Raw genomic sequence first — 144179 nt, forward strand, 5'->3', positions numbered from 1 at the left:
AACGACAGTGGGAGCTGTTTCTGATGCCTGGTGGCTGCCATTCACCAGACTCACTAAACTTCCTTGGGTTGATAGCCCATTCCTCCAGTCCTCTGGCTTTAGGGTCTCAGGCAGCAGACCTGGTTCCAAGAAAACTAGCTGTGTGGTCCTGGGCTGTACTGTGTCTCCCACATGGGCGTGGTGCCAGGGTGAGGCAGAGGAACTGGCACTCGCGGCCTGGAATGCTGGCAGGCGGCCATCCAGCTCTTTGTCCTGTGGACACACACTTCTTTCATTCCGTACGAGGCGTAGTCTCCCTGCCCACTGCTTGGCAGACTCCCTGGCCTGTGTCTTAGCCTGTTTCCACCCCTGTCCAACAGCCTCCCTCCTGCCCCCTCTTCATTTCTGGTGGGGATGGGACTTGGAGCAGCTGAGGCTCATGGATTGAGACCCTCAGTGCCTCTGTTGCTGGAGTACCAGCACCAAGCTTCACACGATCTACTGAACAGGGAAGTGGCCAACTAGGCAGAACCAAACCATGAGAAGTAGAGGCTAGCCTGGTCTACAGAGTGAGTTCCAGTACAGCTGGGACTAGAAACCCTGTCTTGAAAAACCAGAAGACATGAACACCATTCCAAGTGTCCATGCTAGGGCTTGTAATTCTTCTGATCTTGCAATGTTCCTATGTAGGCTGCCACACCCAGTGTGACTCAAATACCCAAGGCAACAGCACACTGGTTTAACCAGCATTAAGTGCCACACACAGGGCTGTCACACCCTCTTGGCAGGGGAATGCCCCTAAGATAGACTTCTGAGCCCTGCTATGGTTAAAGGTTACTGTGCCACAAGTTGCTGCCATGCTTTCTGGCCATTTGTTACATCTAACAGGAGCCCTGGCTTCTGCACCAGCCTGCTCTTCAGTCCTCTCTTAGCAAGCATGTCTAGCTCTGCCACATGGGACCTGGGATCTTGTGCTACTCACAGTGAGGCAGAGTAGGTAGCGAGCTCAACATGGAGCTGCTGCGTGACTGTGTCTTTGTGTCTAGGGTTGGCTACCTCTCCCATCCTGACTGCAGGGTAAAGGGACTAGGACGTTAATTTTGTGTAAATACCCAGTGCCTGTGCCAGTAGTGACATACAACTCAATGTCTTACAAGGACAGAAAGGACCTTGGGTTCTCAGGGAGAAGAGGAGGGACTTTTAAGGAGGCTGAATGCAAACCCAGGCAAGTCTGAGTTCCCACTTCCCAAGAGCAGCCGGACTGTAGGCATTAGCTCCAAGTTTCAGCTGACTGCTTTTGTCTCCTGCTCAAAGACATTGGGGCCACCATTCCAAAGGTAATCTCACTGTCATGGGTGCCGAAGAAATGGGCAGTGGTGAGGCGGAGCGGCGAGCCATGGAGAGCGAGTGTGCATACTACTGGCTTCTTTATCAACATCTTTAAGAGGTGGAGAGATGGTCCTGCAAAGGAGCTGGGTTTGGTTCTCAGCACCCACACGGCAGCTTGCAAACACTTCTGATTCCAGTTCCTGGGGAGCACACACACATGCAGGGGAAACACCCATATCCACCCTTTAGAGAAGGGGGTGCTTGCAGGGCACTCATTGGTTTCTGGCATCCACAAGACAGTTCACAACTACCTGTAGCTGCGGTTTCAGGGGAGCCGAAACCTTCTTCTGGCCTCCATGGACATCAGACAAGCACTTAAGACCTACAGATAAAACAAAAAGAATAAAAACCCATTTTATTCCCCGGCTCTGAAAACGCGTGTTTCCTAAAATGCAGTATCTCCACAAGGGCTGACCGGGTGACCCGTACGGAGTGCTCCACAAACCCCAGGTTCTACTTTTAATACTAGTGACAAGACCAAATCCCTTTCCCACTGCCCTTTTTTCTCGTGGGTACAGTAGCCAACCCAGGTAGCAGAGGCCTATGCTGGCCTGCTGGAAGACATCAAGCTTTTGTCCCCACGGCTCCAGCTGTCCCATACACCTCACTGGAAGATGGCCTATCCCATGGCAGCATGCTTTGGGTGAAATGTTTACCAGCTCACCCGTGAGTGGGTGTGAATGCAGCATGCAGGTTTGGGGAACAAATCTGAGAATGATGAAGACCCTGCCTAACAGACAACTGAGAACACATCGAACCATGAAGGAGCAGGACAAGGGTGTAGCAGGCACAGGGAGGGGACAGCATCTTCCCAGGCCCCACTTCCCTCTGATAGCCTTCCAGCAAGGGAAGACATTCTGGTATCTGCCAAGGCTTCTGGGACGTGCTTCTAAGCTCTGAAGACAGGCTTGTGAATGTGTGCTGTAGTCAAAGTGGCATGCAAGATTTTCCCCACAAACTCATACCATAGTGAGACAGAGTCCCATTCCTTAGTCTGGGACTGAAATGACCAACTGCTGGGCATTCTTGGCCCTTACAGGCACTTCCTACGGAGTTTCCTCCCCACCAGCACTGAATGCAAGGGCCTATTTCAGTGGTCACCAATGCCACACGTAGTCTGAGCTTTGTAGACAATGGGAGCTTCCATATTGTGACATTGCCAGAATGGAGCCAGAGCTGCAGCTGACATCTGGGGACAGGGTTTTCTCATCAGTGTCTGGCACAGTGCAAGTTATAGGAGCTCAGCACCAATCAGCAAAGTGAAGTCAGGACAAGAGCTAGAAAAGGAGTCATTTATTAGAGACAAAACCCCAAACCCTTCAGCAGAATTTGAAGATGACAGAGGAACCCAACACCATGATGGCATCCTGCTCTGGTGACAAGACAGGCCACAACTGTGACCTCTGCCAGAGGACAGCAGTCTTGGGGTGGACAGCACCAACTTACTGCACAGGCAGGCCATGCTGGCGGTGACCCCAGGCAGTTTACCAGCCAGAGATGCTGAAATAAAGGTGAGCAGACACTGTGCTAGTCACTGGGTGCCCAGCCCTGTGGAGGCCAGACAGCATGGGGCCAGATCTGAAGTCATGATACAGCTTTCTCTGGCCCCAGCTTGTGGACTTCAGTTCCATTTTCAGAGAGGCAACTGACATCTGTCCCCAGATGTCACCACAGGTGAACCATGACTGTAATCACAACAGCAAGGACAGGATTGTGTTGCTTTTTTCCTTTTTTTTTTTTTCTTAAAGGAGTGAGGGCATGGAAAATACAGCGCACCAATGAAACGAAATGTCAAAAAAAATACAAAAAAATATAAAATAGAAAACTGTATTTACAGGTAGTACATTACTATGATCGGAAAGCACAAAGACACCTGGCTGCTATAATACATGCACTGGTTCAAGAGGCGATTACTAAAAACTGCGAGAATCCTGTAAAAAGAAAAGGGTCAAAAAGTTGAAACTTTTCATCCCTAATTTGCTACACTGATCAAAAGAAGTAGGGGTCCCCAGAGCCCAGGAGCCACCAGTTCACCTGTGACTCCTGAGGGAGAGGCAGCTTATGCAAGGAAGCCAGTCAACTGCTCTACATGCTCAAACCACAGCAAGCCGTCTGCTACACGGCATGATCTTAGCAGGGTTAGTCGCTGTTTACTCATAGATATCTATGTGCGCGTATATATATATGTACGTATGTATAAAACCGTGTCCTTGCTTACTGCCAACACGGTTGGACACAGTCATCACAACAAATTCTCATGTGTGTGTTGTGAGAAGTCATTCAATGTCTGTGGATTTAATAAGTCACTTCACACCACAGAAAATATTTAATAAATCCAAAAGGAAAAAAAAAGAATAGAAGGACAGAACTTCTGTCCCAGGTCTCTGAAATGGAGTCCCCCATAGGAAACTGGTCCCAAAGTTTTGGAGGGTTCACTGAAGAAACTTCTGTTTGCTATTTTTTCCCATCCTTTTAGTGTTCAACGTTCTAGAACAGGTCCTTGCTGTCTGGAGTTGTTAAGTCAGCTCTGCCGCTCCCTGCAAGGAAACAGTCTGGTGCAGATCCATAAAACCTGGGGAGGGAGTGCTGGGGAGAGCAGTCACTTCTGGAAGGTCCACTCTCCTAGCGTGCACTAAGCGAAGGGCTTGCAGGCTCCAGCACCCTCTGGCACTCCCTTCACAAGCAAATCCCAGTCACGCTGCAGCTCCTCTGAGTACCAGGCCAGCTTTTAGAGGAAACAAAACCGCGAGGTGAGAGATAGGGCGATGATAACATCCTGGTCATTCCCCACGTGATCCATCATACTTCCAGGAACCGGGAGCTGCTGGACTTGGAGTGGAACGGCTCAGACCACATCCTTCTTAAGTCACCCTGGGGACACAAGGGACAGTGATGAGTTCAGGGTCAAACAAGAGGCACCTCTTTTCTCCTGTTGGAATGCTCTGTGGTGGTCAGAGAGCATCAGCCTTACTCACTACAGGTGCCCAGGCCTCTGGGGACTTGGCGCACCCACCCTGAGCCTTTCCTGAGGGAAGGTCTACCTCCCTGGCATGTTCATGAACATCTATCTGTTTCTTATCTGTAAAACGAGAGGCTAAAAACCTGGTAAATAAATCACTCTTACAGCTGACACAGATATACACATGTGTACATGTGTGTTGTGCATGGTGGTATGTCCAGTATATATAGGAAGCAGAGGCAGGTGGTGTATCCTTGTAAATAGGCCAGCCTGGACTACATAGCCAGTTCCAGACCAAGCAGGGCTACACTGTGAGACTGTGCCTCAAAAACAACAAAAATCTTTAAAAAGAAAAAAAAATACTTCAAAATAGGGATTTGGGGGACTGAAATCATATATTGTCTTAATAGTAAATATTAATTTATATTTATTTTTATGTGTGCATGTACAGCGTGTGTGTCTGGTGCCCATGGAGTCCTAAAGAAGGTGTTGGATCTCCTGGAACTAGAGTAATACACAGATGGTTGTGGGCTGCCATGCAAGTGCTGGGGACTGAAGCTGGGCCCTCTCCAAGAACAGCAAGGACTCTGAACCACTGATCCATCTTTCTAGCCTCAATATTAAATAATTTATCCCAAACAAAGCTAACGAAGTCAACAGGATGACTCTTGAGACTTCAGTTATTCAATCACCTGTGAAGATGCAGTGACTTAGTCACTAGCCCTTCCTGTCGACAGCTCTAAACAAAACCTACTAAAACCAAGAGGGCACACTGCTGCTTCCCTGCTGGTGGCTGCAGCTCTCTCACCTTTAAGTAGGCCATGGTGAGGAGTGGCAATAAGGTAAATGGCACCAAGTAGAGGAGGGCAGGTTGGGCAGCTCGGTGGATTCGAGATGCCACAGTTGCAGTGAGCAGTCCTAGGAGAGAAGACATTGTTGAGTGGCTCTGAGTGGCCAGAAGAGAAGAGAACAGAGACCCTTTGCCACCTGGCTGTGACACAGGTAACAGGTAGAATTGTCCCCATGACTGGCTCACGGCCTACTATGCGGATGGTGCTGGCATTAAGCCTGGTCTCTTGAGGTGACGACAGACTTAAGATACTTGACAACTTGCCTGAGCATTCCCCTTTCAGCCTTCTTACCTGCTAGATGCGGTAATACTAGCCTGACTCCTCAGGGTTTACAGACTGACAGGACCTCAGGTGTATGCCAGGTCAGTAAAGGCAGATGCTTTCTTATACTTACCCTGCAGCATCCGGAGAGTGGGGGGAGGGGGGGAGGGGGGAAGGAGGGAGGGAGGGAGAGACAGAGAGAGAGAGAGAGAGAGAGAGAGAGGGAGGGAGGGAGGGAGGGAGAGAGAGGAGAGAGAGGGAGGGAGGGAGAGAGGGAGAGAGAGAGAGAGAGAGAGAGAGAGAGAGAAGAGAGGGAGGGAGGGAAGGAGGGAGAGAGAGAGAAAGAGAGGGAGGGAGGGAGTCAGGGGAAGGAGCTTGTGTATTGTTTCTGTTTCCTCCTGTGTGTTTGTGTGCTGGCTAGAGAAACAGTAGGATGGAAGAGTCAGGCGATGCAGGCACTGGAACCAATGGAGGTAAACAATGAAGAAATTGGCTAGACCCTTAGCACCTGGTGTGTGCTGGACTGAGAACTGGCCGTGCTCTTCCTACATGTTTCTCAGACAGGGGCACGGGGCACATGGAGCACACACCTTCATGGGTCTCCTTGGTTATAAGCAGCAGAGTCACTGCTCTTCTGGGCAGCAGCTGAAGGTGTGGTCTAACTGCAAGTGCTGGGGAAGGAGGGAGGGACTGGCTGCTTTCCTGCTGGCCTTTCTTACCTACGAAGTACCCGATGAGGGTGCAGTGGAAGTAGGAGACCTTCTGCATGCGCCCAGAGATATTAGCCGGACCAGGGGCACCACACGAGTCGCCACTGGCTTGTTTCTTGTAGTTGTCATAGCGAAGGACGAAGCATAACAGGAGTCCAGGCATCACAATGTCCCCGATGCCCAACATAGAAAAGTGACTGCCAGTGGAGCTGAAACACAGGATCACTTGTTAGGGAAAGCGCACGCCACAACCTCCATGCTTCTGTTTGAAGTCCGTTAGCTTTTTAAGACATAAAAGGATCTCTACTTGTTTGTTTCTTTTGGTTTGAGACAGGGTCTCATTGTAGCCCTGGCTTGCCTGGAACTCACTATATAGACCAGGTCACCTTGCCTCTTCCCCAAATGCTGGGATTAAAGGCACGTGCCACCATGCCTGGTCCTGTCTGTTTCTTTTTGATATAGGGTCTTGCTATGGTCCAAGGCTGGCCTCACTCAAACTTACATCATTCATCAGCCCCTGAATTCTGGGATTATCATGATGCACCACTATGGCAGGCTCAACACTAGTTTTAAGAAGTGCAAAGACCTCAGAGCACTGGCCTTGGTGGTCTCCAAGGTAGCTGCTGCTTCCAGGAGACAGTGAGTTGAGTACTGGGTGACCTCTTATGGGAATGTCACCGTCTGTGACACATTCACTCTTGGAACACATGAGACCTATCCACATGTTACAGAAATCATTCCACACATTTGGGGAAGGAGAAATCTCTTCACTGAGAGAATGAAAAAGCATGAGGAAGGTTGTGGCTAATGTCCTAAGAGGAGCCGACAGAATAGAAGATGTTCCTAACTTATATACATCTTAGGTTTGTGCCTCCATATGCTGTCACGCTTAAATCTCTTTTGGTTCCCAGGTCCAGGTTACACTTTGAACAATTTAAACAGACAGGAGGTTAAGTCTGGTCTGTTAGGCAAATGGGGGATTAACACAGCAAAGCCAGAATCATTTTAAGTACATCAGCATTGGTTTTTGAATAGCTGTCACCCAGGGTCTCTTGCCCACCTAACTGAATTATGCTTTTCTTGGTAAGAGCATAGGGGACCTGGTGGTAGGGATCCTGCACACATAAGGGAGTTGCTCCATCAGGTATGTCTTCTGTTACAGGATTGGGCTAAGTCAGGGCTGTCTCCTTTGTCACAGCTAACAGCTGGTGAGCCCTGGTGAACAGATGTTTACACCCAGCACCCTACATTCTCGAGCAGGCCTTGCAGAAACTCCTTGCTTCTGACACTCTGCAAGCAGCTCCTTTAGCTAGATTCTACCTGGGCAGAATCGGGAGTCCTTCACAGGGCCTCTTCCCCATCAGACAGAAACTGAAGCAGCACATTGGTTGCCAAGGCTGCTTCATCAAGACTGTGACCATGAGCCAGGTGGTGGTGGCGCAGGCCTTTAATCCCAGCACTCAGGAGGCAGAGGCGGGCGGATCTCTGTGAGTTCAAGGCCAGCCTTGTCTACAAGAGCTAGTTCCAGGTCAGGCTCCAAAGCTGAGAAACCCTGTCTTGGAGAGAAAAAGAAAAAAAAAAAAAAGACTGTGACCATGAGAATATAGTTTTACAAATGTCTCAGAAAAACGAAGATTCTGTTCATTTCAGCCAACTGTAGTGATATGCCACGGTGTGGCAATATTAAGCAGTACTTGTTCCAAGGTGGAGGATGGCAATCTAAACAATGTCTCTATGATGCTGCAAATGAGAAGAGTCAGGGTGACAATGAAGGAGCTGCATCAGAAATCACATCAGATGCCAGGACAGCTGAAAAGCACAGAACAACAGAAAGGCTATAAGCAGAGAGAAACAGGAAGGAGGGGAGCCAGGGTCTCGTCTACAGGGTCAGTTAAGTGGCTGGGTGTGGCAGGACAGACAGCATTCTGCACTCTTCCAGGTGTCACCTTGAGAGATAGTTGGAGTTGAGAATGAGCTACTCTGAAACCTTGAAAACTAGGACTAGGCATACAGTCTGGGGATGGTTGGATGAAGTGGTCTGGCTTTAGACACGCTGATGGTGTAAGCCGTAAGTGCACAGGGGACAGCAGGCCTGCACCTCTGGTGAGATCTGTCACCCGAGGGAGCACTGGATGCTGCAACCTCTCCCTCCCACTTCCCATAGGAGGGTCACCGCTGGTGGGATGTGAAAGTGCTGACCTTGGTCCCAGCACAGAGCTCTGGTGGCTTGCTTCCTCAGTCTCCAAAACTAGTGAGATTACTTTTTTTTTTCTTTTTGAGACAGGGTTTTCCTGTGTAGCTTTGGAGCCTGTCCTGGAGCTTGTTCTGTAGACCAGGCTGGCCTTGAACTCACAGGAGAGACTACTCATGACTGGAAAAAACTGGAGAAACTCTAGCACGGTGGTTCTCATCCTTTAATACAGTTCCTTGTATTGTAGCGGCCCCAAGCATAAAATTATTATGCTACTCCATAACTGTAATTTTGCTGTCATAAATCATAATGTAAATATCTAATCTGCGACCTCTGTGAAAGGGTTATTCTACCCTGACGGGTTGTGACCCACAAATTAATAACCACTAATCTAAATGTAGGTGATTTAGATTAAAAAAAGAAAACTTAGATGTCTACAGACTATTTCAATAGCTGTGGAGCACACATTCTTCACAGCAGCCTATCGAACTTTAAAAACACATCACATTTTAGGCAATAAAGCAAGTCTTAAACCTGAGACAATTTTATGAATCTTATCAGAGCATACAGGAATAGAACTAGAAGTGAATAAGCAAGAAAACTATAGAATCTGAGTCCTGGCTTGAAAACAAAATACCCCACAGGCTTGTCTTTTGATACTTGGCCCCAGGTGGTGGTTCTGTTTTCCACGATTGTAAAAACCATTAGGAAGTAAGGCCTAGAAGGAGGAAGGGGTCCCTCTGGAGCAAAGGAGGTGGCATACCGAGGGACTCTTTGCCTCCTGATCCTTGGAGAGAACAAGTTATGCCCTAAGCTTCTACCATGAGAGGTGAAGCCACAGCCACACATATACCTCCCTGCCAGGATGGACAGGGTCCTTTAGATCATGAGCAGGATAGCTCTGTTCTCTCTTGGGGATCTCTGTGGTATTTTGTTATTGGGATTACCGAAGACAGACGGATGCCCATGGTGGGGAAGACACACAGAAGGCAGGATGTTCATTGCAGGATGGGGACCCAGAGGCCAGTCCTACCTTGGGAAGACCAATTTTCCAGGCAAAGACAGGCGAGGAACATCACGCCCAACATTGGGACCCAGGTGGAGTTTCCGTGATAGGACATCAAGGGGATTGTCAGCAGGCTGTGTGGCCACTTTCACCATGACATTGCTGTTGAAGATGTAGGCTGAGAAAAATACCTGCCAAAATGAACACACAACTGTAACAGAAGTTGCACGCCACCCACGTTAGTCAGTTGTCCCAACAGCTCAGAACCAGAAGGCCCTGGTCAAGGCTTTGGCTGAAGAATCTTTACTTCCTGTGCTGGCCTGCAGGTCGCTCTGTCTTTCCACTCACATTTCCCTTTCCAGTGGAAATTCTACGTAAGAATTCTCGACAGCCTGTTGTACCCGTCACACACACTACCTACTGTATCCCAGAGGCCACCAACAAAGGGACAGACAAATGCTTGTACAAGGTCAGCACCTGCAGTCCCAGAGTAGCAGGACTCACCTGGGATGATCAGCATGCCAGGCTTTGCATATTTAGCAGCAGACAGCTTTAAGCACCAACTGCTTCAGTTAAACTCATAGGAGCACAGGGCTTCTACTGAAACAGACACTCACCCAGAAGACATCGTAGATGAGAAGCCCTGAGAGAAGCAGGCAGGAGACCTTGAGGCTTGGCAGGCGGACGAAGGCGATCATGGCAACACAGAGACCCATGGCCAGAGCTGGGGGTGGGGTGAGCATGGGGATTAGTCAGTATGTGGATGGCAGGTCTCTTTGCACAAGTCTGTGACTACCCAGCTCTCTAGTCTGTAGTAGTGCTCGGAACTCTCATTTCAGACAACTGTCCCTACTGCAGCAGCCCACCTGGACCTGCTGGGATTTCAGGTAGGTGACAGCTCTCTTTATGCTACCACACCAAGCTGGGCTGTCTGGAAACCCAGGATCTCTGTCATCTTGAGCTACCTAGCCACAAGCTAGGGGATACATCCTCACTTCTATTTCTCAATACCCTGTGGGTAGAGTATATTATTCTTGCTAAGAACTAGAACGGCACACATCTTTAATCCCAGCACTCAGGAGGCAGAGGCAGGCAGATCTCTGTGAGTTCAAGGCCAACCTGGTCTACACAGTGAGACCCTTTCTCCAAAAGAGGGTCACGCCCTGAGTCACGTCCCCTTACTCCATTTAGAAACAACATTCATTTCAGTAATTCACTCTTCTCTCTATTGCATTTCCTCCATTAATCCATCAATGTAATATTTGCAACATTTTAGTCTTAAACAACATAATATTTGCCAATATCCCTCTCTCTAGCTGCCTTCCTTCCATTTCTCTGACCCAATTTATACAAAAGTCCTTTAAAGCCAGTTTCTTAAGCTGTGTTTAGCAAAAACCTTAGTAAAAGTGAAGGTTTGTAAATACACAAGTCAAAAATTAATGAGAAAACCTAAACAAGAAAGTTGGGACATCTTCCAACAGCGTTCCCCCATGTGACAGCACAACACCTTATGGAAGCATTGGTCATGTGACTGCTCATGTGACAGGACATGTGGTGAAAACCACTGCTGCACACAGCAGATCCCAGCATTTTTGTGCACATGAAGTTTTCTTTCTATGCTACTGATTTTTATTGAGACTCTCTACATGTCCTTGTGGCACAATTTTCTGAGAAATCGCCACTCTTATATCCAAAGGGGCCGTACCAGCTTGCACTCCCACCAGCAATGCAGAAGTGTTCCCTTTTCCCCACAACCTCTCCAGCATAAGTTGTCATAACCTTGGCCAAGCTTACAGGTATAAGATGGAAGCTCAGAGTTGTTTTGATTTGCATTTCTCTGATGGCTAAGAATGTTGAGCATTTCCTTAAGTGTCTTTCAGCCATTTTAGATTCCTGTTAAGATTCTGTTGAGAGTTCTCTGTTTAGGTCTTTACTCCATTTTTTTTTTTATTGGATCATTTGTTCTTTTGATGACCAATTTCTTGAGTTCTTTGTATATTTTGGAGATCAGACCCCTGTCTGATGTGGGGTTGGTGAAGATCTTTTTCCATTCTGTAGGCTGACGTTTTGTCTTGTTGACCATGTCCTTTGCTTTACAGAAGCTTCTCAGTTTTAGGAGGTCCCATTTATTAATTGTTTGTCTCAATGTCTGTGCTGCTGGGGTTACTATTTAGGAAGTGGTTCCCTGTGCCAATGTGTTCAAGTGTACTTCCCACTTTCTCTTCTATAAGGTTCAGTGTGGCTGGCTTTATGTTGAGGTCTCTGATCCATTTGGACCTGAGTTTTATGCATGGTGATAGATATGGATCTATTTTGATTCTTCTACATGTTGATATCCAGTTATGCCAGCACCATTTGTTAAATATGCTTTCTTTTAGCCATTTGGTATTTTTTGCTTCTTTGTCAAAAATCAGGTGTTCGAAAGCGTGTGAATTAATATCCGGGTCTTCTATTCAGTTCCATTGGTCCTCCTGTCTGTTTTTATGCCAATACGAGGTTGTTTTCAGTACTCTGTGGTAGAGTTTGAAGTCAGGGATTGTGATACCTCCAGAAGTTCTTTTATTGCCTAGGATTGTTTTGGCTATCCTGGGTTTTTGCTTTTCCATATGAAGTTGAGTACCGTTCTTTCGAGGTCTGTGAAGAATTTTGCTGGGCACTGCATTGAATGTGTAGATTGCTTTTAGTAAGATTGCCATTTTTACTATGTTAATTCTACCTACCCAAGAGCATGGGAGATCTTTCTACTTTCTGGTTTCTTCTTCAATTCCTTTCTTCAAAGATTTAAAGTTCTTGTCATACAAGTCTTCCACTTGTTTGGTTAGTGTTACTCCAAGATATTTCATGCTATTTATGGCTATTGTGAAGGGTGATGTTTCTCTGATTTCTTTCTCAGTCCTTTTATAATTTTTATAATCTGTCTACAGAAGGGCTGCTGATTTTTTTTTTTTGAGTTAATCTTGTATCCTGCTACATTGCTGAAAGTGTTTATGAGTTGTAGAAGTTCCTTGGTACAATTTTTGGGATCACTTATGTAAACTATCGTATCATCAGCAAATAGTAAGAGTTTGACTCCTTCTTTTTCAATTTGTATCCTCTTGATCACCTTCTGTTATCATATTGCTCTAGTTAGGACCTCAAGAACTATATTGAATAGATATGGAGAGAGTGGACAACCTTGTCTTGTTCCTGACTTCAGTGGGATCACTGTGAGTTTCTCTCCATTTAGTTTGGTGTTGGCTTGCTGTATATTGCCTTTATTATGTTTAGGTATGTTCCTTGCTGATGTGGGAGAGTCTTCTGTTTGTGTTGATTTCATTGGTTAATAAAGAAACTGCCTTGGCCCAGTTGATAGGCCAACCCTTAGGTGGGTGGAGTAGACAGAGCAGAATGCTGGGAAGAAGGGAAGTAAGCCAGACGCCATGGAACAAGCCACCAGGTCAGACATGCTGAATCTTTCTTGGTGCTACACAGATTATTAGAAATGAGTTAACCAAGATGTGAGAATTAGCCATTAAGAGGCTGAAACTAATGGGCCAGGCAGTGTTTAAATGAATACAGTTTGTGTATTGTTATTTCTGGGGCTAAGCTAGCCGAGCGGGAGCCGGGTGGGACGAAAAGCAGGCCTGCCCGAAGCCCCTACTACACCTTGTATCCCTGCTCTATCCAAGACCTTTATCATGAAGGGATGTTGTATTTTGTCGAAAGCTTTTTCAGCACCTAATGGGATAATCATGTGGTTTTTATTTTTCAGTTTGTTTATATGGTGGATTATGTTGACAGATTTTTCATATGTTGATCCCTGCATCTCTGGGATGAAGCCGACTTTATCATGGTGGATGATGGTTCTGATGTGTTCTTGGATTCTATTTGCCAGTATTTTATTTAGTATTTTTGCATCAATGTTCATGAGTGAGATTGGTCTGTAATTCTCTTTCTTAGTATTGTCTTTATATGGTTTGCTCAATAAATGTTTATGTGACCCTGGATAGTAGGCATATAAAACTGATATACAAAGCAAACATTCACTGATAGTAAATTATAAACTTATAGAAATCCTTTGGTTTACATATAATTTTACCATTAGAAACAAAAAAATCTGCATACTAATGAAGACTGTGCCTGACAACTGTTACATAAATAAATCTTGGCTGAATGACACTCTCTACAAAGATGTCTCACTATTTCCTAAACTTGATTGCTATCTTGATCAGTGTCAATGCAAGAATGTTGCTCTGCATAAATATGTAATACAAAACACTAGGAAGTATCCTGGGTACCATTTTAGAAACTGTTGGAAATTCTGTCCTAATTCCAAGCCAAAATTTACTAGATTATTTTTTAAAAATGAAAATTAGTTCAGCAACTTAAAACACCAATTTTATTGATTTATTAGATTTTGAGAGCGTCTCACTGGGTGGCCCTGACTCCTGGTATTTGCTCTGTAGACCAGCTGACCTTAAGTTTATAGAGATCCTGAGTGCTGGAATTAAAAGCACATGCCACCTGGTCTACAGAAGGAGTTCTAGGACAGCTGGGACTACATTTGGAAAATAATACATACAAAAAAAAAAAAAAAGGCATGTGCCACCATGTCTGGCTCAAACAGCAATTGTAAAACTCAATATTCTAACACAACCCACTCCAAAGCTATGCTAATTCAGTATTTACATGCTGAGAAATGACAGTAGGAAAATACTAAATGTTTCCGTTTTCTATTACACCACTGTGTTTCTGTGAGACAAGACTTTGAAGTGAAGCAAAAACACTACAATTATAACATGTAATAGGTGTCATTATAAGCTAAAGTGTTTTGGGCAGAGGGTGTTGTGCTTTCTGGACAAAGTCTGGTGAAAGGACATAAGGCTCCAACACAGGTGACACTGTGAGAACCGTGGATCCATTATGTGTCTAGTTCTGAACCTCTAGTCACAGCACAGTTAGTAACCTTCATTATGTGTCTAGTTCTGAACCTCTAGTCACAGCACGGTTAGTAACCTTCATTATGTGTCTAGTTCTGAACCTCTAGTCACAGCACGGTTAGTAACCTTCATTATGTGTCTAGTTCTGAACCTCTAGTCACAGCATAGTAACCTTCATTATGTGTCTAGTTCTGAACCTCTAGTCACAGCACGGTTAGTAACCTTCATTATGTGTCTAGTTCTGAACCTCTAGTCACAGCATGGTTAGTAACCTTCATTATGTGTCTAGTTCTGAACCTCTAGTCACAGCATAGTAACCTTCATTATGTGTCTAGTTCTGAACCTCTAGTCACAGCACGGTTAGTAACCTTCATTATGTGTCTAGTTCTGAACCTCTAGTCACAGCATAGTAACCTTCATTATGTGTCTAGTTCTGAACCTCTAGTCACAGCACGGTTAGTAACCTTCATTATGTGTCTAGTTCTGAACCTCTAGTCACAGCATAGTAACCTTCATTATGTGTCTAGTTCTGAACCTCTAGTCACAGCACGGTTAGTAACCTTCATGATGTGTCTAGTTCTGAACCTCTAGTCACAGCATGGTTAGTAACCTTCTACTGGTGACGTTCTTGTTTTTGTTTTTATTGCAATTCACACAGGTTCCCGGCCCACAGTTGAAGCCATGACCCGTTATAAAAGCATGCTAGCTACAATTACAACCTGTCACGTTACTCACCATCCATAAGAAGCCAGTGGCCAGTGAGAACCCAGATGAGGACAAGCATGACAGACAGAGAGAATGACAGTAACTCAGCAGCAGTGAAACGCCCACAGCAACCGAAGGAAATCCTGGAAGACACATTTATTGGACTTAGGGATGTGTTTCAGTTAATAACCAAATGCTCCTGCGGTTCTTCGTGATCAGAGCTCATAATGGCTAACCAGAGCTGTAGGAAACACCTAATTATCTGGGAAAGTAAAAGACCCAAGCCTCGTTGGAGGTATCTTTAGCTCCCATTTGGCAATGCATTTCATTTTTAAAATTTACATTTTTTATTACTATTATTGAGTGTGTGTGTGTGGGGGCGGGGTACATGTAGAGGACAGGTGACAACTTCATGGAGTCTGTCCTTCCACTGCGGATCCTAAGGATCAAGCTCAAGCCATCAGGCTAGCTCAATGAGCACTTTAACACACTGAACCTTTGCACTGTCTGACAGTGTGTTTTTGTACTGAATTATTGAAATGGATTTCAGTCTAGAGGAGAACTGAACTTAGGGAAAGCCTTCTCTTAAGAGAAAATAAAATGAAGAGAAGGAACAGATTTCATTCATTTAGCAATGATGAAATAACATTTGTAAGATGGGAGGAAAATCTACATGGTCAACACTAATTTCTGGAAAATCAGCTGCCACATGGATTAGCTTTGACACCACCATGCTGCATGGTTTTCATGGAGCAATGGCTTCTGGAGGGAAGGTGCAGACAATGTATTGACAAGACAGCAGAATAATAAGAAATTCTGAGTTCAATCATTATTCTCACTGCCTGTCCTTCCTAATCTAGCTAAGCAGAAAGCAGATTACACCAGTTCCCATTTGGGAAGATTTGCCTGTACTTTCTGTCATGAAAAGGTGCAAAGGGGACATTATCTCCCAGTTTTAACAAGTGCGGCTAAACATGTCCATTCCCCACCCCTGGCTGTTTGTGTACTCCAGCCAATCCATCACTCTTAATTTAGAGGAAAGCCTTAAGAACTTACTTGTTCTGAGGCGAACAGGGTCTTGTTAAATACTGGCACATCGGGAGAAGAAGAAAAGCAAAAGCTATTGTTGCAAGAACTAGGAAAAGAAAACGGTTCATTAAAAACCTTTTTCTTTACTAATTACAGGAAAAAATGGCATAACTTATGCAAAACAGATTTCCAAAACATCTTTCTTGACAATTGGGAAAGTTACGTAAAGATTTTTCTTATTCTCTTAACTCAGCAGGAAAGAACAAGCAGCAGGCAGAGGTGAACTGCTAAAGTCAACTAACTTTTGTTTATTTTTTTTCTGTACTTCCACCATGGCTTAGCTTGAAAGTTAATGACTTTGGCTGGCTGTAGGCTCAGTGCTGGAGAATGCACTGGCCACTATGCTGAACGGGCCTTTGGGCTGCCTGGCAGAAAGAGGCCACAGACATCTACTGTCATTGAAGTTCTTCACTTTTCCAATGCCCACCTTCTTTCAGACGGTGTTAACAGAATGAAGAAGATTTGACTTTCATGGCACAGAAGATAATATTTACATCATAATATTTGAACAATGATTAAAAATATAACCTTTTCCTTTTAGTATACTTGAAGCTAATTTACCTGCTGTACATATTGTGAAAACTACTTGAACTGAGTCAAAGAAGAAGAACATTACTAGGAGAGAGACGGACGCTCCAATGGGCAGGAACAGAGCTTGGGTGGAGTCAATGGTCTGGATACCTGAAAGAGAGAACAAGACACACTGACCACTTACTTCATAACAGGCAAGATGGTCACATGCCCTCCCCCTTCACAATTTACTGTACAAACTGAGTCTTACACAATGAGCCAACATCACCTATGCTAGGCTTAAAAGAAGAGCTCAGGCATTTTAGAATCCATTTATGTAGTTTTCACAGCTTAAGGATTTTTAAGACCTTAACTGGAAAGTAACAGAGCAACAAAGAAATACCTCAGTACGTGGCCAGGACTGAATCCATTCTACTCAAGAGAATATAAAAAGTACCGGGCTTGGTGGTGGTGACACCTTTAATCTCAGTACTCGGGAAGCAGAGGCAGCTAGTTAGTTCTCTGTGAATTCGAGGCCTGATTTGTCTACAGAGTGAGTACCAGGACAGGCTCCAAAGCTACACAGAGAAACCCTGTTTCGGCATACCAAAACTTCAGTGTATTCTTTAAATTTTTGGGAGATTTGCCCACATGTATTCAGTGCCCACAGGAGCCAGAAGAGGACATGAGATTGCTCAGAACTGAAGTTACAGACAGTTGTGAAGCACCATGTGGGTGCTGGGACTCAAACAGAAGAGCCAGTGCTCTTAACTGCTGAGCTCTCTTTCCAGCTCTCTGAAATATTTCTTAACATCAGTGAGCTGGAACTAGCCATCCGTCTCTAGACCTACCATTATTTCAATTTTGGTCCAAACTCCATATCCTATAGCTGCCATCTCTTGTCCTTCAAGGAATCTAGTTTCCCACTCAGCCTGGGCAGAACATGTCCACATACTTAATGCAATAACCCATGAAATGCAGGTGGCTTTTAGGATTACTGTGTGACGTGTGGGTTCTAGGCCTGATGACTTCCTCTCAATGAGACTGCGAGCTTCTTGCTGCCCTGGGTGCTTTCACTACTACAGTGACCACAAACACTTCATCTGAGCTGGGTGGTGGTGGTGCAGGACTTTAACCCTAGCACTCAGGAACCAGAGGAGTCAGGTGTGGTGGTACAGGACTTTAACCCAGCACTTGGGAGACAGAGACAGGCGGATCTCTGTGAGTTTGAGGGCAGCCTGGTCTAAGGCTTCTTAGTGAGACCCTGTCTTGAAGGGGGGTAAAAAACCCCAAGAATAATTTCCTGGTGCTAGGGGATAGCTCAGTAGGTAAACATTAGTTTTGGAAGCCCAAGTACCTGAGTTTAATTCTCAAAACCATATGTAAAAAAACCAAACCAAAACTGCTGGGTGTGGTGTGTACATGTGAGGCCGGCACTAGGCAAGAACAGACAGGAGGGTCTCTGGGGCTAGATAACCAGTCAGTAGAGCAAAACTGTTCAACACCAGGCCAATGAGAGACTGTCCTAAAGGAGGTGGATGGCATTGTCGAAGTGACAACTGAGGTTGTCCTACAGCTTCATACACATGTACACACATGCTTATGTATTATTAAAAAAATAATCTTGGGCTGGAAAGATGGCTCAATAGTTTTAGAATATTTGTTGTTTTTGCAGAGGACCCAAGTTTCAGTTCTCAGAACCCATATGGCAGCTCCCAATAGTCTGTAACTCCAGTTTCAGGAGGACCTGACATCCTCTTTTGGCTTCCTTGGACATGTGGCATGCTCATGATACACACGCACACACACATACACACACCCTCATAGGCATCATTTCTCTCAGTAAATTGATTCACTGTCATTCTGGTAGGGAAGTGTAGGAAAGGCAGCTTCAAACAGCCAATCAGAGAAGGTATTGAGTGTGAGCTTTCAAAGACACCAGAATAGGAGAGTAATAGAGAATAAATCCTGGATACAACAGGATGTAGCTCATTGGTTGTTGTTTTTTCCCTTTTTAAAATATTTTATTTATTTATTTATATTTTCTGTACATACTTGTCTGTGTGAGGGTGTCCTCTGGAACTGGAGTTACAGACAGTTGTGAGCTGCCATGTGGGTGCTGGGAATTGAATCTGGGTCCTCTGGGACAGCAGTCAGTGCCCTTGACTGCTAAGCTATTTTTTCCAGGCCCCTGTTCTTTGGTCTTTCTTTCTTTCTTTCTTTCTTTCTTTCTTTCTTTCTTTCTTTCTTTCTTTCTTTCTCTCTCTCTCTCTCTTTATTTATTTTTTAAAACAATCTTTTCTCATTTTACATACCTATCCCAGTTTCCACTCCATCCCCTCCCCCACCTCCCTCCCTCCCTCCATCCACTCTTCAGAGAGGGTAAGACTTCCCATGGGGAGTCAACAAAGTCTGACACATCACTTTGAGGCAGGACCAAGTCCTCCTCCCTATATCTAGGCTGAGCAAAGAAGTCCTTCAAAATGAATGGGCTCCAAAAAGTCAGTTCAAGCACTAGGGATAAACCCTAGTCCCACTGTCAGTTGTCCCCACAGCCTGCCCCAGACACACAACTGTCACCCACATTCAAAGGGCCTAGTTTGGTCCTATGCTGGTTCCCCCGCTGTCAGGCCTGAGTCAGTGAGCTCCCATTAACTCAAGTCAGCTGTTTTTGTAAGTATCCCCATGGTCTTGACATCTGTGCTCATATTATTGCTCCTCCCTCTCTTTGGTCTCCAGAAGCTCGGCCCAGTGTTAACTGCCTCCATCAGTTGCTGGATGAAGGTTCTATGATGACAATTAAGGTAGCTATCAATCTGATTACAGGGAAGGCCAGTTCAGGTACCCTATCCACTTTTGTTTAGGTTCTTAGCTGGGGTCCTTCTTGTAGATTCCTGAGAATTTCCCTGGTGCCAGGTTTCACACTAGTCCCACAATGGCTGCCACAATCAAGATATCTCTTTCCTTACTCTTCCTCTCTCCTCCTACCTGGACCATCCCATTCCCTCACGTACCCCTACCCTCCACATTCCCAATTCACTCAGGAGATCCTGTCTATTTCTCCATTCCTAGGAAGATCCATGTATGTCTCTTTTAGGGTTATTCTTGTTACCTAGCTTCTCTGGGGTCGTGGACTATAGGCTTGCTATCCTTTGTTTTATGTCCAGTATACCATGTCTGTCTTTCTGGGTCTGGGTTACCTGACTCAGAATGTGCTTTTTTTCCCTAGTGCCATCCATTTGCCTGCAAATTTCAAGGTGTCATTGTTTTTTTTTTTTTTTTTTTTTTTTTACCACTGAGTAGTACTCAACTGTGTAAATGTGCCGCATTTTCTTTATCTATTCTTCAGTTGAGTGGGCATCCAGGTAGTTTCCAGGTTCTAGCTACTAAGATAATGCTATGAACATGATTGAGCAAATGTCCCTGTGGTATGAGTGTGCATCCTTTGAGCATATGCCCAAGAGTGGTATTGCTGGTTCTTGAGGGAGGTTGACTCCCAAGTTTCTGAGAAACTGCCATGCTGATTTCCAAAGTGGCTGTATGAGTTTGCACTTCCACCAGCAATGGAGGAATATTCCCCTTATTCTACATCCTAGCCAGTCACCATTAGGCTCCACGTCACTCATTTGGGTATAGAATTTCCATGCAGCGGCCCTGAGTAGCCACGGTCCTTCATATTTTTTCATTAAATATCTCAGCTGACTTCTGGGCCCAGTTTTTTCCTACACTGTGGAAACTCAGGCGGGATGTGGGCTTCCCCGGTGCCTCTATTTGACATTGCTACCTTGCTATTCTTGTGCTTGTATGACTGCTGACCAATCAGGGACCTCTGCGGAGCACATAGTCTGTGATTTACACTAAATAACTGTTTTTAATTTGAGCCTATCTTTCAGCATTTAACGCTTAAATCAGATTCAAACTGACCACATGACTACAAGTGTGCCATGACACCTACTGGCAGATAACGGTTATTGCCCTACTCCAGCCACAGGTAAGATTTACAATTTAAAATATAAATTTATAATTTAAAAGGGCAAGATTACAGACAATTCAGCATTCCAGTTCAATGGCTTTTTTACTTATACCATGTACAATGTTATGCAAGGTTTATATGATTTCCTTCCTACATCCCTCTATTTGATTCTGGGGATTAGCTTTGTCCTTCGTATTTTCTCCTTAAAAACATGGTTTGATAATAGGGCCAAGAATGATGCACTTTGAAAAATGATACAGTCTTTACAGACTGATACTAACCAACTAAAAGGTAAATTCAGCATTCTGGAAAAGGATACAACCAATTTGACAAAACTCAATGACAGAGGGTGCTGAGACATTGAGAGAATTCATACTGCTGAATGTATTAATCAGACTCTGTCAAATGGTTATGATAGATTGAATGATAGAATGTCCCTCCAGGAAGGTAATATGCATATTATAAAAATTATGTCCAAGGATGAGACATTATCTTTAACTGGACAGACTTCACACCTTGGAATCCTCAGTGAGGGCATTAGAACAGAACACTGGACAGGAGATCCAGACTTTACAAAAGGCAGTGGTAATTTGAAAAGTTTGAGGAATTTATCGAATTTGACAACCAGGGACAAAAGGTACAAAGACAAAATGTAGCCTTATCAGTATGTACTGGTATTCTGGGATAGCTTACCCAGAGTTATACCTGTTTTTCCAGTGATATCAGAAAGAGCATCTGGAACCAAACACCCTACGGTAGTTGAAGAATATACATGGGAGTCCATATGTATGACTGATCTAAAGGAAATTAAACAAGCAATTGTATTTTATGGAATACATTCGTCCTCATTAAGAAAATGGTCAAAACGTGGGCTTCAAGCAACAAAGCAACACCACGGACTGGATTCAGTTAATCTCAGCAGTCCAAAAAATGGACCTCAGTTGCTTTGGAATTATTACTGGAGAGAAGAAGCAAAAATTTTAGAGAAACAGGGAAAAGCAAAAGGACTTAAGATTTCCCAAGATCAAATTCTAGGCAAGGGTCTTTACTCTGATCCTCAGGATCAGGCTCTTTACAATGAACACACCTTGTAGCACAGAAACTTTAAATGCTTGGGACAGGATTCAGGAACCAAGAAATAAAATTGAATGATATATTAGGGTTAAACAGGGTCAGAGAGAACCCTTTAGTGACATTTTACAAAGTCTAACTAAGGCTGTATAGATAGGGGCAACAGACCCAGAAGCTAGATGTGTCTAATTGAATCTTCGGCTTTTGAGAATGTCAACTTAGAATGCAAAAAGATCCTTGGGCCTTTAAAGGTCAGATCAGCACCAATGGATTAATGGATCTTCCAAATAATGAATATTGAGACACTTGACTATAGTACTGAAGCTTGGATAGAAGCAATTTCCAATGGTATGAGGAGACATCAAAATACCAAATGTTTTAATTGTGGTAGAATAGGACATCTGAGAAGGGATTGTAGACAAGGAATTCCTGGGAATAATATCTCCTCTGGGAATGGCAAGAATAGGAGGTATATATAGGAGGTGTGGCAAAGGCTGACACTGGACCAATAGAATGTAAGTCAACAAAGGACAGACAAGGCAACCAGATACCATCGGAAAACCCCTTGGGGGGCCTGAAATGTGGTCCAATCATTCCCAGTTACTGTGAAAAATGCGTCTCACCAGAAAAAATTAAAAAATCCAGTGCCGGGCTGGAGAGATGGCTCAGTGGTTAAGAGCATTGCCCGCTCTTCCAAAGGTCCTGAGTTCAATTCCCAGCAACCACATGGTGGCTCACAACCATCTGTAATGAGATCTGGCGCCCTCTTCTGGCATGTGGGCATACATGGAGGCAGAATGTTGCATACATAATAAATAAATAAATTAAAAAAAAATCCAGTGCCTACTGTAAAAAAACCATGCTGGTCTGGATGATGGGATAGATGTGGAGGATGAATTGAACACTCCAGTAGAACATAGGAAATGCATATTCTGGCAGACTTCTATAAATGATCAAAGACTAAAGCTAAGAGTGTGTATAAATGACATTTTTATTGAAGGCTTACTAGACACAGGTGCGAATATAAGTATCGTCACCCCAAAATCGTGGCGTCTGAATTGCCCCCTTCAAGAGGTAGATGTTCAGTTCCTCTAGAAATTGGAAACCTATCTTAATCAAAACAAAGCATGAGATGGGTCAAATGCATAGGGCCAAAAGGACAGAGAGGAAGGCTGTGGCTAATATTGCAGTGAATTTGTGGGGTCGAGACCTATTGCAGCAATGGAATACCCAGATTAATATTCCTGCAGCCCCAAAAACTTATGTTTCTGGGGAGGTCCCTGATTGTTCAGCAAAGCAAGATAGCAATGCCAAACAGAGGCACCCAGGGAAGCCTGTGTCCTACCTGAGTTTCCAGGGTGTAGAAAAAACTGGAGACAGACTGTATCACTTTGTAGCCCAGGCTGCTCTATAGACCAGGCTGACCTTAAAGTTGCAATTCTTCTTCCTTAGTTTCCCAAGAACGGTTACAGTTATCTTCATGTTACAGGTGATGTTTACTCTGATCTCAATCATGGCAGCAGTGCCAGCCCTTGTACTTTGCAAGGACGATTTATGGCTGGGTATTAAGAGCCACCAAAGGTTTGGTAGACAATAAAGGGAAAACAAAAGGACATCATTCAGAGTGACAGCAGTGAGCTGATCATAGGAAGGTTGCCTCTAGGACCTGGACCTCCAAGTCTGGCCTGCCGTTTCTCTTCCTCTTATCTACCATTGGTGTTCCTTCCTCCAAGAGGCAGATGCTTTCTAAAAGCCGTCCTTAGCCACACTGTAGTCTGCTACAAACAGCTGCACCAGACATAGGCGATCTCTCAAAGTTTACCAGGGGAAAGGGCAACAGGCAGCATGCCCCTCGGAGGGGGGTGGTGGTGTGGGACAATGGCCTGTATTCTGTCAATTATATTTTAAATAAATGCCGATTGGCCAGTAGCCAGGTAGGAAGTATAGGTGAGACAACCAGACAGGAAATAGAGGCAGGTCAATGAGAACAGGAGAACTCTGTAGTTCAGATCCAGCCACAGAGCAAGCAAGATGTGACTGCCTCGCTGAAAAAGGTACCAAGTGATATGGCTAACACAGACAAGAATAATGGGCTAACATACATTTTAAGAGTTAATAAGAAGCCTGAGCTAATGGGCCAATCAGTTTATAACTAATGTAGACTCTGTGTGATTTTCTTGGGACTAAACAGCTGGGGAACCAGGCAGGACAGAAACCCCTTGGGAGAGTGTACAGTGACAGTCACTATGAAACTGCTTGACATTATCTACAGAGGGTAAAAATCAACCCCCTCCCCAACCCAGTAGTCACAGGCATGTATAGGTGAAAGATTGTAGATAGCAATGTGCAAATTTTAGGGTCAAAGGGTGAGGCAGGAACCCTGAGGAAGGGCCTGCACCTGTGGTCTGAGACAAACTAACCAGATAGGAGAAATGAAATAGTTCTGGGAAGAACACTCTACAGCTGAGTGCTGGTTTTCTCTACAATGGCTTTTACTTTCTTGATACTTTCCCACATTAAATCAAAGAGAATTGCATTTTATCATAATCTTGGCATTTGGGTCTCAGTGTGTTACTGTGGAGGTACATGACTCTCTTTTGACCCTGATAAATAATAAGAAATAAAAACTAGTATTAGCAGGTACTTCCTTCCACTGTCTGTTGAATGAGATATTACTTGGGCACACTGCAGATTCCCCTAGATTCTGTGATGCAGTGTATCAGAGATTTTACTTGGGCACACTGCAGATTTCCCTTAGATTCTGTGATGCAGTGTATCAGAGATTAGAATCTTGTTTTAATTACACTATTTGTATATATGCTACACAATACAGGACATAAGAAATAAAATTAAAAGCTAGGAAGTGGTGGTGCACTCCTTTAAATCCAGCACTCAGGAGGCAGAGGCAGGCAGATCTTTGGGTTCTAGGCCAGTGTGGTCTACAGAGTGAGTTCCAGGACAGCTAGGGCTACACAGAGAAATGCTGTCTCGAAAAACAAAAACAAAAAGCCAAAACAAAAAGAAAAAAGTTACAGGATGTAAGTGATTTGACTTGAGGTACTAACAGAACATAACAGCTATGTAACACATCAATCTGAAATTCATATTTCACACTGTGTAGTTTTAGTGTGCTTTCTAGGAAATTATTGGTACTGACTTTATTTCACCCAAAGATTTTATCACCTTGTATAAGACTTTTTTTTTTTAAAGGCAGAGCCTCTCTATGAGCCCTGGTTGGCCTGAAACTCACTCTGTAGACATGGCTAACCTAAAGCTCACAGAAATCTACTTGCTCCTGCTTCTCAATGGCTGAGGTTTAAGGCCACCTAAGATTGCTCAAGATTTATTGTTTTTTTTTTAATTTTTTAAAATTATTTTTGTTTTATGTATTTTATGTTGATTTATTTTGTTCATAAGTGATCTGTCTACATGTATGTCTTAATGCCAGAAGAGGCCATCGGATCCCACTAGAGATGGTTGTGAGTTACCATGTGGTTGCTGGGAATTGAGTTCAGGTCCTCTGGAAGAGCAGCCATTGCTCTTAAACTCTAAGCCATCTCTTCAGGCCTAATCCATCCTTCCTTCCTTCCTTCCTTCCTTCCTTCCTTCCTTCCTTCCTTCCTTCCTTCCTTCCTTCCTTCCTTCCTTCCTTCCTTCCTTCCTTCCTTCATCAAAACAGGGTTTCTCTGTGTAGCCCTAACTGTCTTGGAAATCGCTCTGTAGATCAGGCTGGCTTCAGACATACAGAGAGAGATCTCACTGCCTCTGTCTCCAGAGTGCTGGGATAAAAGGTGTGCACCACGATTACCTGGCTGAGATTCATTCTATTTAAATGATTTTATTTTATTGTCTTTGTCATGTTCACTTCACACTTTGAGGTAAAAAAACTGGAGAAGTGCAATTTGGTATTAAGTATTAAGGAATAAAAATCAGCGGCATTAAGTGGTCTCTCTCCATCCTCGGTCACTGTTCTAAGACACAGCCCTCCCTATCCTAGTGTCGTGCTCATTTTCTCCACTCCCCTCTCCTGGAAGGCTGGTGTCGCTGCCAGTGTCAGCCCTATCATTCTCCAGAGAAAAGACCTGGTGACCCGCCATTGTGGTCAACTTTCTTTGCTCTCTTTCTGGGAGGTGAACAACTTGGTTTCTAGAGCTTATTCCCATCTTTCTGGTGCTGGGTGCTGGTACACCCTCATACCTAAACAGTCAGAAGGGAACAGCTCCACTGCGGGTCACACCCTCACATGCAGAAGGGAACAGCTCTGGCGCTTTTCTTCTTTAAAGCATGTAACAAACCATGTGTAAATCAAAGTACTCGGTATAAATGCTACTACTATGGGCAAGCCTTCTTTGTGGTGCTGCAGGGAATCTACTGCCAGATCAACCGGCTCTTCTTATTTCTCATCTCTTTCCATAACAAGCACTGCATTTTCTCTAACTCTACTGAGGTACAATTCACACACCATAAAAGCTAACCCATTTTAGATACAAAATTTTAATCAATTTCTCTGAAATCACTACACTCTAGTTTTTGCCTCCATTTGCAGTTAATCTTCCTACTTCTCTCCAGTCCCAGGCAACTACCTAATCCACTTCTTGTCTAGACATATGTGTTGTTTGGGGGATTTCATACACAGGAAGTAACTGTGCCTGGCTTCCTTTACTTAGTATAGTACGAGCTTCATCTGTATTGAAGCATGTACTAGAATTTCATTTTATGATCATGGTGTGTATATATATATATAGTATACAAACACGTTTTTATATGAAGTGCATAGACACATATGTGCAAGTCAGAAGTTAATTCTAGTGTCTTCTGTTTTCCAACTAATTTTTCGAGGCAGGGTCTCAGCCTAATTAGAACTAACGGAGTAGACCACGCTCCCCGGCCGGTAAACCCTGGAGATGCTCTTACCCCTGCCTCCCCAGCACTGGGGTTACACGTACATGCCACTAGCCTAGGTTATTACGTGGGTGCTGGGTCCCATGCTTGCAGGGTAAGCACTTTACTGAAAAGACCATCTCCTTGCCCCTCAGTACTTCATTATTAAATATGAAATAATATTCCACTGTATAGATAAACAATTTCTTTACACACTCACTTCTATTTTTTTAAAAATGTATATTCTTTTAAGATCTTTGAAATCAGAAGACATTCCTAATGCTTAGTTTTTCAAGTACTTGGATGTGTTCTCACTCTCTGAGTCACTGAATGAAACTGTCATCAATACAAAGTAACTAACCTCACAAAAGAGCCAAAGTCACAAGCAGGTGGACACCCACCCCACTTATCTTGATGGAAGCGAGCATTAGGCTTAAGCAGTCAGTGGGTACAGATTTAGAATATAACAGTGTAGCAGATGATAGACTACAGACTGGACTATCTGTATTAGACTACTTATTGGTCTATCAAACCAAAGCCCATCATATGATTAACTAGAAGTAGAGGGAGGCCAGCTGAGGTGAACACATGGGGGTGGGGATGACTGACAGGAGAGTCTTACTGTTATTGGTGCTGTTGCCATTGAAAGGCCCGGAAGAGCTGCTACTGTCTTTCTCCTTATCTTGGTTTTCAAAGTCCATATTAAGAGACCTGCAAAAAAAAATTGAACAGGTAAATTTCAGTTTTGCTTAAGAAAGAACTTATTTAACAAGGCCAGTCATTAGACAGTGTTCTAAAATGTTAATTTACTAGGGAAATGATGATCTCTCCTAACTATGGATACAGTCTACCAGTGTCAGTTCAAGAATTCTCCTGGTTACAAAATGCACTCCAGTGTAGCTGGATCTTTCAGTCAGTCTCTCTTAACACTCATCCTTCTTTATTTCCTTTCTTTTGCTTTTTCAAGACAGGGTTTCTCTGCATAACAGCTCTGGCTGTCCTGGAACTAGCTCTTGTAGAGCACGCTAGCCTCAAACTCACGGAGATCCACCTGCCTCTGACTCTGGAGTGCTGGGATTAAAGGTGGGCACCACTGTTGCCTGGCTTTATTTTCTTGTGATAAAAATCTGGACAGAGAAATGCTGGGTAAGAGCAAGCACATTTTGGGACTTTTGTACCAAGCAACAGTTTTTAGAGAGGGTACACTGAAAACTCTCTAAGGTGAAAACATCTGTGCTTCTAACAACGTTCTTAAAAATAAATATAATAAACAACTGGGCGGTAGTGGTGCTTGCCTTTAATCCTAGCACTCAGGAGGCAGAGGCAGGTGGACCTCTGAGTTCGAGGCCAGCCTGGTCTATAAGAGCTAGTTCCTGGACAGTTAGGGCAGTGACACTGAGAAACCCTGCCTCGAAAAACCATTAAATGAATAAATAAATAAAGATAAACAAAGGCCACTTACACCAAGATGGTAGAAAATACCTGCAATCATGTAACTGGTAAGAACTTGTAGAGAATGGCAAGAATCAAAAGCTAGATTAACAGTCCAAGTGTTGGGAAGGACAAGGCTGGGAACCTTACGCACTGAGATGCTGACGTTAATTGGGTCTGACAGTCTGGCCAACAGTCCAATCATGCATCTCATTTTGGAGTTCCAGCCTCCAGAACCATGAGAAAGTAAATTTCTGTTGTCTAAGCCATCTAGGTTATATGGTATTTTCTATGGTAGCATGAGTTAATAAGGAGTACAGATGATGTTTGTATTATTCCAGCTTGTTTCATACGTTTTAATATGTCCAATATTAGCAAATATCTTCCCGTATGGTAGGAACGTGGTTTTGTTTGGGGGCACTTCACAAATGCCAGCTAGAGTAACCCCACAGAGATTGCTCAGTCAAGACTGCAGCGCAGTCCTGAGTTTGGATCCCTAGAAACCATACCAGATGGTGGCACACATATGTAATCAAGTGCTGGGAGAAAGAACCAGGCAATCCATGAAGCTTACTCGTCAGCCAGTCTAGCCCAACTGAAGAGCTCAAAGTTTCATGAGAGACAGACTGAGGAAGAAGACACCAGCTATCTACCTCTGACCTGTACATGGCATGCACACATGACACAGACATATAAGAACATTAAATTTACTATACTGTTGTTCATTTTATTCCTACTTGTCTTGTTCAGTTATTGAATGAGGGACATTTATCTTTAGTTATATTTGTGGGCTTTGTTTTCTTCCCTGTCTACCAGTTTTAATTTGAAGATCCTTTATCATATATGAATAGGCATTTAGGAGGCCCAATGAGATGACTCTGCTGCAAGTCCATGATCCCATGTGGTGGAATGAGAGAACTGGTTACAGCAAGTTGTGTGTGTGTGCGTGCACATAGGAAAAGAAATATAAAATAAAGACACAGGGAAATATTGTTAATTATGAATACTTGGCCTTAGCTTAGGCTTGTCCCACCAAGCTCTTTTAACCTAATTTAACCTATTTCTAATCTTGTGTCTGTCTGTCTGTCTGACCCCTGGCGTCTCCCTGTTGTCTCCTTTTCGGTCTAAATTCCTCCTCCTACTTACTCTCCCTGCATAGAAATCCCACCTATACCTCCTCCCTTGCTATTGGACATTCAGTTTTTTATTAGACCAATCAGGTGCCTTAGGCAGGCAAGGTAAAACAGCAATACATCTTTACATAATTAAACAAATGTAACATATCTTTACATAGTTAAATATTCCATGACATGAACAAGTACAATATATCTTTACATAATTAAACAAATGCAACATAACTTTATATAGTTAAACATTCCACAACAATGTTCTCTTATAAAAGTTAACACTCAGGGCTATGTTCTTTGTCTGTAGAAATGCAGACAGAGAACTCTATCTCCCCATTGATGAGTATAAGCAACATGCATCTTTTCTGAGTCTTTTAAAGTCTTTATTTATTATTTGTCCCTCCCCCTGCCCCCCCAGGTCAGGGTTTCTCTGTATAGCTTTGGCTGTCCTGGGACTTGGTCTGTAGACCAAACTGGCCTCAAACTCAGGAGAGAGATCCATACCTTCCTCTACTGCCTGAGTACTGGGACTAAAAATGTGCAACCACTGCCTGGCTTGCCCTTTTAACTTTTTAAATTTTATATTTACAGCAATTATGTTTTGCTGTGTAAGGGTGCAGATGTGTGGAGGCTAGAGGTTAATATTAAATGTCTTCCTTTATTATTCTCCACTTCTATCTCGGATTAGGATGGACTGGCTGACTAGAGTTCCGGAAATCCAACTGTCTCTGTCTCCTAGTTGTGCTGCACCCAGTTTTTATGTGGGCTCTGGGGATTTGAACTCAGGTCTTCATGTTTGTGGAGAAGCCACTTTAGGGGTTGAGCAATATCCTGATCCAGGTTTTTCTTTTCTTTCTTTCTTTCTTTCTTTTTTTTTTTCCTTATAGGTTTTTGAGACAGGGTTTTTTCTCTGTGGCCCTGGCTGTCTTGGACCTCATTTGTAGAAGTCCATGGAGATCAGAAAGAGGTATCAGATCCCCTAAGACTGGAGTTACAGATGGCTCTAACTGAACCCAGGTCCTCTGGAAGAGCAGTCAGCGCTCTTAACCACCAAGCCACCTCTACAGACACAAACAGCTATTTTTTAAAATTTTTCTAAAGAAAGGGTCTTATTATGTAGCCCTAGGTGGCCTGGAACTTACCATGACGACCAGGCTGCCCTCAAACTTGCAGATATGGGTCTGCTTTGCCTCTTAGCCACACTCAGCTCAAGGGCTGCTACTTTGATTTGGTTTGAAGGATTTCCTTTAGAAAGTTTTTTTTTTAAAAGATTTATTTCTTTATAATGTATACAGTATTCTGCCTCCATGTATCCCTGCAGGCCAGAAGAGGGCACAAAATCTCATTACAGATGGCTGTGAGCCACGATGTGGCTGCTGGAAATTGAACTCAGGACCATCTCTCCAGCCCCTTTAAAATTTCTAAAAAGGAAATTGGAGACAAATTCTTTCAGGTTCTGTTATCTAAAAATATTTTTTCTTCATTCCTGAAAGATATATATATTTTTTGCCATAGAATCTTACAGTGATGAGCTTGTTTCTAATGTCTTGACATTGTGTTTTTCTTTTCTAATGATGAACTGAGTTGTCATCTTCGTCTTTCCATCTCTGTAGATAACTCCACCCATCTGCAGATGACCCTGCCTCTTGCCACTTTCTGGATCTCCTTTTCTAACTGGTTCTGAGCTATTACATGCAGGTTGTGCTGTACCTTGAGGCACTATAAATCCAGCTTCTTGTGTTTGGAGTTTACTGAGGCTCTTGGATCTGTGAATTCTGGTTTTCAACAACTCTAAAAATATATGGCAATGATCTCACCTTTATGTAGCTGGGGATGGGTGAGGCAGGGGTCTCAGTATGTGATCCTTTTGTGGCAGCTTCCTGAGGGAGTGGTGTGACAGGAGAGGCAATGACAGGTCTCTGCTTTTCAGTGATGCTCTTCCCTGCTTCTTTTTGGGCAGTCTCTATTTCTTCATTTTTAGGTCCACTATCTTCTCTGAAATGTCTAGTAGCTGATAGTGCCATACAATCCAATGTATTATTTAACTTCATTCTACAACTATATATTTGTCTAATTTCTCACTCGCTCAGTTGTTGTTCTGGTGCTTATGGAGTGATGTGAAGCAGCAGTTGGTCTCGGAGATTACTTTCTATCACTGAGTACTCTACATGTTTTTTATTTATTTATTTATTTATTTATTTATTTATTTATTTATTTATTATGTATACAATATTCTGTCTGTGTGTGTGCCTGCAGGCCAGAAGAGGGCATCAGACCCCATTACAGATGGTTGTGAGCCACCATGTGGTTGCTGGGAATTGAACTCAGGACCTTTGGAAGAGCAGACAATCATCTGAGCCATCTCTCCAGCCCACTCTACATGTTTTATAGACCTAATCAGATGACCATTTGATCAGACAATAATCAGATGCCATGTGAATCATAAACTGTTCCAAGCTGGCTACTGGGAACAGACATTTTCTTCAGATACTGTCACATAGTTTCCTCACATGCATGGATCCATACTCTCTCAAATCTCTCTTGACTCAGGGAATGCTTTTGCTGCATGGTATAGAAGCTTGAGCCAGGAAACAGGGATCACTCATTGTGAGTCAGAATTGCTTTCCTTTGCTGTCTGCAGAACACTATCTTGAAAACATCACTTTTTGTATTTTGTATGCAAACACACACACACTGAGAGACCAATAACAATAACAACAATAATAAACAAATCTAGACTATTCAGTTTTCTAATTCTAACATTCATCTGCTTATATACATTTGGGATCTTATATTTATTTTTAGATCTACCAAAAGATCTAAATGAAAGACTAATTTAACTATCCAACCCCATCGGTCCTAGAGGAATTGTTATAGTTGGATGTTATAGTGTATGTTGGACAAACTGTTACTTCTTGCTTCTAATTAGGTCTATAAAACAACAATAAAACATAAAAAAAACCCCAAGAAATCCTGTACATGACATTTTAAAATGAATTTCTTTTGCCACAACACCTATGGTAATTTTCAATGAACGGTTCCACCCCTCTGTACCTAACATTCATTAGGTCTCATGACAGCGCTAATCACCTGAAAGGCTGGGACGTCTAGACTGGTGATGCAGTGCATGGAGACATGTCTGCAGCCAGGGGAACACAGACTGCCTCTTCCCTGTGGGCATACTTTGGGAAGATGTGCAGTAATCTGAGTTTTCAAATCCACTTATGAATATAATAACAGTAAGTACATTTGTTATGTCCACACTGCTTCTCTGACTCTCGTGACAGCTGGGTAACTTTACAAGAATCTTTATTTACATCTCTGCCCTGGGGCCAGGCTTCCACTACTCTGGCACATCCTGACACTCTGGACTGGAAAGCTGCCAGTTGCCTTTCTGGTCTTACTGGAGGCACAGTCATTACACAGCCTCTCTACGAAGATGGGAGAATGAACCTGGGTGCTGAGGTCAGTGCTAGCCAGGTTAAGGGACTATTTAGCTCTTTCAATTTATTATTAGCTGAGAGCTACTAAGAACTCTACCTTTAGACCTCCCTCCTCTTCTCTTACAGCCATCCTTTCTACTTCATTTCTTATATATGTATTATGTAGATGTGTTGTGGGATATTTGTTTACATTGTGTTAAGATGTGTCTGTCTTGCCTTACCTGCCTAAGGCACCTGACTGGTTTAATAAAGAGCTGAATGGCTGGTAGGCAGTAATAGGTGGGACTTCTGGGCAGAGAGAGAACTCAGGGTTAGAATCTGCACAGCAGGAGACACTAGCAAGACACTGAAGAAGTTGGACATACATTATGGAGGATAGGTAACTAGCCATGTGACAGAACATAGAATAATACAAATAGTACGTTCTAAGAGCTAGTTGGGAACAAGCCTAAGCTAAAGGCCAAGCTTACATAATTAATAAGAGGTCTCTGTGTCATTATTGGGGAGCTGGCAGTCCAAAGAACGTCTGATAAGAAAGTCCAACAACATACATGTATATAAATCTAGATTCCACATATGAGGGAACAATATGATACTTGTCTTTCCTATTCCAGCTGATTATGATGAACTGTGTCTAAAGGCACAGCAAAGGAAGTCAACAAGAATATATACCAAGAAGGCAGAAAGGGTGTGTTTGTGGGAAAGAGAGGACTGGAGTGGAAGGTCACTGGTGACAGAGGACAAAGTAGAATGAGAATATACATAGGAAAGGTTACAAACTCACTTACTTGCATGTAATAAAAATAAAAACAGTATCAGAAAAAATAGGAGCTGGAGAGAGTTCAGCCATGAAGAGCGTGAACTGCTCTCGTAGAGGACTTGTGTTCACTCTCCTGGACTTTAGCAGCTCATGGCCACTGTAACTCCAGCTCCAGGGAGCCAATCAACACCTGCTTCTGGCCTCCTCAAGCACCTGTACTCATACGAACACACCCATAAACATAAATATATAGTGAAACTCTTGCAAAGAAGCAAACTGCCACACCCTGCTCCCTTAAAAAAACTCTCTACCTTGAAGACGGGCATGGCAGCACAGGTTTATAATCTCAGCATACAGGAGGCTGAGGCAGGAGATTTTACAAATTAGAGAATAGCCTGGACTACCTAGAGGTCTTACCAAAAAAAAAAAAAAAAAAAAGTAAAAATAAAAGCAAGTACCAGGGACATGGCTCAGCAGTAAGAGTGTGTACTCTGTTCTGAGAGGACCTGAATTTGGTTTTTAGTGCCCAATGTGGGTGATTAGTAACCTGTAACAACTCCAAGGAACTGGATGCTTCCTGGACTCAGCTGGGTACCTGTACTCACACAAACACATTCCCCAACAAATACACATCTGTACGTGTAATTTTTAAAGAGTATCTTACAGTAAAACTCCCGAACAAATCAACCAAGCAACCAAATGCATCTCTCACTGTCTTGCTGGCAGGTCCTGTTGCAGCACAAGGAGTTATGGAGACAACCACTTCTACCAGGTCTAATGTAAGTGACTGAGTTTCTCAGTTGCCTCAATACTGCTCAAAATCAAGCCTTGTCTGATCATTAAGGGTCACTGCTGCATACACAGAAATCTGTGTAAGTGAAGTGGAGGGCTCAAGCTGGGAAGTGTTAGGATTGCTGGCCTGGCTTGGGCAGGCCTCTGTGACTGGAATCCAGCAATAGCTTGGTATACTTACACAGCTGACAGCAGATTCCAACTGTTTAAATACTGCCTTTGCAGAAGACTTCTGCCTCAGAGCGCTGGGACTATTTTGAATTATGGGCTTTTATCCCCACTTACTTGGTAACTTATTAATGACGGACATCAAAGTGTTTGGCTAGACCTTGAACAGTCTGTTCTGTCTTCAAAGATGATTACTCTCATTTCCCCAGCCCTGTCCCACCACCACAATCTTATTACTGCTGTGCAATAACATAATATGATGCCCACGCACCAAAATGTTATTACTGTACACTCCATTCAAATTGCACCTGGCTATTTGCTTACTGAAATCAATGTTTTAATGATCACCGTGGGCTGCGAGACAGTTTAGCAGGTCAAGAGCTTGCTGTGCAAGCCTGATGATCTGAGATCGATTCACATAAACATGGAGGGAGAGGATCAGCTCCACAGAGTGGTCCCTCCACATGCATGTTGGGGCACAAATACACCACTCACACACAAATACATACACAATAAGAAAGTAAGAAAAAATGAGCAACAGAAGGAACTGGACATGGTGGCACAAGCCCAAAATGCCAGTAGTTGGGAGGCTGAGGCAAGAGGAGAGCAAGTTTGGATTAAAAATCTTAATCAGCCAGTGTTATACTGTGAAATCCTGTCTTAAAAAAAAAAAATAACCAAACCAATTATTTTTATTTCCACTTTATATAAACTATAACTGAACAGGAAGTAGTAGTAGCTCAAGTTATAGGAGGCAAATATCAGTTATTGATGCACACAGTCATCATTCAAGAGGAAGATAGAGGAGAACAGCAAGTTTGAGGCCAGCCTGGGCTATACAGCAAAGAAATCCTGTCTCTTGACCATCTGACCCACCATAGATGCATATTAGAGAAGAGGATGGTATTCTGATGAAGTAGCTGGAAATATTCTGGGGCCACAATAATGACAGCTGGGTTTTATTGGGGGTGGGCAAGTGAAGGACAGTGTGAGACTGGGTTGAAGTTACTATGTAACCAAACATGTCCTTGAACTTCTGATGTCCTGCCTCTATCTACTCACTGCAAGGATAACAGGAGTGTGCCAGCACACTCAGTTTATAACAGCTAGCCATAACTGACTCACTGGCCAGGCACTGTGCCAAGATGGTTCCTTCTTCAGTGCTGGGAATGAAACCTAAGTCTTCAGATGTGCCATGCAAACGTTCTACCACTGAACTGGAACTCTCCAGTCCAAGATATTTCTCTCTCTCTCTCTCTCTCTCTCTCTCTCTCTCTTTTGTTTCTGAGACAAGGTTTTTCTGTGTAACAGTCCTGGATATCCTGAAACTCACAGAGATACAGAGATTCGCCTATCTAGTCTTCCTGCTGGGATTAAAGAAGTGTGCCACACTGACCAAGGCACGATTTCCAGAGTAACCCTATAAGCAGGGGACTACAAATTCCTAGGCAATTATTAATTATATTTTCATAGCAAGATTAAAGTACCCCGCTTCAAAATCATTCAGAGTATTGTAGTCTGAGCAGTAATATGATCATTATTAAGTTAAGTTGGACTGAACAGTACACTCACAAGATTCTTATCTGTAGTTTTAACTACAGGACCTGAACATGTGACTGACTGAATGCAGACAGTTTTAAATATTACAGGTAAGATTGTTTTCTTTTTCTACCCCCCTTAGACAGAGTCTCACTGTGTAGTCTTAGGACTGGACTAGTAAGCTGAACTTTAATTCACAGAAATACACTTGTCTGTGTTCTCCAAGTGCTAGGATTAAAGGTGTGTGCTACCACACCTGGCTTAAAATGGTATCACAGAAAATGAGCATATGTGGTGAAGAGAAAGGGAGAGACAGATGGTTCTTCCAGACATCTGTGTAGTCAGGAGAGAAAAACGTATGAAGGCACCATCTATCTGTGAAGATCAAATCCATGATGCAAGGAGAGGTGTCAGGATGAAGGCCTCCTTGGTGGCATCTTATATGCTGGACTTTCAGCTTCTAGAACTAAAGTAAAGCTCTTTGCTGTCTAACCAGGAAGTCTGCGGCACTTTGTTAGGCGGTCCTAGCAAACCAGCACTAGTGCTACTGTGTTATCATCTCATGTCCCCTGCCTGACCTTTAGCTACTCACCAAACAAGACCTCTAGCCCCTCACCCCCAGAAAAATAACACAAAAGCCACAATATGAAACATGCAAAATAACAACAACAACAACAATAGTACAAAGCAAGAGAGCTCCAGAACATTTAGTATGTATTTACACTCTCTCCATGTGTGTGTGTTGTGTGCTGTACACAGGAACACATACCCATGTGAGCACCTGTGGAAGACAGAGGAAGTCTTCTGGCATCTTCCTCTATCATACTCCACCTCAGTTTTTGAGATGGTCTGTTACTGAACATGGCTGTTTGGGCTAAGCTTACTGGATCTGCCTGTGTCCATCCCCCAAAGCCAGGGTTACAGGTACACACTACCATGTGTGCTGGAGAGGCGAACAAAGATCATTCCACTTTCTTACCTACCGAGCCATCTCCCATCCACTTCTAGGACAGACACACCACTTTAGAGTCTTCCATGTACTAATGTGCTAAGGATAGCTTTCATATCACTGCATTATGCAGTTCCTCTGACCTGTGCGTGTGTACTGTCTCACTGCAGACAATGTCAGGTCAGCAACTTTCGACATGATGCTACGGTTTAATCCTGAGCTGAGTGGAATCCAAAGGTCAACTAATTAGTGTCAAATAGATCATGGTCACGACAAGAGTTTATCATAACATTATAGTAGGAAGTTGTTTAGCACACTGAATGTGAGTAAGACTTTAATAAGGCTGAGGTAGAGATCTAACTATAATTTTTCTTTGTTTAAAGGTAAGAATTAAATCATAAGAAATAAAATTTGAAAAAAGGAATAAAATTTGGGGAGATGCCTCAGTCAGTAAACCACACAAGCACGAGGACCTGAGTCCAGATCCCCAGGAGCAGAGTAAAGGCCAGGTGCAGTAGGGTTATCTATAGCCCCAGTGTTAGGGCTGGAGAGAGAAGGATTCATAGTGCTTACTGGCTACTTAGGCTACCGAATTGATGTGTTCCAGGTTCAGTGAGGGATGCTATCTTAAAAATAAGGTAGAGTGCTGTTGAGGACTCCACCACAATATACCCCACATAACATGTACAGGCTACACAAACACTAACAACTTAGTAATTTGTGCCGCTGCAGCTCAAAACCAGAGTGAACATGACAGGCAGGTCAAGTGTTCTACACTGAGCTACACTCTTACCCCACCAATGCTTGGAAATAAACTCATGCTTTAGACTCTAAAGGATTTTCTCAGCAAAGTCCTTGGCCTGTTGTGGAAAACCTACACTGTGTGCCTTAGGACAAGGAGAAACATGGTATGCACAAGGCTTTGCCAGGTCTGATACAATGCTGTGCAGGTGAGACAAGGAGGTCCGTATTCAGCTGGCAACAGCACACATCTGGATCACCACTGTATTTAAGAGCGCCATGGTCAGAAAGAACTGTGGGATCAATAGCCAGACAGCATGACAACCTCAGGCTATTCTCTAGAGTAAACCTGTCATCCAGACCACAGCCCCTGCTGTTGGTTGTATAGCCTCAATTTTGACTGAAATACTTCCCAAATGTTTCTATCAAAGAGTATTATGAATCATTTAACAAACATTTATTTATCTGAACGCCTCCAAGGAAGGCTATGAAATGATGCACTTGTATGTGCACACACCCTACATACACACATCACTAAAAATTAAATGTTAAAAAAAAGAATTTTGGGATTGATTCCCAAGGCTGTCATTTAAATCTGTCATTGTAGCTTGATTTTGATACATCTTTAACAAATTCTTGAAAATTGAAAAAAATTAAAAAACTTTGAGTGGGTATACTAACATCAGACTCAGTAAAATAGTAACAAAAATTGTTAGGAAGGTATAAACAGTGGTTCTCAACCTTCCTAACACTGCAACCCTTTAATATAGTTCCTCATGTTAAGGTGACTCCAACAATAAAAGTATTTTCATTGTTACTCCATAACTGTAATTTTGCAATTGTTGTGAATCATAATGCAAACATTTTGGAGACAGAAGTTTGTCAAAGGGATCTTGACCCACAAGTTGAGAACCACTGATACAGAGGGATAATTTACAAAGGTCAGTCCACCAGGAAATATACAACTACAATTATATAGAAAATGAAAAGAGAAACCCAGAGACTGGAAGAAAGAAAAAATGTTTTGCAAGTATGTAACCAGTAAAGACATCTTCACAGTATGTAAAGAACTCTTAAATTCAACACTAGGAAGATAAAAATGGGGAGAGGGACTCGGTGTAAGTAAGTATGGCATGCTTATGACCCTGGACTTGACCCTCACGGGGTGGGTGGGGGGCCACAAAAATCTACATGGATGACAAAACACATGAAAAAATGGGGGACACAGTAAGTCACTAAGGAAATGCAAGCCAAAGCTATAATGAGGTACCACTTTATACCCATAGGATCACAGAAGAATGACGACGATGGGTAACTGAAATGATGCTGAGGTTCCATCTTAACCCAGAGTGGCTACCATCAAGAAACAAACAACATATCTAAGCCCAGATGCTTGTAAGGACACAGGTAGGAAAAGGAATACATTATGTGCACCCAGATGGTGGGAATGTAAATTAGTTCCAATGCCATGGAAACCAGGATGCAGGTTCTTGGAAAAAAAAAACAAAAACAAAAACAACAACAACAAAAAAAACTGCAGTAAGATCCTGATAATCACTTCTAGTTACGGAGTCAAAGGAAGCTAAGTCAGCATGCAACAGAGATACCCCACACCAATGTGTGGTAATAGGCAAGTCATGCATTTCCTTTGATGTTTTTTAATGAACCAACGGAACACACACACACACACACACACACACACACACACACACACACACACACACACACAATTTAGCCATAAAGGAAATGAAAGTATACCATTTGCAGGAAAATAGGTAAAAGTGGAATTCATTATATTAAGTATAATTAACCTGGCTGGGAAAGATAAAAATCATATTTCCTTTTACATGCTGAGTCTAGACTGAACAGTAATAACAAAGAAGAAAACATGCAAGCAGAAAAGGACTATTTGGGAAAAAGAATAGAGTCAAAAGGAAGGGAATAAGAGAGTAATGTGCTTGCATGGATTAAGGGGAAAATACTGATATACAGGTATGGAAATCAGATAGTTGAAGTCTATGATATGTAATTAATACATGCTAGTAAAGATGAAGAAAACACTAACATTAGAGAACTGTTGGTGAAAATGTGAAGAAACTCGTACAATGCTGGTAAGAACGTAAAGTGAAACAGATGCCTTGGAAAACAGTGGCAATTCTTAAAATGTTAAATCAAAGAATTATCATATCATCTAGTATTTCTGCTACTGAAGAGAAATAAAAATGTACTCTCACACCAACACTTATACATAAGCATTCACAGCACTGTTATTCATAACAGCCAAAATAGCAGCAGCACAGACAGCCAGAAAAGCTACTCAGCAACAAAAAGAAGTGAAATACACTAACAGATATGGATGCTGTTAAAAACACAGCAATGAAAGCAGACAACGACAAGGGGTCACATCCTAAGAATCACGGCTGGGGTGTCCTGAGCAGGCACATCTAGGGAGATGAGTAGTTATTATGGATCGGGAAGTTGGAGCTTTGTGAGTTCAAGAGCAGTCTGGTGTACACAGCAAACTCCAGGACAGCCAGGGCACAGCATAGTGAGACCTTGCAAAACAAAGAAACAAAATGGGCAGGAGAGATATCTCAGATGTTAAAAGCACTTGTTGCTCTTGCACAGAACCCAAGTTCAGTTCCCAGCACCCATTTGAAGGCTCATATCTATCTGTAGCTCTGATGTCTTCTGATCTCCCAGGCACAAAAGCAGTGAGTGCTCCAGTCTTCTCACTGTAAACCAGGAAGTTCACCAAAGAGACCCTTAACACCTATACAACAATTCTGTTACTCTCTTTAATACAATGCTAAGATCTGCCCAATCTTGAACTGGTGCAATTTTCTGGAACTAATACAGCAACATGTAGTAGGAAGAGACAGTTCATATATTTCAACTTTTAAATGTTTATCTTTAAACAAATATATTTCACAGGCCGGGGGGGGGGGTTCTTTGCATAGTTGGTTCTCTCCTTCCTTTTACATGGATTCAAGGGATCTTGCTGTGGGATAATGCTTTTGTACACTGTAGGGGGAGGGCCTGCTTGTTTGACCCAGCCACCTGGCTAGCTTAGCCCCAAAATAACCACACAGAAATTGTATTCATTAAAACACTGCTTGGCCCATTAGCTCTAGCTGTTTACTGGCTAACTCTTATATTAATTTAACCCATTTCTATTAATCTGTATATCACCACATGGATGTGGCTTACCAGCAAAGATTCTAACCAGCGTCTGTCTCAGGTGGAGGATCCATGGCTTCTCCTCTGACTCTGCCTCCTCTCTCCCAGCTTGCCATTTAGTTTTCCCCGCCTACCTAAGTTCTGCCCTATCAACAGGCCAAGGCAATTTCTTTATTCATTAACCAATGAGAGCAACACACAGACAGAAGGACCTCCCACACCAGTACACTGTAAAGATATGTCACTTATATTGGTTTAATAAAACATTGACTGACTAGTAGTCAGGCAGGAAGTATACCTGGGACAACCAGACTAGGAAAATTCTGGAAAGAGGAAAGGCAGAGATGCAATCACGAGCCAGATGTAGAAGTAGTAAGATGAAAATGCCTTACTGAGAAAAGGTACCAAGCCACATGACTAAACATAGACAAGAATTATGGATTAATTTAAGTTGTAAGAGCTAGTTAATTGTATCGGCGTAAATAAATGCAAGGCAGATATTAAAGAATATATACAGCTTTAATGTTTAAATAAACTTACAGAATCGAGGTTCCCTCGTAGCCGTTTCACAGGAGGCAGGAAAAGGGCCGAGCCGCCTCCCGCACACCCGATTTATCCGTACCCATTCGCCAGAGGCAAACCCACCCCCTAAAGAGGCTGGCTTAACCCTACAGTTAATAATAAGCCTAAGCTAATAGGCCAAATGGTTTCTAATTAATATAAGCCTCTGTGTGTTTCTCTGGTACTGAAAGACTGTGGGACTAGAACCAGGTGGGACATAAACTTGTGTCTACAGGATCTGACTTGAATTTCTGAGCTGGTGTAACAAGTGCCTTTATTTGCTGAGCCACTTTAACTGGCCCTAAATGTTTATCTTAATAATAGAGTTCAACCAAAGGTGAAAAAAGGATACAAAATGTTAACAGCTCACATGTCCAACAAAAACAGCATGAAGAAATACTGAATTACTAAACACTAATATGATGACTACAGAAAATACTTGGGGTGTTGTGTGAAAACAATCAGTATATAAAGGAGCGTTCTAAATGTACACAACTCTGTGTATATGTGTGTGTGTATGAAAGAAAAGGTGATTTTCACTAATAAAAGTGGTATGAGTTGTAACTCTAAAGATGGCTCTTTTTGTTTTAAATTGTAAGTTTTTTTAAATGTTGATACATGGTATCAGTGGTAATAAAAGATAAAATAGGGGTAAAAACACAAAATATGGATAATATCGATCACTTTGGTAAGGTTCTAAATTGCCATGGCTTCCTAAAAGTGATTAAGAATTGTGTCCTAGCTGGGCGATGGTGGTCCACACCTTTAATCTCAGCACTCAGGAGGCAAGCTCAAGGACAGCATAGTCTTCAGAGGGAGTTCCAGGACAGTTCAGGGCTACACAGAAAAACCCTGTCTCAAATAACAAGCAGTCTTAAACTGGGCATGGTGACACATGTCTTTAGTTCCAGTACTTAAGGAGGCAAAGGCAGGCAGGCAGATCTCTGTGAGTTTGAGGCCATCCTGGTCTAAGAGGGAGTTCCAGGACAGCCAGGGTTATATAGAGAGACTCTGTCTCAAAGTAAATACATACATAAATAGAAATATGTCCTATTTTACTCTGCTGGAGAAACATCACACCTGAAAGCGATTTATCTGGCTCACAAATCCCCGATCACAGTCTATCACTGAATCAGGGTAGGGACTCTGAAGCAGAACCAGAGGAATGCTTCTCACTGGCTGGCCCTCCATGTTTGTCAGCTGTTTTCTTACACAACCCAGGACCACTTGTACTGCCTGTCCAGGGGTGGCACTGCCCTGGAAGGCTGTACCTTCCCACATCAATCATTAATCAGGAATATGCCCCACAGACTTGCTTAAAGGCCAATCTGATGGAGAAGTCATCTAACAGAGGCTCCCTGTTTCCCAGAGGAGTCTAGCTTGTGTTGACAAAACACCACCAACAACAACACCAAACAGAAAAGCCAACAAACCAGCAAAAGGGCTTAGGGCTTCTGTAGACATCTCTGTGGTTAAAACTTTAGTCAGTGTGTGTATATAGTGATACATCTTTCTTCTACAATGGCTATAATAAAGAACTGAAAGTCTGTGATTTCACAAAGTATCAACATCCAGAAACATTAGGTAGTTCAAAATCCTTTTGCTGATGTATTTATTATTCGTGCTGTTTCATGAAATTTTAACTTAAAATTTCCCAAGCAGCCTTTACTTTCATTTTCATATTTTGTGTGTATGTGTGTTGTGTCTGAGTGTATACCATACGTGTCCTGGTGCCCTCAGAGGCCAGAAGAGGGTGTTGGACCCCTTGGAGCTGGAGTTACAACGGGTTCTAGAAACCAAAGCATCAAGTGGAAGAGCAGGGAATGCTCTGGGCTGTTGAGCCATTCTCTCCAGGCCACTGCCTTCATTTTTGGTTGTGTCAGCCACACAATGATCTGAATTACACACCCACTATAGCTCCTTCAACGGAAGATTGTCTGAGAAGGGGACATCTGTCTGTCTTCTTTATGTTTTCTTCCTAGTCATATGACTGAGTGCTAGGATGAGTATGTAGTCATCAGGATCCAGTCTCAGCACTCCCAAAGGCAACAGGGAGAAAGAAGACTTGGTAATTTACCACACTCAACTAGAGTAACAGGGTGAATTACATGAAATGGTTTTCAAAGGTTTAAAAAAACTCTATTATTAGCAATTTGTAGGGATCAACCTATGCCAATGCTTTTGTAGTAAGGGAAAATTAACTTCTGTAAAGATGCTAGTCACGAAGCAGTTCTTCAGGACAAGGAGAACTTTACCAGCTCCGTGAGCACAGCTGCACTCTGGTTAACACTTTGATTTGGAGTTAGAGAAACAAACAAACAAACATAACAGTGACTATTATTCATTTTGCAGCATGTATTTTTTTTTTGTATTCTGAATTGTCTTTCTAATTTTTGATGCCCGTGGTATAGAAAATCACTGTCAGCTCCCCTTATAGCCTTCCCAATAAGCTCAATTTTTCTACAAGTCACTCACTATCTGCGGACCTAGTTTTAAGCAATTAGTTTTTCCACATTTGCATTAATATGCTAAAGTCCTAAGTTTAACGTGTTAAACATGATTAACAGCAGTCAACCAAAGAACAAATATTAGAATTACCCACTGGAACTCAAGTCCTTACAAAACCCTTTTCTCTCCACAGAGCAACGTTCCTTCTACCTGCAAATGAAAACAACCCCATGGAGAATATCTTACCTGAAACTACCATAGACTATCAGAAGAATGGAAATCAGAAATGTCGACACTTGACTGGAATCCACCAGGGAATAGGCCCTAGAGAAATAAAGAGGACAAATATTAACTCACAGGCTGCAGGTGCTCAAGGAGTTCACAGTCCCTGTATTTACTAAGTGAGATGTACGTTAGCATTAGCAACACAAACCACTAAAACAAGATATGCTAGCTTACCACACGGGACACACCGAGAGCTTCACAGCATTGCTAGCTAACATTCTTAGGATGTTAAAAGATAATGGTGTAAAAACTTCACCTCTGTATGATGATACATAACACATTTGTAACATCCACTATCAACTTAAACCTATTCCAATAAAAAAAACTCAGTGCTTATGCTTTTATGTGTTTACAATGAATAACCAATAGTCCTTTGTTGGTTTGAATTAATGATAAGGTAAAAACTACATCTCTCCTCGATTCCCTTTCTTGTTTTCTAATGTCTACTGATTATTGTCATTTGGATGTGGTAGGGAGGATCTAAAACTAACTACTATCTTATACTTTGTATTCAATTGTCTGAAAAAACTGACATCTTCCTGATGGCTGCTTCTCTTCTGACCCGGATGGATTGCAGCCCTGCAATTTCATACCCTTCACCTCCAGTCCCACCATCAATGCCTTAGCTCCCATGCTCAACTATGCAAACTCTTATTTTCAAGCATCTCCAGGAACTCACCATTCACACTACCCAGTCCTGGGCAGAACAGTATCTTTATCACCATTATTATTGTTTCTCTTTCTTATTCAGCAAAAAGAGTTCTCTCTATGTAGCCCTGACTGTCCTGGAACTCACTACTGTAGACCAGGCTGGCCTCAAACTCAGAGATCCTTCTGCTGTCTCTGAAGTGTTGGGACTAAAGGTGCGCACCACCAGATAAAGATTCTGTTGTGTTGAGGGCTGAACTCAATACATTGTAAGCATTTGAAATAAGTGCTCTATCACTCAACGACATTCCCAGCACACTAATTCTGACAATTTAATGATGCGTATGAGCCAGGTATTCTGAGAGTGAGCCACTTGGGGAATGAGACTTCTTCCCTTTTTCCCCTCAACCTAAGTGAATGTGATTGTGGGCAGTGCTGCAGAGGAGAAAGAACAGACACTGCATGTAAGGGTAGCAGGTGGACCCCCTCTAAGAATGGGGCGGAAAGAGGTGAATGAAACACATAATCTACAATAAACAGGATCTGGTTGAGTGTGGGAACCAAGAGAGGACAACCTGGGGATGATTCCCAGGTTTCTACTGACTATCTGAGTTGTACTACTCAGAAAAAGAGCAAAACAGAGGCGGGAGAGTCAGAGCGAAGTTTTGAGTACACTGACAGCAAGATGTACACGTGCAGAAGCTTATCGGCCTCCTCTAAATGAGTCCACAGGTGTGCACGAGTGTGTCTTAACAGCAGTGGGAAACGGCCAGAAATGACGATGGCCTGAGAACCCTTCAAATCTCAACATCAGTTAGGAGGACCACAGGAAAGAAAATCAAAATGGAGAAAGAGAAGGAGTAAAGGACAACTGTCACTTTAATGAGGGAGTAGGGTTGGATTATGCTGAGCTTTAATCCTGTGGTCATTGGAGGCTGGCTACCCAATCTCTTTACACATCATTTTTCCCATCTGCAACAGCAGCACTCTACAGAGCTATCACTGATTAAGATGAGCAGGTCACAGTATATAGCACATTTACTCAGTGTTGTCCGTGTCACATGGAGTGGTAACCTCAAAAAAGAGTGCTCTAACGAAGTGATGAATATCAAATAGGAACTGGTAAGAAATTCAAGTTAAGAAAAATAGAGCTAAGACTCCCTCCCTCCCTCTCTCTCTGTGTGTGTAATAGGAGAACAGAATACTTCCTAGTGAGGAGGAAAGGCTGAATGTCCTGACCTTTAGTTGGGTATGGAGGTACACACCTGCAATCCTAGTACTCACTTCAGATGTGGAAGTCCAAGAATCAGATGTTCAAGACCATCCTTGACTACAAAGTGAAGTCTGATCTACTGGAGATGCTCCCAATGCCATGCTCCCATTCAAAGCATACAATAAAAACTTCAGGCTGGGCGGTGGTGGCGCATGCCTTTAATCCCAGCACTTGGGAGGCAGAGGCAGGCGGATCTCTGTGAGTTCGAGGCCAGCCTGGTCTACAAGAGCTAGTTCCAGGACAGGCTCCAAAACCACAGAGAAACCCTGTCTCGAAAAAAACCAAAAAAAACCAAAAAACAAAAAAACCCCTTCATGTTAAGACATAAGGGTCCACAGGCAGTGTATCTTTAGAAATAATCATTACATTTATTTATTTACTTTTGTGTGTATGTGTACACATAGGTATGTGAGACCCTTAGGGTACAATTTTTCATTCCATTCTGTGGGTTCTGGAGATCATCTCTGGTCATTGCTTATCAGCAGCCAGTGCCTTTACCTGCTGAGTCATCTGGTCAACCCCTGCAGTCAGTTTCTGAGCAGCAGCTATTATAGATATATAAAGCACTTATGGGTATTTAAAACAAACAAAGTTTAGTCAGAAGTTCATAGCTTAGATGGCTCCAACCTTAAGTAAATCAAAACCTGATAGCATATTACCCAATCAGAAACTGTCAACTAATGTCTAAACTTTCACTTTAACCAATAAAAAACTTTTTTTTGTTTTGCTTTTGGAAACACCTTATTTAAACCAGATGTGGTGATTCATGCCTGTAGTCCCAGCACTTGGAAGGGGAGTCAGGAAAATCAGAAGTCTAAGGTCATTTTTAGTTACCTAGAGAGTTCAATGACAGCTTGGCTAGAAAATGTCTCAAAGATATTAGCTTGTTTTTGAGAGAAAGTCTGTGTATCCCTGGCTGCTCTGAACTTCCCGTGTAGACCCTCTTTGCCCACCTGAACTGTCATCAGTGGGGCTCCCAGAGTGAGACATTAAAAGACCTAAACCCATCCTTTGATAAGTAAAATATGCATTCTTAAAATATAAAATGCTTCAAGGGGAAAAAAAAAAAGGTAAGAGAGACCTAAACCAAAACAACAGCAACAACAAAACCAGGGGGAAATAGTTAAGTTAGAATAACAAGTACAGAGAATTTTATTATGGTCTTCCACTTTTTGCATATGTTTGAAAATTTCAATAATAAAATTTTGTTTTTAGAGTCATGACTGAGAAGATGGCTTGGTGAGTAAAGGTGTCTGCAGCCAAGCCTGTTAACATGAGTTCAATCCCCATGTCCCCTATGGCGGAAGGAGAACCTATGCCTACAAGCTGTCCTCTGACTGTCCACAAACACAGACTCACATAATAAAATTTAAAAAAGAAAAAAATCTAATTTGATTACTGCTAGTTCTCTCTTCTTTCTTATTGGGGACTGAACCCAGGACGCTATATATGCCAGGCGAGCACACAGAGCCACAGCCCTACTCTGGCAAAACCTAAGGCAAAGTCTTTGATTATAATTAGAAGTATGAGGATTGGCAAGACAGCTAAGCTGGTAAACTAGACCCAAATTCAGGTCCCTTGAAAGAACAGCCTGAGCTCTTAACTGCCAACTCACCTCACCGATCCTGGTTGTTCTCCCCACCTCTATCCCTTATGGACAAAAACTGGACCTGTTTCAAATTCTACTCCAGCTGATGGAGTGATGCCTCAGCACTTTAGAGTACTTGATACTCTCTAGAGGATCTGGGCTAGGTGCTTAGCACCTAAGGGGTGGCAGTGGGTCCAGCGGATCCGATATCCTCAGACCTCTGTGGGTACCAAGCACACGTGTGATGCACATACATAAAAGCAGACAAAACACTCATACACATACAATAAATAAAACTTTAAAACTTCTGCTAGAGCAAACTACTCTGTGTACAGACTCTTGAAAGCTGTACTCAGGCGTGTGCGATGTGGCAGGCTGTACCACACTGCCTACAGAGATGGCACACCATTTTGCACTCGCACCAGAAATGGATTCAAATTCCTGTTCCCTTAAACTCTGCCAAGGCTGCCGTGCTTGAAAACTGCTATGCTAGTATGATTTACATTTGCACTGAATTTCTGATGTAGTTACAATTTAAAATTTGGTTGAAAATGAGGTTAGGCAGTGGCTTGTATGGTTTTTGTAGGTGTTTTGGAAAGCAGTTTAAAATTGTTCCTTTTCCCTGACTAGAGATGTAACAAAGTTCTCCTCGGGGCCGGCTTTTTGATGGTGGTTTAAGGCAATGACTTGGCTTTTGTAGTCTTGCTTTTTTGAAGCATACTGTTATTATTTAAAGGTAATAATAACTCAGACAGGCAGACAGGAGAAAGGAGGTGGGAAGGAGACAGCTCTGTCAAGAAAATGGGTGGGTGGTTGGGGAATTCTAGGAAATTTTGCCCAGCAACCTTATTCCAGAGCCTCTTTCTGCCCTCCATCTCAGACTGTCAGAGAATTCTTGTACCTTGAGCCCTTTGGTGGGTCTGTTCCCAAAGACTTTGAATGAATATTAAAGAAAGAACTATGCTGTTTTCTGAAATAAATAAATCCTTATGAAATGTGAAGCAATTACATACATTTGAAACATGCTCAAATCAGGTTGGCCTATTATATTTTACACAGACGGGAAAACTTGGCCAGTGACGTCTTGATGCCTGTCTAATCCTATCCCACCAGGCCTTTGCTTTAATAGACAAAGCCAAGAAGTACTCTAATATCCAAGACGTTGTTGTGTATCCTAAGAACGTCAGGACCATGCTGGACTTTAGAAACTTGGGCAGTTAAAATCTATTTCGAGCTGCTTTACCAGCGAGTGTGTGTAACACTAAAAAGTTCTGCTAAGCCAAAATACAGAGAGCACTATTGAGTAATGTGTCCCACGCATCAGTACAATGAAAAGCATTCTTCTCCATCAACAAACCCAGTCCTCCTATTCCAGCTCTGAAGAGTGCTGCCTCAGATCAGCCACCCACTTTTCAGCTGTGTGACGAATTACACTCCTAAAACTGAGGACTCTGGAGTTAAGCTTTTATTTGGTAAGTAGGAGTTTATGATATTTACTCTATTAGAAATGGAATAACTTGATTATATATAAACCTGTAATTAGAGAACTTGGGATGTGGAGGCAGAAGTTCAGGAACCGTCTAGACCAACTGATACCATCTCAAAACAAAACAGAATACCCGAAGATATTGAAAAGTTTAAAATATTCGTTAATTTATTTAAAATAAAATTACTGTATGTGAACATAAATAACACCTTTTCTGAACAACACAAAACTAAAAAGGGCCTTCTTTCACACCTTTGTAAGCTTCCCCATGTCTGACCTGGAACACAGCTGGATACTCTGTGTGTATACTTCACATATTGCCACATGTTGTCAGGCTTGAACTCTATGGGGAATACCCATCCAAAAAAATCAGGCATGTATGTTCTGGAGAGAATTAACCAGAGGATCGAGGTCTGACTCCCAGTACTCACACAGTGGCATCTATAATCCCAGTTCCAGAGGATCCAGCACCCTCTGTCCTTAAAGACATAAGGCACACTCACGAAGCACAGACATACAGGTGAGCAAAACGTTCAGACACATCAACAAGGCCAAAAATAAATTTTAATGATTAAAAAGATTGTTGGGCACGTCAGTAAGCAACTTTATCTGGCGAGGGATTTTTCAGCCCAAGCATTTTGTTGTTGTTCTTTTTGCTTTTGTTGTTGTTGTTGTTGCTATTGCTGTTGTTTTGTTTTGAGACAGGGTTTTTCTGTGTGGCCCTGAAGGTTAGGCTGGTCTTGAACTCTGATATCTACCGGCCTCTGCCTCCCAAGTGCTGGGATTAAAGGTGTGGTGGCCTGGCTAGCCCAATCATTTTGACTTAAACAATCTGTCTAACATAATGCCCATAAAGGGAACCCTAACTGCTCTTCGAACTGGAGAGGGAGGGGGAAAGGAGTTGGGGGAAGAGGAGAGCAGTGGGGGAAGGGGGAGGGAAATGGGAGGCAGGGAGGAGGCGGAAATTTTTTCAATAATAATAATAATAAAACACATAATGCTCATAATTATTTTCCTTCTTTTTTCTTTTTAAGGGAAAAATCCCAATATGAACCATACTACATAGTGACATTTTGATCAAAAAAATCACGGACTGTTCGATTTTGTGCAAGTACAAGTAGTGATGTCAGCACAGTGGCAAACTTCCAGTGAGTACTTTTCAAAACAGTTACACAATGAGGGACTGACTGTATTCTAAGCTTGACAGAACCAGTATCTTATCAAATAAAAATTTAACAAATCAATCATTTATATGCAAAGTACAAAAAATGAGCAAGAGCCCAATCTTGCGAGGACACACGATACAAAGCAGCAGAATGAAGCTGAGGGAGAAAGAAATAGCTAAGGGATGGGTTACCACATTTTAGGAAATCAGCAAACTACAGGCAATTACTACATCCCAATAGACAAAGACAAGTCCAATTCTCTATTGAGGCTGCCACATCAGCACTTCAACCACTGAGTATTTGTGACAGACACCATATGGCTCACGAAGCTCCAAACGTTTACTATTTGAACAGACACTGCTATGTCCTCTTGTTTTCTCAACAAGGACACCTGGCTAAGACTGCCGCTAAGTTAAAGGACAACCTCTTCATTCTTCCCTGTGGGCTAATTTTTACAGTGAATACTATCTGTTAAGCAGAACCATATACTATTGCATGGTGCATTTAGCGGGAGAGATGAGTGGATTTTCTTTCACAAAGGTAGTATTGGTGTGTAAGCCTTAAACCCACATGGCCACTCTGTACACAAGAACTGTGTGTATGAACTAGCAGCAATCTGCAGCATCCTCGAGTCAGACCACGATAAGATGGTGTTGCTAAGTATCAAAATATCATCATTCCTTCACAAGTATCAAGCAATTTATTATTTTTCTTACGATTTTAAATATTATCTTATATTTTATATTATTTTATTATCAAGCAGGACTATCAGATACTAAATGGAAAGAACATATACAAAGTAAACCATATGTTAACAGCTGCATTTACCAGGACTAACATGGCAAAAAAAGATTACTTCCATCAATCATACCAATGACCAAGCAAATTCAGATGAAAAAAAAAAAAGTATAGTCTCCAAGGCAACAGAAATGAACTAGAATTGTTTTACACAAGTACTTTATGGGCAGCCTGCGGAAGGTGAGAATGAATCCACACCGCAGAAGACCGCACATGAAGGTCCACGTTACAACTTCAACCCTATGATGACCCTCTACCTCCTCAGGTCACAGATGCAAAAGCATGCACATTCTAATTGTGATTTGAGAAAATATCCAGTATTAAAGACTTTACTACATTTACTACAACAAACATATGGCAAAGAAACATTTAGGCCATCGATTTCCAAAAAAGTACAAACTGGAAGAAAATAGTGCACATATCACACTGTTCAAATGATCTATTCACAGGGGGGGAAAGCAGCTTTGTGCCTTATCCAAGACTGTTTTAGAACTTGACAAAAACTCACAGAAATTTCTATTAGTCTCTAGAGGAAAGAACTGTTAGAAAGAATCTATAACACATATAAAGGGGTTTATTAGAGTGACAGATGGGCTGTGGTCCAGCTAGTCCAACAATGGCTGTCCATAAATGCAAAGTCCAAGAATCCAGTAGTTCAGACTATGAGGCTGGATATCTCAGCTGGTCTGCAGTACATGAATCTTGAAGAAGTATGCTCTAATGCCAATGAAGAAATGGACTTGCCAAGAAGAGCTAGGGCAAGCAGGCAAAGAGAGCAAGATTCCTTCTTCCATGTCCTTTACAGAGGCTATCACCCAGAGTAAAGGTGGGTCCTTCCATTTCAAATGACTAATTAAAAAGACAAAATTCCCTCTCAGGTATACCCAGCCACTTGGATTTTGGTTAATTCCAGATGTCAACAACCAAGAATTGACATCATAGATCATGACCAAAATTGGCATTTTCAATGAAACTACTCCTAAATGTCTCAAACAACATAATATAATCTGAGTATGCATGCTCCCAAAGAACTGAAAGCAGGAACTCAGACACACCAATTTTTGTATTAATATCATGCACAGCACCTCAATGGCAGAAACCACCCACATGGCCAAAGATGGATAGATGGATGAACAAGGGTGACACAAATGTATCAGTCAGATGTAGCAAAGAAATTCTCATCACGTAACAATGTGCATGGATTTTGAAAACATGATGTTGATGAAATAACCATATGCAAAAGAACAAGATTGACTTCACTCACATAAGGGATCTAAAATAGTTCAAATTCATAGAAATAAAAAGGCTAGAATTTATGATGGCTGGAGCAAAGGAGATGGGGCAGTTACTGTTTGATGTGTGCAGTTTGGGGGGAGGATAGAAAAGCTGTGGCTATGGGCGATTGTGATACCCGTGGGCAGTTACATCAAACATGACTGAACATACTAGTGCCACTGAATTGTATACTGATCAATAGCTAATATGGTAAGGCTGAAGCTTTGGCTCTGTATATTGTAACACAATATTTTTCAATAAAAAATTAATGGATTTTTAAAAACACTTCCCTTATAACCAGTGGTATAATTGGCTTTTACCATTAAGTCTTGGTTTTTTATGTTGTTGTTTCCCCTGAGACCTGGTTTTTCTGAGAAGCTCTGGCTGTCCTGGAACTCAATCTGTAGACCAGACTGGCCTCAAACGCACAGAGCTGCCTGCCTCTGCCTCCTGAGTGCTGGGATTAAAGGTGTGCAACATCACCATTAAGTCTTACTTAAAAAAAAAATAGTCTGTACTAAACTAACCAAACGGCGGAGAAAGAATATCCAAATTAACGAAATCAGAAACGAAAAGGCGGACATAACACAGAGGAAATCCAGAGAATCATTAGGTCATATTTAGAAAACCTGTACTTCACAAAATTGGAAAACTTAAAAGAAATGGACAACTTTCTGAGTAAATATCACTTACCAAAATTAAATCAATCTTACCAAAAGTAATCTATAGATTCAATGTAATGCCCATCAAAATACTAGCAAAATTTTTCAAAGACCTCAAAAGAACAATACTCAACTTCATATGGAAAAGCAAAAAACCCAGGATAGCCAAAACAATCCTGGGCAATAAAAGAACTTCTGGAGGCATCACAATCGCTGACTTCAAACTCTACTACAGAGCTACAGTACTGAAAATAGCCTGGTATTGGCATAAAAACAGATAGGAGGAACAATGGAACCAAATCAAAGACCAGGATATCAATCCACACACCTTCGAACACCTGCTTTCTGACAAGGAAGTAAAAAAATTTCAAATGGAAAAAAGAAAGTATATTTAACAAATGGTGCTGGCATAACTGGATATTAACATGTAGAAGAATGAAAATAGACCCATATCTATCATCATGCACAAAACTCAAGTCCAAATGGATCAGAGACCTCAACGTAAAGCCAGCCACACTGAACCTTATAGAAGAGAAAGTGGGAAGTACACTTGAACACATTGGCACAGGGAACCACTTCCTAAATATAACCCCAGCAGCATAGACACTGAGAGAAACAATTAATAAATGGGACCTCCTGAAACTGAAAAGCTTCTGTAAAGCAAAGGACACGGTCAACAAGACAAAACAACAGCCTACAGAGTGGGAAAAGATCTTCACTAACCCCACATCAGACAGAGGTCTGATCCCCATAATATATAAAGAACTCAAGAAATTGGACACCAAAAGAACACATAATCCAATAAAAAATAGAGTACAGACCTAAACAGAGAACTCTCAACAGAGGAATCTAAAATGGCTGAAAGACACTTAAGGAAATGTTCAACATCCTTAGTAATCAGAGAAATGCAAATCAAAACAACTCTGATATTCCATCTTACACCTGTAAGAATGGCCAAGATCAAAAACACCGATGACAACTTATGCTGGAGAGGTTGTGGGGAAAGGGGAACACTTCTGCATTGCTGGTGGGAATGCAAGCTGGTACAACCGCTTTGGACGTCAGTGTGGTGATTTCTCAGAAAATTAGGAAACAACCTTCCTCAAGACCCAGCAATACCACTTTTGGGTATATTTTCAGAGGATGCACAATCGTGCCACAAGGACATGGATTCAACTATGTTCATAGCAGCTGTGTTTGTCATAGCCAGAACCTGGAAACAACCTAAATGCCCCTCAACCGAAGAATGGATAAGAAAAATGTGGTACATTTACACAATGGAATACTACACAGCAGAAAAAAATAATGACAGCTTGAATTTTGCAGGAAAATGGATGGAACTAGTAAACATTATTTTGAATGAGGTAACCCAGACACAGAAAGACAATTATCACATGTACTCATTCATAAGTGGTTTTTAAACATAAAGCAAATGAGAGAAACTTATTCAGTATTACAAAGCTAGCATTAAGAATCTGGACTCATACATCGAGATGAGCTCAGAACACCAAGCACTCCAAAGAACGAGTACTCAGCTATGCAGAGAAAACTGTTCTACATCCTTAGCAACAACAGGAACAACACTTGTTCTTTCAGAGGTTTAACAAAGGATCCGTGACAGGTGGTTGACTGGGATGAAACCACTTTATTTCTCTAAAGACTCAGATCAAGGGCTGGGGAGATGGTTTGGTGGGTAAGAGTGCTTGCTCTGCAAACACAAGGACTGAGACCAGGCTGGGACATATGAGAACTTGTTTTAGGATGTTCTAAACACACACACACACAGACATATACAGAGAGACACACACACAGAGATATATGCAGAGTTGACACACACAGACATAAACAGAGTGACACACACATATACAGAAAGACACAGAGACATATGCACAGTGACACACACAGACATATACAGAGAGGCACACACACAGACATATACAGAGAGGCACACACACACAGACATATTATACAGAGAGGCACACACACAGAGAGAGACATATACAGAGAGGCACACACACAGAGAGAGACATATACAGAGAGGCACACACACACACAGAGACATATACAGAGAGGCACACACACACAGAGAGACATATACAGAGAGGCACACACACACACAGAGACATATACAGAGAGGCACACACACACACACAGAGATATATACAGAGAGGCACACACACACAGAGAGACATATACAGAGAGGCACACACACACAGAGAGACATATACAGAGAGGCACACACACACAGAGACATATACAGAGAGGCACACACACACACAGAGACATATACAGAGAGGCACACACACAGAGACATATACAGAGAGGCACACACACACACAGAGACATATACAGAGAGGCACACACACACAGAGAGACATATACAGAGAGGCACACACACACACAGAGACATATACAGAGAGGCACACACACAGAGACATATACAGAGAGGCACACACACAGAGACATATACAGAGAGGCACACACACACAGAGAGACATATACAGAGAGGCACACACACCCAGAGAGACATATACAGAGAGGCACACACAGAGAGACATATACAGAGAGGCACACACAGAGAGACATATACAGAGAGGCACACACACAGAGACATATACAGAGAGGCACACACACACAGAGACATATACAGAGAGGCACACACAGAGAGAGACATATACAGAGAGGCACACACACAGAGACATATACAGAGAGGCACACACACAGAGACATATACAGAGAGGCACACACACACAGAGAGACATATACAGAGAGGCACACACACATATCTGCTAAAGAAGCTGACCTAAACCTTTGATCCCACTGTCATTTTCACAACAAACTTAAGTTTAACATTTCATAGAAAAATCTTGAGACAATGCTTTCCTGGTCTCAATTACTTGCCCAATAAAGTCTCTTTTCTTCTTTAACCTCTTAAAAGATATGTTCTGTGAAGCTAAAAGCATCCTAGAATACAGTATCCATACATTCCTTACCCAAAACACAGCACAATTTGTGTGGTCTCCCAATATTAATATCACAGAATCTGAAGCTATGTCTACTAGTCCCCTCTGTTTTAAGAGCACAAGAAACAGCTGGTCTAGGGAAATGATAGTGGTTGAGTCTTTCCTCACATCCTACCAGCCACCTGAAGTAACTGTCTGTCAAACCTTGGGGATCCTCAGCCTAGTTGATAATTTAACTCAGGCAACTTGCCTTGCAGGAGAACTGTTTTATGTGAAGCGGCTGTTTGCAGAAGGAAGCTAAGCAATCATCACATTCTATTTCTTACTTTTTATGGGGTTTCAAACATCCACATTACAAAAACGAAGAAGACAGCATTTGTATTTAACCACACAGCTCTCGATGGCATGTAATAATTATCTGTTTGATTAGCTAGAGAGAAATGGGAGACAAAAGCTGATCACGGAAAAAGTGAATATTGATAAAGACACACTTGCTCCACATTTTAGCAACTTTGAAGCTGAAGTACATTATAAAATTGAGCAGATTTTTTTTTAGTGGCATAAAAAGAATGGTTCATTTAAAATTAATTCCTCAATTAATTGAAACAAATGATGTTCAAATCATTCTTTTGAGTTCAAATTAGCTGCATTTTAAATAGTGTCTTAATTTTTCCCTTTATAATCAATGAACTTGAGAATTAGCACATCTGTCCTCACACTTTACTTATATGGTAACTTTACATTCACTATGAAAAGGAGGTGAGATCCCTACAAGGCAACAGATTAACTTCTACCAAGACAATTTAGCAGGCAGCCACCTATACCCCATCCCCAAATACCCACTGTATAACTGCATCTCTTTGATTAACAAAGGAAAAGACAAAAAGCAAAAGAAACAACAAAGCTACAACAGGACAGAGTCTGAAGGCTTCACTCCCATCTATGTTCTCTCCCTTCTTGGTCAGAATCCTGACTGAGGAGTAGGGTCCTAGAGATTGAACCTAGGGCTTTGCGCATACTAAGTGTTCTATCACCAAGTTCAAATGATGTTTAAAATAACTTATTTTCCAAATTTGCCTTCAGTCACATTTAGCAAGGACACTAAATTTTTACAATACCAAAATGGCATAGTAAAAATAACTGTGTGGAATTTATAGGAAATCTTCTTAAAAGAAAATATGGCCTTCTCCTCTTCTGTATGTAACATAAACTCAACCGGCCACCTAATCCCCAATAGCCTGGGTAAGAAGTACCCACTAGCTGGGCGGTGGTGGCGCACGCCTTTAATCCCAGCACTTGGGAGGCAGAGGCAGGCGGATCTCTGTGAGTTCGAGACCAGCCTGGTCTACAAGAGCTAGTTCCAGGACAGGCTCCAAAACCACATAGAAACCCTGCCTCGAAAAACCAAAAAAAGAAAAAGAAAAAAAAGAAGTACCCACTAACAGGCTTGTGTATAAGTGGCTTGGTCCGCAGCTGGCAGTTTAACTGAGATTTTTGAAATGGGGCACAGTGGCTTACCTCTTTATTCCTAGTACCCGGGAAACAGAGACAGGAGGATTGCTGTGAGTTGGAGGACAGCCAGAACAACATAAAGAGACCCTGTCTTAATGAAGAAGTAAGATTTGACTGAGACTTCTGTTTAATATGAAGGAATTTAGTCCTTGAACAAGTAGAGATCAATTCTTACCTTTAAAAAACAAATCAATATTAACTGGACTTTCTACAACTACTATTAGAAAACCATTATTAGCTCAATTAACTTCTTTGTTATTTGCACATATAATCATTCAACTGATAAAATTTTCACTAAGAATAAATGAATATTATAAGATTATCAAGGTATATAATCACCATTCCAAGAAAGTATGCAGACTCAAAAAAAAAAACCTGATGGATTTTTCTATAACTCATTCTTTTGGGGGGGGCAGTTTGAAAGAAGGTGCCAACACTTTCAGTCTCTTACACATTTTAAAGCTAAAAGCGTTCTCCTTAACTAGCTAAAGATGGGGAAAGTCCTGAGCTCTGTAGCTAACTCAGTATACACATACATCTTTACATCCTAGTTACCTAACAAGCCAACAACTTATTTAAGAAAAACCAGATGAGCCAGGCAGTGGTGGTGCACGCCTTTAATCCCAGCACTGGGAGGCAGAGGCAGGTGGATCTCTGTGAGTTCGAGGCTAGCCTGGTCTACAAGGGCTAGTTCCAGGACAGAAACCAAAAGCTACGGAGAAACCCTGTCTCGAAAAATCAAAAAAAAAAAAAAACAATTTTGGGGACACAGCTCAGTGGTAGAGCACTTGCTTAGTATGAATAGGGCTCTGGGTATGTATTCACACACACACACACACACACACACACACACACACACACACACACACGCAAGCAGTGAGGGTGCTCTAAAATAATGCAGTCATACAAGGAGTAGGGCAGGGGAGACAAACACAGACAGACTGTAAAATTTACATCCATTCAGTCATTCTGAAAACAACCCTGACAGCTCCTCCTAACCCTAACACAGGAGCTGCAGAGATGGCTTAGCAGTAAGAGAGCCTCCTGCTCCTGCAGAGAACCAGAGTTTGGTTCCTAACACCCACCTTGGGCGGCTTACAACTTCCTGTAATTCCACAATGAGGAGATAGGAATCTCTGGCACCTGCACTCACGTACACATCTGTATACATGTAATTAAAAATAAGAAATCTTTAAAAAATACATTAAACATAGAGTAGTCATATGGCCCAGTTAATCAGAATTGGAAAAAATGTTTATACTAGGCACGTGTACTTTCATGTTTAAAAGCAGCAATAATCGTGATAATCCAAAGGAAAGAACAGCAGAAATGTCCATCACCAATGGAATGGTTCAATACATTGTGGCAGAGCAAGGTAATGGGGCATTTTGAGCCACTGAAAAGAACGCAGTACTAACGGGAAACAAGACATACCATGGTGTGTATTTGATGCTGGGAATCATCCTTGACTGCCTTTTCACCTGATTCACTGAAGGCCTCCTAATCAAACAGAGCTCACGGGTGCAGCTAGCCTTGCACGCCCTTCCCGGAGGACACCATCTCTACCTTTCTAGGCTGGACTTATGGGTGGACAACCATGTCCACCTGACAGGTTCCTGGGGATCCAAACTATACTTCTCCAGCCTGAAAAAGCGTGTCTGTATTCGGTGGAAAGCTGTTATCACAAGAAATGAGATTAAAAAACAAAAAACCTTGAACCATTAAAATAGTTTTTAGTTCTTTTTGATGTATTTTTAGGTGGAAAAAAATAGTCAAACACCTCTCCATTTGACCCAATATTCCACATTAATAATTCTTTCTATAAAAGATTTTATTTATTATGTACACAGTGTTCTTCATGTATCCTTGCATGCCAGAAGAGGGTACCAGACTTCATTATAGATAGTTATGAGCCACCACGTGGTTGCTGGGAATTGAACTCAGGATCTCTGAAAGAGCAGCCACTTAAGCTCTGAACCATCTCTCCAGACCCACACTAGGAATTCTTAAAACTTGTATGTTGTATACCTGGTCATATTTTCCCTTAAAAGTGTGAAAAGGGGAGCTGGAGAGATGGCTCAGCGGTTAAGAGCATTGTCTGCTCTTCCAAAGGTTCTGAGTTCAATTCCCAGCAACCACATGGTGGCTCACAACCATCTGAAATGAGGTCTGGTGCCCTCTTCTGGCCTTCAGGCATACATGCAGAAAGAATATTGTATACATAATAAATAAATAAATAAATAAATAAATAAATAAATAAATAAATAAATAAATAAATTTAAAAAAAAGTGTGAAAAGACCTCTCCAGCTTATGTCAATTAGGTCATCACTTGTCAGTCAGAAGTTTCAGATTAAGAAACAATATGTACATTAGGCAAACCACTACACTTTGTACAATTAGCTCAACGACATAAAAACAGTCCCTTGTACAATCCACTCAGCTTCTCAGTGGTTTAGAAAGTAAAAAACTCAGCTTTGATATAAATTAATTTTTCTCTTGTCAAAGAGGCCAATATCCAACTAGTTAGCTAGCTTTTTCTTCCTAGTGACATGTGCATACAGGGAGCTTGCTTAGCTCTCCACTTTGTGCATTGGTCAGTAGCCCGCGTCTCAAGTACTGGCTTATGGACTTAATGTGCATCACATATTTAAAGAGAAAATCTGACAATCAGTATATCTTAGTACTTTTCCTTTTTATACTTAATTTTATTTTATGTGCATTTGTGTTTTGTCTGTGTAAGGTATCTGAACCCCTGGAACTATATTTACAGACAGTTGTGAGCTACCATGTGAGTGCTGGGAATTGAACCTGGGCCTCTGGAAAAGCAAGCCATCTCTTGCTGTTAATCGCTGCTTCATCTCTCCAGTCCCCCTTTCCCTTTCTTTTTAAAGAATTTATTTTTATTTTTTAAAATATTTTTATGGTTTATTTAACTTTATTTTATGTGCATTGGTGTGAAGGTGTCAAATCCCCTGCAACTGGATCTTCAGACAGTTGTGAGCTGCCATGTGGGTGCTGGGAATTGAACCCGGGTCCTCTGGAAGAACAGTCGGTGCTCTTAACCACTGAGCCATATCTCCGGCCCCTTTATTTTTATTTTTTATGTGTGTGGGTGCTTTACCTGTATGAATGTGTTTGTGTGTACACACACACATACACGCATCATGTGTGTGCCTGGTGCTGATGGAAGACTGAAGAAGGCATCAAATGCTGGGCACTAAACCCAGGTCCTCTGCAAGAGTAGCCAGTGCTCTTAACCACACAGCCATCTACCTCTCCAGCCCCCATCAGTACTTTCTTATTATCTGGAATTGTACTTCCAAGGACCTGAAAGGTGAAACATTTCTGATTGTCAACATAGACTATATTCAGGAGTTTAGACCGAAAATAAGGCACAGAAAAAACCCCATGATGGCAAGCTAGGTGGTGCTTCTAGCCAGAGGTGGAAGAGTCCCTACATCCAGTAGTGCAAGATCAACACAGACTCCATCTTGGCGGTGGGGGCAGGGGAAAGACATTAAGAAATAAAAAAGATTTCTGAAAGTATAAGCCTAAAGCACACATAGGAAGCTGGTGCTGCTCAAGTAGAGTAAGGAGAGACTGCTATGCACATCTCCTGATGGCCTATTTGACGAATGAAAGCAATGATGTAACAGGTCCCACAGAGTTAGAGACGACCATAGACAAACCAGAAACTCTTACGGCAAAGGTAGAGTGTGGGTATGTATTTCACTACAAAAGGCTGCAGGTAGGGAGAGAAAAATGTAGTCAGGGTTTGTACTGGAGATAGTTAAGAGCACCTCATAGGCAATCACGAGGACCTGAGTGTAGATTTCAGTATCTATGCTTATTAAAAAAAAAAAAGATGGGGTGAGAGCATTTAGGGTTCAGAGCACTGGCTGCTCTTGCAGAGGACCCATGCTGGGTTCCCAGGAACCACATGACAGCTCATAATCATCTAACTCCAGTTTCAGAGAATCTGATGCCCTCTATTGGCTTCTAAGGGCAACACATGCATGTGGAACACAAATACAGGCAGGCAAAACACACATGTAAGATAGAAATAATTAAATATTTAAAAAAAAGTTAGGCATGGTCATGTGCACTTTTAAGACCAGCTCTGTGGGGCCAGAGCAGAGATGGGGATTACTGGTATTTGCTAAGAAGTCATTTCAAAAACAGCAGAAAAGAAGAATTCTTCACAGTATCTTAAGACTGAGTTGCTAAAACTGGTAAAGCAGATTATTAATTGTAAACAAAGGAAATGTATCTCTTACAGATACATCTTTTAGAGGCTGGGATGTCTGACATCAAGGTGCTCCTAGGTTCCACCTGGTGAGGACTCACACTGTTTCAGAGACAGCGCCTTTTCAGGGCGTGCTTACCTGGGTGGAGGAGCTACTCTAGAGGCTTGAAACTCTTGAGTAAGGGTATTGAAGCTCATTTATAAGGAAAATTCCCTACTACATAGTCACTGCCCCTAAGGCCTCACTTGATATCACAACATGAGGGATTAAGTGTCAACACCTGACTTTTGGGGGAGGAGTCAACCACAAACTCTGAGATCACAGCACAAATTACTGAAGACAGAACATCTAGACATTGATCCGTAATAGAAAAAAATGCCAAGAAGACTTTTTTAAAAAAAAAAAAGTTGAATAACCTGTTTTATCAATGATATGGAAGCTACAGAGGCAACTCACACATACACAATCATTTTACATCAATTCTAGCTGGAGATATACTAAATTACAACCCCAAAGTACTAAAGTTTTTCAACACAAACCTCAGCTTCCAAGCCCTCTCTGTGCTTGGGCTCCATTCCACAGCACTCAGTGACTGGTCAGAATCCACTAAGAACAAGCCTGGTCCATAGGTATCAAGTATGCACACATAAACCGATCAGCAGCATTTCTGCAGGTTTACCTTAGGATCGAAGCATGTTTGCTATCTACTGTCTTAGTACAATTAATTACCTGCTGTAGCCATGGTTTTATATAATCTTTTGTGACTGCTTCCTCTCTCCTTGATCCATTCATTTCCACTCTCCTAAGAATGCTCCTGTCAAGACCAGGAGTGGCTCCCAAGGCCGACGCCTCCTCTCAGAAGTGCTCGGCAGTTTTCCAGCTCCTGGATCCAAACACTGCAAATCAGTTCCCTTGCCTCACTTGCTGCTGTTCCTCTCTCAGTCAGTCAGATGATTCTTTCTCCTGGAGTCTCCAGGGCACTAGGTCTCCCCCTTTCTAGCCTCTATTTTCCCTTATTACTTTTATGGAGTCAGTGTTGTTTTGTGGCACTGGGAATCAAGTCTAGGGCCTTGTGCACACCCTTCTGGTAAAGGTACTTATCACCCCATACACAAGGTAAAATCTTTGACATAAACAAATCACTTACACCTCCAAAACTTATCAACTTCTCACCTCCAAAACTTACCAGCCTTTTCCACCTCTAGATCCACAATGAGCACCTTAATTAATTAAAGTAATTAAAGTCATTACTAAACTATCTGAAGTACCGTCACAAGCTCCTAACTGGTCTGTCACCAATGTCCTCAACATCCGTACCACAGTCACACCTGTTTAAAATCCTCAATGACTATCTGCTGTACTGTTAAAAATCTAAGGTCTTAGGCTGAGAAGACATGGGAGGAAGTGGAGAGAGGAAAAGGGGGGAAATTACATAATTATAAGATCAAAAGTTTATAAAAGCAAACAAATCACTCATACACATAAAATATCTTTTTTAAATGTGAAAAAAATAATAAGATCTAAGCTCTTGCCTACCTCTCTGGTCCCCAATTTTGTCCTTATTCTAAGCATCCATCTATCCCTCCCCAATCTTAACAAACATGGCTTGTCAGTTTCATGATTTTCTTTCAGTTTGTTTTTTTTTTTAAAGTACAAGTTACTCAACAACTTTATTAACTCCTTCTATACAAACACATACACATAAAACACATTTCAAATGTAACTAAATACACCTTAGGTGAACATGATGGAAAATTTCATTATTAATATCACACAATTTTTCATTAGGATTATTCCTTCTGCACAAAATATTGCCTCCTCTGACCTTTCTTTTTACCCAGACACCATTTCCCACCAAGCTACTCCAATCACTCCAGCACACTGTTCTAATTATCTGCTGAGGAATCAATACTAATTGTGTTTGTATTTGCTTATGCCCAGCAGCAGCAGCAGTGGCAAAGCTCCGCGAGAGCAGGGGCTTTGAAGACATGTCCACTGTTCTAACTAGAGTACTTAAGACAGTGTCCAGACACACCACATGATATTGCTAAATACTATAAAGGATTAGATAACTGAATTGTGGGGATACCAAGGGAAATCAATAGATGTCTAATTTCACAAATTCATTATAAACATGCACAAGGGATAGCACATCTAAATAGCATGTCAAGTTGTCAAACATGTATGATGAGTTCCTCAAACATATTTTTTAAAGATTTATTTTAGTGTCTTGCCTCATGTATATATACACACCATGTATGTGGTGACCTGGTGTCTATGGAGATCAGAAGAGTGTCGAATCCCTTGGAATTTGGAGTTACAGGTGGCTGTGAACCACCATGTGAGTGCCGAGAACTAAATTCAGGTCCTCTGCAACAAACAGCAAGAGGTACTTGAACCTCTGGACAGTAACTCCACTTTTGAGACAGGGTTTCACTGTGTGTAGCCCTGGCTGTCTTGGAACTCACTTTGCAGAACAGGCTGGCCTTGAATTCAGAGATCTGCTTGCCTCTGCCTCCTGAGTGCTGGGATTAAAGTTGTGCTCCATCACAGCCCAGCATCCTTAAACAGATTTTAGCTGTATTAAAAAATAAAACAAGGGGCTGGAGAGATGGCTCAGTGGTTAAGAGCATTGCCTGCTCTCCCAAAGGTCCTGAGTTCAATTCCCAGCAACCACATGGTGGCTCACAACCATCTGTAATAAGGTATGGTGCCCTCTTCTGGCCTTCGGCATACACATAAATAGACTATTGTATACATAATAAATAATAAATAAATAAATATAAATAAATAAATAAAACGAATGGAATTCTGCTGCTTTCTATCGATGAAACACATGTATCATCTGGCTTACACAGCAACTATTTCAGTTTAAAACAGCTGTCCCAGAATTCTAGTACCTGGTCATGGTCTACTACAGACTTCTCAGAGGCTCTTGGAAGGGAGAACAGTGAGCTATGCATGTTTGTATATGCAGTGTGTGTGTGGGGGGCTGAATGCACATATGTGCTTTGTGTACATGCAGGAGTCTGTAGGGCTGGAAGAGGGTGTTGGATTCCCTGGTACTGTAGTTATAATAGTTGTGAACTGCCTGACATAGGTGCCACGAATTAAATCCAGATCCTCTAAGTTAAGAACAGCCAGTGCTCTTAATTGCTGAGTGTCTAACTCCCAAGTCTGAGTTTTAAAAACCTGCAACAAATTAAAAGTTCTTAGGAAGGGAGTGACAAAGCTTTCAAAAGTAACCAATTTTCCTATTTCTATAGTGTGGATAAAGTTGGTAAAATGGAACGGAAACGCCAGACTTTGGAGTATGTATTGGAGCCTTCCCCAGGTTTCTAACTGCTTTCACAGAAGGTTTTGGAACAGATTGTGGTTTTGTTTGCCAGACAGAGAACAGGAATAGAAAAGCCAAGAGCTTGTGGAGGTGTGGAAGCTTCTACAAGCTCTCTACTTGTGACAGTGAACCCTGACTAAACTTGGGGTGGTAATTAAGTAAGTGGTATACATATTATACCTTAAGTCCCAATGGATTTTTAAGGTTTCTCCAAAGGCTCAAGAAGTATAACAGCATTTTAGCTTAATAAATACAAATAAGTGAAGTTTTATATTACTGAATCTTTATACCAGCAGTCAAGTGTACGTATGCACAGAACAAAATGTAAGCATCAAGGAAGACACTGTTGATTATAAAAGTAACAAGGAAGGAAAGGACTAATTCACCTCCTTGCTTTGGGGAGTCTGAAAACTGATGAACCCTAGTGTTGAACTTCACATCCCCTGGCAGAGCACTGTCCTCCTGCTCTCCTGTATCCTGCACCATATTCAACTGTCTCAGCAAATATGAACTCTGCTCACCTTAAAGGGCATAATCATTGGCCTGAGAACTTTCTTTTTTAGATTTAATGCCTATTATTTTTAATTATGCACACGTGGGAGCTATGTGCATATGAGTTGCCTGTGAAGTTCAGAGGAGGGCATCATCTCCAGTGAAACTGGAGTTACAGCCAGTTGTGAGCCACCTGATATGGGTGCTGAGAATCAAGTTCAGGTCCTCTGTAAGAGCAGATACTATAACTCGAGCCATCTCTCTCTAGCCAGAGAATAACTTTTACAAGCAGCTAAATAGTGAAAGAAAGGGAGGCATGGAAAACACCCTAGTCTAGTCTGCATCACTAGCACTGGGATGAGAAGGTGGTGCCTGTGTGCCTGTGAGAGCACCATGGAACCCAGGCCACTCCCACCTCCTAGGGAGGGGAACAGACGGATCTACTATAGGGAGAGAAGACCCACCAGCACTGAATGACAAGAATCTCATCTTTCTGCTTCCTGACAAAGAGGCAAAGGTGGACTTGATGTCTAATCTCACTGTCGTCACCAGCTAGTTCCTAATATACCAGGAACAGAATAATAAATGTCAGGCCACCTCACAGGAAGAGTCAACGGTCCTAAGGCAACCTGAGGGGTAGGCTTGGATCTAGAGCTCTCTATCCTCACTCCACCTCAAGTTAATGAACTTAAACTAAGAGGGTGAAGGGCTGGGTGTGGCAGATGCTATTTCTAGGCTCCTTCCAAGTGGTTTAGACTAGTCATAGAATGGCAGAGCTTTATTTACCCCAAGTTCCTTGTTGCCCCCTGCCTAGAGCTAGCTTAACACGTATTATTTTAAAATTGTTATTTTAAATGTTATATTTTACATATACTTGTGTTACTGAACTACATACTAACAATTAAAGGAAGTCAAATTTATAATTTGTATTAACTACTACTGATTGTTCCATTTCCCAAAAATCTCACATAAACCCAAAGGTACACAAATAGCTAGGTTCTCACTAATGCTTTAAATTACCAATCTTTTTGGCATATCAAATTACATCCGACATGTAAGAAAAGTAAGCAAACACCAGAGATAAAATTTCTCATTTTATTTTTTTGAGACAGGCTTCATACAGTTCAGACTGGCCTTGAATATGCAATGTGTTGAGGATAATTTTAAACTCCTGACCCTTCTGCTCTCCAAGTGCTGGGATAAGAGGTTTGCACCATTTCACTTGGCCATAAACCCCTTTATTTATTTATTTATTTATTTATTTATTTATTTATTTATTTATTTATTTATTTATTTATTTATTTCAAGACAGGGTTTCTCTGTAGCTTTGGTGCCTTTCCTGAAACTAGCTCTTGTAGACCAGGCTACAAACTCACAGAGATCCACCTGCCTCTGCCTCCTGAGTGCTGGGATTAAAGGCATGCGCCACCACCGCCCGGCTGCTATAAACTATTCTTTAACCAACAATATGTGCAACAATTGTAATGAGCATATGGAAATTTAAATAACTTCTAACATTAATTTTTTTCTTTTATGTGAGCCACCATATTGGCACTGGGAATTAAAACTGGGACTTCTGGGAGAGCAGCCAATGCTCTTATTTGCTGAGCAATCTCTCCATCACTAACAACTTTAACATTCAACTTATTTTGTCTTACTCACTCTTTCAGGACCTAATGCATACTTGATAGCCACAAAAAATTTTTATAGTAATAGGACTAAAACTGCATTTATATATTACCTTGATGTATCTTCTTTTTTCTAACAAAATTACCAAAGACCATATTTCTACCTATGAGTGCAATAGTGGCATGAATGTTATGGGGTTAACAAACTCTTTCCCAATTGGATTTAAGGCTCATTCTAGAGGAGGAAACGCATGCTTGATACTGCAAATGTGGCCAACAACCCATAGTTAGTTAGGGAGCCTGCAGAACCCAGGGGTGAAACTTCTACTGTTCTGCTAAATGGATATAATATCAAACTGCCTTCTAAATTCTTATGCCAATCTTCACAGATTAGTGCAGTTCTCACATCTCACAGAGATTAGTCTCTTTGTGCAGCGGGTAGTGGTCAACACAGAAACTCAATCAAGTACAGAGGACAAGGACCAGGGAAGCTCTGAGTCACAAATGGAACATCTACATCCCATCCTCTCCTGAAGGCTCAGGCACCATCACAGAAGAAGGGGCAGAGGACTCTAAGAGCCAAAGGTCAGGGAGGACAAAAACAATACAGTGCCTTCTGACACAACAGGGCCACAGCAACCATAAACTCACAGCAGCTACAGTTGACTACACAAGACCTGTACATGATCAAGACAATCAGCATTCTAGTTTGGAAATGGAAGGGACTCATAAGATCCCTATCCCTAACTAAGGAGCTATGGGTAATTTCTGGGAAAGGACAGTCCGTTTTCTTTACAGGCGGGGCCACTGCTAAGTAAACCACATTGTAGTATACGCATGGGTATATGAGCAGTGTTTAAAAAATGAGGGGAGGGATACCAAGTTGGCAGGGGAAGGAGGTGGCAGATTTAGAAGGAGTTAGGTAGAGAAACGAGGAGTAAATATAATAAAAATACATTGCATATATGTATAAAATATTCAAAATATGCTAATAAAATATTATGTAAAATCCACCTCTGAACTATTTTAAAATGTTATGCTAGCTTTACTAGTTAAATTGTTAAATTGTATAGGCTAGTAGTTGGATGTAATTAAAACTAGTCTTATTGATATACTGATATATATAAAGAAAGGCTAGCAGGATGGCTCAGTAGGTAAGGTAAAGCACTTGCTGGGTAAGCAGCACACCCAAGTTCAATCCAAGTAAAGGTGGAAGAGAAAACTGATTTCACAAATTGTCCTCTTACATCAACATATGGTACTATGGTATATGTCATGCACATGAACACGTGTGCATTTTCATGAGCGTGCACACATACAGACACAAACACACTCTTTTACGAAGTAGAGAAGAAAACAGGTAGCACAGATCCTCTTTTCCCTTATATGCTGTAAACACCCTTTTTAACACACTCTTACCTATCAGTAAAACAGTAACTGATAGGTAAGAGCTTTAGGTTCCATTAAGGTTGTTAATAGTAAAATAATAATAACAATAATAATAATAATTCTATGTCTTATTAAGTTTTAATAACATTACAAGTATTTCTAAGACTCAAAATGGCTTTTAATTGAATCCACCTAAAATTTAGATGCCACAAAGTCTGGGACTCATTCTATGACAGAATGGAGATTTGAACTTCTTGTTAGTTCTTTTAAACAATAGCTTAAAAGCTATTTGTGTTTCCAAAACAGGTCACTTTGTTTTTGGCATAACAGAAGCCAGCTCAATTGATAACTAGTACAGTAAAACATTCTTATAGCAATGATATTAAGAAATGAATTAGACTAATTACAATATGCCAGGTGTTCCAATGTGCCTGCTTACCGAGGAGAGAAAGAGGCAGCACACAGGGCTTGCCTGATGGTGACCATCTAGTGTGCAGGAGAGGAGAGCAGACTTGGTAGAGCTTTATCTTCTAAACCGCAAGTGCAGGGAAAGCCAGGTTATTTGAGCATTCACTTGCAGTACCTTCTAAGTTTTCTTATAGTTAAAACTTTAAAATCTCCCCACAGGAAAATTTTACTGTGCCTCCAAAAACATTAAGAGGCAGAAGTTTTTTCTTAAAATGTTATTTATTTCCAAGACTCTGAACAAAGCAGTAACTTCTCCTCACAGCAGTGGGCAGCAGCAGTGGCAGAGGCTCAGGGTTCATAAAAACTGTCGGGCATTAGGTGTTTCGTTTTGACGTGAGACAGGGTCTTACTATGTAGCTGTGGCTGGCCTGAAACTTGATATGTATACCAGGCTAGCCTCCAATCAGAAATCCACCTGCCTCTGCCTCCCTGGTGCTAGGGCTGATAGAAATAAAGTTTGAGATGGGCATTAATCCAGAAATCTTTCACATAGGATGGAAATATGGGCTAAGTATTTAGGAGTAAGTTTGGGGTAGACAAATGTGAGAACTGTGGGCACAGGGACAGTAAATAAGAACATGAAAATGGAGACCAGGGAGAAAACATTTAAGGAGAGGTGACGGACAGTGGGTTGGGAGGGAAGAGTTGGCAAAGTAGTAAATGGAGAAGGCACAGTCAGTGGCACAGGAGAAATGACAGACAGAATGTGGGATCCTGGAAGCCAAGCAGAAACCCAACAAGCTTTTTAAAGAAAGTCAGTTAACTGTGAACAAGTGTGTCAATACATGGAGAATTAATTGATCAATTGCAGTCAGTTTCACAGTGGTCACTGGTGACTTTGAGAAGCTGTTTTGGTGCAGTGAAACAGAATGAAAGGAGACAGTGAGTATAGGCAACTTTTGGCAGAGCTGAGACAGTGTGGGAGCAAAGAAGGTATAAAGAGTATTTATAGCATCTTTGTAGGAAAATAATTTGCTACTCAGGGGCTATGAGTAATGGAGTGTGGGGAGCAAGTAAGCCCCCTTTTGAATGAGAATTCTTAACATAAGCATGATTATGTTAAGGACTCCAAAGCTAAAGACCTGTGGGAATATCAAGGCCTTTCCCTGGGTGCAGAAAGCACCAAGCACAGCTTCCTCCTCCCATATGACTGATGAGACTGCTCCTCAACAAAGAAACAACACTGAGATTAGCTAACCTGTATCCTCCTCCAGATACAAACATATATGCGTGCACGCGAGTGAGTGCGCCCACACACATACACACACACACACGCATGTATATAATAACTGGGCTGCTGCTGATGTATCTCCATCAGAGCACATGGTCCATCCGATTCCAGTTTTTCTGTGTCTTCCTGTTGTCCCAGCCAGGTCAATCCCAAAGCCCTGCTGATTGAGGCAATGTAGCAGGGGAAGAAAAGGAGAAGAGGTGGACTCAGAACCAGAATGATGGCCTTAGACAGAATACAGACCATTCATACTGGAAGGGGGCAGGAGCTGCAAACAGATTCAGGTGCGCAGGTAAAGGTGGGAGAACTTTAAAAAACTCACTAAAAGAATGAAATAATTTATCCAGGCAGTAGTGGTGCACGCCTATAATCCCAGCACTCAGGAGGCAGAGGCAAGTGAATCTCTGAGTTTGAGGCCAGCCTGGTCTACAAGAGCTAGTTCCAGGACAGGCTCTAAAGCTACAGAGAAACCCTGTCTCAAAACAAAACAAAACAAAAAAAGAATGAGATAATTTATCGTATTGACGACAGAGAGAAATCTAGAATCAGCCATTTTTTAAACTGAGAAATGGTTCAGTCCATTAAAGCACATTATGCAAGCATAAGGGCCTGAGTTCAGGTCATGAGCATAAGAACCATGTCAAAGTCAGGTGCAGTGAAGGGAGTGGTGGGAACAGGCGCATCCCTACGAAATCACTGGTCAGTCACCCTGGCCAATCAGGGGTTTTCAGGTTCAGTGGGAGACTCTCAAAAAATAAGATCAAAAAGACCTCTGGCCACTTGTAAACTCACAAGAAAGTTTCTCTTTCTAATTTTTTTTTTTTTTTGAGACAGGGTTTCTCTGTAGTTTTTTGTGCCTGTCCTGGAACTAGCTCTCCTGACCAGGCTGGCCTCGAACTCACAGAGCTCCTCTGCCTCCCACTCCCGAGTGCTAGGATTAAAGGCGTGTGCCACCACCGCCTGGCCTCCTCTTTCTAAAATTATACATAATTTTAACAGATATCTGTGAGTTGCAAGATTACCAGGAACTTTGTCTTCAGGCTCTAAATTCCCTCAGTTAGCAAATTTGGAAACTTAAAACAAGGGTTCTCTTAATCCTTGGAGAATATTGTATACCCATGTGCAATATTTATAATACTGAAAAGCTGGAAATAATATAAATATCTAACACAAGGGATTATTTCAAAAATGAATGGGAGGAAAACTGTTATGAACTATTAAAGTATTATACAGATACTTCAGAAAGTTTAAAAGTAATAAAAACAAAATATGAAGGTACAGAAACCATGATTATGGATACACACAGAAAGTAATTAGATCTATCTAAGGCACAGGAATAGTCACCTCTGTGAACTCAACATTTATCATGCATACCTCCTATTCCCACATCATTTCCCATGTACATTTATTATTTTTATAACTGTTGCCAGGATGGTAGCATATGCCTTTAATCTCAGGACTCAAAAGGCAGAGGCAGGTGGATCTCCTTAGTTCCAAGCCAGCCTCACATACATAGCAAGTTTCAGGCCTATAATGAGACCCTAATTAAAGAAAAGTGTGCGTCGGGAAAGAAAATTGTTAATGCTCCCACAAATAGTTCCCAGGTGCAATGGATAATGCCAAATCTGAGGACAGACCCAGTTGGCTGCACTAATCTTATTATTTATTATTTTAATGTTTTATTTTTAATCTTAATGTTTATTATTATTTTACCACCACAGGCAGGTTGAAAACATGTTTAAAATTGAGAAATGTAGAGACAGGTGCCTTAAGAGCCGTCTTCATTGACTTTCTGGTGTCCTTTGAAACCTAGTCTACTCAGTGGCCATCTGCTCATATGAGCTCCACATAACCCTTCCGGGCCACCATGTCTCAGGATGAAATCTATATGCCGTAACGAGGCTATGTGAGAGTCCAAAGGTCTCTGCTATCTACCCCACTGGCTTCATTACATCCTGTTTTGTATCCTTGTTCAATGGCTGCTTCCTCAACCACAAAATGACTCCTCCATGAAAAGCTATGACTACTTGCTCCTTTATATCTTGAGTGCCTAGATGAGCACCTTGTACCAAGTAGTTAATCAAAAAATGTAGTCAAATACCTGAAAAAAGGCAACTCAGAGAAGAAAGATTTGTTTTGGCTCAGTTTCAGAAACTTCCATCTAGTTAGTGGGTTCTGTGTGTTTGGGCACTACATGATGGATGGCATTTGTGGCAGAGACAAGCTGTTCACTTCATGAAGGACAGGAAGCAGAGCAGACAGGAATACAGGAAGGGTAGGACACATCTGGAGTGATCACCTGTTATCATCTCTCAGTGCTGTCCAGGAGGAGCCCATCCATCAGGTCAAAGCCCACGGTCTCTGGATAAGCCTCATAGACACACCCAAAGGTGTGCTTTACTTACTTAGGTGGTTCTCAATCCACCTTAGCTGACTGCCAAGATAATCATCAGAATATATAATGGGACTTCTCTTGGGCAAGTGGAAGCGTATCTGGACTATGTACTTGTTTAAAGCCTGATCCACAGTAAATACACAGAAGAAAATGCAAACTGAATAAACATCACTCTCCTCCACATACACGTATCCTGCCCTTGGTCACCATCATATCAGGTCCCATCACTTTAAATGTCACCTATAAGCTTATGGCTTCCTGCATTCTACCCCTAGCCTGTACTTACTTGAAGAACTTATATATACAACTCTGTATTTAACACCTCCACTGAGAATGTCTTAAAGGGACCTCAACCAAACCGTAGTGCAGACAGAATTTTTTTTTCACCAGCATTTGTGTCACAATCTATTCTTGTCACTGTTCAGGTCACAGAGCTGGAGTCTTTGACCACCCTTCTCTCCTATTCTGTATCCAATCTATTAGTAAAACTGTCAGCTCTATCTTACGGTTGGAATTGGCCATCGCTTGTCTCATCTCTGCCACTACTATTCTGATGTAAGACAGCATGACCTCTAGTCCAGAGTACAACAAGCACTAGCTGACCTGTGTGCACTGGCTTCCCTAGGCTGTCCTAGAGGTAGACCTAGGAGCGAGGTCATCACGTCCAGGCTTCAAGGGCATTTCTCAGAGAGGCCCTCTTGAGATTCTAGTACAGCAAAGCTTTGAGTCTGTCAACTTGGATTCTCTTATTTTTATTTACTGTACTTGCCAGGGCCAGGTTATTTATTTTCATTTATTATCTTGTTGAACAGAAGTTCTAGACTGTCCACTTTGCTTCCAAACCACCTAGAACAGTGTGACAAGTGCTCTCTCAAAAATCTTTAGCTATTCTTTTCACACATACACAAACATAAGGTTTATTTTATGAATGTGTTTTGTCTACATGTACGTCTGTACACCATGCATGTATGAGATTCCCTAGAACTGGAGTTACTGGCAATTTTAAGCCACTATGTGGGCACTGGGAACTGAGTCTTCTATAAAAGCATCAAGCGCTCTTTACTGCTGAGCCATTTCTCCAGCCCCTCAAAAATCTTAACTGAACTGAATGAAGGTCTGAACAAACTCTCTTAAATTCTGGACAGTCGGATTTTTCCCCCGTCAGTGAATTAGAATGTAATGCCAGAACCTGGTCCTACTGCCTGATCCTTTGTTCAAAGCTGCTAACGATGGGCAGCTGAGGTTCAGGGCTAGCGTACTTGCCTGTCTTGCACAGAGCTTTCGTTCCACTAACACTGCAAAAAGAAACTCACTATACATACAGCATGACACTGAGTCAAATCCAGCTCCTTAGCTCCTAGAGCTGATTACAAATCCTATGGTATATTCTACCCTTAAGCTAGTGTGATCTGTAATTGAGGCTATTTCCACCCTTTCATCTGTAAGTGGGTCTGAATGCCCTGTAGACTTCACGTGATGCTAAGAGAGTTAGGCGCTCATTACAGACTATGTGGGGTGGTTACTCAACAGAGGTAAGCAGTTTTACCCTTCAGAGGACATCTGGTATTATCTGTATACATTTTTGGTTCTTAACACTGGAAGTGCAGTATGACAACATCTCCTGGGTAGTGGTCAGATATCCATTAAACTGTTAATTTTAAAAAACTGTAGGAGGTTCCTATTCTGAAGTTCCTACAATAGGCCCTAAAAGGCCAGGATAAAAGTGAGGATGGAGTAACCACCTTATCAAACTAAAATGAATTATGTGACCCTCCTAGAAGGTTTCCCAAACAGGCCAGTTTCAATGGGCATAAAAACAAAGGCCCTATGTTTCAAACTTTAGAAAAATAATCCACTTTAACCAGCCTATTGTTCTATCTCCCTGTTCCCTACCATCTTCTAAAAAAAAAGACCATATTGGCTTTCTTTTTTTTTCCTGTGTTTTTACCTACTTTGGCCTCTTTCAGCCTAACTGACCTCTGCTTAGCACATGGGGACACTATGAAGTACACATGCCTGTGGAAGGGCAAATAACACCAATGCAGATCTTCACATTTAAATCCTTTGACAGCATCTTTTGAGGCACTGAACAATTCACAACAACAACAACAATACTTCCTAGTCCAAACATAGACAGTGGTTTTAGGGTAAGGCTAATTGGCTGCTAGCATCTTTGGTAAGGTGTCTAATACCATACTACATAATCTGAATATAGCATTTTATCTCCAAATTGCCCCTAAGAAATAAGGACAATCACAGTCCCCTTTGTATGAGAAAACCAAACTCAAAGAGGTAGATGAGTTTGCCAAATTAAACTTTGTTGGGACAGAGCTGGGATGTGTATCCAAGGCTGTTTTCATGATCCTCCTACCTCCACCTACCTGTTTACATCCGCTCTGGCCGGCTAAGCCCACTGACCAGGATTGAGAAGCCTACTAGACACTCTGCATGTAACACAGCAGGGTGTCATTTACTCAGGCAATGCTTGGCTATGGTCACAGGGACTTGAGTTGTCTCACCCTATCTGGCTTCACTTTGCCCACAATGAAGTACCATCGTTAGCTCCAAAGCTCAGCTCCCCTACCAGCCCCAGCTCTATGAGGTAGAAGATAGGGGTTCAAGATCTAGACCTTGCAACCTCCTCTTTGGCTAGGGCCTTGAATCTTAAGTAAACCCTGGAATCACAAGGTCACCTCAATCTTTTTTTTTTTCAGATCAGGGAAGAATGAAGTTGCTAGTTAGTATGACCACAGAACTCATGGCTCAATACAGGGCTCAAGGAAACCCTGGTCCAGTGGGGGAGGGCAGACCACTGTTCTTTTTAGTCAGAATGTGGGCAGAAAGCACTACAGGCTCTGCTTGAGAATGACAACCATAAAGGGTTTCCTAGAAGCCCTGGAAAGTCTAAAGGCCAAAGTAGAAAAAAAAATTTCTGTAGTAGGAAGATCAATTCGGTCAAGGGCTGATTTTTACAGAATATTTGTTTAACTATGCAAAGATGTGTTGCATTTGTTTATGTTGAGTAATATTTGTTTAACTATGTAAAAGTGTATTGCGTTTGTTTAACTAAGATGTGCTGTTGTTTTAGCTTGCCTGCCTAAGGCAGCTGACTGGTCTAATAAAAAGATAAACGGCCACCAGCAAGGGAGGAGGTATAAGCAGGACTTCCGGGCAGGGAAAACTGGAGGAAGAACTTAGCCCCAGAAAAAAAAGAAAAGAAATAAAAAGAGACACCAGACAAACATGGAGGAAGCAAAAAAGTAGGCCATACAGAATGAAAAAAAAGTAAAAAGCCCTGAGGCAAAACATAGATGAATAGAAACAGGCTAAATTAGGTTAGAAGAGCTAGAATACCCTGGCACCCAAGAATAAGCCAGTCTCTCTGATGCTATGACAAAGCCTGAACTTGCGGTCAAAATAAATAAGAAGTTGCAGGTAGGAGGCCCAGAACATATTTAAACTGTAAACTATGTTAGTAATAAATTTACATTTCTGATGTGGGATTTCCCTCTGTATGCTGTGATTACCACTGATTAATAAAGAAACTGCTTTGGACCTACAGCCAGGCAGAACTTAACTAGGTGGGGAAAACTAAACTGAATGCTGGGAGGAAGAAGGCAGAGGCAGAGAGAAGCCATGGAGCCACCGGAGACAGACATGCTGAAACTTTGCTGGTAGGCCAAGACTTCATGGAGATGCACAGATTAATGAAGATGAGTTAAATTAAGATGTAAGAGTTAAGCCAGGCGGTGGTGGCGCATGCCTTTAATCCCAGCACTTGGGAGGCAGAGGCAGGCGGATCTCTGTGAGTTCAAGGCCAGCCTGGACTACAAGAGCTATTTCCAGGACAGGAACAAAAAGCTATGGAGAAACCTTGTCTCGAAAATCAAAAAAAAAAAAAAAGATGTAAGAGTTAGCAAATAAAAAGCTAGAGCTAATGGGTCAGGCAGTGACTTAATTAATACAGTATCTGTGTAGTTATTTGGGGCTGAGCGGACATGAACCAACAAGTGGCCTCCATTACAATACATTTCAAAATGAGGATATGCCCATAAAAATAACCTAGATATCTGAAATTTTCTTAAAAATCAGAAGTACTGTGGGGCAGCACTTCTAGATGGCAACATTAGCCTGGTATCTTTAGAGGGGCATTTCTACTTACCAGTTCCCACTATTCCCACTTAGCTCACACTCATTTGCTATCTTCTCAGAACGAATCAGAGGTAGTTTATTATTATCCAGAAGCTCCTTGAGGGTGGGATTCTAACAGGCTTCACACACACTTCAAACTTCTACAAGCTGCACTGCACAGCACAGCACAGCACTTTTCTGCTAATGGGGACATTTGCAGTCTGCAGGAAGAAGGGGACTCTTAATTTGATGCATATTTGTTGCTTCTGGGGAAGTTCTATTATCACCAGAGAGTTGACAAGAGTGTAAAAATGAGCAGAAAATGAATGAAAAATGGTCAAAAGGTTTTGGAATTCTGTAGTGGTTTGAATGAAAATGGTCCCCACAGGCTCATATATTTGAATGCATGGTTCCTAGATGCTGACTACTTAGGAAGCATTAGGAGGTGTGGTCTTGTTGGAAGAGCTGTATCAATGGGGGCAGGCTTTGAGGTTTCGAAAGCCCACACTACTTTCAATTTCTTACTCCCCACCTAAAACTTGTTGGTCAGATGTGAGCTCTGCTCTCAGCTACTCCTACAGTACCGTGTTTGATGCCATGAGTCCTCTGAAACTGAAAGCAAGCCCACAATTAAGTGTTTTCTTTTTTCTTTTTTGTTTTTTGAGACAGGATCTCTGTGTAGCTAGCCCTGGCTGTCCAGTAATTTACTATGTAGAATAGGCTGACCTCCAACTCTGTCTCTTCCCGAATGCTGGGATTTAAGGCATGTGCCAGTATCACCAAGACTAAATGTTTTCTTTTACAAGTTGCCTCATTAATGTCTCTTCACAGCAAGAGAACAGTGACTAGGACAACATCTAGAACAGTAACCCCCACATACAACACACAAAAGAGCCTTTGCAGCAGTTGAACAGCAACCAAGACAACATCTAGAACAGTACTCCCACATCAAAGAACCTCAGGGGCAGAGGCAGTGGGGGCGCACACCTTTAATCTCAGCACTCGGGAGGCAGAGGCAGGTGGAGCTCTGTGAGTTCGAGGCTAGTCTGGTCTACAGAATGAGTTCCAGGACAGCCAGGGCTACACAGAGAAATTCTGTCTTGGGGGGTGGGGGGGAGGGAGAGGAAATACCTTTGTGGGTAAAATGATGATTGTCCATCAGGAAGTAGGCCCTGAGTTTGATCCCCAGCAACAGAAACAAGCAAGCCCTTGATTGTTTAAAAAATAAAGGAGTATTATCACAAGAATGCAAATGGAAAAAAAGAAAAAATAATAAAATAAAGGAGTATAGAGAAAAAATATGTTCTTAGAAAATTACCTTTCTAATCTGCATTTGAAGGACACAAGACCTGGTAGCTTTAAATCCAATGCTGATGAAGGATGCTGACTCAAACAGTCAGGAGCTAAATGCAAGGGAGGCGATGGAAGTATTGTGGCAGTAACTAAAGTGGGTGGAGGTACCACCTAAGCTGGAGTCTAAATGAAAAGACAGCTTTGCAAAAAGGAAAAGAGAAAGTGACCCCAGGAAGAGCTGCTTCTCAGCAACTGCAGAGAGACTGCCAGTGCTGAATCTGATGGTTACAACCACTCAGTGACCTTCCCTCAGTCTCCTGAAATACTGCTTTTTAATTCAAATAAATGAAACAAGGCTGGCCAAGCCTTTAGTCAGAGGCTGTGTGTGTGTGTGTGTGTGTGTGTGTGTGTGTGTGCGCGCTCGCGCGCATCAGAGGTTCAGATTTTGGTATCATCATTAGTGTCATAGTGCTTAATCTTAGGCCTTACCTGGTGCCACTTCTTCCTCAGGATACACACCTTATAGAACTATGAACTCCTCAAAATCCTAAGCCCAGTATTAGAAAAATGCAGGATAAAAGAAACTCTTTACACACACACACACACACACACACACACACACACACACACACACACAGAATGCTCCTGGGAGAAATACTCATTGTTACTACTATCTTTCACTTTTATATTATGTGTCTCTGTTCAAACTGTTAGTCAAACCAAGTAGACAAAAATGTAAAAATGTAAACAGGAAACTTCTAATCACATTATTGACATACAATTTATGTATCAAAACTACATATATAGGCATTTAAGGTTAGCTGTTCAAAGCCTGCTGTGGCTTTGGGAGACAATTACTAGATTCCCCGTTTTCGTTTACGCACTTGAGCAGACTTGAACGGCAAGCAGCTAGTGTATGATGTGCTGTTTACACCCAAATCTGTCCCTGGGCTCGTCCTCAATTTTCACTGCTCTGCAATCACTTAAGTCATCAGTTTCCCTAAATTAGGGGAGATATCTCAGATGAACACCTTCTTGTCCACTGGGGTATTTCCCCCCAAATATAATGCTAAATTAAGGGATTCTCTCACACAGTAGCTACTTCCTTCCCCGGGGCAAACACTGCCATCCTTTACACACCTTGGAGCTCAATAAGCCCCAATCCACCCAGAGCACCAACTTCTTAAACTAAATCCGCACTGCCTGGTGGAGATCCCTTTGGGGATAATAATCCCTGACTTTAAAAACAAATCTCCTTCCCTTCTTATCCCCAGTCCCCTCACACTGGGCTGCTTTAGTGTAGGAGCAGTTATAAGTGGGATCCCTTATCCCTTGCTAAGAATGTAAGCATTGGGGGTGGGAGAGAGACTGTAGTTGGAATGTAAAATGAATAAAAACAAACAAACAAACAAAAGAATGTAAGCATTGCTAAAAATTAAGAATGAGACAGTAGAAGCCCTCAAGGACTCTTCCTGTGCCAATGTGCCTGCAGCATACCTCGGTAGCTATTCCCAGTCGGCCCTATTTCAGGTACCTTTGGAAGAAGGGAGAGGCCACCCACCTCCGGAGGCCTCCTTCGAAGAGTATACTTGAATACACCTGATAGCCACTTGGGATTTGACGTGACTTTCCGCACAGCTGGGAAAACCTACAGGATGTGCCTCACCACAAAGCAGCAGAAAAGATCCAGTCAGCAACCACCATCCACGGACCAATGGGAGAATTCTGGGGGTTACGTTCTGCGAATAGGGACAAGCAGTACGAGGGTAGGGGCAGGTTCGGGACAACAGAAGGCAGCATCATCCACTTCCCAATGAGCTGTACTGGCACCTCCCCAGATGATGACTGCAGTTGGCCAGTTCCCATCCTCCTAAGACTTCTACCATCTACTCCCAACAATGACAGACCCCTCTATGCTGCCTGGGAGAGGAGCTGGGGATTTAGAGTCCACCGCAGAGAATGATGTGCTACAGAAAGGTAGCTATCAAAAACATCCAGATGCCGGAAAAGATGAAACAGGACTTCACAGGATGTACCACTCAGGCAGAAATAAAGCAGAGAAATAAAAGAAATGGACATCGTAGCCCATATTAAGAAGGTGAGGACCAGGTGCAAGGTGTTTAGCTCCTTCCCTGCGACCCTGCTAGGCAGGTTTGGGGGACAGCCAGGGTTGCTCCTGGCCCTTGGAAGTTTCCAGAGGTCAATTTTGTACACCTCATGGGAAGACCAGACTATAGGGACCATAAATTCTTGTTGTTTTATTTCCCATCTACAGTGGAGAAAGCAGCACCTAGCAATGGTTTCCAGGATCAGGAAGGTGTGAGTGAATCCATCTTCCTTCAGAAGGAATCCTTCAACCAGCTTTGTGTCCCTGGGAGAGCTGCCTGCGTTTCAGGTCTAGCCCCAATGTGATCTTGCCAGCTTTCTAGTGTGGAGTCAGTGGTTAGGGAAAGTGGGTAGTGGTGGTGGTTGGGGGCTTGGTAAACGGTGACATGTAGAAAGCTGACAAGTCGTCAACTTCTGGGGCTGGGTGAAAAAAAGCTGGTAGTAACCCACTTTTAATTCCAGCACTTGGGAGGCAGATGCGGGCAGATCTCTGAGGGTTCCAGACCGGCCACAGCTACACAGAAAAACCCTGTCTCGAGAAAACAAACAAACAAATAAAAAGCTGGTAGCCTAAGCCATGGGGATGGAAGTGGAGATTCCAGTGAGAATGAGAGGATGAGAGCTTTCAAATGGTACAAACATAGCAGTGTATGTGTCTGCTTGTGTACGTGCGTGCATGTGTCTATCTGTGGCTGCATTACTAAGTGTAGCCAATTTTTGTATCACTCCTGGCACCTTCTCTTACTAGATTATCGTTGGTTGTTCCTTATACAGCAACTGCAGGAGTCAACACAGGGGCCCCAGCGCCCTTTGGAAAGAGTGAAGAATTATCCCTGCAACTGGTCACCTTGTGGACGAGGCAGCGGGTTAGCACCATTGAGATGTTTGGGGGGGGGGGGAGTATTTAAATTCTAATTAAGGATAAAATTTAGCCAGCATCGAACATTTTTATAGTAACAGTAGAATACTTATGTCTTGTTCCCTTAAATTTAAATTTTGGTAGCAAGCTGCTTTGTCATCTGGAAGTCTTGGTAAGTGGAAAAGGCATACAGTTAAAGTGTGGGTGACTAGTGGAGTTGAATGGAGTACTGGGTCAAAATTTCATCATTTCCTTAAATTTGGGGTATACCGTAAATATACTCAGGATAGCTGAATACTGTTTACACAGAAGAAAAAAATAATAAAATTTGTTCATGTCACCTGGCCTTGAAGAACACCTATAAAGGTGATTACAATGGTAAGAAAATGTCTTTTGGCTGGGAATGTGGCTTAACAGGTAGCGTGCTTGCTTAGCAGGCATGGAGTCCTGGGTTAGACCTAGCACCTTGTAAACAAACGATGGTGGCGCACCCTCCTAGGAGCACCCCCCAGCACTCCCAGCTGGGGCAGGAGAACCACAAGTTCAAGGTTATATGCAATGAGTTTGAGGCCAGCCTGAGATATTGGAGACCCTGTCTCAAGTGGGGTAAGGAGTGGCTTTAAGGCAACTTTTCTACCTTTAACCTCCTCAGCATCCAGAACTCCCATCTTAGCTCAGATCACAAATATGTCTGCACTGTTGCAGTAAACACTGGCAACTTGGACCTGGTGACACTGTCACAATTTAAGAATTTTTTAATTCTAACCTTTCTCTCTTCTTTGTAGGCAGCAGCTTATTCAGGAAGCTAACTAACTTTTACTGATGGTTCAGCAATAAAATTCTAGTCTTTTCTTCTTTTTTTTATTTTTGGTTCCTTTCTCAGGAGTATGACAATAAACAATAAGTACAATAAAATTCTACCTGGTACTGTAACTTGACAAAGAGTAAGAAAAAAATTGTTTTAACACCACGGAAAGGGGGGGGGGTAAGTAATGACAACACATTTTAAAAATTTTTGCTTGTTTTTATGGGAGTCCCTCTATGTAGCCCTGGCTTTCTCTGAGTTCACTATGTAGATGAGGCTGGCCTCAAACTCAAAAAATCCACCCGCTTCTGACCTCCCAAGTGCTGGAATTAAAAGTGTGCACCTCCACATCTGGCTAAAGATTGTATTTTTTTTTTTTGAATTTTCAAGACAGGGTTTCTCTGTAGCTTTTGGTTCCTGTCCTGGAATTAGCTCTTGCAGACCAGGCTGGCCTGGAACTCACAGAGATCCGCCTGCCTCTGCCTCCCGAGTGCTGGGATTAAAGGTGTGCACCACCACCGCCCGACCAAGATTGTATTTTTAATAATGCAAAAAAGTGGTACTTATCAAAGGATTAGGGCATATGCATTTCTAACAGACAAGAAGCAGTAGTGCAACTCATAAAACCGGTCCTCTAAGATAAACGCTGTTAATTAGGCATTGAAAACCACTCAGCGGAATGTCTCCTTAAGCCTTACAAAACACACCACATGGCCAATAAACTACCTCTGATATTTGTTCTCAACTAAAATAAAATAAACAGGAAAACTATGGCTACGGTAACCTTTAATAGCAATGCAGAATGGAGACTGACAGCTGCTGGTGGCTGTGCGGCTGTGTGGCAGCTGATACTGTGCTCTGATGATGTATGTCCAAACCACTCTTAGCTTCCTTAAACACATCACTGATTCACTGTGGTCATATGCCATGATTTTTACTGACAACTACATGTGCAAATAAGTGCAAGAAAATGATTCCTGATTAGTAGCTAATAAATTCACAATCAGGGATGACTAGGGCTATTAAACAACCACAGACTGAATACCAGGATGGCTAACATAGTGACACTGTTGCTTTCTAATAGTTCAATGAACACAAACTTTTGTTTTATGAAAAAATATTATTTAAAATCTTGAATAAAATTGTATTCAGGTTATGGGGGAGGCTGACAAAGACTGCTAAAAATTCAATCCAAGATCAGCCTGAACTACAAAGGAAAACCCTGTCTCAAAATAGAAAACTAAGGAAATCAATTATGATGTCCTAACTGTAGCTAAGCTGTGACTAGAACACCCAGAGGAGCACTCTTGCATGTGGCATACTTTCCAAATGTTAAACTGTTGGCCAAACTCTAAATAAAACGACAGTATACTCCAACATATAAGCAGATAGACTCAGGGACAATGCACTATGTTAAATGTTCTAAATTTTTGCACAAAACCATTTCAGGCTTAAGTAACCAAACAAAATCAAGTACCACACAAGACAAAATAGTTCATTGTAGGATACTGGTCTCCATACTGCAAAAGCTAATAAGCCTAACCTGCTCACTAAGTACTTACAATAAGCACACTAGGATGACAACCAAATACACACTCAGACATGAGTAATCTTCTCTAGAGAAGGTCACTACAAGTGGATAGTGTGACCAGGAAAGAGAGCACAACCTTGGCACCTGTGTTGCACATTTACTGAAGCAAGTACGTTTGGTGCTACATAGTATTGTTTTGTGGCTCAGAAGCAACTGTGAATACAGAAACAAATACTATAAACACATACATTATAAGTATGTGCAAGCCAACACAACTCAAATACAACCGAGAATTGAAATAACACATAATTATAAAAAAGGAATTTCAAATATGCAGTTGAGAAAAAAACAAGAATATCTGGAAATTGCGTTACTGACCCAGCAGGTCCTTTACCACCAGTATGTTATCTAAAATGACAATCTGTGACAAGGCAAAGAAACAAAGCAAAAACACTGAAGCCAGCACACTGTTTTAGAACATGTTATTTAAGTTTAAAATCTGTGGAAAAATTCTTCAAAAAGGTAATAAAATAGTGTTAAGTTAAAAAAAATGTGTCAGTTCTTAGAGGCTAGACCATAAAAACCTTTTGTTCTATCACCAAAAATGTATCTTTTTATATACTGATTTTTTTAAAAATGTGCACTGGTGTTTTACCTGCATGTATGGAGTTACAGACAATTGTGAGCAGGCATGTGGATGCTGGGAATTGAATCTGGGTCTCTGGAAGAGTAGTCAGTGCTCTTAACCACCGAGCCATCTCTCCAGTCCCTATATACTAATTTATTTTTTAAAGAAGAAGAAAGTATAAATACAAAACTAAAACAAAAAGAATTAAAGAAAGGAGAGAGCATTGAATTAGAAGGTCTCAGCCGGGCGGTGGTGGCGCACGCCTTTAATCCCAGCACTCGGGAGGCAGAGGCAGGCGGATCTCTGTGAGTTCGAGACCAGCCTGGTCTACAAGAGCTAGTTCCAGGACAGGCTCCAAAACCACAGAGAAACCTTGTCTCGAAAAAATCAAAAAAAAAAAAATGAATTAGAAGGTCTCAGTGAATTGAGAAGACACTGAGTTTGGGGAGAAAGAAACATCTAGAACTTGTTTTCCATATACAGAAAGCCTGTATTCTACGTGACACCAGAGCTCACAAAGGACTGGAAATAGTTTGTGGTCCACTGGTTAGAGTAAAGAAACCACCCCAGAGCACAAGACCAACGTCTCTGTAAGAATCTCTGCAAGGGAGGAGCCCTTGGCAGTGGGAGCTAATCAGTCCATGCACAGTGGTGACTGTGAATGCCATGAAAACCTTAGCAAGCATCACAGGCTAAGGACAGCATAATGCCGTTTGACTACGGGAGGAATACAGCAAACATCAGCACACAGTAAAACACACAATTCACATGGCTAGGCATACAAAGAAGCAGGAAAAGATGAAATAGCCAGAAGAAAAAATAATTGGGGGAAGGTGGCTAGACAGATGGCTGAGTGGTTAAGAGCACGTGATGTTCTTACAGAGGACCTGGGTTTGGTTCCACCCATGTCAGGCAACTCATAACTCTGTATAACTCCAGCTCCTGGGATACGACATCTACTTCTGGCCTCTACACACACATTCCTACATACACACAACACATGAACTTAAAAAATTAAAAAAGTCTTTTTTTTAAAAAAAATTTGTTTATTATGTATATAGTATTCTGCCTGCATGTACGCCTGCAGGCCAGAAGAGGGCACCAGATCCCATTACAGATGGTTGTGAGCCACCATGTGGTTGCTGGGAATTGAACTCAGGACCTCTGCAAGAGCAGACAGTGCTCTTAACCATTGAGCCATTTCTCCAGCCCTAAAAAAGTCTTTAAAAAGAAAAAAGGAACATGGCTGGGCAGTGGTGGTAAATGCTTTTATTTATTTATTTATTTTAAAAAATATTTATTTATTTATTATGTATACAATATTCTTTCTGTGTGCATGTCTGCAGACCGGAAGAGGGCACCAGACCTCATTACAGATGGCTGTGAGCCACCATGTGGTTGCCGGGAATTGAACTCAGGACCTTTGGAAGAGCAGGCAATGCTCTTAACCACTGAGCCATCTCTCCAGCCCTGGTAAATGCTTTTAATCCCACCACCCAGGAGGCAGTGGGTCTCTGTGTGTTTGAGGTCAGCCTGGTCTACAGGGCATGGACAGCCAGAGCTACACAGAGAAACTCTGTCTAAAAACAAACAAATGATTTGCCGGGCGATGGTGGCGCACGCCTTTAATCCCAGCACTTGGGAGGCGGAGGCAGGTAGAGCTCCATGAGTTCGAGGCCAGCCTGGTCTACAAGAGCTAGTTCCAGGACAGGAGCCAAAAGCTACGGAGAAATCCTGTCTCGAAAAAACAAACAAACAAACAAATGAGCATGACGTGTAAGTGAGCAAACCAGAGCTCAATTCAGTACACACCTGTAATCCCCCAAATCAGGGAACCAAGGCAGGAGGAGCTTATGCCTATACAATGACACACCATCTTAAATACAAAAGCACCATCCAAAAACTGCCTTAAGATAATTCCAGTGCCAGCATTGAGCTCCCTCAGAATCACAGGCAGCCTGGAGTGGGGGCACACCTTTCTACTGTGCCCCATTTTCTGCTCAACATAGAGACCAAGCTTGTGTAATGCTATTTTAGTTCCTAGTTACTGATGATTACTCCCATCCTCCCCAAGACAGGGTTTCTCTGCCTCCCAAGTGCTGGAACTAAAGACGCATGACATCACACCCAGCTTACAGGTGATTCTTAAATCACTAAAGTAACCTAAACAAGAACATTAATTAAAAAAAAAAGCTGAAAGGCAAAGACAGATCTACATGAGTTCAAGGCTAGCCTGGTCTACATAGTGAGTTTCAGGACAGCCAGGGCTACAAAGAGAAACCTTGTCTCCAAAAATAAGCAAAAAAATGAAGAGAGAAAATAAAAGAGAGAATATGTAACAAATATGAAGACATAATAACTAACTCCAGGCTAGAGAGACACTCAGAAGTTAAATTCAAGTGTTGCTCTTCCAGAAGATCTAAGTTAAGTTCCCAGCACCCAGGTCAAAAGATTCCCCACCACCTGTAGCTCCAGTTCCAGGGGATCCGACTCCCTTCTCTGGCCTCTGTAGGCACCTGCACTCATAAGCATACACTTTCAAACACACACACATAATTAAATATAATTCTTAAAAAAAAAACTCATGTTAAGGGAAAAAGGGTAGGACAGAAATTTTTCAAAAGAGGAAAAAAATCAAATACAATTGTATTAAATAATTACACTAAATGTAAGTTCATTATTTTCTTCAATTAAGAGGTAATGAAGATTGTGCAGTGGCATAAAATGGTTGATGTTGGTAAGACCACAAAGTAGGGGCAAAGACTACCAAATCAGTCAACAAACAAGAGCCAACCATCCAGAAATAATCTGAATATAAAGATAGATACTTTATTGAACTTGGAAAGTTGGAAAAAATAAATGAACAAAATACCAAAAAAAATTCTATAATAACCAAGAGGTGAGCATATAGGATCATACCTGTAATCCCATCACTTGGGAGGTTGAGACAGAGAACTTCAATGAGTTCAAGGATACACTGGGAGGCACAGTGAATTAATTCCAGGTCAGCCACTGTGAGTTGCAATACAAGATTGTCTCAAAACCAAGAAACTAACCAAGAACAGAGAGTCCTATGAAATACCAAAAGCAACAGCCCACCTTTAATTCCTCCACTCAGGAAGCACACAAAGAATCGAATTCAAGGTCACCACAGCTACCTAGCACATTTAAGGTCAGTTTAGACTTCAAGGTTGCCTCCAAAACCAAACTACTTACCCCACAAGTCTCCTGTCACAAAACAAAACACCCAACCAAGAGACTGAGTCTCTACAGAGCTCACAATTGACTCAATACCAAACTGGTTACTATCCATTCATTTGCTGACTATCTCTTGACACTACTTTTAAAACAAGATTCATTTTAATTATTTAATATAAATAAATTTAATAATTAAATTTGGATATAATATACAAATAATACATCCTCAACAATCTTTCAATTCTTATATCAGTTTGTTATCTGTGGTATAACTGAAATAAACAACCACAACAGCTCTGTCAGGACCAAGACCGAAGCTGTGCTTAATACCTGTGAGAGAGAAGCACTGCCGGCCCAGGGTTGTTTTCCATAAACGGCTCTGAATGAGTCTTATTTCCTCCTGTAGCGTAATTTTCACATGTCATATATTCTGAAATAAGCTACAGCTAAGTATCTGTCACATGGACAGGTAAAATTGCAGGCACATGCAATTTACCTTTGTGATTACCCTAGAGTAGACTTTAGGGAAAAGGAGCGACATCCTGTTTCTTTTTTACCACCTCCAAAACTACATGCCTAAGCTGAATCTGATGAGCCAAGTTTATTATCTCATTCTTTATCACCCACTTAGAATTTAATTTTGTGTCCTTAGATTTGATACAAAAAAGAGAATATAAGAGTAAGGTGGGTGCCCATTAAAATCCCAGCAAAATTCTTCACAGACCTCGAAAGAACGTTACTCAACTTCATTTGGAAAAGCAAAAAATCCAGGATAGCCAAAACAATCCTAGGCATCACAATTCCTGACTTCAAACTCTACTACAGAGCTACAGTACTGAAAACAGCCTGGTATTGGCATAAGAACAGACAGGAACCGAATAGAAGACCCGGATATCAAGCCACACATCTTAGAACACCTGATTTTTAACAAGGAAGCAAAAAATATCAAATGGAAAAAAGAAAGCATATTTAACAAATGGTGCTGGCATAGCTGGATATTAACATGTAGAAGAATGAAAAATAGAACCATATCTATCACCATGCACGAAACTCAAGTCCAAATGGATCAAAGACATCAACATAAAGCCAGCCACACTGAACCTTATAGAAGAGAAAGTGGGAAGTACACTTGGACACATCAGCACAGGGAACCACTTCCTAAATACAACCCCAGGAGCACAGACACTGAGAGAAACAATTAATAAAATGTGACCTCCAGAAACTGTAAAGCAAAGGACACGGTCAACAAGACAAAACGACAGCCTACAGAGTGGGAAAAAGATCTTCACTAACCCCACATCAGACAGAGGTCTGATCTTCAAAATATACAAAGAACTCAAGAAATTGAACACCAAAAGATCACATGAATACAGACCTAAACAGAGAACTCTCAACAGAGGAATCTAAAATGGCTGAAAGACACTTAAGGAAATGTTCAATATCTTTAGTCATCAGAGAAATGCAAATCAAAACAACTCTGAGAAGCATCTTACACCTGTAAGTATGGCCAAGATCAAATGATGACAACTTATGCTGGAGAGGTTGTGGGGGAAAGGGAAACACTTCTGCATTGTTGGTGGGAATGCAAGCTGGTACAACCGCTTTGGATGTCAGTGTGGTGATTTCTCAGAAAATTAGGAAACAACCTTCCTCAAGACCCGATAATAATACCACTTTTGGGTATATATTCAAAGGATGCTCAATCGTGCCACAAGGACATGTGCTCAACTATGTTCACAGCAGCTTTGCTTGACATAGCCAGAACCTGGAAACAATCTAAATGCCTCTTGGTCGAACAATGGATAAGAAAAATGTGGTACATTTACACAATGGAGTACTACACAGCAGAAAAAAATAACGACAGCTTGAATTCTGCAGGAAAAATTGATGGAACTAGAAAACATTATTTTGAGTGAGGTAACCCAGACACAGAAAAACAATTATCACATGTACTCATTCATAAGTGGTTTTTAAACATAAAGAAAGCCACCCTACAATCCACAATCCCAGAGAACTTAGACAACAATGAGGACACTAAAAGAGACTACATGGGAAGTAGAAAGTAGAAAAAGACAAGATCTCCTGAGTAAACTGGGAGCATGGGGACCTTCTGGGAGGATTGAAGGGGGGAGGGGAAAGGCAGGGAGGGGAGCAGAGAAAAATGTAGAGCTCAATAAAAAATATATTAAAAATAAAAGAGGGGCTGGAGAGATGGCTCAGTGGTTAAGAGCACTGGCTGCTTTTCCAAAGGTCCTGAGTTCAATTCCCAGCAACCACATGGTGGCTCACAACCATCTGTAATGAGATCTGGTTCCCTTTCCTGGCACCATGCTGGCCGAATACTGTATACATAATAAATAAATATTAAAAAAAAATGAGTAAGGTGTGGTGGTACAGACAGACCTATAGTCTCAGCATAAGGAAAAGCTGACACAGGAGGATCCCATTCCTGGAGAGACTAGTTTAGTGGCTCATTCTTGTAATCCCACCATGTCAAAGGCTGAGGCAATAAGAATACCCAGAGTCTGGAGCCAGCCTGGGCTAATGGGAAAGAGCTAGGTTAGCCTGAGCAACAGCGTGAGATCCTGTTGAAAAACAAACAAACAAACAAATAAATCCCCACAATTCTTACAAGAGGCAAGTGTAGGAAAAGAGCATTCTCTCTTTGGGGGAATGAGGACAGTGAGAAGGAAAACTTTAAAGCGACTGTATAAAAGACCTAGAAAGCAACAGGACACAACCATGACCTAAGTAAGACTGTGGCCCCGCTAAGTTAGTAAGGGTTAAATACACACATGCCATATCACAGCACTGTTTTAATTTACCCTTTCTGGATAATAATGATTAAACAGGAAAGAAGTATAAGTTAAAAGAGAAAACTTCAGAGTCTTTAAGGTGGCTCAGCAGGTAAAGTGACCTGGATTCAGTCCTTGGAATCCACATGGTGGAGAATGAACCCAGTCTACAAAGTTACCACCAACTTCCACATGTGTATATTGCTGTGTACACACACACACACACACACACACACACACACACACACACACAGAGAGAGAGAGAGAGAGAGAGAGAGAGAGAGAGAGAGAGAAACACATATGTCCCACAAAATAATAAAATATAGTAAACAAATTTATTTAGTTTTTTGAGAACAGGTCTCACTATGTAGCTCTGGCTGTCTTAGAACTCACTATCTAGGGCTGGAGAGATGGCTCAGCAGTTAAGAGCACTGGCTGCTCTTCCAGAGGACCCAGATTCAATTCCCAGCACCTACATGGTTGCTCACAACTATCTGTAACTCCAGTTTCAGAGGATCTGAAACTCACACAGGCATACATTCATGGAAAATAAAATAAAATAAATAACAAAATAAAAATTAAAAAAGAAAGGAAAAAGAACTCACTATCTAGATCTAGCAGGCTGGCCTCACACAGACCCATTTGCCTCTGAGTTCTGGAATTAAAAGCATGCACCACCATTCCTGGCTTTAGAAAACAACTTTTAGGGGCTGGAGAGATGGCTCAGAGGTTAAGAGCACTGACTGCTCTTCCTGAGGTCCTGAGTTCAATTTCCAGCAACCACATGGTGGCTCACAACCATCTGTAATGAGATCTAATGCCCCCTTCTGGCGAGTAGGCATATATGCAGACAGAACACTATATACATAATAAATAAAAATAAATGTTTTAAAAAAAAGAAAACGACTTTTAAAAGAAGATATTTAGAAACAGAAAACAAACAAAAAACAACCCAGCTGAGTGGTGGTGGAGCACTGAGGAGGCAGTGGTCAGAGCCAGTCTGGTCTACAGAGTAGGTTCCAGGATGGCCAGGGCTATAGAAAGTCCCTGAAACTAGATAAACACGGTTATTTAATTTAGCACAAGTAACATTTTAAAGGGAAATGAGATTGTAAGACCATATTTATTCAAAAGTCAGATGTAAAGAGGTTGAATTTTATATTCAAGCAATTGAAAACAATATCACTAAAGATAATACAACCAAACCTAGGGGCAACATAATGAAGACCAAGTGACAGAGGCTAGATGAATACACTAAACATTCCCCATTAAGTTTCTATACAACTCTTAGATAATAGCTACAATAATTTAAAGAAAAATAAACTCTAAGCTTAAACTACAAGGAAAACAAAACAATGCCTTTTCTCTTTCCAAAATCTAGTTCTTCCTCCTGTCTTCAAACACACAACTCTCTCTCTTACTCAGAGTGAAAACCAACCCTTTATGGCCCCGCTGGTGCTCCTCTCTCCTTTCTTGGTTCTCTCAAGAGGTCTTTACACCTTCACTGTCCAGCCCGCCTGCAGCCTCACCGCACTGCTCTCATCTCCCCAGCACACTTCCACTAAGGACTTCCTCTGCGAAGTCAATGGTCTGTTTTTCACCCCCTCGGAATCCAGTTTTTTACTGTCCTGCCCCTAAAACTCCCTTTCCTAATCCCTCTACCTCACACAGGCTTCCGATTCTTCTCCCTCCTGTTTCTCACAGTTAAGTTTCCCAAGTGTTCTGAGTGTCTCCTATTTTTGCCCTCACTCAGTTAATGATCTTATCTCTCTCTAGCCTTTGGCTCACTGCTGGCTAACTGGGCTTGTGGTACCAGACAGCATTGCTAAAAATGTTTGCACTAACCAAGTCAAAGATAAGAAAATTTGTTCTTTATAATTCTTACTTCTAAGATTTTTTATGAACATTTCTGAGAAATGGGTTTAAATGTGTGGATGTTTAGATATCAAAAAAGAGCTATGGATGGCAGTAAAATATTTTCTTTAAAAAAACATAAACAAGGCCTGAAGATTTAATCAAGTTTTGAAGGTAAAGTTAGATGGCATGGAGGTCAAATTAAGACAAGATTACAACAAAACAAAGTTGGGCACAAAACTCAGAATGCCTGTGTAGACAGGTTGAAGAAACAATGGACAAAATTCTATCAGGCATGTCCTATTTAGGTCAAGAGTGAGGTTTAGGTCTGCTGCTAGATGGAGGGAAGTGGGTGTGCCTTCAGACTGTGGGTAAGGAAACAGATAAGAAACTGGTAAAGCCTTGCCCTGGCTTTAGAAGAGTGGAAAACTTACCTCCCTGTGCATTACAGAGAAATACAGGGAAAGCCCAATTGCCCTGAAAGGACCCAAATAATTATTGCATGAAAATATATGTAACCTTATGATTTCTCTTCTGCTGCGATCTGCAGGGGTGGACAATGAAACCTGACTACTCAGACTAAGTCAGTAGCAATTTACAAGTCATTCTACTTTTTTTTTTGGTAGTTATAATTGTTTTACATTTCCAGCGCTCAACCTTTTGATCATTATTAGTTCACAAAAGAACTTTTGAAGATATTTTCCTTTAACTGCTCCACATATGAAAATTTAACATTATACACATAACACTCTTCTCTTTACAAGCTGAATGTAAGTGTGGGATATTCATCCAAGAGGGTAATGTTTGAATCCCTTTAAATCATGAATATGGGATCCTATTTTGAACGTATATCCTAAAACATAATTTATAACAATACATTCTGTAATGTAGATACATTTTAATTTAGATGATCTTATGATTATTATCAATTAAAACTAGTTTATTTTTTTTTCTGGGTTTGCTTTTTATATGTGACATTTAGGCTGTGCTAGCTTGGACAAAGGTCACCTGGTGAGTGCTTTCTCTCCCGTCTGAGGCTTTTTATTATTGTTTTTATTGATCTAGATATTTTTCTCTGCTCCCCTCCCCTTCTACCTTTTCCTATGATCCCCACACTTCCAATTTACTCAGGAGATGTTATCTTTTTCTACTTCCCATGTAGATTAGACATTCTACTTCTATCATCATTTCTGATAAAGTGGACATCTCAAGAGTTTAAATGTTGGTAAGACTCAACAACAACAACAACAACAACAACAAAAAGCATTCCTATCCTGAAGAACTGTATGGAGCCTACCAGAATCTAACAAATAACTGTAGGAAACAGAGAGCATCTCACAGACCCTCTGCAGCCCCGCAGAGGACCCATAGAAGCACTGTGGTGGTGGTGCTCAGTAGTTAGTGCCTGAGGCATCACACTGCACCTGAGATACAGCTAAGTCATGGGTATGAGAGGTAAAAGTCACTCTCAAACTATATAGATTTCCAAGAGCAGAATTCTGTCTTAGGGTTTCAAGCTGAAAAGCAGTAAGGCAGCCAGCTTCTGAGTGGTCGCTTCATGCAGGGGACTCACAGTGAAAACAACTAGGAGATATGTCTGGATGGGGGGCGGGCAGCCATCAATACTCAATTCCCAAAAGGCTTTATAATTTTTTCTACAAGTTAGAATAAATCCTACAAACAAGGAAAACAAAATCAAAACTTTTCTGAAGGTTTCTAGCAGGCAATGCAGTAACTAGTCTAAACGTTTTTGGTTTTCTTAAGCTATAACAGGGGCTCCATCAGTAAGCAAGATTATCTTCTTTAAGACACAGACCTAATTACAGTGATTACCAAAGGTCCTAGGAACTAACTGCAGAATTCTTCCCTATAAAACTGAATTTGTTTACCTGGGAGTCCCTTGGGATACCTAAAAGATTAAAATGTTAAGGCAGTCTGCTTCTAACTCCTTAAATTTAGAAAAATGTGATATAGAAACTCCAAGTTACAGATACACCTCAGTTTATTTTTTTTTAAATATTTATTTATTTATTATGTATACAATATTCTGTCTGTGTGTATGTCCACACACCAGAAGCGGGCACCAGACCTCATTACAGATGGTTTGTGAGCCACCATGTGGTTGCCGGGAATCGAACTCAGGACCTTTGGAAGAGCAGGCAATGCTCTCAACCACTGAGCCATCTCTCCAGCCCCCACATCTCAGTTTATAGAATCACATAAAACCAGTATCTTAACTTCTAAGAAAGAACCACTAAACTTTAACAACAAAGCTGGTGGTGGTGGCACATGCCTTTAAAACCCCCAGCACTCAAGGCAAAGGCAGAGGAATCTCTAAGTTCAAGGCCAGCTAGAGGGCGACACAGAAAACCCTGTCTCAAAAAATCAAAACAAAATGAAACAAACAAAAAACTAAAAAACATTTTAAAGATTATAGTACTCTAAAAAACTGTACTCATAGCTTATTGTCAGGAAAATAAATTATTTAAATGTTCAGATGTCAATACCCAACTAAGGCAACACTTTGTCAGTTACTTTTAAAATATTCTTCCACCTCAGGAGTAGGTGGTGCAAGGTTCTAATTCCAAACTCTGGAGACAGCGGCAGGTGAACCAGTGAGTTCCAGACTAGGTCTACAAAACAAAACATGTTTCATTTTTTTTTTAATTTTGTATGAAATGGTTTGAAGAAACAGGTAAGAACAAAGAAACTTAGTAATGGGGCTGGAGAGATGGCTCAGAGGTTAAGAGCAATGGCTGCTCTTCAGGAGGTCCTGAGTTCAATTCCCAGCAACCACATGGTGGCTCACAACCATCTGTAATGAGATCTGGTGCCCTATTCTGGCCTACAGACATACATGGAGGCTGAACACTGTGTACATAATAAATAAATCTTTTAAAAAAAGAGTTTAAAAAAAACAAAAAGAAGAAACAGCGATTTATCGATGTTACTGACATTACTATCAGACAGAGAGCAGCATGACATCTCACACTACAGTGGCCATCTGTAAAGGAAATGAACACATAAAAATGTCTCCAGTTTCTTTTCCCTCAAAGACTTCATAATAAAATTGAGAAGTGATTTAAAAACGAACTTAAGGTGTAAACTTTGTTTAATTTTAGCTTAAATTTCGTATTATCCAAATCATATCATATTATAGCACTTTAAGCTATAGGCAAAAAAGTTTGAGTAACTCAGTCTACAGCACTCCATGTTTTACACTATGTTCTGAAAAAGGTACAGCTGCTAAAAAGTGATGCTCAGAACACATACAATAACCGAAATCAGAACTGACCTCCAGTGGCTCTGGAGATCTGTTTCTTTTTCCTTCTCTGCACACGACCAAGGCCACAGACCACCTGACTTAATGGCATGCTGCTCTACAATCTGTCTGATTGTAGACAGGACAGACAGAAACATTCTCATTCATCTGATCAGGAAATTCTACCACCTACCTACTACAGGGCGAGAACTCAACAGAGCATAGAAACTTACCCTTCTGTAAGGTGTTTTGTTTATCGTCTCTCATCTCTCAGAGAGAACTGTACCAAGGAACTGGAATTTTATCCCAACTCTGGCCAAAAATCACTAGTCTAGGACTCCATAATCTTAGATAATGAGAAGGCCACTCAGAAAAACTGTCATCCAAAGAGGAGTACAATCCAGGAACTCAATGACAAAAGACACTGCAAAATGACAGTGGGAGCACAGAAGACAGACTCCGTGTTTTTTTTTTTTTAGTCACTAACCAGATTGTTTTTTTTATTAAAGCCTTATTTTACTTCTAAACACAACTGCCTAGCAAAAGCCTTCCATCTCTCTCTCACATACTCACAACCTCCTCTGCCACCTCCCTAAGCTCCTAAACTTTTATGTTTACAGCTTGTTTGCTCTTCTTTTTCGTTCTCTTTTCTTCGGGTCTTTCTCTGTGGCCCCTGGCTGTCCTGGAACTAACTGGCTGTGTAGACCATGCTGGCCTCCAGCTCACAGCTCTCTCTGCCTGAATTACTAGATTGTTAATATCACTGTCAAACAGTCTTGACTCTGAGGCCTTTTATGGTTTGTATGGTTTTATGGTTTGTTTGTATGTGGAATGTGTGCACATATATGAGTATGTGCATCTCAGTACCAGCATTCAAATGTAGCACAGGACAATTTTGTGGAACCAGGTCTCTTCTTCCATATATATGTTGCTTCAGTAACAAGCTCAGGTGGACAGACTTATGAAACAGTCAGCCATCTCATCAGCCCTACCTTACACTCTTTGGGTCATAATTTTTTTTTCCCTTTATAATCCTCAAAACATGAGCACACAAAAAATACAAAATAAATCACCATGCTAGTTCTTTGGTAATGAGACTCACTAGAATGTTTCAGGAAAATAGCCTTCTCCCTACAGAAACAGGAAGCCAAGCACAACCAACTATTAGCAGGTTCGAGTGCAATCCCACACAAGGATTGCATTGATTTCAAGAGCCCAGTTGGGGTTTCTCACAGTACTTACACTGAAACAACTACTCTTAAGTATACACTGGGCAAGTGTTTCCCTTTAACCTTCAATTTGTGTTTTTGCATGCATTCTTTTACTTCCTCAGTGTGAGTAGAAAGGATAGAAACGGGACCTTGCAGTTAATTCATGATGCGGATCCTTGTGAAATTGGGATGTAGCTCAATTGGTAACTACTTGCCTAGCACGAATGAGTAAAACTCTGGGTCTAATCCCAGCACTTGGTGAACCAAAGGCAACGCATGTGCCTGTACTCACTAAAGAGGAATGGCTAAGATCAGGGGTTCAAAGTCAGTCTTAGCTACGTGAAGAAAATCCGGATGTCCCTATCAACTATTTTAATTTCTTCTGCTAACGGGTTTCATTTCACACTTTAAGAGAGAGTAGTGTTGCAGGCTTGCCACCCCAGCATCCAGCAGACAGGAAGACAGTGAGTTCAAGGTCAACCTGAAATCATAATGTACTCCAGGTCAATCTGGATGCTACAATGAGAGCTTGTCTCAGAAAGACAAAGTATGATGCTCCATACTCTAAACACGATGGGACATCAGGAAAGCTAGTAGACAGGAGTCCTCCAGTAGTCCCTTCCCTACCAAACATGAGATAAACTGAAGAGCTGCCGTCACATGATCACACGGTATTTACCACTGGGCAGAAGCTATGTGCCAGAGGTGCATGGGGCACCAGAGGACAAAGGTTAGTGTGACATGGTCGTCTCTCTGAAAGTTCAGTGAGCAGGCTGTTTTTACACAAGAAATAGAAGGGGTGACTGCAGGCAGGATCACAAGTATTAAAAATAAAAAGACCATCATCAGGAGTGAGCAGAAAACCCTTTACAGCAAATGGAACTTGAGTCAGCCCCCTTGAGTGACACAATTTTCTAGGAAACAAGCATGGACAAGAAAGCAGAACCATATGGCCTTATAGGCAGAGTTTAATTTTTAAATTTTATTACAAAAAATTTAAACATGCACAAATCAACCGAATAAAATAACAAACACGTGAGATCACAGCATTTACCAATCTTGTTTTATATATAACTCACATGTCACATCTTATAAGCATATTTTTAAGTAGTACATTCCTTCTGTACTTTCTCAGACAAATGCACAGATCATAGTAGATTTTCCCTAAATGCAGAATACAAATAGTCAAACGCAATTTTGTTTGCAAAAAATCATTTTTTATGTATCTGTATAATCCAAGAATGACAAAAGATACTGCAAAAGACAGAAAACCCCCAAATTCAGCTTACATGTAGGTGCAGAATCCCGCCAACACATAGGTATTTCTGTGAGATGTGTAAAGTGGCAAGAGAACTCATAGGCCTCACACTCAGGACGCTCCACTCAGCATCCTCAGCATGTTTGTTTCTCTGAAAAAAGGGACGATCTTCCCACCTTAGAGACAAGAGGGAAGTGAACTGCTGCTTGCTAAACACTGTATGTTTAGTTTTTTGTCCCCTGGTTGGGAAGAATCATAAAACGGGTAGAAGCCTAACTTCCCCATGCTCTCTCAAGATGCTGTGAACTGTCTGCACCTGAAAACATGCTAGAAAGGAGAGGCTGAGCATCCTGATGGCAAGGCAAATCAACAGAGCTGAGACCTAAGCGAATATGTCAAGAGACTATGTCTTTTTTTTGGTTTTTCGAGACAGGGTTTCTCTGTGGCTTTGGAGCCTGTCCTGGAACTAGCTCTTGTAGACCAGGCTGGTCTCGAACTCACAGAGATCCGCCTGCCTCTGCCTCCCGAGTACTGGGATTAAAGGCGTGCACCACCGCCGCCCGGCGAGACTACGTCTTGTAGATAAAGGCTCAGCCTTCGCGAAGTAGTCTCTCCTTAACCAGTAGGGCCTATGAGCAGCAAAGGAAGACACTTCAACTTTCTGTGTTTATAGGTAGGGTTAGGTGTGTGCCACCATGCACTGCAGCTTCCCTATTTCCTGACCATCATGATATTTTTCAAAAAACCCACAGCCTTTTCACAAAATAGTCAAAAAACAAAACAAAAAGCCACAAGAAAGCAGCCATAAGGGTTCGTGGTGCAGGACCCCTCATTGGCAGCATCGCTATCCCGATCATCTTCACTTCCTAATCCATCCTCTCCTCAGGACAGCAAAGTGTAGCCGCGTGTCCCACACCACCTGCCCCTCGCTGCGGCCCCAAACTATCAATTAGTCTGTCCTTTTAAAACACAACTGTAATCAACCAAAACCTAACTTTGCTTTTAGTTATCTCCTCTCTGTCTCTCGGCTACCTTCTTTCTGAGGCTGTATACACATCGCTGAAGTTTGCATTATTAAATTATCTTCAATCACGGTGAGTTCCTGACTTACTAAAGCCATTCCTTGTTTTCATCTATAACCCGTTTCTTTCATGGTCTCCCTACGACGATCATTATAATTTTGACACTTGACGGTTTGTTCTGTGCTTTGTTAAGTGCCCACTTAATCCGCACAGGCTGTAAGAAAGGCAATTCTTGTACTTTCTATACTTGAAAAGTGAGGAAGGACTCACTTTTCCAATGACCAAACGAAGTGAACCTTCAACTCTGCTCCAGGGAAAGTCTACAGCTCTGTTACAGACCACAAGTGCTTCAAACCTCCTCCAGCCTCTCCAGACTGCAGCCAGGCTTCCCGCCCCACACCTCCCATCCAACTCTTTTCTCACCCCCAAGCCACTGCTTGCTCTCAGCTACACCATCTCCACTCGTCCCGAATACAATTAGCCTCCCTTACTGCAAACACTCCACACCTCTGCACACCCTCATCCCCCCAAAAACTTGGCACTCCCTCATCAGGACACATTTGTCACCCCAGTAAACTCCAAGCCTGTGTTTCAGTCCCTGGACGTGCTGAAAAGTCCCACAGAAAGGGACTTGACATGCATACCCTCCATCACGGTAATCGACCTAGAACAGGAGCACACTTCGAAGCCCTCCAGCAGAGTACCAACCCTTACAAAGACTGCCCATGCCCCACTGCTACCAACGACTTCCTTTCCAGAATGTGGTCATCCCAACAGACTCCCCTCCGCGGTGCAAGGCTCTCTCCGCGCAGGGCCTCTGCCCACCGTGGAGGCGGCCGCTCCACCTACCACCACTAGCAAGTTGTGCCTCTTACCACCTGTTCTCGCCAGAGTGGGGTACATCTTTACCCGGGCCCGCCTCTGCCCACCCTCTCCAGTCCCTCCGGCCCGCCAACACCCGCGCCAGTCGGTTCCGCCGTGCCGCTCGGATGCCCGCCCCTCCCCCGGGCCCCGAGGACGCCAGCCGCCCGCACCCCGACCCTGCACGCACCTGCGGCCCGGCCCCCCCAAGCCCGCACTCACCACGAATAGGTCTGCTCCGCCATGGTGCTGCCTCTCTCGGGGCTCCGCGGCTCGCTCGGCCGGCGGCAGAGGGCGCGGCCGGGGGCCCGGAGGCTCGCTCGCACGGCGGACGGGCACTCGGGCTCCGACGGGACTCCGACGGGCCCCGCTCCCTGGGCCCCGGCGCGGGCCGGGCTCCGCGCTCGGCCTCGTCAGCCGCGGCGGCGGCGGCGGCTCCGCTGCGGCTCCAAACCCAACATGGCGGCGGCGGCGGCGGCGGCGCGGAGAACAAGGGCCCGGGGTGGGCGAACGGCAGCTCGGGCCCGCGCTCAGTGCGTGCCGGGCCGCGGGAGCGCCGCGCTCGAGCGGCGGCGGCGGCGGCCGGGGGACATGGCCGGCGGCGGCGGCAACGGCTGAGGGGGGCGCTAGGCGGTGAGGCGAGGCCGCTCGGAGCACACCCGCCGAGGGAGGAGGGAACGGGCGGGGGAGAGCCCGGGCCGCGCGTCACGTGCCCAAAACACGCTCACGTGACCCTCGCGCCCCGCCTCTCGCGCGCGGCCCATGCGCGGAGCGCTCGGCCGGCCTCGAGGCCACCGTTGGCAGCAGCCGCGTGCTAGGCCCTGGTGCTCGTCGTTCGGCTGCCACTCAACTGTCAGCCTTCCATCAACAGTCCGTTGGCCTGGGTCCTCAACTGCCTGTCAGCTGTCATGGGGTGGGCCGCGCGCTGCGTTCCCTCGTGGGTTTCGGTCAATATCCCACGCGGTGCCTGGTGCCAAGTCAGATGCTACATGTTTGTCTTCATAGAATCGACCAGCAGAGCCTTGTTGGGTGACAGCTAGGCGTCAGCTCCTTCACCTGGGCCTTTGTCCTTGCAGATACACAGATACATTCTCAGGGAGGAGGCATGAGTTGTTCAAGCCGACCAAAGCACGAACGTTATTTCAGAGTTATGAAGCTATTAATAGAATAAGGGTACAGAGACTAAAGGAGAGGTGCAGGCTACCTAGGTAGGATGGTTGGGCATTGCTCAGTTGGTAGAGTGCTATGTGAGACCCTGTCTGGAAAAAAAAAAGCCAGGTCTCGTGGTGCAAGCCTTTTGCCCCAGGCTTCTGAGCACAGCCTGGGCAGGACTCGAGAGCCACCTGTCAATGTACAGCCCCGAGTGGGAGCCAAGATACCATTTCCTCCCCGGGCCGCAGCAAGGAGCGCCGACACCCAGTTCCTGGGCCAAACCCCATGTTACGACCTTTGCCACCCATACCATGTCCCCCAGGTGAAAGGCTCAAGAAACTGGAACTGGGTCGGGGTCGGACCTCAGGCTCTCGTCCTAGAGGCCCCCTTCGAGCAGATCATGGGGTTCCCTTGCCTGGCTCACCGCCCCCAACTGTGGTTCTGCCTCTCCCATCCCGGACCAATTTAGCCTGTTCCAAGTCTTTAATCCCAACAGAGTTAGGTTGGGGCAGGGGTGGGAGGTGGGGAGGGTGTGTGTGGGGGAGGTGCAGGCCGATCTCTTACAGACTTCAAAGCAAGCCAAGACTACATAGAGGCACACGTTAGCAAATAAATAGGTAAATAAATGAATGAATAAGAAAGACAAGGAGAAAAGTGAAAGCCATATGTCTAAATAGAAGGGTATCTGAGAAAGCTACATAGTATATGTTTCTGATCACATGGCATTCTGGAAAAATAACTATGGAAACAGTAAAAAGTCACTGGTCATCAGGGGCCAAAGGGACAAACAGAGGACTTTTAAAGCAACAAAACTAATACCAGAACTGCAGAAGTCAGGGTAGGCAGAGCAAAAGATCAGGGTCATTCTCGGCTGTACAGGGAATTTGACAGAGTTTAAGGCCAGGCTCATCAAATGATGCCTTGTTGAAAGAAAGAACAGAACAAAAAAAGAAGAAGGAGGAGGAGGAGGAGGAGGAGGAGGAAAAGAAAAAAGAAACTGCCACAGATATAAACTTAACAGATCAGACAGCAACTTCTGGAGCGCCTTAGGAAAAATGGGATGGTGCAATAAACTGAACCCCCACCCACCCACTTCCCCTTGGGCTTACCAACAGAAACATTTTGGCAAGATTGTGGCACCAAACAAGACCCAGAAATGGGAATGTCAGGGCTGAGCTTGGAGCCTGGCAGGGGAAAGATTTGTGTTATAGGCTGTTGACTGAAGACACTAACATCGTGGGTTGAGGCCAGGCTTTGAAGGGCCTCCCTAGGACTCCTCCTCTGTTATTGTGCTTGTGAATGAAAGTGATCAGGTTCCAGAGACATGGTTGGCTAAAAAGCACACTACTCTTCCTGTAGGTCCCCTTTCTCTCTCCCTTCACAAAGCAAGGCTCGCACATCCTGGATCCAGGCTCACCCAGTGTTAGGCCAGGCTGTAACTCTGCTCCAGTTTCCCAGGGGGCGGGGCCCAGGCTTACAAGGAACGCCAACACCCCGAATCTACCTCCAAAAAGATCACTTGGACATTACCCATACAGCTGCTGCTTGCCTGTTCCCCAAGGGGAAGCCTTTCATAAGATGGCCAAATACACTGTTTCTGCAAGCTTTCTACCTTCCTCCTTTCCCCCAATATCTAGGTGACCGACCCCTCCTGAGTGTCAGCAGAGAGAAAGCCCAAGAAAAGTTGTCAGGAGGGTTCAATAAAACCGCTTTTTTTTTTTTTTTTTGGTTTTTCGAGACAGGGTTTCTCTGTGGCTTTGGAGCCTGTCCTGGAACTAGCTCTTGTAGACCAGGCTGGCCTCGAACTCACAGAGATCTGCCTGCCTCTGCCTCCCGAGTGCTGAGATTAAAGGCATGCGCCACCACTGCCTGGCTAAAACCGCTTTTCTAACCACTCAAAAAGGTACCAGCCTCCAAGCATCTGCTAAGCCATGAACCCCATAGGTGGCATGGGGAGACAAAACAGCAAAGAGCCCAAATTATTGACATTCATGGAACTCTTACAATTCTTAGGGACTTCTCAGAAAAGCCAGTTGTGACCTTAAGTTCGGCACAGTCATTCTGAGTCTCCAAGCTAAGCAAGTAAGGTTTCAGATCCCATGGGAAAGGCCCCAAGTCATAAGCAGGAGTGGCTGTGGGAGGTGCCGAAGCGCTTTCTCAGGGGAGCTAAGAACAAAACAAACCAGACGTGTCGCTAATGAAACAAAACGACAAGAGGGTGCTCTGGGCAATTCTCCTAGGCTTTGATTCCCAGTGAGTCACAGGAGATTAAGCCAAGCGAGAAGCTAGTATGAGGTGAACGGAACAGGAGTGGCGGAGAAAACGTCAAAGCCTTACTAAGAGAAGACTGTGCTGCCCAGTAGGGGAAATAGGAAAGGAGGGAAATGGGGCTTGATGGGGGTGCAGGACAGAGATCTAAACCAGAGGCCCCCAAAGTGAAGTCTATGGCAAGTACCAGATAGCACTTGCTGGGGTAGGAAGGTCATCCAAAAACCCTGTGAGCATGGTCCTTAGAGATGAGGGGAGCCTGGAGCTTTGTGACTTGAGTATAAGGGTAAGACTTTGAGAAGGTGGAAGGCATCTCTGGGTCACCATCAAGATCTCCACAGATTTGTAGTCCTCTGGGAAGGCCACTTGGGTATAAACTAGAAGCCCAAGCATTGGATGGAAGCTTCCCTGCTTTGTGGCACCAAGGAGTGACTCCCAGTGCCTATGCCAGCACTTGGCCCCAAGCTGGAGCCGCCCCGGGTGTATCCGCACGTCTTTGAGCCTCAGCCCGGGAGTCAGGTGTGTTTGGCAAGGGTTCAGGTGTTGGCTATCCCTCAGGAGGGGTGCCTCACTCTCCTCCAACCCTACCCCCAAGATGAGAAGGCCATAGCTTGTGTAATATTTGTTGAAAGAGACCATGAAAGTGCCTCTAATTATCCCCATGGTAATTATAGGATGCTTCTATCCACTGAGTGTGTTCAAAGGAGCTTGGAGAGCCTCCCAGGACGCATCATCCACCTGAGGCGCAGACTCTAGGGAGCAAGCATTGCCAGGTCTGGCTTAGGCATGCTTCTGCGAGGGTCAAGGGCTCAGGGCAGACCTGAGCCCTACCTGCCCTCCAAGCCTATCTCTCACTTCTATCTTCCCAGTTCCACTGCACCAACAAGCAGGGGACACTTGGTCGTCCCCAGAGACCCGCCTGTCAGTCCCTAGTGGCCTATGTTCTCTTTTGCTTCCATTATCTGTGAAAAAGCCCAGGCAGCTTCCTCATTGTACCCACCTGCAACTTTCTGAAGTTGTTTCCCTCCTTCTGCACACAAGGGTCCTGCAAACCCAGCTCAGAGCCGGGAGGTAGTGACACACGCCTTTAATCCCAGCACTCGGGAGGCAGAGGCAGGCAGATCTCTGTGAGTTCGAGGTCAGCCTGGTCTACAAGAGCTAGTTCCAGGACAGGAAGCAAAAGCTACGGAGAAACCCTGTCTCGAAAATCCAAAAACAAACAAACAAAAAACCAAAAAAAAAACCCAACTCAGATCACCAACACAGGATGGCAAGCTTGGCAACAGGTGTTTTATCCACGGAACTATCTCACTGGCCCTAAACGTGGAGTGAAGGCATGTGGCTCTGTAGTAGGGCATGTGTTTTGCACACACAAGGCCCCGGGTCCAATCTCTAGTACCAAAAGGAAAACAAGCAAGCATACATACAAACATGCACACACACACACACATACACATACATTCACATATACACACATACATGCATATATGTGCAATGTGGAAAGAGAATACTTTCAAGCTACAGCAAAAATTACGGGAAAGTACAGAACCTGCTCTGACACACAACTTCCCCTAATTGATTCGCCAGTAACAATATACGCTTCCCCTCTTTACTGTAAATTCTGAGGGCTAGAACCAGCTTGTCAAGGTATGTATCTGCCATTACACTGTCATGTGGACCAGTGTTGTCTTAAAAATTCCCAAGTTGTTCCTAGTCAGCTGTCCTCTCAGCCACTGATGGCCAGTGATTCTTTTTACTGTTTCCATAGTTTTAATTTCTTCTAGAACATCATGTGATTAGAACAATACATGATGTAACTCCCTTAGACAGGCTCTTTATCACTTAGCGACACACTTGTAGCTTTTCTCTGTGTCTCATGTATCCTAGGCAGGATTGAATTTCTGATCCTTCTGCTGGAATTCTCCTGTCCACACAGTAGGATTATTTGGAGAGCTAACCCAGTGCTCTATCTACCAACCGCACTACACATCCAGCCCTCTCCAGGACTTGTTAAGGCTTTTTTTTAAGATTTATTATTTTATCTCTATGGGTGCTTTGTTTGCATGCAAGTAAGCGTGCCATGTGCATGCCTGGTGCCCACAGAGCAAGCATGGCTCTCAGCCTGTGGGTCGAGACCCCTTTGTGTCACATATCAGATATTTACATCATTCAAAACAGTAGCAAAATCACAGTTAGAAAGGAGCAACAATACATGAGGACCTCCATTCCAGGGTTACCACCATGGGAAGTTTGGGAACCGCTGCCACAGAAGATGGCTGTGAAATGCCCTGTCAGGGCTGAGAACTGAACCCGCATCCTCTGAAATGCATAGCAGCAAGTACACAGCTGCTGAGCCAACTCTCCAGCCCAGTTTGCTTTTAATTCGAGACAGATTTTTGCTGTATAATCCAAGCTAGGGCTAGGAATGTGGCTCAGGTGGGAAAGTGAGTGTTGGCCTGGCAGGAACAAAAGCTTGGGGTTTGATCCCCATAAAATACTGTAATCCCAGCATTTGCGAGGTGGAGGCAGGGGGATCAGACATATAGAAAGTTGGAGGCCATCCTGAGCTATATGAGTCCCTGCCAAAAAACAAAACAAGGCCTGTGAGATGGCTTAGCAAGTAAAGACACTAACTGCCCGGCCTGATGTCCTGGGTTTGCTCCCCGGAACTCACAAGATAGAGGAGAACTGCCCCAGAAAGACACTTGCTGGCTTCCACATGGGTTCCGGGTCAGGGGCCTAGAGCTCGGATCACAAGCCTGAATCAGCACGCCCAGACACAGCTTCTCCTTAGTCACCAAGCAATACCCTGCGAGATGAAAATCTCAAGGCTTGTTTATATAGCCACTCATGAAGGGTATCCTGGCTGCTTCCAAGGGCTGGATATTATGAATAAAATGAGATAAACATTCACGAGCAGACTTTTTTTGGGCATATGTGCCATTTATTTAGGGTTTTGCAAACATATTGTTTAATTTCCCAAACACTTATGGCTTTCCCAGATATCTTATTGTTGAATTTTTCAAATTTAATATATTCTGTAAGATTTCAATGTTTTGAAGCTTATTAAAATGTGATTATGACCCAAAGTCCAGTTTATTTTTGCAACTATTCTTTGTTCAGTTAGAATTCAGGGGTTGGTGTTCTGTCCAGTAAATTCATTCAGGGCAGTCAACTGTGTTCATACAGTTTATCTTTACCTCCTGTGTGTGTGGGGGGGGGTAGCAGAGTTGAACTGGTTCTGTTCTCTAAAGATCTTTGTTTCAGCCACATTCTAGCAATGCAACATTTAAAGACTAATTTATTTTTATTTATATATCCATGTGCTTGTTTGAGTTTATGAGCACCATGTGTGTGCAGGAGCCCACAGAGGCCAGCAGAGGGCATCAGATCCCCTGAACCTGGAGTTACAGGTGTTTGTAAGCTACTATGTGGGGTGCTGGGAACCAAATTCTGGTCTTCTGCAAGAGCAGCAATTACTCTTAACTTCTAACGCCATCTCTCCAGCTTCCTGAATCAATTATTTAAAAGCAAAAGTAATTTTGTTATTTTAGAGGGCAAGAGGTTCACGTGCCTACAGATAAACATAGAGAAACCAGAATTGTTAAACATGCAGGCTTTTCTCATCTGTTTTCCGTCCAGAAGGACAGGAGTGGATTTGTGGATATCCTGGAAATCTGCTATCTGGGGAGCCAGGCTTCCCTGGACCCTTGTCCTGAGCGTTGTTTCTCAGTCAACAGAACTCATTCCTGTGGAAGTCACACACAGGTGCCCTGCAAAGGCATCTGCTTTAAAGGAGTTTTGATGTAGTCATGCCCCAAGCTTTGCTGTGATGCCTGTCATGAGGAAACCTTTTCCAAAGTTGTACTGTGCTTAGTTATATAAAAAATAAACTGCTCAGGCTCAGACTCCAGAAGTTTAAACCCGCCTGCCTAAGTCGCGTTGAACCAGGTTTCCTTCCTGTCGCTCATCTCTGGCAGCAGTGGAACTTGCAGAGACCCCCCCCCCACACACACACGTTATGACTGTCTCCTTCTTCACACACACACACACACACACACACACACACACACACGTTATGACTGTCTCCTTCTTCACGCACACACACACACACACGTTATGGCTGCCTCCTTCTTCACACACACACACGTTATGACTGTCTCCTTCTTCACACACACACACATTATGACTGTCTCCTTCTTCACACACACACACATTATGACTGTCTCCTTCACACACACACACACACACACGTTATGACTGTCTCCTTCACACACACACACACACACACGTTATGACTGTCTCCTTCTTCACACACACACACACACACGTTATGACTGTCTCCTTCTTCACACACACACACGTTATGACTGTCTCCTTCTTCACACACACACACACACACACACACACGTTATGACTGTCTCCTTCTTCACACACACACACGTTATGACTGTCTACTTCTTCACACACACACACGTTATGACTGTCTCCTTCACACATACACACACATGTTATGACTGTCTCCTTCTTCACACACACACACACACACGTTAAGACTGTCTCCTTCACACACACACACACACGTTATGACTGTCTCCTTCTTCACACACACACACACACACACACACGTTATGACTGTCTCCTTCTCTCTCTCTCTCTCTCACACACACACGTTATGACTGTCTCCTTCTTCACACACACACACGTTATGACTGTCTCCTTCTACACACACACACACACGTTATGACTGTCTCCTTCTACACACACACACACGTTATGACTGTCTCCTTCTTCACACACACACACACACACACACGTTATGACTGTCTCCTTCTTCACACACACACACGTTATGACTGTCTCCTTCTTCACACACACACACACACGTTATGACTGTCTCCTTCTTCACACACACACACGTTATGACTGTCTCCTTCTTCACACACACACACACACGTTATGACTGTCTCCTTCTTCACACACACACACGTTATGACTGTCTCCTTCTTCACTCTCTCTCACACACACACACACGTTATGACTGTCTCCTTCACACACACACACGTTATGACTGTCTCCTTCACACACACACGTTATGACTGTCTCCTTCTCTCTCTCTCTCACACACAGATGTTATGACTGTCTCCTTCTTCTCACACACACACACACACACACATACGTTATGACTGTCTCCTTCTTCACACACACACACACACACACACACGTTATGACTGTCTCCTTCTTCACACACACACACACACGTTATGACTGTCTCCTTCTTCACACACACACACACACGTTATGACTGTCTCCTTCTTCACACACACACACGTTATGACTGTCTCCTTCTTCACACACACGTTATGACTGTCTCCTTCTCACACACACACACATTATGATTGTTCTCCTTCTTCTCTCTCACACACACACGTTATGACTGTCTCCTTCTTCACACACACACACACACACGTTATGAGTGTCTACTTTTAGAGACCCCCCACACGTTATGACTGTCTATTTCTTTTAATTCTATCTGATTTCCTTTAGTTAATACACATTTTTGTATGTGTGTGGTGCTGGGGATTGAATTTAGGGTTGTACACATGCTAGGCAGGTACTCCACCACTGAGCCACCACCACAGCCCAGACCCTATATGATTAGGTTAAAATACACTTAAAATTATAATATCCTCCTAATTTGGAGCCTTTTTGTCAACTCTCCCCTTTGAAGTTTTTTATCTGATATTAATATATTTTGTCTGAGACAGGGTTTCTCTGTGTAGCCCTGACTGCCCTGGAACTTGCTCTGTAGACCAGGCTGACCTCAAACTCATAGAGATCTGCCTGTCTCTGCCTCCCCAGAGCTGGGATTGCAGGTGGCTCATGCACACCCTCTTTTTCATGGTCCACACACTTTTGTGGCAAATGCCTTATCTGCTGAGCCAGCCTTCCATCTTTTGTTAAATTGTTATTTTCCCTTTGTTTTGTTTTTCTAATTTTCTAGTGTGTGACTTGAATAGTTTTAGCATTATATTTTAATTCCTTTAATTGGCTTTCTTTCTTCCTCTTTCTCCCTTTTTGTTCTCTAAATTGCTTTCTATTAGCTGCTACAGTAAGAATGAATGTCATGGATTTTTAACTTACCACAATCAACTGAAAAAAAATTTTAAGGCAGAGTTTCTCTATATAACCCTGGCTGTCTCGAAATCCACTCTGTAGACCAGACAGGCTGTCCTTGAACTCTGAGACCCACTTGCTTTTGCCTCCTGGGTGCTGGGATTAAAGGCTTATGCCACCAGCACAAGACTGGTTCCATATTTCCTATAACACGGGTCTTTCTGAAAGCAAGCATCACTAAATGCAGAAACGTTAGTTGAAATCCCAGCCCTCACCCCTGAGCCAGGGCTCACGCTGGCCTGGAACTCCCCGTGTAACACAGGCTGGCTTCATCTTCTTTGTCCCCTCCCTTCAGCTTCCCAGTGCTGGGGTCACAGTCATGCAGCACTGCCTCCAGCTCACTGAGCGTTCTTTCCATTTCTAAGGTGCGGAAACTGAGGCCCTGGGAAGAAAAACCCTAAAACCATTGTCCAAGGCCACACAGCTAAGCCCAGGACAGAGAGAGGGTTTGCCCTCTCCACGCTTGCCCTCACTTCCCCACCATACTTTAAGGAGTGGTTTGAATGGCAGCCTCGATTCCTCTGGAAGATCCTTGACAGACAAGGGGAGGCGAGAGTCTCCAAAGCCTTATTTAGAGAAGGCTAGGTATCACCAGCGTCATTTGAGAATCCATGCAAGATAGAGATAGCATGCTTCAACTACTCAGGTAATCTCTCCACAGTAGGGACAGAGAAATCAGCAATTTATTCCGCTTCCTGGCCAGGCGGAAACCCCCTCTGGCAAAGGCAGTCCGTCCTGCTGGTAATCCTCTGCTCAAGACGACTCTTCCATCAGGCTTCACCTAGCAGGTGACATGAATGCTGAGGTTCTAAAATCACTCAAGTCCTGTCTCTTAGCTGTGAGGCCTCAGGAAAGAATGGCTTTCTGAGGTTCCTGATTCCTCTCCTAAATGAAGATTAAAAACTGGTACCAACCTCCTGGGTCTGTGGCAAGATAATGCAAGTGAGGGGTGAGGGGGTGCCTGACATCCCCTTAGCTTCCAGCAGGCTGTACATATTTATGTTTTAAAAAGATGGCTTATAATTATAGAGGTAGGGAATGTGCATGTGAGTGCAGTGACTGTGGAGGCCGGAAGAGGGCGTCAGATAGCCCTGGAGTTGTGAGTCACCTGACACCTGTACTAGGAACCCAACTCTGGTCTTCTGCAAGAGTAGGGTGTGTTCTTAATCACTGAGCCATCTCTGCAGCCTCTAGATTGAAAAACTTTTTTTCTCTTTTAAAGACACATCACTTTTTCTTTCTTAAAGACATGTCTCACCAGATGGTGCATGTTTAATCCCAGCACTCTAGAGGCAGAGGCAGGTGGATTTCTGTGAGTTTGAGGTCAGCCTGGACTACAAGAGCTAGTTTCAGGACAGGCTCCAAAGCTACAGAAAAATCCTGACTTGAAAAAAAACCAAACAAACAAATAGAGATGCCTCACTAAGTAGCCCCAGCTTGCTAGGCAGACCAAGTTGGCCTTGAACTCTCCGGAGATCTGCTTTCCTCTGCCCCCCGCTGCTGAAATTACAGGTGTGCATCTCGGGCCCCAGTAGACTGCAATTGTTTGTGAGATTTATTTTTTTATGTTTATGTGTGTTTTGCCTGCATATATGTGTATACACCATGTGCATGCTGGGTGCCCAAGGCAGCCGGAAGAGGATGTTGGATCCTCTGAAACTAGCATTCTGGATGGTTGTGAACCACCATGTAGGTGCTAGGAATTGAACTCGGGTCCTCTGCAAGGACAGTCAGTGCTCTTAACAGATAAGCCATCTCTCCAGTTCTGGTATGTAATTATTTTGTTTGTTTTTGTTTTTCGAGACAGGGTTTCCCTGTGTAGCTTTGGTTCCTGTCCTGGAACTAGCTCTGGTAGACCAGGCTGTTCTCGAACTCACAGAGATCCGCCTGCCTCAACCTCCAGAGTGCTGGGATTAAAGGCGTGCGCCACCACCTCCCGGCCTTGTTATGTAATTCTTAGCATAGTCGCCCTCCTGTTTCCTTCTGTCACGATCCCTGACATATTATCTCAGGTGTCTACAGTCAAATTATACCTATGTTCTCTAAGTTACTTCAGATTCCCTTTCCCCATGTTTTCCTTCCCACAGCCTCTACCCTTCAACCCATGCAACCATTCCTGGGCTTTCTTCCAAGAACAGGAAACACTTTAGTTACGTATCTATTTATTTTTTGCAGTACCAGGAATGGAACCCCAGGCCTTAAACATGCTAGAAAAATACTCTCCCTCAGGCCACACTCTTAAAATAAGAAACATTTAAACTGATCCCAAAGCCCCCAGAGAACCTCTGGGAAGTGTTCAGATACCCCCAGCCTCAGATTATGGCCCTCCCTGCTAGCTAGAGACCACACAGTCTGTGAAAACTGAGGTGGCAAATCCGCATGGGGTATGAAAACTGCTAAACCAGGGGCAAATGGTTGATGGTCCCCGTTTGTGTTCAGAGATTTAAGAACCATTCCCTATGGAAATCCAGGACTGATCCAGGACTGGGCAAGGCAAATGCTTACTGTCTCATTTTTAGAAGCCAGCTGAACGTGGCAGCGCCAGTTAGAAGAGAGGACTTGATTGCCATCCTCAAAGCTTGCTCATCTCACAAGTTTCCCAGAGAAACTTCTTGATTGGCACATTCTAAGGCTACTAGGCTGGCTCATCTCTTGTAGCTCATCTTGTTGTTTCAGAGATTTAGGTCTGGAGATTTCAGTGAACACTGGGCTTTCTCAGAACGCTGGCGTGCCCATAGGAAGGAAGAAGGAAGCGCCACTGTTTACCAAGCATCCTGTTCATGACAGGTGATGTATATTCTCTCTATGTTTTTGTTTTGTTTTGTTTTCAAGACAGGTTTCTCTGTGTAACAGCCCTGGCTGTCCTGGAACTAGCTCTGTAGGCTGTCCTTGAACTCACAGAGATCTGCCTGCCTCTGCCTCCCAAGTGCTGGGATTAAAGGCGTGCGCCACCACTGCCTGGCATGGTACGATTGTATTTTATTTGTTTTTGTTGTTGTTTTTTGGTTTTTTGAGACAGGATTTCTCTGTAGCTTTGGAGCCTGTCCTGGAACTCCCTTTGTAGACCAGGCTGGCCTCGAACTCACAGAGATCCGCCTGCCTCTGCCTCCTGAGTGCTGGGATTAAAGGCGTGCGCCACCACCGCCTGGCCTACAATTATATTTTAACTAAATAGAAAATAAACACACAAATCAAAGGAAAATCCTTAACAATCCTGTGAAACTGAAATTTCATCCTCTTTTTCCATCATAGGAAACTAAAAATATGAAGAAAGTAGCTGCCAAAGACAGACAAATAAGAGATGGGCAGTGGGTCCAAGTTTTGAATCCAGCAACACGCGGCCATTCAGGAAGGCACGGAAGGGTCCAGGGACTGCAAGAGGAGAAATGGAATAGAAGGGAAAGAGATGTGCTGTGGGAGGAAAGGGCAAAGGCAGTGAGCATACAGCATGGAATTGCTGTCAATCAGTCACCCTAGAGAATAAGTGTCTTAAATGCTGCCAAATGACCTCAGGTCACTGCCTCCAAGAAGCACTGACATCAGTGCTCTCCCACAGGAAGAGGCAGAAGTGAACCCCCAACTCCATCAGAGCCACTTCAGGACACATAGTGTAGAGAGGGCCAGAGGCTGCCCCAGAGACGGCAATCATCTGCCTCGCTGAGCATCTGGTGTTCCAGCCTACTCCTGGAGACTTTGAGCTGGCGCTGGGACAGGAGGCTGGCTCACTCACACTCGTGGTGAGTCACAGATTGCCACACCCAGGAGCCTGTGCCTCCCTGGGCAGGTAGGAGCAAATCCCAAGTGCTCTTGGCCCCTGTCAGTGCATTAGAGAACAACCACCCACTCAGCTTCATTTTGTGGTGAGACTCTCCCTAGGGTTGTCTCCCTGCAGGAGCCACAGCAAGGACCCAGAGAAGCCATTCTACAGATCTGATTTCTCAGGTGGCACAGAGAACCCCAAGAAGAGAAAGCCTGAGAGTAGTGGTCCCAAGTCAAAGCCACTGATGTGACCCTTCTCCCCTCTATCCCTGTTCATCTCATGGTACCACCAATGTCGAGGCTGGCTGCCTGGCCCACAGCCCCAGCCACCTGAAGTTAACCTTAACCAAGTGATAACTTGCTTGTGCTAATATCCTTACTAAGGTCGCTCCTTACTGTTTTGGGGGTGTGTGGGGATGTTTTGTTTTGTTTTGTTTTTGGTGGTGAATAGGGTTGAGACAGGGTCTTTTGACACAGCCCTGGCTGGCCTGGAACTCTCAAATTCACTTGAGGCATGAGCACCCACGCTGGGCTCAGATGACTGCTTGCTTGTTAGTTTTTGTTTTATTTTGTGACAAAGGCTTACACTGTAGACCAGGCTGACTTGAAGTTCACTGTGTAACATAGGCTCACCTTAAACTGGAGGTGGTCCTCCTGCCTCAGCTTCATGAGTACTGGGACTACAGGTATGTACTACCACATCCAGATTCAGATGGCTTCTTAAGCCCCCATGCTGCAGGCCAGTCCTCATACAGGTGCTCCAAGATGGCAGTTCTCTTGAGAGTTTTTCTCCACAGGCCTCTTGCTTTTGCCTGCTTCTGTCAAGCCTACTAGACTGGTTTGGGCCTTTCTGAATCCAAAATTCAGATACCTGCACAGCATGTCTTTCCTGTTTCCCAAAGCCCAGTAGATCCCATGTATATCAGAGCATGTGACTGGATATGTCTCATGAGAGGTCCTATCCACCCATCTAGTCTGTATTTCATAAGATAGCTGGGGACTCGGCTGTTCCTGGACCCTAGGACCTCTTCTCAAGAGCACTGTGTGATTGGATTACTCAGCCTTGACCCGGGTTCAAACAAAATCTGACAAACTCAGCATTTAAGAAACAGGGCTAAGAGGGCAAGCCACCAAGGCTAACGACCCGAGTTCTATCCCTGGGACCCACATAGTAGAAAGAGAGAACCATCTCCTGAAAGTTGCTCTCTGCCTTCCACGGGTGCAGTCACTGTGGTGCGAATGCCCACACGTGCACAACAAATACCACGTGATAAAAAAATAAAGTTTTCTGAGCCCTGGCTATAAGCCAAACATCCAATGAAAGCTCTCAGAATCTCCTACATCTTCAACTTCGTGGATAGCTATAATGAATCATGCTGTACTGACCTTGTCTCAGTGAATTTTGTCATCTGAGGACAGTTTTGTGGAGTCAGTTTCTCCTTTTGTCTGTACTGGGGTTCTTGGAGGATAGAACTCGGGCTGGTGAGTTCGTAAGGCAAGCTCCTTCAGCTGCTGAGCCATCTCGCCATCCTTCAGCCTCATGTTTTGAGGTAGGGTCTCTCCATCTCTCTGAACCTGGAGTTTGCTGTCTCTGCTAGACTTGGGGGCCTGCAAGCCCCAAGGCTTCCTGTCTCTACCCTCCCAGTGCTGAGGTTAGAAACACACCACCAAGTCTGGCTGGTTTTTTGTTTTTGTTTTTGTCAAGACAGGGTGTTGCTGAAATTCCTTCCCTGGGAAGACATAAATGATTCTAGCTCCCACCTCGTGATCCCAACAACAAACCAAGGCGCTGTTCCACAAAGTTCACTCTGGGGAGCCAGTGCACTTATGAGACTTACTTACAGAGTGAGGGGGTCATGGGCAGAGATGTGGGTGAACTTAAGGCAGCCACAATGAAAGATGTCTACCCCAGCAGGGATGATGACTCCCCCATGGCTGGGTAAATGGAGCCTCCTCTAACCCCTGTCCATCTCCAGAGGCCACAAGTAATTAGGGCAGAATTGCGTGCCACTGTTTGGAGAAGTCATGGGTGCTCAGGTCAGAGTCCCATGGCTGTTCCTGCCCCTCCTCCTCTGAAGGAGAGCTGACCCTCCACAAGCCCAGCTACTGAACTCTGGTCGAGAGGGGTGGCAGTGTAGCTGTAGTGGAGGATAGTACTGAACACACGGGGTCTCACGAGTGGCCCTGCTAGGCCGGAACTTACTATGTACACCAGGCTGGTCTCAAACACAAAGAGATCCACCTTTTTAATGTGGGTCCTAAGAATGGAATTTAAGTCCTCTTCCTTGTCAAAAGAGCACGTTAACAAGTCACCTCCCCAGACTGAAGTCTGCGATACTTTTTTATGAACTGTCCATTCACAGCAAAAGAAACTGAAACTCAGGGAAGTTAAAGGACACACCCAGGTCCCGCAGCTAGGAGGGGACTGCAAAACTTGTGCCGCTTTGCCAGTTCTCAACAGAAGCCATTAGGAACCAGACATGGGCTGGAGAGATGGCTCAGCAGTTAAGAGCACTGGCTGCGCTTCCAGAGGACTCGGGTTTGATTCCCAGCCCCACATGATGGCTCCCAATGGCCGTTTTCGGGGAATTCAAAACCCTCTTCTGGCCTCTGTGGGCACAGACAGATGTACCAGTAAAATACTCATACACATAAAAGTAAACAGAGACAGGCTCCAGGAAATAAGAAAGGCAGTCGAACTTTCCCCTCAACCTAAACAAAAGGATGTAAACCCAAGTGCCTCTTAGACCCATAGAGATGACGCGGGAGGTGAGCCAGGTTCAACATGGGAGTGAGTGGAAGCCCTGGCAACTGACAAGTTCCAGCCCATCCGAAAGGATCTGGGCCACTGGGCTCCAAAGGGTCTGGGCCACTGGGCTCCAAAGGGTCTGGGCCACTGGGCTCCAAAGGGGCTCCTCCAAATGAACATTGTCACATGTTTGGTGTGGTCAGGCTGATTTTTTTTTCATGAAAATTTGGAAATCTGAAACAACTTCTTCTTCTTCTTCTTCTTCTTCTTCTTCTTCTTCTTCTTCTTCTTCTTCTTCTTCTTCTTCTTCTCCTCCTCCTCCTCCTCCTCCTCCTCCTCCTCCTCCTCCTCCTCCTCCTCCTCTTCCTCCTCCTTTTCCTTCTCCTTCTTCTTGGTTTTCAAGACAGGGTTTCTCTGTTTAACAGTCCTGGCTGTCCTAGAGTCCTAGAACTTGCCTGGTAGACCAGGCTGGCCTCAACCTCACAGAAATCTGCCTGCCTCTGCCTCCCAAATGCTGGGATTAAAGGCGTGCGCCACCATTGACTGGCTCAGAAATCTGAAACTTTTACATGAGATTTCTAGATAAAATACTTGTAACTGGTGCTGGTTACTGCCAAACACATTGGTCCCTGGACAAAAGATATTCATGAACACTGAAAGAATCTGCTTATGAACCTGAGCAGGTTTGGCCTGGTTTGCTTGTTTGTTGTTGTTGTTGTCTTGTTTTTCTGGAGCAAATGAGATTTAAAAAGTAAAACAAAACAGAAAACCCAGATTTCTGCAGTAAGAAGGGATCCAGAAAACAGGTTGGCCTGTTGAAGGCTTAGTTCATTTCATGTGTGTGTGTGTGTGTACGAGTGTGCATCTGTTTACATGTGCACAGGTACTGTGAAGGCTGGAAGAGGTTATCAGCTCCCCTGGAGCCGGGGAAGCAAGCAGTTGTGAGCCATCTGACATGAGGGCTGGCGGCTGAGCGCCCGTCCCTCACGAGAACAGCAAGCACTATTAACCACCGAGCCATCTCCAGGCCTGATGTGTTTTGTTTTGTTTTTTAACCCTGTACTGTGTGCAGGCTCTGAACACACCCTGCTTCTGTGGCAGATTGATCAGGTGCAGGGAGACGTGAGACACATATGATGGGAAGATGTTTCCTTCCTACTTACGGAAATCTTCTCATGGCTGCATATCACTGCGGGAAGGTCCCAGCCTGCTACAGTCTCCACTTGCCAAAGACAGAACCTGGTTTTGGGAGCTTAGGCAGAGAGGACCAGTTAGAATAGCTGGGGTCTTAGGGAACTGGGCGTTTAAGATCAGAAAATTCACAGAAGCCTAGCAGAGCCAGGTGGTTGCAACCAGAGCTAAATCTTTGCCAGCACTGCCAGGGCAGAAGTTGTACATTGTTCTCCCTGAGTAAAGGAAGACATGTCTGATAGCTTTGTTTCACAGTATGGAATCAAATCTGATGTTCAGACTGTTTTAATAATTCTTTCCCTAGGAAGACACAAGCAAGGAAAGTCTGTCCCCCTCCTCAGAGCCCAACCGCAAGTCACGGTTCACTGAGATTCATCCTAGGGACACAGTCAGCTTGTTAGGCTTACAGATTGTAGTGACAGCAGGAGCATAGGTGACCCCCTACCCAGCAGGGAGGATGGCTTCCCTGGAGTTGTATAGGTAGAGGTCCCTTCTCTTCACTTGGCCATCTAAATACTCCAGCCCCTCCCTGAGACCTTGGAAGGCCTGTGGATTTAGGACAGAACAGCTTGTAAAAAGCTGGGAGTGGAAGCCTTGACTACTCAGTGACCCTTTCTGCCCTGCTTCAATGAGGGAAGGTCAACCGCCCACAGACCCTATTGTGATGGACTCTCAGGCAGTTAAAGCTGCTCTGCTCTGAGGATTGGGCTTTCCAACAGCTCCAAACATGTACATGAGGTTCAGATGCAAGAGTCTCTCATCACTACTGAGTACTGTCCCGATTCATAGGCCAGGACAGAAGGGACCTTAGATAGTGTCCTGTGTGTGTGTTATACATATATGTGTGTATACATATATGTATGTACATATATATACATATATATATAATTTATTTTTATGTTCATTGGTGTTTTGTCTGCATGCATGTCTGTGTGAGGGTGTCAGAAACCCAGGAACTGGAGTTACAAACAGCTGTGAGCCGCCATGTGGGTGCTGGGAATTGAATGCAGGTCCTCTGGAAGAACAGCCAATGCTCTTAACCACTGAGCCATCTTTCCAGCCCTCTTCCTTTCTTCCTCCCTCCCTCCTTCCCTCCTTCCCTCCCTCCCTCCCTTCTTCCTTCCTTCCTTCCTTCCTTCCTTCCTTCCTTCCTTCCTTCCTTTCTTCCTTCCTTCCTTCCTTTTTTGCCTTTTGGGACAGGGTTTCTGTGTAGCTTTGGAGCCTGTCCTGTAACTTATTCTGTAGACCAGGATGGCCTCGAACTCACAGAGATCCACCTGCCTCTGCCTCCCAAGTGCTGGGATTAAAGGAATGAGCACTCTTTTTTTTTTGTCGTTCATGTTTTCAGAATGTGAGGCTCAGGAAAAAGGAACCTAAACCCTGTAAATCAGGGTTGTTTGTTTGTTGGTGTGTGTGTGTGTGTGTGTGTGTGTGTGACCTGTCTTCCCAATGTTGGGACTACAGATTAGTGAACCACACCAGGCCCTGATTTTGGTTTTTTATCCAACTGTAAGGTGCTTCAGGACTCATGAGTGGAGAGAGAACTGGGAGGAACGCCAGCAGAGGTCCAACCCCACTATAAGCCTGGCCTGTAACCCCAGCACTGGGGTGTGGAGAGAGGTGGGCCTTGGGAACATGTTGGCTATCTAGTCTATGGCAAGCTTCAGGTTCAGTGAGAGACCCTGAGGAGAGCTATAGTGGAAGATACCCCTGATGTCTTCCTCTGGCCTTCATGTGGCTGACTGTTAACCTCCACATATGTGCTTATCACACACACAGAGTCCAGAGTGGTGGCTCATGCTTGTAATTCTGGTGCTTGGGAGGCAGAGGCAGGAAGATCACTGGGAGTTCCAGGCCAGCCTGGGCTACATAGTGAGACCTCCCTGCATGTAAAGAACCCCAGACTTCATGCACACCTAGGCTTGAGAAATGGAGCATCAATCAAAGATTAAGAAACGATGAGTGGAAGAAAAGGCCCAAACCTGCAGTTTCAGGAATGGTCATTTTATTTCCTAACAGGAGACAGGCTCATGGACCATGTTTACTTTGTAATTTCTATGTCAAGGTCGTTCTCAAAAATTACCTCATTGGGGCTGGGGAAAAGGCTCCCTCTGTAAAGGGCTTGCTGTGGAGATGTGAGGGTCTGGGTTCTGACCCTCAGCACCCACAGGAAGAACAAAAGCTGTGCACAGACGCACACCTGTGAGCTAGTGCTGGGAAGGAGGTTGCCCAGGGCTCTCTGGTCAGCCAGTCCAGCAGAAACAGTAGTGCTGTTAGACAATGGTCTGTACCCTGTCACTTGTATTTTAATAAAATGCTGATTGGCCAGTAGCCAGGCAGGAAGTAGAGACAGGGCGATGAGAACAGGAGAATTCTGGGAAGAGGAAAGATGCAGTCTGCAGTCGTAACCCAGACTCAAAGGAAGCAAGATGAGAATGCCTCACTGATAAAGGTACCAAGCCACGTGGCTAACATAGACAAGAATTATGGGTTAATGTAGGATGCAAGTGTTAACAAGAAGCCTGAGCTAATAGGCCAACTAGTTTGTAATTAATGTAGACCTCTGTGTGTTTCTTTGGGGCTGAACGACTATGGGACTGGGCAGAATGGCTGAGGGACCTGGCAAGACAGAAAACCTCTGTCAACACAGTGAGATCCAGGCTCAGTGAGAGTCCCTGCTTCAAAAACAAGGTCAGAGCAATTGAAGAAGATACCTGATGTTGACCTCTGGATTCCATATGCATTCACACATGTGTACATGTACCTGCACACACATAAGCATGTCCACCTACATACATACACACAAATTCACCGTATCATATGGTCTATGTGTGTACATGCAGGTGTGTATGGTGTATGTGTGTATATGCAAGTGTGTATGGGCACACACACAGATGAAGACTAGAGGTCAACATGGAATATCTTCCTCTGTTGCTTTCCACCTGTTTTTTAATTTGGGTATGTGTATTTGTGTCTCTGTGTGTGCATGTGTGTATGTGTATGCATGTGTATATGTGTACATTCATGTGTATGTGTGTGTGTCCATGTTTATGTGCGTATGACTGTGTCTTTATGTGTGTGTGAATGTATATGTGTATGCATATGTGTATATATGTATATGTGTGTGTACACTCATGTACATATTATGTGTGTGCACACACCAGAGGTCAATGTCAGGAATCTGCTATTGATCTCCAACACATATTTTTGAGACAAAATCTCACTAACCTGGAGCTCACTGAGTGAGATGACTGGCCAGTGAGCTCCTGGGATCTGCATGTTAATGACTCTCCAGTGCTAGACTTACAGACGTACACCACCATGCCCTACTGTAGCACAATTAATAAAAACCCAGAAGCAGATATATTCAACCTGAATGTCAGAAAACCAAAACCGTCAGCCACTGGTGATCCTTCCTTCAGAAATTTCAAAACGAGACTGAGAGCTGTCTTTTCCCATCTTATATTCCTCTCTGGTGCTGGGATTAAAGGCTTGTATCACTACTGCCCGGTTTCTATGGCAAACTAGTTTGGTTACTGGGATTAAAGGTGTGTGTCACCACTACCTGTTCTGTTTTACTCTCTGATATTCAGGCAAGCTTTATTTATTAAAATACAAATAAAGTATCACTACATTTCTTTTTTTGTCCAAAATAAAAAAGAAGGCCATAACTTGCATAAGAAAAACCATACACAATGAGTACAATGACTATATTCAATACATACAGACAATAAATATTTCAACAATGTCTAGTCCATTTGCATTTGACAAATTCAGAGAAAATACTATCTAAAATCCATGTCTATCTTATCTTGGTGAGTCCAAAGTCTTGTACCTAATTTACTTTCTATCATAACTTGCTTTTTGTATCAGGTAAACAAGGAAAACTTTAACTATCTAATCTTCAGCTTCCTCAGAGACCCAAGAAGGAAATAATATCAACTGCATAAGCAGGAGGTGAGAGCAAGTGACTTCCAAAATATGTGAGAAATGACAGAAATAGCTGGCTGCCTGGACAGTCACCCAAAGTTCATCTGTAATGTTGGTGCATCCATCTTCAGCCTACAGGCCAAGCATATCCAACAGACTTCTGTGAAGCATGGTATTCTGAAGGGCTGTTTCTTCTTGTCTTGAAAATGTCTGGTAGTCACTCTTTTGTGTCCTGCTTGTCCAATTAGGACAGTATACTGTCAGCAGTCGAGGCAAGGGCATTTTCTTGCCCACTGACTTACTTTAGCCACAAAAAGTAAACTCCATATGGAGTTTCTTCGATGCCCATTATCTTCTCTGAAGCAGATGGTGCTGCAAGGAAGAGACATGCCACGTTGTCATGAAAAAGAGCCTATGTTAGTAAAATATCTTAAATGCCGTATCCTGTAGATCTCTGAAGCATTAGAAGATGGCCTATCTACCTAAAATATATCGTTGTTTGACTTTGAAAACATACCTAATGTGACTACAAGTTTGGTTATAATAGGTGACTAATTACTAACCTGTATTTCCTTATTATCCTAAACTGTTGGCAATAATAACTTTCAAAGGTAAGTAATTTCCATTACATTGTTAAATGAGCTGTATAAGTGCAATAACTCAAACAAAATTAGAAACATAGGTATAGTAGGTTAAAACAAATTTATATCAACATATAAAATTTGTATATAATATACAAAAGTACAATCAAATGTAAAACATTTAAAACTAGTAGTTTCTTTCTAAAAGTAGACTCAATAATCTCCCTTTTATCTTATTATATCTCTATCCTCCCTTCTTTTCAGAGTAGATTCAATAATCTACCCTTTTATCTTATCATATCTATATCTCCCTTTTCTCTTTTCAAAACAAGAAACTTGAATCTAATTTCTTTTGTTTAGCTTTTTTCCTGACCATTACCAATAATAACTTGTAACCTAGCCCCCTAAACAATGACAAATATTCATAAGACATTGAACAACCAAAACCACCTACCCTACCTCTTGGGAATGTGGATGCCATATTCTTAAATTTACTGTCTGTGGGTGGCAGTATCTTTAGGGGATCCTTAAAAGAAAAAAATAATAGGTTAATTGTCAAGTCCTGGGCGAGGTAGCTGTATTAATTTTTGTCCAGTCTCTGTGTAATGAGAAAGTGTGGGGCTTGTCTCAAGTCCTGGCTAGATTAGTCTATAAGGCTGGATCATCTCAGCTAGCCACCTCGAAATTATTCTAAGCAGTTTGTAGTCTAAAGCCTATTTTTAAGAGGTGCTATCAGCTGAATGGCATCATATGGACCAGGTGGAATCATTGTTGTGGGGCCTCACCTTCTCCCTGGAAACTTCAGAAATAACTGTAGGAAAATATGTAGTTCACTGTGGAAACTTAAACATAATTCATAACAAAACGGAAAGTCTGAATTTTAATAGATGTGAATCCAAAGAAAGGCACCATAGAGACAAAAATAGGTATGGGGAGAAGTAGAATTTTTGAAAGCAGAGTTTTGATAACCTTAGTCCCTAGATTTTATCTTCCCTCTGTCCCACACCCGGTGGCTCTTCAGATATGAGATGGAAACTCTGAATTTTTCTTTTAACAACGTGCTTGGATTTAGAGAAGGAAAGCCACAGTCTAGCGCCAAAGCCAGCTTTGATTGTTAAGTGAGTCGGGACTACCAAGAAGAAAGGAGATATGCATGTTTAAGAAATGAGATTTTACCCTGCAGAGAATATTGCTATCATAAATCAGATTTTTCTTTGCTTGGTGATTCTTTCTTGATAGCTATCTTTTCTTCTTTAGGCTTCTAGATGTCCTAGGTCTAGGACATTTTGAAGATGGGTATTTTCTTGCAAAGACAAGAACAGAACCATCCCACAACCCTTATGAGGTTTCCTTACAACTTGTAGGATTGTAACTTCTGTGGATGAGCTGTCATTTCTCTTTATCAAGAGGCTTCTCCTTTCAAACCAAATCTTGGTTAATTTTGATGGTTTCCATAGCTTTTCTTCTCCTGTGGAAACAAGAGCGAAACCCCTTTCCCAATGTAGCACATCTCCTGGTTTCTCTTCTGAGGTCACTACATCCTTGAAATACACCAGCTGATTAAATTCAGAAGGTTTTTCTATTGTCCAGTGTCTCTCTGCAGCTGTTGTTCCTTTCTCATTAGCATTAAGAAAATTTAAGACTAAGAAATCATTGTGCAATCTATTTCTGGGAGTATTTATCATCCCTTTTTGTTTATTTAACATACCCTTTATAGTTCGGTTTGATCTTTCCATACCTGTGTGTCCTGAAGGATTGTGTGGTATACCTGTAATATGCTTTATATTATAATCAGCAAAAAACTGTTTCATTTTCTTAGAGACATCTCCTGGAGTATTGTCTGACTTTTTTTAATGCAAGTATACCCATGATATCCATAACTTCTAATAAATGCATAATTACTGAATCAGCCTTTTCTGAGCTCAAAGCAGTTGCCCACTGAAACCCTGAATACATATCAATCATGTGGTGTATATATTTTAATTGTTCAAATTCTACAAAAGGGAACCCAGCCATCTGCCAGATTTTATTCCTTTGGGTTACTTCCTGCAGGTAGTGGTATTTGGTCGTATAAAGAACAAATAGGGCATTTTATGATTTCCCTGATTTGTTGCTACGTGATGGAAAAGCACCCTTTTAAACCGTTGCTACTGACATGATACTCTTTATGAAATTCTGAGGCCTTCAGCACATTTCCAATCAATAATTGATCTATTTCTGCATTACCTTGTGCTAGAGGACCTGGCAGACCCATATGGGATCAGATGTGTGCTATGTATATGGGATGATGCCTATTCCTGATTATATCTTGTAACTAACTAAATAAATAAGTCAATTCTGTATCATCTGGTATAAATTCAGCAGGTTCAATATGCAAAACAACTCTTTTTGCATTATTGCAAACTGGTAACTATGTTGAGAGGCTCTTTAAAATTCCTTAATATGAGCCAGGCAGTGGTGGTGCACACCTTTAATTCCAGCACTTAGGAGGCAGAGGCAGGTGGATCTCTGTGAGTTAGAGGCCAGCCTGGTCTACAAGAGCTAGTTTCCAGGACAGGATCCAAAGTGACAGAGAAACCCTATCTCGAAACAACAACAACAAAGCAAAACAAAAATCCCTTAGTACCATGAGAATAAAATAATTTTGACTTTTGGATAGAGTCATTAGGGCTTTGTTCCACTTTACTTAAATTTTCTGATTTGCAATCTGCCTTTACTCATTTATTTGCATCAGAAAAGAATGTAGGGGCTCTAGTTATTGGTGTGTCCTGTACAACGTGAGGAAGAGTCCAGTTAGTTTTCTTTATAAGTCAAATTATCTCACTTTTTTGATAGTTGTTATTAATTTCCCCCAAAAAATTATGACAAGCTCTTTGTCAGGGTTAACTGTCTTCTCATAATTTGTCAACTTCATCATTATTAAAAGACACTATAATTTCTGCTGGGTCTATTCCTGTTAATTAACGAAGTCTCAATTTTCCTTTTATAATTAACTCATAGACATTTTCCACGTAAGTTTTTTAATTTTTTTTAGTTTTTTTTAAAGTTTTTTAATTTTTACTTTGTTTAGTGGTAAAGAGATCCAATCTAAGATAATATCTTTCATCTGTATTAAAATTCCTGTAGGGTAATGTTGTAACGGCGTAAACAAATGCAGACAGATTGTAAAAATATATATATCTATAGCTTTAATGTAGAAATAGACTTACAGAACCACCGTTCCCGCGGAGACCAGGAGAGCAGAAGCGACAGCTCGGGAGCACGCTCCCCAAATTTATAGGCAGACATTAGCCCGAGGCGAACACGCCCCCCAAGGGGTGGGACTTATCCCTACATAATGTTTGGAAGGTAGTGTGACCAGAATGCAGTGGATTTGAGTCCACACAATCTACATGTGCCTTCTTTAATTTCTCTTCAATCAAAGCCAAATCTCTCTCAGCTTCAACTGATAATTCCCTGGGACTATTTAAGTGCTTGTCACCATCTAACTTTTTTAAAATCAGATCATCAGGTTTTATCACAAAGTGTGTCATAGATTGAAAATGTCTCCTAGCATTCTTTGGAAGTCATTAAGAATCTGCAATCGATCTCTCTTAATTTGTATCTTTTGTGGTCTAATTCTCTATAATCCTATTTTATAACCTAAATAATTAATATAATCTCCTCTTTGTATTTTTTTTCAGGAGCAATTTGTAATCCCCAACAAGGCAAAATTTTTCTTTATTCTTCAAATGTTCTTTCTAAAGCACCTACATTTGAATCAGACAAGTAAAATCTTGTCCCTGTAATAGTAAACTGTAGATTCAGGAAATTGCTTACATGTAATTTCCAGTGTCTGACTTACAAAGTATTGGCACAGGGTGGGGCTGTTAACATTCCCTGTGAGAGAATCTTCCGTTGATATTTTTAGCAGGCTGAGAATTATTTTAAGTAGACACTGTGAAGGCAAATTTTTCTCTGTCTTTTTCTTGTAAAGGTATAGTGAAGAAACATCTTTTAAATCAATAACTATAAGAGACCATCTTTTAGGCAATATGGAAGGCAGAGGATTTCCAGATTGTAGAGGGCCCATTGGCCTTATCAACAGCTTATTAATAGCTCTTAGACCTGTTACCATTCTCCATTTTCCAGATTTCTTTTTAAACAACAAATACAGGAGAATTCCAAGGGCTGGTTGATTCTTCAATATACTGATCATGTAGTTGCTCCCATACCAGATGTTTTAAAGTGTGCAGTTTCTCTTTTGTTAAAGGCCATTGCTTAACTCGCATATGTTTCTTAGTTAACCATTTTAAAGGCAGGGCCATTGGTACCTCTGCAAATTCACCAGCAGTTGTTCTGTGTTTTTGTACAGCCTGAATGGTCAGTGACTGTATTTTTTTAATAGTACCTTACAATATCCTTCCCAGAAACATGAGCTGGTTTATGGTCAGTTTCTGAGCTGCAGGAATGTTAATCTGGGTATTCCATGGCTGCAGTAGATCACTACTATATTAGCCACATATGGCCTCAGCCTTTCTCTCTGTTCTTCTGACCCTATGCATTCAACCCATTTCTTGCTTTGTTTTACCTGAGATAGGGTTCTAATTCCCAGGAATTTAACATCTGCCTCCTGAAGAGGCCAATTCGCATGCCAAGATTCTGGAGTAACATCTGCACCTGTGTCTAATAATCCTTCCATTATAATGTTATTTGTTCATACACTTAGCTTTGGTCTTTGATCATTTATATAGAAGCCTGCCTAAATATATGTTTTCTGTTGGAATTTTTGATTCATCCTCTATGGTTATTCTCTCATCCAGAGCAGTATGGTTTTTTACAACAGGCACTGGATTTTCTAATTTTCCTGGGGAGTCATGTATTTCACAGTAACTGGGAATGACTAGGCCACTTTCAACCTGATGCCCTGCAAGAGGACCCCCCCCCAAGGAATTTCCTGATGACAATGGGTTGCCTTGTTTGTCTCTTGATGATCTACATTCATTGGTCCAATGTCAGCCTTTTGTACATATTCTACACAATCCAGAACATTGGGGCCTTCGATTTGGGTCAGTCCCAGAAGAAACATTATTTCTTGGAATGCCCTGTCTACAATACCTTCTCAGATGGCCTATTCTACCACAATTAAAACATTTGGAATTTTAATGTCTTATTATACCTTTGGAAATCACTTCTCCTACCCAAGCCTCAGTGTTATAGTCAAAGGTCTGGCAGTCTGTAGGATCCATTTGCTCATTGGTACTGATCTGAACTTTAAAAGCCCTAGTATCTTTTTGCCTCTAAATTAGCATTTTCAAAAGCCAGAGATTCAATGAGTACTCGTCTAATTTTTGAATCTGCTTCCCCTGTTTAGCTTTAGTTAATCTTTGCAAAAAGTCACTAAATCATTCTCTTGGGCCTTGTATAACCTTTGTACATGATTCAGTTCTTTTTCCTAATTCTTGAACCTTGTCCCAAGCACTCAAGGCTGCTATACAGCATAGGGACAAGATGTGTTAATTGTATATCTTGACTATCTGGATCAGCATAACAGCCCTTACTAAGAATTTTATCTTGGGAAGCCTCAAAACCTCTGATGTGACCTTGATATTCAAGGCCCTTACCTTCCTGTCTTCAATAACTCTTCCACTGTAGCTGTGAACTATGGTCTCATATAGCTGAGACTAGTTGAAGCCAATCATATGGGGTAACCTTATTTCTTGAAGCCCATGTCTTTACCAACTTCCTCATATATGGTGAATGCATGCCATAAGATACTACTGCTTGCTTAATAGCTTTTATATCTTTCAGACATATTGGTTCCCATTTACATTCTGTATATCCTTTTGCTGGCTTTTCAGAGATAGTAAAAATATAGGTAGCTAAAACCCTTGCTAAGTGATCCCTGACTCTGAGAGATACTGGCAGTGTTAAGATTCTATTATTGTCTTTTGTCTGTATCTCATCTCCTTACATACCAGTTCTGACAAGTTCTTCAATGGTTTTAAATCTATGTATCATGGTCTTTTGTAGAGTCTGGATTTCTTGACCTGTGAATATTTCTAATGATTTCATTAAATCAATTAATTTCTGGTTCTTATCATGTACATATGATTCAAAGTCTTTAAGTTTTTCCATTAATGATACCTCCTCATCGTTAGAGATTATTTGAATTGCATGTAGATTGTCTTCCAGGAGGGATCTTCTTTTTTTTTTTTTTTTTTTTTGGTTTTTTCGAGACAGGGTTTCTCTGTGGCTTTGGAGCCTGTCCTGGAACTAGCTCTGTAGACCAGGCTGGTCTCGAACTCACAAAGATCTGCCTGCCTCTGCCTCCCGAGTGCTGGGATTAAAGGCGTGTGCCACCATCGCCCGGCAGGAGGGATCTTCTAAATACTAGCTTGTCATAACTTTTCAACAGATTTTGATTGTCAGTTTCAGCAGTATGAATCCTCAAACAATCTCTCACTACCATTCTGTTAGGTTTCATTACCCATTGACATGGAGTGAATTTGACCTCACCCATTTCAATGGTATGAATCCTTTCAGCCAGCTTCTCATTACTAGTCTGCACAGTCTGTATCACTTCTGAGTTTCTCAATCTTGGCTCTGTTATCAAATCATTTCTTTAGGAATATAATATGAAGTATCAAACTAATATCAGCTATGGCTAAGAATGTATACAGCGCAGGTAGCTCATACACCTCTTTTAGAATTCCCTCTATAGTAGAAACAAAAAGGTTTTAAAATTCCTAGATGGTGGTATTTTCTGCCATTATCAGATGACTTATCTCTATTAAAATTCTGGTTCAGATAATTTTAAGGTGTAATAACAATGTGGGCCAACAAGGTGTTGCAGTCATACTGCTAAAGCAGTACAAAGACTCTGGAGTTTTGGTCTTGTTCCAATGTCACTAACCTGTGGATTTTCTAAACAGAACTAAAAACCAAACTGAACAATTTTTTTAAAGAGATGCCAGTCAGGGTAGCCATGCAGTGAATGCACGCAGGCCACAGGAGCCACATGAAGCCATTGTAGCCACGTGGGGAGCCATCCACAGGGTTAGCAGCAAGTCATGGGGGATCGCGGGAGCTGTAGGAAGCTAAAAGGTGGGGGTGCCCACATGGGGTGGCAGCAAACCGCAGGTGCCACAGGAAGCCGCAGGCAGATGGGCAGGGCAGGAGAGGAAGCTAAGCAGGGACAGATGGGAGTTGGGAAAGCTAGTTTTTCTCCTGAACCCAGGTAACTAGGTTTGGGTCCAGCTCTGGCCTGTGCCAGTGGCTAAAAAAGTCTCAGGCAAATGTCTTTTTCATGAAACACTGGGTGCTAAATGTAGCACATTTCATAAAAACCCAGAGACAGGTGTTGAGATTCAACCTGAGGGTCAGAAGAGCAAAACAGCCAGCCACTGGCTCTTACCTCTGCCTCAGTCCGAAATGGCGATCCTGCCTCCAGAATCCTCAGAATGAGACTGTGCTGTGTTAGGAGTGGCGGGCTGCGTCCCCACACCCGGCCACCTGCACGGCTAGCTTTACCCGAAATAATTACACAGAAACTGTATTCTTTTAAACACCGCTTGGCCCATTATATCTAGCCTTTTCTCGGCTAACACTCGCACCTGGACTAGCCCATTTCTAATAATCTGTTTAGCCCATGAGCTGGCTTACCAGGAATTATCTTAACCTGCTTCTGCCTGGAGTGGGGGAATCATGGCGACTCTCTGACTCAGCTTCTTTCCCCCAGTCTTCTGTTCTGTTTACTCCACCCACCTAAGGGTGGGCCTATCAAATGGGCCTAGCAGTTTCTTTATTGCTTAACCAATGAAATCAACAGATTGATATATGACACTCCCCCATCAAGACTGAGCACCTGCTTTTAATTCCAGTACTCAGGAGGCAGAGGCAGGAGGATCTCTGAGTTCAAGGCCAGCCTTATCTACAGAGTGAGTTCTAGGACAGCCAGGGCTACACAGAAAAATCTTGTCTCAAAAATCAAACAAACAAACAAATCCTACACATTTTCACATTTTATTTCATATTGGTACAGAAAAAATGTCTTTTAAATGTTTTTGTTTTGTTTTCTAACCATTATAAACTCTGAAGTTGTATTGTTAAAGGTGTGTTTTTTGTAGGTCTGTGATAGAGAGGCTTATTGCATTTGCTCACAATATATTTTCAAGGAGTTCTTTGTTTTAAGACATGGTGTCGGGGCTGGAGAGATGGCTCAGTGGTTAAGAGCACTTGACCACTCTTCTAGAGGACCTGTGTTCAGTTTCTAGCAACCACAGGGTGGCTCACACCTGTAATGGGATCAGATTCTTTCTTCTGGTGTGCATGAAGACAGTGCTCGTATACATAAAATACATGAATAAATAAATCTTTTTTTTTAAAAAAAAAGGCATGGTGTCACTATGTAATCCTGGCTGGTCTTAAATTCTTTATGTAGACCAGGCTGACCTTGAACTCAAAGAGATCAGCCTTGCCTTTGCTTCCCAAGTGATTAAGAATGTGCCACTATGTCTGGCAGTATTTCTGTGTTTTTATCCAGTAAAGTGCAAAGCAGTTTGACAGAGAGTGTATTAAAGACAGCTTCAGACTTCTGGTGGTTTGACCTTTCAACCTTATGACCTTGTGAAGGTGTTACACAGCAGGAAATGAGCTTCACCTCTGAACTTTGACCTTTCTCTGCAGGAGCTGCTCAGAACGACTCATTCTCCTTTTGGCTTTCCTTTTGGCACTCAATAAGGGGCCTTCAACATTATCTTGTGTGGTGGTTTGAATGAGAATGGCCCTCACTGGCTTCTGTGTTTGGATACTTGCTCCCCTCTTGGTGGAACTGTTTAGGAAGGAACAGGAGGTGTGGCCTTGTTGGAGGAAGCATGTGACATAAGTTTCCCAGTGTACTCCGTGTCTCAGTTTGTGGTTTTAGATGTGAAATCTCTGTCATTCCTGCCACCACGCCTTCACTCTGCCATCATGAACTCAAACCTTCTAGAACCATAAGTCCAATTGAACATTTTCTTTCTTTCTTTTTCTTTTTTTTAATATTTGTTTTTTATGTTTTGCTTTTTGAGGTAGGAATTGTTTGGTAGCCTTGGCTGTGTTGGAACTAGTTCTGTAGACCAGGCCGACCTTAAACTCATAGAGATCTGTCTGCCTCTGCATCCTTAGATCTGGGGTTAAAGGCACGCACCACCACCACCTAGCTAAACATTTTCTTTTCTAAGTTGCCTTGGTTATGGAGTTTTATCACAGCAATAGAAAAGTAACTAAGGCAGCATGCCAGAGGCTTTGTTTGCACTATGGGTTTGTCTGCACCGTGGCTTCACCAACTGCAGGACAATTCAGAACATGTTTAAAGTGGGGTAGGCTGAGCTGCGCTAGTCAGTATGTCTGGGATATACTTTGACAGAAGAGATCTTCAATTTATTGTTGGTTTACAAGGATACAAGCTCATTATTCCACGCTGAGGCAGGGAAATATTATACGATGACGCACAGCTAATCCTTCAAAGAGATGGAGAAAAGAAGTCAGCAGCTGTTTCAGGGGCACATTTGGAAATGGTGGGTTTAGAGCAGGCGTTTATGCAGCTGGCAAAGACTGCTAGAAGCACCACGAAAATGCATGTCCAATAAAAGAGAAGAAAACATGTGTCCAATAAAACAGGTTCGCAGCACTGAGGCTCTGAGTGGAACGGATAGGCTCATCCTAGAACCTCGACTAGAGGAATAAAGCCACAACACACACACACACACGAACATGCGCACATGCTCACACATGCATACCTACACTAAGAGAATAAATGTGAAAATAAATAAATGTACCGGGCAGTGGTGGTGCACCCCTTTAATCCCAGCACTCAGGAGGCAAAGGCAGGCTGATCTCTGGGAGTTCGAGGCCAGCCTGGTCTACAGAGTGTTCCAGGACAGCTAGAGCTGCATATAGATAAACCCTGTTTGAAATACCAGATACATATATGCATTGTCAAAGAACAGCCTTGCAGATATTTAAATGTTTATAGAGACATAAAGACATTAGGAGCTAACAAACTTTAAGGTGTAACTCACAGTATGAACCAAAAACTGTCACTCACCTTGGCTTGCTCACCTGCTGAAGAGTGGAGTCCAGAAGCCAACGCAGCGATGTGAGAGGAAACATTTTTCTCTACTGCTCTTTTGGACATCATACTGTGTTCACATATTGTCTGACCAAAGAACACATAATCTTTAATAAATTTAGGGAATAAATTTTTATATCTATTATCTATCTAGTGCACGGGAGGGGAATGTGCCATAGCATACATGTATGAGGGGGTCAAGGACAACCTTCATGAATTGGTTCTTTCCTTCTACCATGTTGGTCCAGTGGACAGAATTCAGGTCGTCAGAAGTGCCAACAGGCACCTGTTCTCTCAGAGCCTTCTCTCCAACCTGGGAATAGAGTTTCGAATGGATTAGTAAACAAATGAGTAAGTAAGAAAACTTAAGAGCAAAACTCCTCGGATCAATTAAATTTAAGTAATGTTTATCTGAGCCAAGCCAGGCTATTAGATAGGAATTGATAATGGGGTGAATCCCCAAAACAGACCCCGTTCTAACTCTGTAACCTTGGTGATCTGATCCCCAAACCAGAGTCAGCTCTGACCCTCCAACCACTGTGATCTGACAGCATTTGGAGACCAGCAGGAGGGAGGCATAGAAAACAACATAACTGGGTGTATGCGCCCCACATCCATCAACCAGCCGATTGATTAACACACCAGCTCTTATAGCCTAACGAGTTCACTGGTTAGAGTCTTCTGCAACTGGCCTGAATTCAGGTGCCATCCTTCAACTCTGCTGGTTGGGTCTGTCGGGCCCAGTGCTGGTCCCAAATCCAAATCCTATACCCTTGTCTTTGGCCACTTTGTAGCTGAGGAGAGCCTTGAACTTCAGACTCCCGACTCCACCTCCCCCAAACTGGAATTACAGGTCACACCACCACACTTGGTATGTATGCGGTGCTGGGAATCAAACCTCATCTCCCAGCTGATTGTCTTCAAACCACCTACCACAAGCTTCCTGTAACAAAATGACTGTGACCATGCATCAGAATCACCAGTCACAGGCCGGACATAGCCGAAAGGCTTCTTTCGGCTTGATTATGAAGGCTGGCATTTAGCCTGCAGTGCTGACATCTGCTCCCCTGAGGTCAGAGAAGAACCCCCATCTAGTCATCAGCAACTGCTTGGGAACCAGTATAGGGCAATAGGAAGAATGTGGGACTCGCTTGACCGTGTGTTTGTGAGCTCTAAAAAACATGCAAACACCTTGATCCAGACGCTCTATGGCTCTAGGAACTTACCTTAAAGCAACAATGAAAGACTATATCTAGAACTTTAACATAGAAGAATATCCACTGAAGAGATGTCTGCAGTGGTGGGACAAGATGGAATCAATCCTGATTAATAGAGAGGTGACTTAATGCATCCATCAACAGTAATATGGGCTACAGTATACATTCTTTTAAAAATATTTATTTATTTGCTTGTTTATGTGTGTGCACATGCATGCACATGTTGGAGAGCATTTTTCAGCCGTCGGTTCTTTTCTTCCACCATATTGGTTGAGAATCCAGCTGAAGTAGTCAGGCGTGGTGGCAAGCACGGTGATCCATCTCGCCTGCCCTATTTACCTTCTTTATGTACCTTTTAGTTATTTTTGCAATGTTGGAGACGGAATCTGCAGCCAATATATGCTGGGCATGCGTCTACGGCTGACCTAATTTCCCAGTTCTACCCCATTCTAGTTCGAGATGGTCTCTCTATGTAGTCCAGGCTGCCTTTGACTTGAGATCCTCCTGCCTCCACTCCAAACGGGCGGGATTACAGGCAAGTGCCATGGCACTGGCTTGGAATTCCCTTGCCTGATTGCCCCCGCCCCGTTTAGACGCCATCACGCTCTTCTACCCATACTCTACTCTCTACTGCTCCTCCATGCTGACCTTCAACCTTTCATTTTACTCCTTGTCTCCTCCCAGGCAGTGAGCTTTCGAGGAGGCGGTCCTGAGTTTGGATCACTCTGCTGTCTTGTGCTTTGTGTCCATCCCTAAGATGGGGGAAGGAGATACTTTGGTCTCTTGTGACCAAACATCTGAGCAGAACAGCTGGAAGGAAGATTTATTTTGGTCCGTAGCTTCAGAGGGTTTGCTTGGTGACAGGAAGGGAAGGATGGGACCAAGCATCTGGAGTCATGGTGGCCTGGAAGCACCACTGTGAAACCAGCTACAGTGAAGCCAGCTCAGAGGTGGAATGCTTGACCAGTCCACCTCAAGTTCAGACCCCCGTGCTGATAAAACAAATGATGCCCTTCAAGGAGTATGCCCACCGGGACCCATAGCATCCAATTAGGTCCCATTTCCCACATTTCGCTATTAAGGCCAGCCTGACCTATGTAAGGAGAACTTGCCTCAAAATAAATAAATTAAATGGGAAAAAAGAAAGAAAAAGTAGTTTTCCCTGTATTATAATCAGGATAGATTTACATAGAGAAATTGCTTATGGGTTACAGAACAAAAATATCAATTTGAGATGAGCAGAAGGATAGGCCAGTGTGTGCATCTCCGGCTCTTTGTGTCTAGAATGTTCCTGAGAGAGTCCCAGAATCATTCTCCTTATTCCCAAACTTCGCTGGTTTTGTAAAGCCCTCACCTTGCAGACTTGAGGACCCGATTCAATATTTACGACTCACGTAAGAAAGCCAGGCATGAGAGTGTTTCCAGTACGGGGAGGGCTGCCTGGCTCACCAGCCTGGTCAGTCAATGATTTCCAGGTCTGAGTGAAGACACCGTGTCTCAAAAACACCAGTCGGGCCTGAGGAGATAGCACAGTGGATGAAGTGCAGCCTTACCTCAGATCCCCAGGACCCATGTAAAATGCAATTGTGGTGGAGTGCCCCAGGGTGACGGAGCTAGGACCCAAGGGGCTGTCTGCCCAGTCAGGTGTGCACCAGGCCAGTCAGGTGTACCCCAGGGTGACGGAGCTAGGACCCAAGTGGCTGTCTGCCCAGTCAGGTGTGCACCAGGCCAGTCAGGTGTGCCCTGGGGTGACAGATCTAGGACCCAAGGGGCTGTCTGCCCAGTCAGGTGTGCACCAGGCCAGTCAGGTGTGCCCCAGGGTGAAGGCGTAAGTCATAAACAATGCCACACCAGTTTGGGATTATGATTAATAGGGTGGTATTTATTTAAAGGGGAAAAAACTTACAGATCACCGTCAGCCCTCTGCGCAACCAGGAAGGGAGTCTAGTCGCCGGTGGAGCAGGAAGTGAAGAGAGAGAGAGGAGAGGGAAGTGGCCGCTTTTTTAAAGGGAGAGAGACCACGCCCCAATGGGCTGGTATCTCAGCAGCTATAGGCTGGAGGAGTGGGAGGACCTCCCGCAACACCAGGGTGACAGAGCTACGATCCAAGGGGCTGTTCGGCCTGTCAACGTAGCTGAGAGACCCTGACTCAAAATAATAATAATAATAACAACAACAACAACAATACAGCTGTAAGGGAAGACGTCAGACATCAACTACGCCTGGCTTTCATGTGTGCTACTTGGAGGAGTGTGTCCACACACGTGATGGCACCACACAAAGGAAAGCATGGAGGATGCTCCCAAGGAGTGATGCCCAAGGCTGTCCACAGCCCTCCACATGCATGCCCATATGTATACTCCTCATGTACACTATACACACTCAAGCATACACACCCAAAGCACTGCTGCGTGGTGCCACAAATCTGTGGTTCCAGCACTCAGCAGCCTGATGCGGGGACATTTCTAATCTAAGACCAGCCTGGAGTCTGTAGCCAGAGCCTGTCTCCAAAGAGCTCCAGACCAAACCAAAGCGTCACTGGCTTCTCGGGTAACTTTTTGGAAAGGAGGAATAGTGGAGTTTTAGACCATAGAACTCAAGAAAGCCTATGCGACCTGGGGTGTCTGGTGGGGAAGAAACTCCGGTCTGGTGAAAGGTAAGTTTGGGTGCTAACGTTAAGCTGGCCATGGTGGCGCACACCTTTAATCCCAGCACCTGAGAAGCAAACGCAGGGAGATCTCAGTGAGTTTGAGGCCAGTCTGGTTTGCATAGTGAGTTCCAGGCAGACCATGGCTATAGGTTTGGGTCTTAAATCCTCAGGCCTGACCTCAGTGGTATCACTAGAAAATGAGCCAGTCTTTACCTAGCCTACAGGGAAATGGGACGAGAGCACCAAAGAAAAGCATTTTGTACAATTAGCTGTTGTTATCAGCCAGGCTGCTGGGGGATCTCATTAGCATGAAGTCACAGGCTGCTGCTGTGGCCCCTTGGAGATAGGTCATAAATTCCTTTTTACTGAAGTCTCTGGCGCTGCCCATGGTCACAGCTTCTCTTGCATTGCTGGCTTTGCTTAGCCTGCCCCTGAAGCGCCCCAGCTTCCACCTCTGGCCTGAATAGAATTCTTCTCTCTGTCTGTCAGATGGTATCTGGAAGGGCTAGCATTAATCATCCCAGCCAGGGCTATTTATTGCGACAGCCACCAAGCTCTATGTATAATATATGGAAACCAAATATAGCCAGGGCTTCCCATTGCCTCGCCTCAGTATGGTGGGTGATTGGGCAGAAAAATGTAATTCAAAGTAATTAGAATTTTTTCCCAGTCTTTCAGGAAAATGCCAGGATGAGTAGTTTTCCTTTTTCTTTTTTGATGGGCCTGGGGTGAAACCAAGAGCCTTGCGCAAGCTTGAATAATGTTCTACCGTGAGCCATGCCCTCTTCGACAAGTGTGGACACATCCTTAAAAGATCAAGTTTCTTATGGCCTCCTCTGGCCTCCTGTTCGCTAAGGATGACCTTGAGTTCACTATTCTCCTGCCTCAACCTTCCAGGTGCTGGGTTACAGACTGAGCCACTGCGCCTAGTTTTATGAGGTGTTAGGAATCAAACCCCGGGTTCCATGCTTGCTAGGCATAAACCCGACATGCTGAGCTACAGCTTTAGCCCCACACAGAGATATCTGTAAAAGGAGCTTTAGGGCTGGTGAGATGCCTCAGTGGATAAACGTGCTTGCTGCCCAGGCTAGTAACCTGAGTATGAGTCCTTGAATCCACTGTGGACGGAGGGCACTGGGAACTGAAGATTGTTCTCTGGCCTCCATATACCTGCTTCAGTGCATCTGTAACCACAAGAATGCATCCTATACTCACAGGAGTGTGAGAGCACACACACACATTCTCTCTTACAGACACACAATCCTCATAGTAATCATACATAAAATACAAAGTGCTTTGTGGAGGTATAATGGGCCTACGGTACACCGTACGCATGTCCGGCATGTCATTTGATAAGCTTTGATGGAGATGGCCGCCTGTCGTGCCGTCAGCACAGCCAAGCTCATTAGTAGAGTCACAGAAAGTCCGTCTCTGGTCTGCCTTCTGCAGCTGGGCTTACTACCATCAAGCAGAGTTCTATTGTCAACACTACAGCTTTCGCTGTAGGTCTTGGCCACGGTTTCTGCTGCTGTGAAGGGACCATGACCGTGGCAACTCTTTTTTTTTTTTCAAGACAAGGTTTTTCTGTGTAGCCCTGGCTATCCTGGAACTAGCTCTGTAGACTAGGTTGGCCTCGAACTCTCGAGGTCTGCCTGCCTCTGCCTCCCCAGTGCTGGGATTAAAGGCGTGTGCCACCATCGCCTGGTGACCACAGCAATTCTTATAAGGAAAACACTTGATTGGGGTGGCTTACAGTTTCAGAGGTTCAGTCCATTATCTTGGTGGGACATGGCGGCGTGCAGACAGGCATGGTGCTGCAGAAGTAGCTGAGAGTCCTACATCTTGCAGGCAACAGGAAGTGGACTGCGACACTGAGCAAAGTAAAACAGATGACCTCAAAGCCCGCCCCCACAGTGACGTACTTCCTTCCACGAGGCCACACCTTCTTCAACAAGGCCAGATCTCTCCCAATTACTCTTACGGGGTCAATTACATTCAAACCACAGCACTATAACTGCAGATAAGTTTTCATTTCCTAGAACGTTCCATAAATAGGATATCATGTGCTTTTTGTGTTTTTAAACACTTGTTTAACATGTGTGAATGTTCTGTATGTTTGCATGTGTATATGGCACCCAACAAGGCCAGAAAGGGGCCACGAACCCCTAGAACTGGAGTCACAGGCAGTTGTGAGCCTCCCAACTTGAGTGCTGAGAACCGAACTTTGGTCCTCTACAGGAGCAGCATGGCTTCTGAGGGCTGAGCCAGCCCTCCAGCCCTTTCTGTTTTCCCCTTTCAGCAGCATGACTGAGTGATTGAGACTCATCCATGCCATTGTGATAGTAGCATACTCTTCTCAATAAATTATTCATTCTTTCTGTTGACAAGTGGCATTCCATCGTGTCAATAAGTCAACTGTGTGTGTCTGAGTGTGTGTGTGTGTGTGAATGCGTGTGTGAAAGTGTGAGGGCATGTGTGAGTTTATGTGACATTGAGTCTAAGAGTGAGTGTGTATGAGGATGCAGGTGTGTGAGCGCTGAACGTGTGCTATGTGAGTGATCTGTTAATTGTCAGAGACCAGCCTTGACAAAAATACCACTAGCTGGGGTGGGGGCATTGGAATTTAGAAATATAGTAAAGACTACAAAGATAATACACAAAAATAATAAGACAGAAAAACATAGAATAGTATCGGGAGGGAGTTCCAACGAATACTGAAACTCACCGGCATTTAATTTCCAACTGCTTAAAATACCCCTGATCCCAAAGGTAGGAGTAAGACAAAAAACTGCCTTAATGCTACACAACCAGACCAACTGAAGGTCATGGGCTGTACCCTTGGTTAAACACCTGTGACTAGGGTGAAAGGAGTCACACTCACACCCTAGACTAAAACATCCTGTAGGCAAACCACTCCCTGGGTGGAATCCAAAGTTATCTCCTTAAAGGATCTGGAGCCTTAGTCAGACCCTTAGACTTTTGTTTGAGGTAGAAACTTATCTACTTCTCTATTCCTGGAGTACAAGGGCTGGCTACTAGCCACACCTGTTAACAATAACCTTGAGAGCCTAACTCTCCTAAGGGCCCACCTCTAGGTGGGACCTTTGTTTGCGGTAGAATCACTCTAACCTTGAAGGAATAGTGGTAAGTTCCGACTCTCTGACCTTTGGTCTCCACAGTTAAGGAGATACACATCCCTCCTTGATGACCTTTTCTTCATCCAGGTAAGTTGTTCTATTTTTAGCTGCTGTGAGCCTTTGTGTGCTCTCTCTTCTCTCCTCAGGGCGTCCCCACAAATGGAACACTCAGATCACGTGACTGCTATATATTTAAGTTGTTTTGGAGACTGGGTCTTCTCGTGTATCCTAAACTTGCCTCAAACCCCAAATCCTCCCACTTCAACCTTCCAAGAGCTAGGCATCTCAGGTCGGCGTCACCATATCCAGTTCTGTGTGGTGCTGAGGATGGAAGCCAGGGCTTCATGTATGCTGGACTGGACAAGCACTCCCCAACCGAGCACCCAAGTGAGACTTCTTTAAAATACTTTGGTGAGGCGTGGTAGCATGCACGGGTCAGGAATCCCAGCACTCCAAAGGCTGAGGCAGGTAGGTTGTCAGCGTGAGGCCAGACTGTGAGGACAGAAGTAAACAAAACAAAACCGAATCCTACCCTCCCTCCCACAGCGGCCTCCCTGAAGGGGCTGGATGCTCAGGTTTGTAACTCAACTCTTTGTCCCTGGATGTCATCCTTTGCCATTGATGAAGACAGGATGGAGCAGAGTCAGCAAGAACACTGTCCCCTCAGAAGGTGGGGAAGGGGATCACTTAGGATCACCTAAGTGGCATGGCTTCTCTCAACTAATCCTCATATCAACCCCAAGAGATTATAAAGATACCTACAAAATAGGAGCACTGAGGAAATAAACTCCAAGAGAGTCAGTTGCTGAGTAACACGGTCCCATCCCAGCCCGAATGCTGATCTGACTTGTTTTCAGGCTTGGGAGGTCTTTGAAGGTCCCCACCAGGCTCTAGAGGCTCCAGAGGGTGTTAAATGATCTGAAATGTGACAGCATTTGCATGAACACAGGAATTGAGTCACTGAGTTCGGAAGATGGACATCAAAGCGCAGGTGAGAAAATGGCCTCCATGGACTCCTTTTGACTTGGGACTCATTTATATTTGTTTGTTTGTTTATTTTCAAAGTTTAACTCTTTTGGAGAGGTCTCAGGTAGCCCAGACTGGCCTTGAACTTGTGGCCTTCCGGCCTCTGCACCCAAGCGCTGGGGTCACGGGCATGAACCATCACTCCTGTTCTTTTGTTGTCTTCAATGCAATCCTGAGACTTTGCTCATGGCAGACAAGCAGCCTACAGGCTGAGTTTCATCTTCTAGGGCATAGACAGCCTCTTAACACTGCTGAAGATGCTGTCAACTGCCAAGTTCAAGCTGAAGAACTGTGTAACTGAGTTACACAAAACGGACACACAGACACACACAGAGACAGACAAACAGACACGCTTCTCCTAATATTTTAAGTGAGTTGGGCTTGACTCATAGCTATCCAAGGTGCACGCAGCTTTCTCTGTAACTTTTGGTACTGGTCCTGGAACTAGCTCTTGTAGAACAGGCTGGTCTCGAACTCACAGAGATCCGCCTGCCTCTGCCTCCGGAGTGCTGGGATTAAAGGCGTGCGCCACCACCGCCCCGGCAACTTTTTCTTTTTTTAAAAAAGAAAGCAAACTATCTCTTTTCATTATGCATACCAATCCAAGTTCCCAGTTCTTCCCCTCATCCTATTCCCTCCACCCTACCCCCATCCACTCCTCAGAGAGGGTAAGGTAATTGCTTTGGGGAAGGTCCAAGGCCCTCCATACTATATCTAGGCTGAGCAAGGTATCCATCCAAAGAGAATAGGTTCCCAAAAATCCAGTACATGCAGTAGGGATAAATCCTGGTGCCACTGCCAGTGGCCCTCAGTCTGCTCCAGCCATGCAACTGTCAGCCACATTCAGAGGGACCAGTTTGGTTCTATGCTTGTTCCTTCGCAGTCCATCTGGAGTTGGTGAGCTCCCATTAGCTCAGGTAGACTGTTTCAGTGGGTGTACCCATAATGGTCTTGATCTCTTTGCTCATATTCTTACTCCTCCCACTCTTCAACTGGACTTTGGGAGCTCAGTCCAGTGCTCTGATGCGGGTCTCTGCCCTGTTTCCATCAGTTGCTGGATGAAGGTTCTATGGTTGTGTTTAAGATATTCATCAGTCTGGGGGCTGGAGAGATGGCTCAGTGGTTAAGAGCATTGCCTGCTCTTCCAAAGGTCCTGAGTTCAATTCCCAGCAACCACGTGGTGGCTCACAACCATCTGTAAAGAGGTCTGGCGCCCTCTTCTGGCCTTCAGGCATACAGACAGAATATTGTATACATAATAAATAAATAAATAAATATTTTTTTAAAAAGATATTCATCAGTCTGACTACAGGACAAGTCCAGTTCGGGTACCCTCTCCTCTATTGTTAGGATCTTAGCTGGGGTCATTCTTGTAGATTTCTGGGAATTTCTCTAGAGCCAGGTTTTTTGCTAGTCCCATAATGGCTCCCTCAATCAAGATATCTCTTTCCTTGCTCTCATCTCTGTCCTTCCTCTATCTCGACTATCCCGTTCCCTCAAGTTTTCCTCACCCCTCCCCTTTTCACCTCTTCTTCCCCTTTCACCCTCCCTTCTCCCCCACCCCTATGTTCCCAGTTTTGTCTATTTCGACTTTCCAGGTAGATCTATATATGTTTTTCTTAGGGTTTACCTTGTTACTTAGCTTCTCTAGGATCATGAACTATAGGCTCAATATCCCTTGTTTAAAGCTAGTATCCACTTATGAGTGAGTACATACCATATTCATCTTTTTGGGTCTAGGTTACCTCACTCAGGGTAGTGTTTTCTTTTTTTTTTTGGTTTTTCGAGACAGGGTTTCTCTGTGGTTTTGGAGCCTGGCCTGGAACTAGCTCTTGTAGACCAGGCTGGTCTCGAACTCACAGAGATCCGCCTGCCTCTGCCTCCCGAGTGCTGGGATTAAAGGTGTGTGCCACCACCGCCCGGCAGGGTAGTGTTTTCTAATTCCATCCTTTGCATGCAAATTTTAAAATGTCATTGTTTTACCACTGAGTAGTACTCTAATGTGTCAATGCACCACACTTTCTTTATCCATTCTTCAGTTCAGGGGCACCTAGCTTGTTTCCAGGTTCTGGCTATTACAAATAATGCTGCTATGGAAATAGCTGAACAAATGCCTTTGTAGTATGAATGAGCATCTTTTAGGTATATGCCCAAGAGTCGTATTGTTGGATCCTGAGGTAAGTTGAGTCCCAATTTTCCGAGAAACCACCATACTGATTTCCAAAGTGGTTGCACAAGTTTGCATTCCCACCAACAATGGAGGAGTGTTCCCCTTACTCCACATCCTCTCCACCATAAACTATCATTGGTGTTTTTTATTTTAGCCATTCTGACAGGTGTAAGATGATATCTCAGAGTTGTTTTGATTTGCATTTGACGGCTAAGGATGTTAAGTGTCTTTCGGCCATTTGAGAGTCTTCTGTTGAAAATTCTGTTTAGTTTTGTGCCCCATTTTTAATTGGGTTATTTGGAATTTTGATGTCTAATTTCTTGAGTTCTTATTATATTTTGGAGATCAGTCCTTGGTCTGATGTAAGATTGGTAAAGATCTTTTCCCATTCAGTAGGCTGCCTTTTTGTCTTATTGACTGTGTCCTTTGCTTTACAGAAGCTTCTCAGTTTCAGGAGGTCCCATTTATTTATTGTTGCTCTCAGTATTTGTGCTACTGGGGTTATATTTAGGACGTGGTCTCCTGGTCCCAAGCATTGAAAGCTACTTCCCACTTTTTCTTCTATCATGTTCAGTGTGGTCAGATTTATATTGAGGTCTTTAATCCATTTGAACTCTAGTTTTGTGCAGAGGGATAGATATGGATCTATTTTCATTCTTCTACATGTTGACAACCAGTTATGTCAGTACTATTTGTTGAAGATGCTATCTTTTTCAATTGTATAATTTTAGCTTTTTGTCAAAAATCAGGTATAGGTATGTGGATTAATATCCAGGTCTTTGATTTCATTGGTCAACCTGTCTGTTTTATGCCAATTCCAAGCTGTTTTTTATTACTGTAGTTATGTAATAGAGCTTGATGTCAGGGATGGTGATGCCTCTGGAAGTTCCTTTATGGTTCAGGATTGTTTTGACTATTCTGGGTTTTTTGTTTTTCCATATGAAGTTGATTATTTCTCTTTCAAGGTCTGTGAAGAATTGTGTTGGGATTTGGATGGGGATTGCATTGAATCTATAGATTCCTTTTGGGAGGACCACTATTTTTATTATGTTGATCCTACCTATCCAAGAACATGGGAGATCTTCCCACTTTCTGGTATCGTCTTCAATTTCTTTCTTCAAAGACTTAGTTTCAGCTCTTCTCGAAAGTTCTGGTAGAATTCTGCACTAAAACCATCCGGCCCTGGACATTTTTTGGTTGGGAGACTTTTGATGACCTCTTCTATTTCCTTGCAGTTTATAGGGCTATTTAAATTGTAGTATGACCTAATGATTTTCTGGATTTCCTCAGCATATGTTGTTATGTCTCCCTTTTCATTTATGATTTTGTTAATTTGGATATTCTCTCTGCCTTTTGATTAGTTTGGAAAAGAGTTTGTCTATTTTGTTGATTTTCTCAAAGAACCAGCTCTTTGTCTCATTGATTCTTTGTATTATTTCCTTTGCTTCTATTTTATTGATTTCAGCCCTTAATTTGATTATTTCCTGTCTTCTACTCATTCTGGGTGCGTCTGCTTCTTTTTGTTCTAGAGATTTCAGGTGTGCTGTTAAGTCATTAGTGAGAGCTTTCTCCACTTCTTTATGTAGGTACTTTAGTGCTATGAACTTTCCTCTTAGGCACTACTTTCATAGTGTCTCATAGGTTTGGATATGTTGTGCCTTCATTTTCACTGAATTCTAGGAAGTCTTTAATTTCTTTTTTTTTTTTTTTTTTTTTTTTTTGGTTTTTCGAGACAGGGTTTCTCTGTGGTTTTGGAGCCTGTCCTGGAACTAGCTCTGTAGACCAGGCTGGCCTTGAACTCACAGAGATCCGCCTGCCTCTGCCTCCCGAGTGCTGGGATTAAAGGCGGGAAGTCTTTAATTTCTTTCTTTATTTCTTCCTTGACCCAGTGGTGGTTCAGTAGTTTACTGTTCAATTTCCATGAGTTTGTAGGCTTTCTACAATTAGTGTTGTTGTTAAATTCTCACTTTAATCCATGGTGATCCAATAAGACACAGAGGGTTACTCCAATTTTTTTGTATCTGTTGAGGTTTGCTTTGTTACCGAGTACGTGGTCAATTTTAGTAAAGGTTCCATGAGGTGCTGAAAAGAAGGTATGTTCTTTTGTGTTTGGATGAAATGTTCTATAGATGTCTGTTAAGTCCATTTGTGTCATGACGTCTAATAGTTCTCTTATTTCTCTGTTAAGTTTTTGTCTGGTTGACCTGTCCATTGGCAAGAATGGAGTGTTGAAGTCTTCTACTATTAGTGTGTGGAGTTTGATGTATAATTTAAGCTTTAGTAATGTTTCTTTTACATATGTGGGTGCTCTTGTATTTGGGGCACAGAGGTTCAGTATTGAGACTTCTTCTTGATGAATTGTTTCTGTTATGAGTATAAAGTGTCCTTCTCCATCTCTTCTGATTGATTTTAGTTAGATATTAGGATTGCTACACCCGTTTGTTTCTTAGATCCATTTGATTGGAAAATCTTTACCCAACCCTTTACTCTAAGATAATGTCTGTCTTTGAGGTTGAGGTGTGTTCCTTTTTTTTTTTTTTTTGGTTTTTCAAGACAGGGTTTCTCTGTGGCTTTGGAGCCTGTCCTGGAACTAGCTCTGTAGACCAGGCTGGTCTCGAACTCACAGAGATCTGCCTGCCTCTGCCTCCCGAGTGCTGGGATTAAAGGCGTGTGCCACCATCGCCCAGCTGAGGTGTGTTTCTTGTATACAGCAGAAGGCTGGATCCTGTTTTTGTATCCATTCTCATAGCCTTTGTCTTTTTATAGGTGAATTGCGTCCATTAATATT

At 43.0% G+C, this 144179-nt stretch overlaps 1 protein-coding gene and 1 long non-coding RNA gene across 2 annotated transcripts; one reads left to right on the plus strand and one right to left on the minus strand.

Moving 5' to 3' along the window:
* Positions 1-3079: 3079 nt before the first annotated feature.
* Positions 3080-99986, minus strand: Sppl3 (signal peptide peptidase like 3). The gene is made up of 11 exons (XM_075982600.1): positions 99514-99986; positions 43880-43957; positions 27117-27205; positions 16621-16740; positions 16027-16105; positions 15001-15113; positions 9964-10070; positions 9374-9537; positions 6159-6358; positions 5136-5245; positions 3080-4239 (listed from the first exon to the last, which is right to left on the minus strand). Exons 1-11 carry the CDS (start codon positions 99534-99536, stop codon positions 4168-4170), a joined length of 1155 nt encoding a protein of 384 aa, XP_075838715.1. The 5' UTR covers positions 99537-99986; the 3' UTR covers positions 3080-4167.
* On the plus strand, positions 34014-38841 carry LOC142855939 (uncharacterized). Its single transcript, XR_012911567.1, has 3 exons — positions 34014-34034; positions 35805-35864; positions 38731-38841. It is a non-coding gene; the product is annotated as an uncharacterized LOC142855939 (long non-coding RNA).
* Positions 99987-144179: the final 44193 nt, after the last annotated feature.

This window comes from Microtus pennsylvanicus, chromosome 1 (genome assembly GCF_037038515.1).
Source record: "Microtus pennsylvanicus isolate mMicPen1 chromosome 1, mMicPen1.hap1, whole genome shotgun sequence".
NCBI classification, from domain to species: Eukaryota; Metazoa; Chordata; class Mammalia; order Rodentia; family Cricetidae; genus Microtus; species Microtus pennsylvanicus.

Bases quoted from the DNA above. Each gene is read 5' to 3' on its own strand.
- Sppl3 (XM_075982600.1), bottom strand. From the start codon at position 99,536: ATGGCGGAGCAGACCTATTCGTG. The intron at 43,958-99,513 runs GTGAGTGCGGGC...TTATTTCTCTAG, and splicing joins GCGGAGCAGACCTATTCGTG to GGCCTATTCCCTGGTGGATT. The intron at 16,741-27,116 runs GTAAGACTCTCC...TCTCTCTTTCAG, and splicing joins TGGCAACAGCACCAATAACA to GTATCCAGACCATTGACTCC.